This window comes from Prionailurus viverrinus, chromosome C1 (assembly GCF_022837055.1).
Source record: "Prionailurus viverrinus isolate Anna chromosome C1, UM_Priviv_1.0, whole genome shotgun sequence".
NCBI classification, from domain to species: domain Eukaryota; kingdom Metazoa; phylum Chordata; class Mammalia; order Carnivora; family Felidae; genus Prionailurus; species Prionailurus viverrinus.
The window spans coordinates 198,295,130-198,417,025 of NC_062568.1; the positions used below are offsets into that span (position 1 = coordinate 198,295,130).

General features: G+C 48.4%; 2 protein-coding genes across 5 annotated transcripts; one reads left to right on the forward strand and one right to left on the reverse strand.

Annotated features, from left to right (window-relative positions):
* The first annotated feature begins 18,453 nt into the window (after positions 1-18,453).
* Positions 18,454-49,380, forward strand: WNT4 (Wnt family member 4). 2 transcript variants are annotated; one of them, XM_047871295.1, is made up of 5 exons: positions 18,454-18,617; positions 32,711-32,946; positions 43,394-43,525; positions 43,619-43,761; positions 44,399-49,380. In XM_047871295.1, exons 1-5 carry the CDS (start codon positions 18,541-18,543, stop codon positions 44,864-44,866), a joined length of 1,056 nt encoding a protein of 351 aa, XP_047727251.1. In that variant the 5' UTR covers positions 18,454-18,540; the 3' UTR covers positions 44,867-49,380. The 2 variants fall into 2 exon arrangements, with proteins under 2 accessions (XP_047727251.1, XP_047727253.1); XM_047871297.1 differs by having other exon boundaries at positions 44,498-49,380.
* Positions 49,381-69,515: 20,135 nt separating this feature from the next.
* On the reverse strand, positions 69,516-120,757 carry CDC42 (cell division cycle 42). 3 transcript variants are annotated; one of them, XM_047870065.1, is made up of 6 exons: positions 120,650-120,757; positions 91,061-91,215; positions 88,661-88,733; positions 76,293-76,402; positions 75,971-76,168; positions 69,516-71,073 (listed from the first exon to the last, which is right to left on the reverse strand). In XM_047870065.1, the coding sequence occupies exons 2-6, from the start codon at positions 91,163-91,165 to the stop codon at positions 70,984-70,986; spliced, it is 576 nt and encodes a 191-aa protein (XP_047726021.1). In that variant the 5' UTR covers positions 91,166-91,215; positions 120,650-120,757; the 3' UTR covers positions 69,516-70,983. The 3 variants fall into 3 exon arrangements, with proteins under 3 accessions (XP_047726021.1, XP_047726022.1, XP_047726020.1); XM_047870066.1 differs by lacking the exon at positions 120,650-120,757 and adding an exon at positions 97,483-97,592; XM_047870064.1 differs by lacking the exons at positions 69,516-71,073; positions 120,650-120,757 and adding an exon at positions 71,369-72,569.
* Between the last annotated feature and the right edge of the window lie 1,139 nt (positions 120,758-121,896).

Genomic DNA, 121,896 nt, shown 5'->3' on the forward strand with positions numbered 1-121,896 from the left:
AAGTGTCTGTTCATGTCTCCTGCAAGAACATGGGTTTTGATGACAGACAGACCCGGGTTGGAATCTGGGCTCGGCCACCCACGTGCTGTACGACCTTGGGTAAGTCATCTCCTGCCTCAGAGCCTGGGCTTCCAGAGCTGTTAAATGAGAGCCAGAAATCCTCACTCCCCACTCTGTGGGTTGCTGTGCGAGCCAGAAAGCGGGAAACCATCCTTCAGGTGTTTCTCTCTCCCCATCACCCCCCACCCCCATCCACTCCGGTACCCAGTTCTATTCATTTCACTTCCAAAATGTATTTCAGACCCATGCACCTGTCTCTGTTTCCTGTGTCGCTTTCCTCATTCAAGCCACCATCGTCTCCTGCCCGGACAACTAGGGTAGCCAACCAACTGGTCCCCTGGCCCCTTCAACCCATTCTCCATGGTGCAGCCAGAGACGCTGTTACAGAATCAATGATGCCAGCCCCAGTTACAACTCTCCAGCAGCTTCCTGTTGCTCTCAAGGAAACTCCAAAATTCCTACTATCACCTGCACAAAGAGACCCATGTGGGCAGAACCCACCACCCTATCCATCATCTTTTGCCCTCTTCCTGGGGCCGCCCAACCTCACACCTGCACTGTTCCCTCTGCTCAGCACTCTCTTCCCCATCCTTAGCCAGTTAACTCCTGCTTATGCGCCCAATCCCTATTCAAAGGCCACTTCCTCAGGGAAGCCTTCCTTGATTTCTCCAACCAGATCAGACTCTCCCATTTACGGATCTCACCCTGTACTTCTTTGTGGCACCAGGTCACAATTATAATTATATTAGTATTGGCTGGATTGGCCTTTGAGTACCTGTCTCCTGAGTCACGGGCACACTGTTTTTGCCTCTTCCTCAGGAGAACAATCCCTCTCCCCCATCTAATGATCCCAGAGGTGAATCCAGATTAAGATTGGGTATATGGGTGTTGATAGAAGAGGGGGAGTACGGGGACGCTGGTTGGGGCAGGCATCTTCAGTCCCCCGTGGAGAACGCCCAGACGCAAGTGAAGCCCCAGCCAGAGTGGAACCGGGAGAGAGAGCCAGCAGCTGGTCCTGACGATGTTCTTTTGCCCCGGAGCCTGCAGTGCCTGAGAGTCCTCCCTATCATGTGGCCCTCCCACCCCACTCCCGTGCTCTGTTGTGTTCTGCCGAACTGCCTTCACCTCACAGACAACAGATGAGAGCAGGCCAGGACAGCGTTTCTAGACTGAAGTTCCGTGGAGGTGAGGGCGATGAGCTTGTCGCACTCAGCGCTGCACCCCAAGGCCTAGCCCAGAGCCTGCTCGCTTACTATTTGTTGGGTGGTGAATGAACTGGAAGGTGGACGGCCCGCAGTACGGGGCCAGAAAGGAGGAATGATTACTGAGACACGCGGTGCCCTCTTTCTCTCCCGTCGCGCAGACACGGCCAGCTTGGCCGAGCACGAGCCTCCCCGCTGTCCTGACTCCAGGACCCTCCCTCCTCCCTGAAGAGGAGACTCTGGCCCGCTGCTGTGACTCCTCTGGGGTCCTCCAGCTCACGCCTTCCTCCTCACTCTGAGAACCCAAGGCCTCTGGTTGCTCTCCTCCACTTCCCGGAATATTCCAGGGCCGACCCGTCACCCCAGGCGCACACCCAAGAAGCCAAAGCGGCTGTTTACCCTCTGCCCTTAGAAACCATGTCCGGCTTGTGGCAGCGGGCATCCCACACAGCTGCCCTCTGCCCACAGCCTAGCCAGGCAAGCGAAGGTGCTTCCTGCAAAGAGCTGGCATTGCCAGGCTGAGTTCCCTACCCTCGCTGCTCCCCGCCAACCCCAGCTCCCCGCAGCCCCGGCGGGCCACACACTCCCCTTCTGCTCTGTCTGGGAGCCAGGGGGGCGCGGGAGTCAGATCTCACCTCTTCCTGTCCCTCCGGCCACCCTGCCCAAGGTTTCAGGCCAACCCCGGGTGGATGGGAGAGGACAAGCCCTCAGGCTCTGGAGTCAGAGAGACAAGAGGCCAACCCCACCCCCGCCACTTGCAGCTCTGTGACCTCAAGCAAAATACTTCATCCCTCCGAGCCTCGGTTTCTCCTTATGCAGCATGAGGACAAAGTTAGCGTGGTGCCTGGCACGTGATTAAATGCTGACTAGAGGAGCCCAGGCCGGGGACGTGGCCCTTTCCCGAGGGGACACTGAGGGCTCAGCCCTTTCCTGAGGGGACTCGAGGCTCCAAGAGCCCTGCCTCACCCAGTGGTGAGTCCTGCCTCTAGGGGCCACCTGCTTTTAGTCACCTGGCTGGGAGGGAGCCCCGGGGGTTGAGCTGCACTAGTCCAGCCAGCCTCTTTCACTAATTTGACTGGTGTTTATTTGCAGAGGCTCTGGGAGGTCTGATGGTGGCTTTAGGGCCTAAAGGGCCCCCGAGTGTCCTTCGACCCTGCTGACATCTTCCTGTGTGACTGGGCCTGTCCTTGACCTGTGAAGTGCCCTCTGGAGCTATGCCCACATTTCTCCGCCCACCCCCCCACCCCTTCGCCATTCTAGAAACAGGCCTGCGGCGTCAGCACATGCACCCACCCGACTCCCCAGAGTTTTGCTGTTTCCTAAAACACAGGCTCCCCCGACCTAGGAGCACTGGCTTTGGAGTCACCGACGGAGGGTGTTCTACCAGCTGTGTTGCCTCGGATGAGTCGCCTCACCTCTCTGAGCGTCACAGGCTGGGGAAAACATTACCTAACCCCCTGGACACCTTGAGGGTTAGGCATGGAAACTTGAGGCAGCCCTGGGCACGGCGGCAGGCCCGAATGATGAGCACACATGGGGAGGAAATGACGCATTTGCATCCTCCACCCCCAGTTCCCCGCTTGCTTTCTAAGGAGGCTGCAGCCCTGAAGCAGGGAGGCCGGGGGAGAAGGAAGGAAAGGCTGAGCCAGGCGCCAGGCCCCACGTGGGCCCTGGCAATGGGACCAGGACAAGACCGAAGGCTGCAGCCCTCAGGCCTGTCCCCGTTTCCTCCCGCGCTGGGCTTCGTGCGTGGACCCCCAGCCCACACGTGCAACCTCTGTCCTTGCTCCCTGAACATCTGCTCCGTGGCCGCCTGGGCCCGGCAGTGCTCACACCTGTGGTGACGTCCACCTCGGGAGCATCGGCCCGGGGAAGGGGCCCCGCATAGACCTGGGAGCGGGCTCAGGCCTCCGGGACAGGGCAGGGCGAGCGGCATGTGGAAGGAAGATGGACTGTGAGGGGGTGAGGTCTGAGCTCTGGGTGCGCTCGTCCCCGTGGCCCCTGGGGTGGAGTGCAGGCCAAAGAGGACCAGAACAGGGCCCGGGGTCAAGGTCAAGGCCTCACTTGCCTCAGTCTCAGGGCAGTTAGGTACTGACCGGATCCCCTCCCTCCGGACCCTTACAGTCTAGCAGAGGGAACAGATACTAAACAAAGAATTAGAAGAAGGTGAGATCCATGATACAAATGCCTGTGGGGAGAGAGGCTGGCTTCCCCTCGGCGTCCACCTTCTGAAACCCGCACCTGAGGCCCCAAGGCCCCTCCTGCTGTCCGGCCCCCTCCCGAGACCCCCGGGGCAGGTGTTCAGAGAGCCGGACCCACAGCTCAGCACCAGCCCTGCCATGCTCTGGACCCCATTGAGGCCCAGGCTTCGGGAGCCCGTATCTCCCAAGGGGTGGCCCCGGACCAGCTGCAGAATCCTGCCTTCCCCAAACCCACTGAATCAGGTTCTCTGCGGCAGGGCCCCAAGGCAGCATCAGTCAGCAGGCGCCCTGGGGCTCTGATGCCCCTTGAAGTTGAGAACACTGTCGGAGGGAGCTACCTCCTTCCTGTATTTATTCAGCCAACTTTTCTTGAGTACCTACTGTGTCCCTGGCACTGCTCTAGGTACTGAGGACGAATCTGTGATGAAGGCGACATCTTATGGGGACAGAGAGTGAGACAAGTGAACAGATGATGAGATAGTGGTAAATGCTGTGAGGGGCAGAGTGGTCAGGGAAGGGCTCTTGGAGGAGGTGACATTTGAGCTGAGACCAAAAGGATTCAAAGCCAGGTGTGTGTGCGCCCAGCACCCTGACCCCCACGGCACTCCCTTACCTGGTCCCGTCGGCCTCCCTACTTTGAGGGGCCAGAAAGAGCAAGGGTGATGGTGGAAAGAAGGCCAGGCTTCTTCCCCCTGGAGAGAAACCTTCACAAACGAAGCGTAGGGGGAAGTGGTGATATAATGCCCACCACATATAAATAGGCCTGTCCACTCCAGAGTCGCCCTGGAAACCTGCGGTCAGCTTGGACTTTGCTTAAGGCCGAGCTCCTCGCCACCAGGAGCCCAAAACGGCTGAACAAACTTCAAGCTTCACATGGGGCCGGCCCTCGATGAGTTCAAGGCCGGAGCATTTCTCCAAAGTCCAAACCGCAACAGGAAGGCACAGAAACGGTCTTCTGAGGAGGCCCGGCCTGGTGCATGGGCTCTGGTCAGCTTCCTGAAGGCCATGATGGAGGAGGAAGGAGGGAAGCCAGAATGTCCTCGCGCTCCAAAGCCGCTACCCTGCCCAGGTGCCGCCGTACCTGATACGAGCGCTGGGCATTTGGGTTAAGCATGGTCCAGCGTCCCCGCTCCTGGAAGAAGCAACACTTAGTCCCTGACACAGAGAGTGAAGGAAGGAAGTCTCTGTGCGGTTGAGTTGTGCTGTGTGTCCGAAATTGTTCTGGACGGTTCTGATTTCAGATCATCGGTTCCCATTTCCCATAGAAACCAACTAGTGGAGCAATGGGATCCTCCTGGTAGTTCTGCAGAGGGAGGGACCCTGGGCAGGGGATCGGAGCCCACGTTCTTGGGTTTGGCTCTGCCAGTTGGCAGGTCTCCCTTCCCGGGCCTGGGGACTGCAGCCTAAATCAAGTGCAGGGTCCTCAGGCTGATTCTGTGCCCTGACAAGAGGGAGAGATGTGCGCTCCAGAATGAAGGTGGTGGTGGCCCTGGTGAGGGGCTGAGAGAGAGAAAAGAGCCCTGTGGGGACAGATGAGGTGCTGGGAGCAGGCTGCCAGCTCCCCAGTGCCATTACCACCTGCCGCCCCCCGGCCCACTTCCTGCCTCCTTCCGTCGGCCCTTGGGGGAGAATCTGCGATCCATCTTTTATTTGCTGTATGACCTTGACCAATCCCTTGGCCTCTCTGAGCCTCAGTTGTACCATCTGTAGAATGGAGCTAATGATCCCTCTTAGAGCCTATGCAAGGCTCCCAAGGAATCATGCACATACTCTGCTCACCTCAGCACCTGGCACACAGTAGGAGTTTTAGAAAAAAATAATTCCCTTTCCCTAACAAATGTAAATTGAATTGTGCCCTTGATCCTGATCCCAACGTTTAACCCAGAGGCTAAGCTTCCTCCACAAGAGGGACTGGACTTAATATAATCACCACCACCCTCATGCCTGACATCAAATCCCTGTACATTAGTAAGCGAGGTTCAGTCCAGCTCCAGCATACCACTGTTGGTGGTAACTACAATTTACTGCACACCTACTTTACGCCCAGTACCGCACACATTTTCACTATCCCATCGTGTTCTGCACCAACCCTTTAAGCTGAGTAAATCCCCATTTTACAGATGTGAAAACTGAGGCTCAGAGATGTGATGTTTCTGCTCAGTCAGGGACCACACAGAACCCCATGGCCTACCTGCAAAGTCCAGGCATTTGCTACCAGGCCGTCTAAGGCAGTCTCTGCTCCCTCGGTACTTCATCAAGACCAGCCAGAGAGACCCGAGAAGAAATAGCAGAGGCCTAACTGGCTCCCCTAACCAACCGGCTCTTGACAATTTCACTAAAAATCCAATTTGCCCTACACTGATGGCTCCTCCTCCTTTTTTGCAAAATAAGACCTGGGTTTCAAGGTTGATCCCAAGGCTGCTCTGAACTCTGGAGGAGCCCAGAGTGGGCCTGAGATTTGGGGAGCACGTTTCTAGGGTCATCACGTTTGCCAAGCCCAAAATGGACACACGAGGCCTACCAAGGATGAAGGTCCCTGGATATGTGAACTTGGGGCCATTTGGGGCAAAAAGGTCCCAAGACCACTACTACTAGCAAATCCCATGATGCCTCAGTTCTCTCTGGGAGAAGTGCAGTTATGCCTCCAGAATGTGACTCGGTCAATACATCTATAGGCCAGCCATGGTGATCGGGGCTCTGCGGGCCTTTGTAGTCCCCTGGACATCCTGACTATGGCTGGAAGCAGGTCAGGGAAGGCTTCTTGGAAGAGGAAGAGTTGAGCAGATTCTGTGGACAGAGACAATTCGGGCAGATAGAAGGGTGTGTCTTCTCCAAAGAAGCATCTTGGCACAACAGAGAAAGTTGGTCTTCATGGTCAAACCGACCTATGTTTGAATCTTTGGGTGGACAGATGGATGAATAGATGAATGTATGGTAGTTGGACAGATGAGTGGATGGATGGATGGATGGATGGATGGTTGGATGGATAGATGGATGGTTGGATGGATGGATGGATGGATGGATAGATGAACAGACAGAAGGATGGCATATGGATGGGCAGATGGTCAGACAGATGGATGGATAAATAAACATATGTAAAATAAAAGGAGGAAGGAAAGACCGATTAGTAAATCCCAAGGCTGCCGTCTCTCTTGCTGTCCCATCCACCTGCCCTGCACTCTAGTCAGGATGTACTGGGTTATGACACAGTAACAAACAACCCCCAAACCTCAGTGGCTTCGAACAGCAAAGGTCTAGTTCTGGTTCACACTGCATGCTCTGGGGTGGTGGGGACTCTGCTCTACGTCCTCACTCAGGGCCCAAGCCACCATCGCCCTGCCAGTTGCTGATTGCCATCACATTTCATTGGCCCAAGCCAGTCACGCGGCCGTCCCCAGCTTCAAGGGAGAGGGCAGTGCATTCCCACCACGGATCTGGCAAGAGGAGAACCTGGATATTTGCGACCCTAATGCTGCCACATGTGCCGTGCTTCCCTCTGACAGCCTGGGAGCACTGTCCCAGAGTCAGTGGGATGGGGACTGGGTGGGGAGGGGAAACAGTAAAGGCCCTGGCTTCACCTCCTCAATCCAGGGTGCCCGGAGCCCAAGGGGACACGTTCACTCCTCAGCTCCCCAGCCCTGCTCACTCTGAGTGGACACTTTGGAATCAGCATGAGCCCAAGTCCCCCTGGGGGCTGTAGCATAAGTCTTGCCTGGTCCTGTCTCAGTCAAACCCTTGCTCCCAACTACGCCCTCTTGGGCCCAAGGACAGGCCATGGGACACCCTGGAGAAGTATGGGGTGTCTGAGCTGAAATGTTCTCTAGAGATTACCAAGTCCAACCCTTGCATTCACAGAGAGAAACTGAGGCTCAGGGATAATGAGTGGTTTCCCAGGGCCCAGCTTGTAAAGGGCAGAGCTGGGTGTCCAGAAACTCTGTCCCCTCCACCTGCAGACTACAGGCAGGTGACTTCATAGTGGAACATGAGAGGCAAAGGTAAATGCCTGCCCCTCTCTTGGCCGAAGCACCACTGCTGAGCTTGACATGCCGACGTGGGTCTGTAGGGCAGTTCAGGACCCTTGAGACCTCTCTCCCATGGCCTAGGGCTCCTCCCTATCTACAGAGGAAGCACAGGCTTCGAAGTAGGGCAGTCCTGTGTTCTAGGCCCTGCCCTACCGCATCCTGGCTGAGTGTCCTTGGGAAAGTCACCTAACCTCACTGAACTTCAGCTCCCTAATCTGTAAAATGGGGGTGACCATTGCCCTGCCTAGTTCACTGGGCTCTGGGAAGGCATGGGAATGTTTTCTCCATCATGGCACGTCGTCTGGATGCATACCAACGAGGCTTTCATGCACTTCTCCCCAGCCAGCCCGATCAGCCTGAGGCCCACCGAAGCCAGCACACGTCTTCACGGAGTAGTGTTCAGGAGATATTTTGGAGAACGGGTTGGTTTGTTCCTGATTCATTTCAGCAGGCAGCTGCCGATGACTGGGTGACAGCAATCTCTCGGTCCTAGGAGGAGCCCAAACACAGCCACTAAAGATTCAGGAGAAAGGGAGGTCCCAGGCCATCCTAGATGCTAGATGCTTGCCTGCATATCCCTCCTTAACTGATGGTTAGTCCGTTCTCCTCACTGGGCCGTGAGATCCATGGACACAGGGACCCACTAAATCCCCAGTAACTAGACTGGGCCCTGGCACGGGGCTGATCTTCGCTGAATACATATTGGCTGGACGAAGGAGCTTGTGGGCAACCCCTTCCCTCTGGGCTTTGGGTTCTTCATCTGTAGGATGGGGTGGCTGGAAAGATAACCTGCCACAACGAGCTTAGATAACCTAGTTTGCCAAGTCCCTGGATCATCACAGGCCAGCAGTGGGCATGGCTGGTACCATCACCCTCACCATTATTACGAAGTGCTACAGTGTTGTAAAGATGACAGAGGTCCCCGGGGGCGGCAGGGGACAGTGGGAGGGCTCCAGCCTGGCCCGCAGTTAGCTCTGAAATACTCTCACGCTGCAGTCCATTCCCACAATTCCTTTTCAGCTTCCCAGACGCCCCCTCCCCTCTATTTTTGATGGGATGGAGACTCCGGGAGATGATAGAACTCACCCAGGTCACCCAGAAACTAAGAGGTTGGACCATGGACAGAGCATTTCCTGAGTATCTGGAGCCCATCGCGGGGCCAGGAGTGACACTCCCCTTGCCTCATATCCTCATCCACACCTCACAGGTGAGGAAACCGCGGCTCATAGACTAATGGGGCTCACCAGACATCCACGGCCTGTTAGCAGTGAGGGAGCACCCCCCACCCCCGCCCAGGGCCTCAGCCTCAGACCTCGGTGCCCACACCGCCTCCCGGGGGACTGAGATCTGAGCAGTGCCCTGGCCGCCCTCTGCTGCTCCCGGAAGTGCCCTGTGTCTGCACCTTGATCTCCACACCCGCGATGCCAGGAAACCCCAGCAGGGGCGGCCAAACTGTGGGATATTTATAGCGGACATACAGAAAAGCTGCCACCCCCATCTGTTTACCCAACAACGCTCCTCTAGCGGGACACTTTCAGCCCCGCCAGCCACAGACAGACCCTCACCGCCGCCTCATCTATTTTTTCCTCCCCGCTTAATTTTGCATCATCCCAGCTTCCAAAATAAACTTCCCCAAACGAGCCAGGCTCATTCTGGCCCAGAATCCCTAATGGAGAGCCCCCCTTCAGCCCCAGCCCCCGTCAGCCCATACGGCAAAGCCACCAAACCCAAGCGGGCCCCTCGGCTGCCCTTGGCCTTGATTTAGAAGCAGCTGCTCTGGCCCTGGCGGGTTTCTGACACTCCAGTGCCGGGTGTCTGCATGTGTGCGGGTGCCGGCCGGGCATCTGTGTGCATGGCTCCTGGCTGGAAGCCGAGGGTGCTGCCCCCTCACACACACGTATACACGTGCGCATACATGCACACACACGTGCACACACATGCACACAGCATCCCCTGAGCTGCCCTGGCCCCTGCTGCCCTCCTCTAGCTTCGTCACGGGACCCACCCACCCCTGTTTCTCTGCCCACCCACCCCCCTGAACTTCTCTCATCCTCCTACGTGCCCAGCCACCTCGCCACCAGGCTGATGCAGACGCTGTGCCCTTAGGCTAGAATATTTTTCCTCTCATCCCTCACCAAGCTAACCTGACCACCCTTCAGGCCTGAACTTAGGTATCCCCCTTCACCAGGAAGTCTCCTCTGAGCAGCGCAGAACAGGTGCTCTGGGCCATCCCATCTGCCCCCACAGAGCCCAAGGGAAGCTTAAAAGCCACCCCCAGGGTGGCATGGAACCTCCACAACTCTCCTGGGCTCCTCGGCCCAGCTCTGGGCCCTGCACCCCCAGGCAAAGCCGCTCTCTCATCCCCAGGAGAACGTGCTTCTCCACCCCAGGCCCTAAGGGAGTCATTTAGTCCATCCTCCTGTGGCAGAAACCAGGCACATCTCAAACATTCCACAATTATAATTTCAACGCTATGTGTACTCTCTTAAGTTACGGGGTTTTTAAAATTTTTTTTAATGTGTATTTATTTGAGAGAGAGACAGACAGACAGACCAACAGAGTGAGAGTGGAGGAGGGGCAGAGAGAGGGAGACACAGAATCCAAAGCAGGATCCAGGCTCAGAGCTGTCAGCACAGAGCCTGATGCGGGGCTCGAACCCAAGAACAGAGAGATCACGACCTGAGCCGAAGTCAGACGCTTAACCGACTGAGCCAGCCCGGCACCCCAAGTTACGGGTTTTTCAGGCTTAACAATTCAAAATAACATTTATTTCCTCTAAATTGTTCTTTTTTTTTTCTTTTGCAAGGAGTAAGGATAGGAAAGAAACTAATATTTGTCAAATGTATCTATTCCCATTCAAAAGAAAGATAGTCGTAGGCCCATTTTTTGGATGAAGAAACTGAGGCTTGAAGAATTGCACTCCATTTCTTTATCCAACACTCTGTGGCGGTGGGAACACACCAGTGAAAAAAAGCATGATCCTTATCCTCTTGGAGATGATAAATCATGGGAAGAGATACACCACACAATTTGACAAATAACTCTTTAATAATCATTTTGATTAGGTTGATAGTGCTTCAAAGAAAAAGTCCAGAGGGCTGACAGACAATATGTAACCAGGAGCCCAAGGAAGTCTTCTTGGAAGTGATATGTAAGTTGAATCCTGAGGAAATTAGCTTAGTAAAGGACTGGCTGAGGTGCATTTCTACCCGCCCCCCCCCAAGCCCCCGCAGGGGAAAACAGCACATGCAAAGGCCCAGAGAGGAGGTGGAGCAGAGACACAGGGACAGATGAGAAGATTTGCTAAAAGCACAAGACCAATGAGGGATAGACCTGGGTCTAGCTGACCCCAGGGCCTTTGCTTGTGCCTCCCCAACAGGAGGGCAGGTTGCTGCTGACAGAAAACAGCCCTGGGAGCTTCCTGTATTATTTTCCTTCTTTGTCCTCCTTGGATTTCGGCTATAAGCATGAGAAATTAACAACAAATTAACGTCACTAGTTCTAACCGGGAATGTAAAGAAAATTAAGTCCTCTATGAAAGCAGTTTAACAACCCATTCTTTGAAGGTTCTGATAAAAACAAGTCACGAAGATAAACGTTCAAGAGCAATCTGGTGCCGTATGCAGTCATTCTTCACTGCCGGTCAAAATCCTTGTTTCCACGAACTTAACAGAATGCCTCTTCTTACTTCCCTTGAATATTTTCTTACAGGTCAGGCTTTTTCTTTTTCTGAGACTCCAGCATCACAGGTGTCTGAGGCCTTGCATGTAGGTAACGCAAATTACCTCTGAGGAAAAGTCAAGTTCACACCGCCCACCCTCCTGCCTGGGTAAGGGATGGTCTGACAGGGCCTTGCCAGCCTGAAGAGCTCATTTCCTAGGTTGGGTCCTGACGGTGGCTCGAACACAGGCTCGGGCTCAAACTCCTGGCGTGAGGCATAGCACGTAAGATGCTTCCGTGTTCCCCAGACACCGCTCCGCTTCCCAAAGGGAACCTCTTAGCTCAAGCCATCTTCAAGATGCAAGCAGAATGCTCAGCCCCTGTGTGTGTCCACAGGTCCGTTTCTGGAAGGAAGGAGCAAGCTCCAAGCCGAGTCAGTGAGTGGAGTCAGGAGGAGACAAGAGGACAAAGGTAGAGGGGGACCAGCTTCCAGGATTCGATCCAGACAGGAAGGGCGGGAAGGATAGGCAAGAGCAGGAGCCCTGTCGGGGACCAAAGCCACAACCTGAGGCCGGTCAGTGCACAAGCCCCCGGACCTGCGAGCCAGGGTGCACAGAGGGACCCTCGGCCAGATGCCACGGGCCCTGTTCCGTGAGGACCCGCATCCCTCAGGGGGGTGGAGAAGAGATACACAGCGTCTCCTGGGGCTGGGGGTAGAGTTTCGAACCACCGCAGGGTGAAATGATCAGCACATCAAGCATGGGATCCAGAACCTAGAACCACAGGATATTTGGGTTCGTTTTTCTCCTCGTGCTAGAAGAGATCTGAGAGAAGGGAGGCGAAGAAATGCCAAGGTTCCGGGCAGAGAAAGCAGGACAGACTGAGGCTAGACACCAGGTAGGGGCATCTGACCATCCAAGTGACAGCATCGTGGCATGAACTCCCAAAGGACCGGAATGTAGAAAGACCTGCCCAGACTGGGGAGGCCCAACCAGAGGGGCCCAGCTTCCCTGAGTTTGACGGCCCTTCCTTCCAGCAAAAGATTTTCCGTGGTGGCTATACCTGTAGTATATGTTGATGATAAGGCCGTGATAAGTTTAAAAATGCTTTTCAATGACTTTGTGTCTCATTTATTGCAAATCATCTGCGGGCATTGAAAAGGTACACATACAAGGCAGCACCATCTCTGAAGCCTTCCGGCCCGCCTCTAACAAACAAGCAAACAAACACATCAAAAGTTGAACGGAACCTATTCAGACTTTAGAGACAGGAAATAAGGGAAAGAGGAACACATCAGCTGACAAACATACAGCCAACAGAACGGAGCGGCCAGCCTGCTGTGGCCAGTAATCACGGGCACAAAAAAGCCACAGGTGGGCATGGAGGGATATACTCTAGATTTAAAAAAAATTAGGAGACATAACCACCAAATGTCAGAGGCGGATCTTGTCTGAGTCCTGAGGAGACAAACCATCTGTAAACAGACAACTTTGAAACTGTCATAGACATTTGATTAGAACGGAAACATTAATTTCAGTAGTTGAGATGATCACACAGTGGTTATGTAAGAAAAGGTCCATGTGAGGGGCGCCTGGGTGGCTCGATCAGTGGAGCGTCAGACTTCAGCCCAGGTCATGATCTCACGGTTTGTGGGTTCGAGCCCCACGTTGGGCTTTGCATTGACAGTATGGAGCCTGCTCTGGATTCTCTATCTCCCTCGCTCTCTGCCCCTCTCCCACTCATTCTCTTTCTTTGTCTCTGTCTCTCTCTCTGAAAAATAAACATAAAAAAATTTTTTTTTAAACGCCCATGTGTTTCCAACAGCGGCGCACTGATAAATGTTGAACCGCCGACTCTCTGGGGTGGAGAATTGTAGGGGAGCCCTGTTTTGTAGTGTTTGCTGATTTCTGGGGTGTGGATCTCCCACGTGGCAGATTTCAGGCTACCGGCATGACATCACGGAACGCGGAATTGAAAAGAGATGCCCACGATCGGCTCTGAGCAGCCAGAACCAGCCGGCCCCAGCACGCCTCTGGCTTTAGAGACCTACACTGAGGTGTTCAGGTGACACGATAAGATAGCTGCAATGTGTTTTGAAATAACTCAGTAAAGAAAAAGAGAAACAAAAAAAAGAGTAGATGAAGCAAATGGAACCAAGTTTTGGTAATTGTTGAATCTGGATGATGCATACCTGGGGGTTTACTATACTATTACTTTCTTCCATTGTATATATTTGAACATTTTCATAATAAATAAAAATGTTAAGCTACGATCATCTTGCTAGAAGGAAGAGCAAGAGAGGTTTATTCCCAGAATTCTAGGTGTGCACATTGATTCCTGGACCCCGACCCTAACTCCACAGCCCCGGGGGTCTGAAGATAAAGGGTGGGACGCATAGGCATTGACACCACATGCCTAAGTCCTTCTATCAGGTCATAACTAGGGTTTCTCTGTAGGCCCAGAGCTTGGCTGGGGTGGAAAGAGAGCCCCCAAAGAGGAAAGTGACAGAGGTCCTCACTGGGAGTCCTGGCTGTATCACCGTCTAACACCGTGACCTTGGTAACTCATCCCAACTCTCTTGAGCCTCTATTTCCTCGCTGGCCAAATAAGGGTGTTAATAAGGATTCAATGCACTATGTGGGGGGTTGCAGGGACATGAATGAGCCATTAAAGATGTACAGAGGTCACCCTTCTTCACCAGAGAATGTGGGTACCCCTGTTGCCAAACCTCCCCACTTTTCAAGAGAAGCTGGGGATCCCAATCTATGAAACCTCCCAATCTCGACATATTGTCAACAGATTACATACACTTGGTCCCAGTGGCGGACCAAGCAAAACACCTGCAGATCATTCGAGTGTGTCTTTGGGCTTAAACCAGGGAGCAGGATGAAGCGCCTTACTCGACCCTCAGTGAAGCTGAGCCCCAGGCTTAGAATTCCTCACACACGTCCCATTGATTCTTCACAGGATCTCTTATGACTCCCACTGCACAGATGAAGAAACTGAGGCTCGGATTGGGGAAGAGATCTGGCAGGGCTGGGAGCACATACAGGCTTCCCGAGAACCTGACGGTCCATTTTACCCCCTCTCTAGATTCCTAGAAGGGAATTTAGGGAGCAAATGGCAGGCCCAGAGAGGGGCAGGGAGGTGCCGGGGGCCCCACAGACGCGCGTGGCTGGCTGAGACTGATCAGGTATCCTGCCCCTTCTTGGTCAGGGCACCATGTGGACAGCTCAGAGGAGACAGCTGTGTAGATCCGTCCAGCCAAGCTCAAGCTGGTGCAGGCCATGGGGTCAGCAGAGGAACCCTCTGCTTTTTACCTCCCTGATCAATGCATGCATAGGTTTAAAAATGTCCTAGACCCCAAGACGAGGTCCTCAGTTTTTCCACCTCGAAAATCTGGGGAGCTGGACTGGAAATCCTACTCACCTGTTGACCAGACACTCTGTTACTGGATGCTTCTAAGATCGGGCTGGAGAACAGCCAACCACGTTGCTTCAGACCCATTCACCGAGACCTGGCAATACTTTAGACGTGCTGTATGTGATTCTTTCTGATTAAAAACTTGGCCAGGTTTCCCTTCCTTGGTGAATTTTCTAGTAAGGAAAGATAACTCACTCCAAAACCGGACCACATGGAGAGTTAAAGAATTGTTCTCTTCAACCAAAGAAAAGGAAACGCCTAAGGTGTAGTCAGTGGGCGATTCCGTCCCCAGATCACCTGGGTCCAAACCCTGGCTGTGCCACTTCCTAACCGTGGAACTGTAGGGAGTCCGTCGGATCCCTCTGTGCCTCGGTTTCTCCATATGTAACACAAGAGTGCCTCCGTCATAGGGTTGTTGATACATCTTAAAGCACTTTAGGCAGCCCCTGGGCCTCACCACCCATAAATGGGAATAGCGGTTTCTACATCCAAGGCTGTGGCCAGAATTAAATGAGTTACTACTATAAGCAAAGCCTCTGTGGCACAGTGGCTGTCATATCAGAAGCACCAGATACATGTTCACTATTATTATCACGTGCGATTACACATGAAAGAGCTATATTGATGATTGAACTTTCTCAGTCACTTGTATGTAAATCCTCACCACTGGGCTGTTCTTAAAAGTTAGAAGAGCATTTCCTCAAAGAGACTTTCACATTAAGACTTTCCACTGACTCAGACCAGAGGACTCCTCCTCTCCCTTATCACAGTCAGGGCGGGCCTTTCTGGCCACGGGCCTCCGTTCCCACCCTCCCCGGCTCAGCTCCTTCCAGCTCCTAGGACTCACACTCACTGCTTCGTGCGCGTCTCCCGGCAGCCCCAGGAGAAGGTGAGGCGGGTAAATGTTGTCCCCACCTGACAGACACAGACACTGGGGGGTGCCAGCCACTCCCCCAACGGTCAGAGGGCATGCGCTGCAGGACAGAGACCCAAGCCCAAACACCTGAGCCCAGGCACACGACATGGCTCTGGAGCCCCGGGTCCACCACTTTCCTTGGGCAGGTCATTTACTTCTCTAACTGCCATTTCCTCACCTGTAAAATGGGGCAATAGCAGCACCTACTCCCTAGATTTGCTCTAAGGATTGAACAAGTGACACCGTGTAAAGCACTTAGAACGATGAGGTAGATGAGCACTCAACATTTTAGCAGAACAAGGCATTCTAGTTTGCCAGGCACGGTCCTGCTTCCTGTTAGAGTCTTGAGCACTCTTAAAAAGGTCTGGGCTTGGAAGGAACACATATGACCACCCTAAAATAGTTTGTCTGTTGCTGTTTATAGAACAATAATTATTCTTTTTTAATGTTTATTTATTTGAGAGAGGGAGAGAGAGTGTGCGTGTGCAGGTAAGGGGCAGAGAAAGAGGGAGAGAGAGAAAATCCCAAGCAGGCTCTGTGCCCTCAGCACAGAGACTGACACAAGGCTCAGTCTCACGAATCGTGAGATCACGACCTGAGCGGAGATCAAGAGGCAGACACTTAACCGACTGAGCCCCCCAGGCACCCCAGCGATAATTACTTATTCCTATTTCCCACCCTACCACGCTGAGACTTCAGGAAGCACTTCTGTTGGCTCAACATGGTTCAGTAATTCAGTTCCGCCCTTAGGTAAGAGCAGATCCTGCCCTGGGGACCCTGAAACTCTGGTCCTCCGGCCAAGCTCTCATCACAGGGAGAAGAGATCAGGGGCCCAAAGAATATGCCCACTTGGAGCCTGTGCCCCCTTCTCTAGATCATACTCTAGGTACCCAGGCCTCTGGGATTCCCTGCCCCGACAGCCCCAAGCCCACCCCAGCACCTGGGTGGGTCTCTTCCCCAGGTCCACCCCGTGAGGACAGACCCCCACCACAGGCACACCCAGCCCCCTGGGCCTGAGGGGTGGCCAAGGAGCAGCTCTCTGCAGGGAGAGGAGGTGTGGCCTGGGCTTGCACGTGCAGGCCGAGCTGTTCACATGTGCGGGGCAGACCAAAGGCAGATGTGGGAAAGAAGGGGTCTCCTCTCCCTGCACCACCGTGCCCCTCACAGGGTCCGAGGAGTCTGAGAATTCTCCATTCAAAGCTGGCCTTCCAGGTTGCTAGGGAAGTGTACTTGTCAAGGTAGGAGAATAGGACATATTTTATTTCACGTTTTGTTAGCTTGATTTATAACTTGCAAATATTTAGACACATGGTACGTGAGCCTTCATCTGTACTCCTGCTCAGCCCCACAAATCCCCGCCACCTTCTGCCTACCCTCAGCACCAAATGTTTACCGAGCCCGTCCTCGTGCTGAGCCCCAGAGACTCCATGGAGTGGAGGGCACCAGTCCCAGCATCCAAACAGGACCATCCGCGTGACAGCAAGCCTCACGCTCCGAAAACAGTAAGAGCACAGGGTCAGAGGGGAGGGCGTAGGCCTGGTCTGTGGCTCTGTCCCCAGCTCCTAGCGATGTGATTTTTCTCTGGGCCTTGGTTCTCCCATTTAGACAAGAAGTCCCCCCAGCTCTCAGTAACCGTGGGACGCAAGCTGAGGCAGGGTGAGGGACACAGAATCAGATGTGAGACCTAGAGAGGGCATGAGCTAGAGATGGGCGAGTAAGGCTTACGAGTTAGCGTGCTGTGGAACTGAGCACTCTGCCCCAGCAAGGTACAGGCTGCAGCCCATGCCCCTTCATTCATTCATTCCACCAACGCTTCAGCCACCCACGCTGTGCCGGGCACTGAGCTGTCTGAATCTGCCAGATAGGAGAGGATGAATCAAACAAGCGCACAGAAAACCAAAGTGCAAAGCAAGACTTGGCGAGTGTGCTAAAGAGAGACACCCACCCCCCACCCCCCACCCCCCACCCCGAGTTTGTCCTATCCTCGCAGTCTCCAGCTCTTCTCTCACGATCTTCTCTTCACCCTTCTTTTTCGGGTGAGAAAACAGAGGCCCACAGAGGTTAAGGGGCTTGGTCAAGACCCTGCCGCTTAGGGCGCGCCCAGAACTTGAGGCTAGCCAGAAACGAGGTTTCGGATTCCCGCAGTCTCCGGCCACTGTCGCAAGCTGCCCGAAGCTCGAGAGGCCCCGTCCAGCTCCCGGAAGGCTGGAGGGAGGTGAGCGCCAGGGAAAGGCTGGGCCAGAGGACGAGCCGGCCGGGAGGCGGGGAGGGGCCTGGCGGGGGGCGGCCGGGTGGCTCCGGACTCCCGGGTGCGCAGCCCCGGGCGCCCGGAGCGCAAGCGGCTGGGTGCGCGCCAGGGGCCGCCGCGCTCGGGTCGGTCCGCCGCGCTCGGGCTGGGGTCGGGCTCCGAGGCGCCGGCGGGGGGCGAGGCGGGGCGGCCAGGGCGGTGCTGCAGTGCCCGAAGCGGCGGGCTGGGGGAGCTGTGCCCGCCTGTCCCCAAGGCCGGGGCTGGGACCGGGCAGCTGGGTCGCCGCGCCTCTAGCCCGGCCGCGCTAGGCGGCGCGCAGCCAGCCGTGCCCGCAGCGGGCTCCGGCCTTAAGTCCTCCGGGGGCGCCCGGCCGGGGAGGCCCCCGGAGAAGCCCAGTCCCGCGGGCCAGGGCGGCCGCCGCCGCCGCCGCTCCGGCCCGCCCCCGGGGGGGGGTGTCCCGGGCCGCTGGGCCCGCCCAGGTAACCCCATCCTCGGCCCGCCCCTGGCCCGCCCCCCCGGCCGCCCGCCCGCCCGCCTCCGCCGCCGCCGCTGCCGCCGCCGCCGCCGCCGCCGCCGCCGCCGCATCCCGGCTCTGGGGCGGTGCTGACAGTCTGGTCCGCGCCGGGCAGCGGGCGCAGCAGCCGGCAGGGCTGACGGCAGGCACGGAGGCAGAGCCCCGCCGCGCGCGCCCCGGCCCGCGCCCCGGCGCCGCGCCCCAGCCCGCCCGCGGGGCGCCCACCTGCCGCCCCGACGGGAGGCCCCCCGCGGCCGCAGCCGCTGCCCGGGGCCGGGCGCCCGCGGCGGCACCATGAGTCCCCGCTCGTGCCTGCGTTCGCTGCGCCTCCTGGTCTTCGCTGTCTTCTCGGCCGCCGCGAGCAACTGGCTGTAAGTCGGGCCGGGACCCGGCTGGGCCGGGCGGGGCGGGGCGGGGCAGGCCCCGGGGGCAGCGGCCGGTGCCAGGCGGCGCGGGGCAGCGGGCGCGGGGGCGCCCGGCAGGTGTCTCGGCCGCGGGACGCGAGGCTCGCTCGCCCTCTCCGCTGCCGCCGCCGCCGCCGCCGCCGCCGCCGCCGCCGCCGCCTGGGCCTCCCTCTGGGCACCGCTCCTGCCCGGGTGCGGCTCCCAGCCCAGAGGCGGCAGGGGTGGTGGCGGCATCCGCACCCATAGGCGGCCTGGGGCGCCCGAGAGCGCGAGGGTACGAGCGCCGGGCGGCGGCCGGGGTGGGGCGCCCGGCTCCGAGCGCAGACCGGGCTCGGCTGACAGGTCGCCGGGGAAGCCCATTACGGGGTAGGAGTCTGGGTCCTAATAGCAGGTTAATCCCGAGCAGTCCAGGAGCGAGCTCCCCGCGCCGAGCTGCGCCGAGCTGCGGGCTGGGCTGGAGGCGTGCAGGGACCTGTTTCTGCTTGGGGGGGCGGGAGCCAGGGGTAGAAAGAGGGAAGGGACCGGGACACCCAGCCTCAGAGAGCCTGCGGCTGGAGGTGGCCGGCCTTTTCCTCCCTGGGGCAGGAAGAAACTCCGTCCAGCCCTTGAAGAAGACAACAGCCCAGCACCTCTCTGTGTTTCTACCTAAGGAGGAGGGTGGCGGGGGGTGACCGCTGGTGGCCTGTTTCTCTGTTGCTGGGCCTGGCTCAGGTGACTCCCTGGGAAGGGACAGAGGGCTCACTGAGGGGTCTCAGGTGGAGGAGGCGGGGGTTCTAAAGGGATGAGCTTTGGTGAGTAGATGAACAGGGAAGGGAGAAGACTCCGGAGCCCTTCTTCATCCCCCCATCAGTGACGGTTCCCCTGGCCCCAGGCTTAACTCTGGCCCCAGTTCCTTCTGCCCAGAGCTCTGCCCCCATGGGCTGTGGGCAGCCAGTGGGGAGCCAAGCTCCAATATTGATCTGAAAAGCATGAGGTGGGAAGGGGGATGGCCAACAGTGTAGCTGGGGTTTCCATGGAGACAGCGGGAGAGGAAAAAATTCCCTCTGCATCAAGACTAAAGAACAAATATCTCCCATGAAATTGCCCCGAGTGTCCAATGGCTGTTGCTATGAGGTCATTGCGGCCAGCCGGAGCCCTGCAGGCTGGAAGGAGTGTGTTCGCTGGGGTCAGAGCCACCCAGGGCTTGGGGGACCGAGGTGATGTGGAATTCTCCCAGCTGTTGGGAGAGCGAGCGACTCCAAGGCAGCCCGAAGTGGCCGCACAGCTTTTGTTTTTCTTGGAGACTTAATTTGATTAACACTTCAGGGGCAGTGGCAAAGCTACAGGAACCAGGGCACTCTCACCTCCTCCCGTTCCCCCCCGCCCCCCCCCCCCCCCCCCCCGCGGGCCAGCCTCCTGAGTGGGGACTAGGTCGCAGAGACGAGGAGGAGGGAAGCTGATTTGGAACCGGGGATTCTGGGGTCCCCAGAGCTGACCCTTGAAAGCAGGGGCTCAGAGCCAGGGTCTCCAAAGTGAGCGTGAGCATCAGAAGAACAAGACCTGGGGCTGGCCCACCCAGTGCCAAGGGCTACGAAGAGGAGGACAACAAAGTGGCAGTTCCAGAATCGGACCCAGGCCTTCAGGGAAGAGAGCAGCATCCATAGGGAAAAGTCCCTCAAGAGCATCCAGTGTTTGAGCTCCTTTCACAGATGAGGAAACTGAGGCCCCGGGAGGGGAAGCTGCTGGCCCAAGCTCAGAGAACTGAACCCAGGCGCTGCTTCCCAGGCCTCGGCATACCCCTTCCCTGAAGCCGTCCCAAGGTTGAGCCAGTGTGGCCCAGGTGGTGTCACCAGCCACGCTCAGCCACGTCCAAACCCCAAATCCCAGCCAGGGAGGCAGTCCCAGCTTTGGGTCGCGCAAAACCATGGGGGAATTCCAACAACTCCCGAGAGGGGGGCAGGGTGAGGAGGGGCGGCCTGGAGGGAGAAGAGAGGTTGGCAAACCTGTTCTCTGCGGTGGTGATGGCTCAGGTTGCCACGAAGCAGGTCTCTGGATGACCCAGCTCGCTCCTGCTCCACCCCGGGCTCTGAGCCAAGGGTCTCTGCACAGCCCAAGACGGAAAGCATAAGGGGCTTCCCGGGACCCCTACCAAACCAGAGGGGCAGTGATGGAGAAGAGATCTCTGGGCACATTCCAAGACGGGGTCATTCGTCTTGTATTTATCAACCTCCATCCCTGAGACAGGGACTGAGCCCACTCACAGCCTGGTCTCCAAGGACCTTGGGGTCTAGAAAGACGGGACAGAAGCAAAAACACGAATGGGTGGGGCAGCGTGCATGCTAGTGCCATCAGAGGAAAGGTTCGGTGCGAGCTGGAGCAGTCACAGAGGGGACTTGGCCTGGAGGTGGCAGAATCACGACAATAGTAGTAATCAGTATTGTAATAGCTCCCAGCGCATTATCTAAATCCTGACAACATCTGAATCTCGTTCCACAGATGGGAAGACTGGGGATCACAGAGGTCACTGCCCAAAGTCACCTAGTTAGTAAATGGCAGGGGCACCTGACCCAAAAGCTGCCTTTAGAAGGAAGAGCTGTGGGCAGGCAGATGTCCACCCAGGCAGGGTGGCTGGCACTATTTTTTTCAAGTGTGAGTCACAGTGGAGGTCTGGTCCCCAGAGGGCGGCTGGCAATGTTCTCAGAGGGGCAAAGCCTGGTGTCCGTTCCCGTTCAAGTACCTGGAGTCAGGCTTTAGTCCAGGGTCGGCTGGCTGGCTGGCCGGTTGCGAGAGACGATGCTGTCTGTTGTCTCAGAAGGGCGGTGGCCTGCCGGGGAGGCCAGGTGTCCCACTGCGTGCAGCTGTCGGGCAGGACGGAGCCTGGAGCTGGGAGGGCTCCCCAGCCTGAGGCCCGGGCAAGCCCAGAGAAGCTGAAAGCTGCCGATCAGACTCATGTCTGGCACCCCGGGCGAGCCGGCAGCTTGTGGCAGCTCCCACCACCGAGGGAGGGATGGATAGATGAAAACAGTCCGTCGGCGAAAGGCCTGGCTCTGTCTCTGAAAGATGGGCTCAGAAACGGCCCTGAAAGTTCCCTCTGACACTGGGCGTGCTGGGAGTTGAGAGTCCGGGGTTCCAGTCCCGGCTCTGCCTCCCAAGCTGGCTGGTTCTGGGTGGGCCTCTCCTGCCCTCTGGGCCACAGTCCTCGGCGGATAGCTCTGAACTCCAAATGAAAGTACTGGGAAGAGTCAGGGAATAGCTTGGCGAGGGCTTCGTTATTGTGGATTTCCTGAAGAAAGGGCAGTGGTGCACCGGGCTGGGGCCCCAGCAGAGGCCCACCAGATGAGGGTAGGGGGGGCCGTTCCACACTCAGAGATAGTCCAACAGAGTGGCTAAGAACCAGGTCTCCAAGACAGCCCGCAGGTCCATCCCAGGTCTGCCGCTGACCGGCTGAGTGACGACAGACAGGTTACTTAACCTCAAGTTCCTCATCTGTATATAAGTGGCACCCACTCTTGGACGGTAGTGAGGCAAGTGTGAGCTCGTGCACATAGCACACCGAGCGCAGTGCCAGGCACGCTTGCGCTGGGAATGGCCGGCATGGCTGCTGCTGGAGGTGGAGGGCGGCTGTTGGTGCGATGGGGGAGTCGTGTCCTTGTTTATAGGGACGATGGAGAGAATGAGCCTTCAGCCTGCTGCTCGCAAGCCCTGTTTACCCCAGACTGCTCTGTCAGGATCCTGTGCTCTTACACGGGTCACACAGGTAGGATCATCGGCTGCCGCCTCCCTGCTCTTCAACCAGGGCTCCTGCAAGAGCCTCACAAAGCCAGGGAGGTCCGGCCCGGCTCACAGGCAAATCCTGGTGGCCAGAGGAGTTGTGTCTGGGAGCGCCCTTCAGGGCGGCTGGGGGAAGCATCTCACCCTCACTGCATCTGACTCCCCACAGGTGTGCATCTCTGGTCCAAGCTCCCGTATGCCTATTTGCCCAGCAAGGGGGGCCACAGCCGGTGACCTCCTTGACCATGAGCAGACTAAGGCCTGACACTCTGGGTGCAACTCGCTGGGCCAGGTGTGGGCAGAGCCAGTCCCACAGGTGAAGGTGTGTGGCACATCTCCCCCAAGAAGAGCCTCCCGATCCCCAGCTATAAAGGATCCCTCCCTCCCTTCTAGATAGTAAACCCCCTTCCTTGGTGCTCCTTCCCTGACTCTGGGCGTCCCATCAATCACTCACGCATCCACAGCCCTTTATAGTTTATGCCAGGATTTCCCAAACTGCACCGTTGATATTTTGGACCCGTCTTGTGCGTTGTATGATGTTCAGCAGCATCCCTGGCTTCTCCTACTAGATGCCAGTAGCATATCCCCAGGTGCTCTAGACATGGCCAAATGTCCCCTTGGGGGGCAAGATTACCCCCCATTGAGAATCAGTGGTTTATGAAGCACTTTCACACCCATGACCCTATTAGAACCATGTAACCTCTCCCTCCCCACTTTTGGAACAAGGGGTCTGTATTCTTTTCAATCTCGCTTCAGAGGCCCAGAGGTGCAGCTGCTTCCCCAAGGACATTCTGCAAATCAGAATCAGGACTTGAGCTTGACGTGCTCTCGCATGTCCCCATCTCCTGGTTTTTATCCCCCTGCCTATAGGACAGTTTCGTACTGTATGTAACTACAGTCCAGTAGGGTGGCTTTGTACTTCTACGAGGCTATAAAACCTGAATGTCAAGTGTGCTTAGGTGCTCAGTCAATATCTGATGGGTGAAAAGGGGAAAGGCTTGTTCGCTCCAGAGGGCTGTAAGTTTTTGTTAAATGGTGCCCGATCTTAGAGACCTCGAGTAGGAGGGAAGCTCCACTGTGATCCCCTGAGTCTCAGGTGATGCTAAAATGGGCCAACGTGAGTGTCAGGGAGTGTGGCTGTCTGTCACCCAGCAGATCTGCTACTCTGGCCCCCGTAGCTCCCCTGCCAGGGTGCACCCCCCACCCCCCCCAGATCCTGCCTAAGCCCTTTCTCCCCCTCACCCTCCGTGGCAGAGCCCGGAGACCAGGCTCTGCCTGAGGGGTTTACTCAGGCGGCAGTCATCACCCAGCTGTCTGCTATGGCTTGACTTTCTTCCCTCAGCCTGGGATTAGCAATTGAGCAACTCAGCAAGCATCTGACAAGACAGTGTTCCCCAAACCTGTTGAAACTCGCCCAACTCGGGCCCTGTGGGTGCGTTTGCAAAGCTGAGCATTTACGACAAGCCTCCTTTTCTTGTTCTTCCCTCTGGGAAGAAGGGCTTGGCCTGAGCCAACTGGGCACAGGGTTGGCCAGGGAGCCACGGACGGGGGTGACAGCTGCCCCTCCGGCCCCTCCAGTCACCCCCACTGCAAACCAGCTTGCCAGAGCCGCTGCCGTTTGCTCAGCAAACTCAGCTGGAAGGCAAAGCCGCGACCCCATGGTTGCGGTCCAGATGGCCTCAGGAGTTGCCAGGTTTTATCTCTGAGTCCTGAACTGCGTCTTCTGTGATCCAGCCAAACCCAGGGGAAGGCTCGCTCCCTGCTGTGACCCCCACCAGCTCCCCCTTTCCCCATCCAAGCCCCTCCCCACCTCCCCCATCTCCTGGCAAACTTTAAACCAAACTATGTTCTAAAAGTTCCCCTGACCAAGTCACAAACCCCACCGTGGAGGGGACCTGGTCTGAGCAGAGAGGGGAGGAAGGTGGGAAGGAGGAGGGAGGCATGTGCTCAAGGAGGGAAGGAACCTCCCAACAGCTAGCAGCTCACAGCTCACAAGGGAACTTTGGAGAGGCCCATTAGAAGCAGCGGGAAATTTCTGCTGAGACTCCAGGGGCCTCTTCCTGCTGTGACTCCTGGATGGTTCTTTCAGACCCTATTTCTCACTCTGTTCACACACGGGACCTATCATGGCAGGACTGGGTTCCAGGAACTCTTCCTCAAGGGCTGGTAACAGCAGGGCATTCCTCTCGAGTCGGGGTCCTGGCGGTCCTGGCACGCCAGGGAATCGAGGGCCAAGTCACGGCCATCAGAATTTGAAGGGTCCCGGGAGATTACCCATTCAACCCTTGCAGGGACCCTGAACCTCCGAGCAGGGGCATGCCTGGAAAGCCCCATTCAGTCATGGCAAATGCTTGCTTGTCAAGACTCGCCCCACCAGGCACTGTGGTGGGCTCTTGGGGCCACAGAGCACCTTAGTGATAGAGGTGGAACTGCATCCCAGGTCTCCTGACTGTCTTCCCAGGACTTTCCCTGCAGCCCCACACCCTAGCCTGTCATCCTCTATGGGAGGTTATGAGCGACTGGAGCGAGGAAGGAACCAAAGTTATCCTAGCTGCCTTGTTGGGATGGGGGCGCGGGTTTGGCCACAGGCTCTCCTGGAAACAGTGCCTTCAGAAGGGATCTGCCAAAGCCAAGGAACTCACTAGCAGCCTGGAGCCACCAGAGCATGAGCCCCACTCTAGGAAGCCAGCTCCTGCCCTGGACAGCTCAGCTGGGGTTTCAGCCACCCCTCCTCGCTCCCACCCCCTGGGCTCCCTCAGCCGAGCTGGAGAGGATGAACGCTTCAGTGGCTACAAAGGCGAGAGAGGCACTTGGGGGACAAGCGTCGGGTGGGTCTTTGCAAGGGAGAAGCTCTCTTCTGGCAAACAGGAGGCAAGGCAAGGTCAGGAAGTGCCCTAACTTTGATGCCCACTCACCCCCACAATCACACCTGCCTTGCAGAGAGAAGGAAAATTCCTACCTTCTGGTGCAGCTCTGGGGCCATCCAGCTAAGGTCTGAGTGGCTACTTGCCGGCCCTGAGTCAGCCACCGGCTCCCCAGGAACAAATACTGTGAGATGGTGAGTGGGAGGGGGGCTCCCACTCAGGAAGCCCTCAGGAATGAAATGTAGGAGCTGGACTACCAGGTGTGGGAAAGCAATGGAAACTGGGAAGTGAAAAGACAAAAACAGGGGCTGCTGAGGCTTCTGAGGATGGAGAGCAAAGGAAGCGAGGGGTCCCAGGAGACAGGAGGAGGGGGAATAGTGCCCCGAGGTACAGGAGTAGGGGCTTGGGCTCCAGGAAAGGCCATCATCACCCCCCCCCCCCCCCAAGCTGAGGAAAGGCACTTGGGACAAAGAGAACTTGACCTGGGCACCGAGGACTCCAGAGTTCTGCCAAGGCCGGGGAGAAGGTGGAGGGGAGGCTGTGCCCACCACCCCTACAACCACTGTGTCTCCAAGGCTGACCCCTCCTTACTGGCTGCCCCTCCAGGACTTTCAGGCCAGTAGCAGCAGCCCCATCCATGGCCCCAGAAGCCGTCCAGGCTGCCCACACTGAGACACTTTTCTCCCCAGTATCCTTTGTTCCCAAAAGCAGAGCAGACGCCTTTGCTGTGGTCCCCAAAAGCCCTGGGACCGCAGATGGTCTCAGCAATGGAAGAATGAAGCCACCTTCCTCAAATCATTGTCACTACCCTATGCCATCTTTGGAGCCTGATCCGCCAACCCAGGCTTAGGAGCCAGAATGACCTGTGTTCAAATGCTGCCCAGCCCTGACTGGCTGCATGGCCTTGAACACATGCCTCCCGGAACCTCATCTGTAAAATGGAGGGCGATGATACCGTCCTGGCCAACCCTGCGTGGCTGCACTAAGGATATGTTAAAGCATGTGGCTGTTGTTTGAAGAGCACAGGTGACAGGGGACATGAGGTCCCTCCCTTCCTGTCAATCTTGTCCCGCAAAGGGCTCCCAAGTCCCCCAGACACACTGAGCCTGCACTGGACCCCCCTGTCCCTAGCCCCCTCACCGCGGTGCCCCAGCCTCTGATCTCCTAAAGCACCCACTTGTGTCCCACCTGTTGGACCCCTGGTCCCTGGAGGGTCCGACCAGTGGGCCCAGGTCACCGGCAAGCATCCTTCAGCTCTGCGTGCTCCATCGGAGCAAGCTGTGTCCAAGCTCTGCGGTGGGGATGGAGGCCGAAGTGTCCGCCCTTCCCAGTGGGGGTGTGTCTTTCCCTCAGGCTGGTGAACCCCCGTCTAAAAGAGCCGAGCAAAAGAAGACCAGTGAACAGGACTGTTCTGCGGTCCAGCAGAGGGCCCAGCTCGAGGGACTGCGCGGGGGCTTTGAGGTGGCAGTGATGATGAAGGTGATGACGGTAAACACCTTAATGACCACAGTGACGATCAATAGGACTTGGTAATGTTGCCAACCGGGGAGCAGTGGCTACTATGTGAACATTTAATCCGTTGACGTCTCTTGAGGTGAGAACTATTATTCTCCCCATTCTACAGATGAAGACACTGAGGTTCAGAGATGCTCGCTAACTTGCCTCGGGGAACACAGAGCTGGGATTCTGACCCAGTCTGCCATCTCTCTCGCACAGTGTGCCACCCTGTGGGCCGTGCGAAATGATAGGTCTCCAGGACAGGGCCTCGGGATTCGGAGACCGTGGGTGCAGAAACATCCGGAGGCCCGAGAACAGCTGAGGGGCGTGATGGGGACCCGGGGAGCCAGGTGCTGGCCACCCCCGGAGAGAACATGGTCCTGGGTGGGACCCGTGGCATGCTTGCCTTCACGCGGCCGTGTCTCCCCAGGCGGCTCACTGTCCGGCAGGCACTCCGGTTCCTTCCGGCTCCTCCTCCCGCCTGCTTGGCCTCCTTCCTCCCTGGTGTCCCAGGCACTGCCACTCCTGAGGAGGCTCTAAATGTGGCCCAGGCAGGCAGGGAGGCCAGAGGGAGGGGGCAGAGAGGCCTGGGCTGGCGTCCCAGCCCCCACCTGGATACCCGCGGGGCCAGGACCCACGACACTGATCTGCTTGGCCTCCCAAACGCTCCAGCTATTTCCCGTCTCCTCTCCTCTTGACGCGCAGGGTAAGAGCTGAGAGGAGGCGCAGAGGTGCGGATTTTTCTCTAGGAATTTGTATATTTTTTTTAAAAAGCAAGCAAACCTGGAAAAGCTTGGGACAAGCCCAGCTAATTTTAGTTTCTAATGAAAACAGCAGGTGGCCGAGAGGATCTGATCTCCCTGGCAGGGCCAGGGCCCTCCAGCCTCGCAGGCTTCGGCACGGGCCGGCGGGGAGGGCCTCCTGGGAGGGGCCTGTGGGACCCGCAGCCCCCGTTGGAGAAGATGGGGGCACGAGCTGGCTGGCAGCGGCAGCCGGGGCAGCCCGGGCTGCTGGGGTAACCCGATCGATGGCGGGGCTGTGGCTAGAGTCCTGGGTGGCTGGAGCAGCAGGTGGCAAATTGCTAAGCCTGTACTCAGCAGTGGCAGGAAGAAGCCTAAACTGGGGCAAGGCAACCAGAACGAGAGAAGGAGCAGAGATGGTCGAGGCCCTCCACGGGCCTGGCCACCTAGCCCAGCGGCAGCCAATACCGATCACTCCCGGGTTCTCTGTGCCCCCGAGAAATGGCTTGTGCAGCCAACATTTGGGCCCGGCCCAGCTCCAGGGTCATCAAGTGGCACACATGTCTCCGGGGAAAAGGCCGAGCCACCTTAGGGTGCAGAGAGGGGATTCCTGAGGCCCCCAGAAAAATTTGGGTTCTAGCCTCTCACAGCCTCCAGCCCTCAAAGGCAAAGGCAGCCCCCACTTTACTCCCTCACCCCCGCTCTTCCCTACCCTGACGACTCTGCCAAGAGGTGAGCCGAGGGGGACGGAGCCCTCCATCATGCTGTAGGCATTTATTGAGCACCTTCTATGTGCCACAATCTGTGCCGGGCCCTGAGGAGGCCATGGGCCGGACACGACACTGAGGGTAGTGTCAGCCCCCACGGCTGTCAAACAAGGCAGATCCACAACCAGGGTACAGGAGACACAGAGCTCCCAGCCACTCGCTCACTGGCTGTGTGACTTTGGGTGAGTCCCTCCACCTCTCGGGGCCTCAGTTTGCTCCTCCGTAAAATGAGGCTGGGCACCAGAACAAGTGGGCTGTGCGGGCAAGGGCCTGTGATGCCCGGGGTCCTGACTCTCTCCGCCCTGTTCCCAGCTGCACGTCCAGTCCTGGCAGCCAGGCCTTCCCAGGCAAGACTCTGGGACCCAGGAGAATCGAGGTGGGGTGGAGCTGTGTCTCCTGCACGGAAGGGGACAGCTGTTGAGCCAGATGAAGGCAGGGGCTCGGGGGTGGCACTGGTGCCAGCCGTGGGGGGGGGGGGGGGGGACAGGCACACTCCTCAGCGGAAGAGGGTTCTCAGCTTCTTCCTGGAAGCTGTCCCAGTGACTCACGGCCATGGCCACCCAGCAGCCTGCCCCTAAAGCCGTAGGACGGTTATTTCAGGCTGCCTCCCCTCAACTGAGTCTAGCCTAGGGGAGAGGGGTAGGGGGTTCCCTGGTCTACTTTATTTCTCATTCAATGCAGGGGGTCCTGAGGCCTTTGAGGCTTGGACACCTCCATCCCCACCTGTAGAAGAGGGACTGTCACTCTGACAGAGGGAAAGGTCTCAAAGACCCACCAGTTTAGTGTCCCCACGAGGACCCAAGCTCCGGGTAGGCAGGGACTTGCCCAAGGTCACACTGTGGGCTGGTAGCTCAGCCAGGCCTCCCCAGCCAGCATTCCCTACCCAGAGAAGCCCTGCCCTTGAACACCTCCCTCCACCAGGAGCCTGGAGCCTGTACAGCCTGACCTGGCCCATCGGCTGGATGCAGAGGGAACAGGGGCCACCTCTGTGCCCCCATGCCCTTCAGGGAATAGGGGACCCCACCCTTATTCAAGAGGCCAGGTCTGGGTCTGAGCAGGAAAGGATCCAACTTGAGGCCCAACGCCTTGTCCCCTCACCGGTGGCCTCCCAAACATGGACCTGGCCCACAGCCAGTAGCTGGGCTCTTGGCGCCCCCTGCAGGCCAAGAGCACCAGGTGGGACTAGGGCCATAGGGGACCTGGCCCAGGCAAGGGGAGCTCCCAGACAGGGCTGAGGAGCCAGTGTGTCCCCTCCCCCTCCAGATGCACCCTCCCCTTGCCCCTCCACCACCTTCCCACCCTTGTCTCCCCTCTGGGAGGCTCAGGCTCCTGCTAGTCTCTGCATCCCTGAGGCAGGACCTGGCAGAGAAGACAGGGGGGGCCTCCAGGAAGCAAGGAATGTGGGGAGAGGAAGGGAAGGTTGGATGTCTCAGCCCAAGACCACCCACCTTCTACTCACCCGTGTGCTGCCAGGGAAGTTGGGGGGATCCTCGCAGCTACAGCACACGTCCCGTGGGCCCGGCTAAGAGCCGGCAGCACCAACCACATCAAATCACCTTCATTTCTCACAGCAGCCCTCTGGGATAGGAACCATTATCTCCATTTCTAGATAAAGACAGCTAGACTCAAGCCCCACAACCAGGAGGTGGGGGGCGGGGGGTGGGGGGGCTGATGCAGCCGTGAGGCGGAAAGTGGGTCCCAGAATCAGATCCCCCTCGGGCATAGAAGGAAACATCCCCCGTGGTTGGCCAAGAGCTTCCCCTGAAGTGCCCTCCAGGGCCAGTCTGGCTTCACAGCTGCTCCTGGGAACGTGTCAAAAGCCCAGATGCCCACCCAGCCCCGCCTGGAGCGAGGCCCCGGCACCTGCACTTTCAACAAACCCCACAAACGTTTCGATGCTCAGCCGGCTTCGAGAACCATTCCTCTGGGCCAGCCCCCATGCCTGACACACAGAATCCACCTGCTGCTCACACACCTCCGGGGGAGGAGAACTCGGCGACCGGTAGGCAGCCCATCGTCTCCACCTTGACCAGCATCCTTAGGTTGAGCAAACCTGGCTCCCAGCAGCTCCTGCCTGCTGGGGCCAGTTCTAGTCCTCGAGCCACTTAAAACAGCATTGTATCCACTTCAAAGGCTTTGAAGTTGGGCAAAACCGGGTTCAAGTCCCTGCTCCACCTCTTATGAGCTGGATGACCTTGCACACAAGGCAAACTACGTAACGGGTCTGTGCCTCCGTTTCCTCCTCTATAAGACAGGGGTCCGTTGGCTTTGCTGGGAGGATAAATGCAACAATGTAAGCGAAGTGCTTAGCCTGGTCCTAAGCTGCATGAAAGCTAACTGTGCTTATTACCGTAGTCATAAAAATGTCCCATATTTTAAGAGGGCTTTCTGTGTACTTCTTTGCTCATCATTTATTCCTTTACTTCATTCGGCAAACAAATGGCAAGTTCCTGCCCTACTGCCTCAGACCCCCTGTCAGCCCATCTTTCACACACAGGACCCCCTTTTGCTCTGACCTCAGTTCCTTGACTTAGCCAGAACCAGTGGTAACTTCCCCATGTTACAGATGAGAAAACTGAGTCCCATGGAGTGGGCCTTCCCCCTTGATCCTTCTATGGACAAGAAATTTGTGCGGCTTCATCACCTCCAAGCATCTCCACCTCCATGCCTAGAAAGCTCCCCCAGACCAGGGTGGCTGGCCAAGCTCCTGGTGGGGGACTGGCTCACTATAGAGTCGGGGGCAGCAGGATACTCGCTCTCTGTTTCGAGCCCCTGTTGTGTGACCGAGACTAAGGGTAGAGCCAAGCTCTGAGTTTCCTCCTGGGAGACGGTGGGAAGGCCCCTTTCCCTCACTCTGCTCACCTGTATAATGGACCAGACTATCTGTCAGGGAGCATTCTGGAAGTCTGTGATACTCTGTACTCTGTTGCTCCTCCAAGGACCTGGAAGGCAGCCCGTGCCAGCCCCACCCTGGGAGGGGAGCAGATCATGTCCCACTGAACAGGTGGGAAGTGAGGGCAAGGAAAGGGAGAGGAGGCCTTCAGAGTTACCACTCAGCTCTCCTCCCAGCACTCAGCTCCCCCTTGTGCACCTACTATGTTCACTTGGCCCTGGCCAAGGATGCTAGAGGGGAGGGGGGGCAGGCTGAGGGGCAGTGCTTAGAACAGTCATGGGGTTATCCGGACCTGGGCTCCAAACTAGCAGATCTGCCTCCAAACTAGACAAGCCAGGTGACCCCGAGTCAGTCACTTCACCTATCTGAAACATACCTGGCACTTAGTAGGTGTTCAGGCAACGCACACCTCTGTCCCTTGGGAGGGACCACTTCTTCCTGACAGGGCCTTTCCCTAGCTCTGCTCCCATCCTGGTGAGCATTCATGTGTCTTGCTTCCGGCTCTCTGGCCTCCTGGTCCCGATCACAGTGTCTGTCCTTAGGTGACACAGAGCCTCAACTTGCCATGGAGGAGGACAGGCAGGGGGAAGACCCACAGGGTTTGAAGGGGGTTGAAGCTCAGCTCTGGCACTTGCCATCTGTGTCACCCTCTTAGCCTTCATTTTGGAATCCATAAAATGGGCATAACAATTACCACCTCATAGATGGGAGGCAAGGGTGCAGCAGAATATAGTGACCGCCACCGTGCACGACACGTAGTGGGTGTCCAATGAACAGCAGCGCTCCCTCCTGTCCTCCCCTGAAGTAGACACTTTAGAGCCCCTTCTCCCCAAAGGCCGGGTCCCAGAGCTCCCTGACAAAAGGTATCTAGCTTGTGATCCCACCATAATTCTATGAGATGGAACCAGCATTGTTGCCCCATCGTCAAGCCACAAAAACTCCAGGGGCTGAGGGACAAGCACGGCACACTCTGTTTTTAAGCCCTCCTCCCCTGCCACCATCCACACACTCATCATCTCGAGTCCCCCAGCTGCAGTTGATGCTGGTCTCCGTCTGGTGCCCCGGGATGTGGCTGGCAGTGAGGGTCTGGGCCTTGCAGCCAGAATGCGGGCTTCGTTCACTGGGGTCCTTGCCTGGGGGTGGGGAAAGAGACACGAGCCCAGCGGTTCTAGCGTCCCAGCTAGAGGGACGTGAAGGGGTCACAGCCCAGGGGCCAAGTCTGGCGTAACATCGGGGTACAGACGCTGGTGCTGGGGCCACCCTGGGCCAGGAGGGGTCCCGTGGGGGCTCCGTCAGCGTCCCTCTCAGTGCTTTGGCCTGCTTTGGCTGGGGCGGAAGCCTTCTTATGATGAGACGGCACTTCCCCCTCTGGTCCCAAAAGCCAGGCAAGAGGGCCTGTCGCTGGATCCAGAGAGAGAAGGCACAGCCACGAGCCACCACCGGGATGAGTCAGCTCCCAGGGACCTGGGCTGGGCACAGCCTCGTCCCGGCAGCAGAGAGAGGGGGAGGGATCGCTGCACCACACTCCACCCCGCCGCCTTCTCCCCAGGTACCTGGCCAAGCTGTCCTCCGTGGGGAGCATCTCAGAGGAGGAGACGTGCGAGAAGCTCAAGGGCCTGATCCAGAGGCAGGTGCAGATGTGCAAGCGGAACCTTGAGGTGATGGACTCGGTGCGCCGAGGTGCTCAGCTCGCCATCGAGGAGTGCCAGTACCAGTTCCGGAACCGGCGCTGGAACTGCTCCACACTCGACTCCCTGCCTGTCTTCGGCAAGGTGGTGACTCAAGGTGAGGGAGGGGCTCGCGGGAGGTGCGGGGCAGGGGGAGAGCACTGCCTTGGCAGCGGAGCCACGCGCTCATGAGTGGCCAGAGCCGTCTGTCACTTACCGGGCTAAACCAGCACGCTGCCGGACGGTCACGAGGACGCCGATGGAGGCGGGCAGAGGGGCCAGAACGGGCGTTGCGGGGGGAGGGCCAGCAGAAGGGTGCTGTTCTCTGTGCGGGGCAACACTCTACGGTCTGCAGTGTTTTGGTCCCCAGGCTGCTGTCCCCATTTTACAGAGGAAGTAACTGAGGCTCAGGCAGGGGAAAGGATGGATTGGCCCAGACCCCCAGCCCCATGCTGTTTTTACCCGAACACTGGGCCTCCTGAGGGAGCCCACCTCATTCGTCTGTATCCTTGATGAGCCATGTGGGGAGCCTCAGCACGTCCTGCTCTGAGACCAGGAAAGAGCATACCCCGCTTCTGTCCTCCTGGCATCAGGGCAAGCCCAGGAGGGGCAGTAGCTTACACACCGATAGCACAAACTAGGGACCAGACACTGTTTTCAGTACATACTAACTCATCTGGCCATGGAGATAAGGTTCCATGTTGCAAATGAAGAAACTGAGGCACGTGGAGGTTAAGCAACTCACCCAATGTCACAGAGCTGGCAAGTGGCAGAGCCAGGGCTTGAGCCCATGCAATCCAGCTCCAGGGTCTTGCTCTCACCCACAGTGAGAGAATGCTGTGATGGGGGGAACACAGGAGGCTTGGGAGCACAAGGGCGGACTCCTCCCCTGGCCAGGGCCGGGTGCTCGGAGAAAGCTTTCCTGAGTTAGGCCCTCTGCGGAGATGAGAAATCTGAGAAGGCTTTAAGCCAGAGGAAGGTGGGCAGGGCAGAGAACGTTCCATGCAACTGGAAGGCTCCTTGAGAGGTCACTGGGTCAAGCCACTGCCCTCGAGGAAGTGCTCTAAACCAGCTGCCTCTTTTTCTACTTCCTGAGCTTGAAACTGACACTCCAGAGCTGCTACCAGTCGACAGGGCCCTTTGACTCGCTAGGCAGCAGGAGGGCATTGCCTGGGCCAACCTTTGTCTTGGCACCTGTGGTCCTGGACAGCGAGGGCTGCCGGGCTTGTGGCAAACCGTTTGGATGTTGTTGGAAACCAACTGTGATAGAAATTTGGAAGCAATTCTCCTGGGAGCTGGCAGAGGCCAAAAAGCACCGTCGTGCTTGGCATTGCTAAATATCGCTGCTCTGGAGAAGCAGCAGAGACCTAGTGAGTGGCCTGGTAGCAGAGAATATCCTTGGTCGATGGTGCACTGCCAAGGTTCTGGGACCTGCTGTCTGAGGAGCCCCGAATTCTAGGCTCGAACGGCAGACCCCAAGCACAGGAAGGTCCTTGCATGCAGTAGGTGTTTGGTGTTTTAGGTGCAGTGGTGGACAGATCAACAGAGTGTCAGGCTCTTTCACACCCCCGTGCTTTTGTACATGCTGTTTCCTCCACCCCAAATATTCACCCCTCTTTCTCCACCCGGCATTGTCCCAGCTCCTACAAACCAGTGGTTGCTTTTTCCTCTGAAGCTTTTTGCTTGTGCTGGGGGCTTTTTCGTGTCTTGTTCATTTGTTTTTGTAATGTTTAAATTATTTTGTAATGTTTTATTTATTTATTTTTAATTATTTTTTTAATTTCCATCCAAGTTAGTTAGCTTTTAGTGTAACAATGATTTCAGGACTGGATTGCTTAGTGCCCCTTACCCATTTAGCCCATCCCCCCTCCCACAGCCCCTCCAGTAACCCTCAGTTTGTTCTCCATATTTATGAGTCTCTTCTGTTTTGTCCCCCTCCCTGTTTTTATATTATTTTTGTTTCCCTTCCCTTATGTTTATCTGTTTTGTCTCTTAAAGTCCTCATATGAGTGAAGTCATAGGATATTTGTCTTTCTCTGACTAATTTCACTTGGCATAATGCCCTCCAGTTCCATCCACGTAGTTGCAAATGGCAAGATTTCATTCTTTTTGATTGCCGAGTAATACTCCATTGTATGTATATCCCACATCTTCTTTATCCATTCATCCATCGATGGACATTTGGGCTCTTTCCATACTTTGGCTATTGTTGATAGCGCTGCTATAAACGTGGGGGTGCATGTGCCCCTTCAAAACAGCATACCTGTATCCCTTGGATAAATGCCTAGTAGTGCAATTGCTGGGTCATAGAGTAGTTCCATTTTTAATTTTTTGAGGAACCTCCATACTGTTTTCCAGAGTGGCTGCGCCAGTTTGCATTCCCACCAGCAGTGCAAAGGAAATCCTCTTTCTCCGCATCCTCGCCAACATCTGTTGTTGCCTGAGTTGTTTATGTTAGCCATTCTGACAGGTGTAAGAGCATAGCTCATGGTGGTTTTGATTTGTATTTCCTTGACGATGAGTGATGTTGAGCATTTTTTCATGTGTTGGTTGGCCATCTGGATGTCTTCTTTGGAGAAGTGTCTATTCATGTCTTTTGCCCATTTCTTCACTGGATTATTTGTTTTTTGGGTGTTGAGCTTGATAAGTTCTTTATAGATTTTGGATACTAACCCCTTATCTGATATGTCATTTGCAAACATCTCCCATTCCTTCGTTTGCCTTTTAGCTTTGCTGATTGTTTCCTTCACTGTGCAGAAGCTTTTTATTTTGATGAGGTCCCAGTAGTTCATTTTTGCTTTTGTTTTCCTTGCCTCCGGAGACGTGTTGAGTAAGAAGTTGCTGCGGCCAAGGTCAAAGAGGTTTTTGCCTGCTTTCTCCTCGAGGATTTTGATGGCTTCCTGTCTTACATTGAGGTCTTTCATCCATTTTGAGTTTTTGTGTCTGGTGTAAAAAAGTGGTCCAGGCTCATTTTTCTGCATGTTGCTGTCCAGTTTTCCCAGCACCACTTGCTGAAGAGACTGTCTTTATTCCATTGGATATTATTTCCTACTTTGTCAAAGATTAGTTGGCCATACGTTTGTGGGTCCATTTCTGGGTTCTCTATTCTGTTCCATTGATCTGAGTGTCTGTTTTTGTGCCAATATTTTTGTAATTTTTTTTAAGTTTATTTATTTTTTGAGAGAAACAGAGAGAGCATGAGTGAGGGAGCAGCAAAGAGAGAGGGACAGAAAGAAGCCCAAGCAGGCTCAGTGCTGATAGAACAGACCCCAACACAGGGCTCGAACTCACCAACCTCATGACCTGATCCGGTATCGAAAGTCAGACGCTCAGCCAACTAAGCCACCCGGGCACCCCTGTATTTTTTTCGTTTTGATCTAATTTCAAACCTACAGGCAAGTTACAAAACATTGTTTTCATCTCCAGGTGATGGATTTATTCAGTCAGCTAGTTTTCTTTTCTTATTGAGGTATAACTGACATACAACATTATATTCATTTCAGGTGTACAACATAATGACTCCACATGTGTATATATTATGAAATGATCACCCCAGTAGGTCTGATTAGCACTCATCACCACACATAGGTCCACCTTCCTTTTCTTATGAGAATTTTTAAGATCCACTCTCTTAGCAACTTTCAAATATGCAACACAGTATTCTTAACCACAGTCACCATGCTGTACATTACATCCTCGTGCCTTACTTATTTTGTAACTGGAGGTTTGTACCTTTTGATCCCCTTCACCCATTTCACTTACTTCCCCACCCCCTACCCCACCTTTGGCAACCAACCAATCTGTTCCCTGTATGTACGAGCTTGGTTTTTCCTATGAGGAATTCCCATAATGCTCTTTACCTAGATTCAGCAACTGTTTACATTTTAACCCATCTGCCTTATCAATTTCTCTATCTCAAATCTCTCTCTCACTCTCCCTTAACACAGACATACAGACACACACATATGCACACGTCTAAACCATCTGTGTTCACACAGCTTTCATTACACCTTTACACATTACACATTACTACACTGTAATGCCTGTTCCCTCACCCCACCCCACCACTTTCCTAAACCTTGAACTGTTCTGGGGCGAGGTGATGTCTCCTTTACCTGTTTCCTTTACCTGTCTCCTTTACCTCTTCCATGCCTGGAAGAGCCTGGCATGGAGGACACAGTCAATGGATGTCATCCAATGACAGAAAGCAAGTCGGGGCAAGGACACAAAAGGGCAAAGAAAGGGAGGCATGGGTTCGGTGCTGGCCTGAAGCCAGTGAAGAACCCCATGGAAAAGTGCCTTCCTCGCCTGTGTTTGCAGCAGGAACCAAGGGAGGGCTCATCCCTGGCTCAGCAAGTTTGGGGAAACACTGGGAATCCTACTGGGAATGCTGAAATCTGCTCCAGACTAAAGTCTGAGTGGCTTGGCTGAGCGTCCAACCCCCTCGAGGCAGAGTCAAGGCACCCACACACCAGGCAGACATCAGGGGCATCTGGAGGAGTCTGATCTCTTCCTATTCATCCATATCCTCACTCTTATATTTCTCATGTTCTTCCCTGGTAAGAGTCCTCTTGGAAAAGTCTTAATTTGTCTCCACTGCACAAGAGGAGGCACCTGCAGGGGAAGCATGGGCAGGCGTGACCTTGGAGGAGTGGCATCACTCCGAGTGGCACCTGTCAGTGAGACCAGCATGTGTGCTTACCTTATAGGGCCCCTCACGAAGGTCCCGTGACACAGGGGGTGGCAGCCCTGAGTGTCCACCCCTCGTCAAGAAAAGCCATCCTCATCACCAGCTGCTGTCACTGGGGACAGCTACAACAGCAGCAGCCAGTCTGGGCAGGCCTCTTTGGTGGCCACCAGCTTTTGGGGTGATGGCAAGGGTGAGCTTGATTTGGTGCCCACATTCATCAGCTGCCTGGCTGGGGTCATGGCCTCAGACATGGCGGAGGCCCAGGAGCCAAGCCATACTTGGAGAAGAAAAGGAAACCCTTTGCTGACGGCCACCTGTGTGCCATCTTGCCTCAGATCGCCCTCATGACAACTCTTGAATGTGTGGCGTGCCCTTACTCTACTGCCAAGAAGGGAGGTCCAGCAAGCAGAGGGTGGTGACACACCCCCAGCTCTGGGACCTGCCAACTCTTGGCCCTGAGATCTCAGGCAGGGTCTGTTCCCTCTCCTAGCCTCATAAAGTGGGGACAGTGTCAGGACCAACCTCCTGGGATTTCCATCAGGATTCAGAGATGATGCCTCTGAAGGGCTGGATGGCACTCGAGCCCCACAGGCAGACATTGCTGAGGTCTCGCAGCCTCCAACTCTACACCCCAGCACCCCACCACCTCCACCCTGCTCCTGGCCTACTGAGGCGAGATGGGTGGTAAAATAATGGTGAACAATGAGGACCGTGTAAGTGAGGGCCAAACTGTGTGCTCCGGGCTAAAAATCCACCAGAAACCTGGGGAAATTAGCATCCGGGATGGCCGGGAACGAGGGCAGGAGGCAGTTCTTGGCCGAGGAGGCATTACGGCCAGGTGTGGGATGGCCTCTGTACGTTTTAGTCACTGCTTTGTCCCAGAGTCTAGAGTCTACGCACATGGTAGGCCACTGATAAATATGTGCTGAATGGACAAAAACGGTTTGAGGACAGGAGGGAAAGCCACAGAGTCTGGCCAGGGTTCAAGGTCGCCATGAACAGGATACACTGGAGTCTCAGAGCAGGCTGGCCCAAGCATGGCAGGGAGAGGTGGACAAAGCAATGCAAACTCCTCTTCTCCTCTTCCCTCCTTCTGTGGGCAATGCCGTGCCTCTGCCTGCCTCCCCGCATCTCATTCTGTGACCTTGACCAAGGGAGAGGGGACTCAATGAGCCTTGAGGCCCTCCAGCCTCTGGCTGCCATGGTTGCGAGGCGATGGGGTGCACTGGCCGAAGCAAAGTGAAGACTCAAACCCAGGCCCACCTTCCCAACCTCTGCGTGTCTAACATCATCCAGACACCTTACTGACTGTAACATCAGACTAGAGTTAAGAAGTAAACACTTTTCAGTCCTAGGCTGTGACTTACCAAAACCTGTCTTCTCACCTTGATCCTCCATACTGGCATTGTGCTGGGCCCAGGGAAGGTGAGAACATGCCTTCTTTCTGGGTGACCTCCAGGCCAGCCTTTAGGTGCCATCAGATTAAGTTATGGGGGGGGGGGGTTCCCAGAGACATTCCGCCACTGGGAGTTCCTTAAGGACAAATCTACCTCGTTTTCCCTGGAGTGTAGCATAGGACCGGGCTTGCAGTGGATGATCAATAAATGTTTGGTGAGGGAGCAAGCAAGGGAGGAAGTGTCTCTGCCCTAAGGAAGCTTTTAGCCCGATGGCAAACACACAGTTGACTGCCTGGCCTTCAGGGTGTAAGCGTCCTAATGATCCCTGCTCACAAATGAATAAAATGGCATTAATCACGACAATAATCACAAAATATGTCTCAAGTGCCCATTATGTGCCAGGGACTAGACTAAGCATGTTCTGTATTTTACCTCATTAGGTTCCCATAACCACCCGTTGAGGTCAGTGCTTTCATCAGCCCCCGTTCTATGGACAAGAAAATTGAAATCACACATCTAGGAAGTAGCAGGGCAAGGAACAGATCTTAGTCCTGCTGCCTGAGCATCCAGACTCTCCCAATACTCATCCCTGTCTCCAAGGGCTGCTCTGTGCACCACCCTGTGCTGGGTGCTAGGGGGCAAAGGAGAAGTATGGGGACAGCCTGGCCAGGCAAACAAGCAACACACTTAGATGATAAAACCACCTGCAGCCTGATTCTGATCCTGGGGACAGGCAGGCCAGTGAGAGCACCAGGAGCCCTGGGAGGTCCAAGACAGAGGGCAGGAAATGTGGGAGAAGTGTGGGGTCTGGCCTGTCTGGGCAGCACTATCTCGCCCTTGTTAGAGTTGGGATAATGAGGCTCAGAGAGGACAGTCATGCCGCTAGTAAGAGTCTTAATTTACTCTTTCCTCTGTGCTACATCATCTCTTAAATCCAAAGAGGCTTCCTACAGGTGGTTTCAAGAAAAGGTGAGCTTTTGTAGCTAAGAGAACAAAGGAAACTGGGAGGGCAGGCTGGGGGCAGGGAAGGGGAGAGCACAGGGCAGTGTCTTTCTCAAAGACCAGGGCCTGTCCTGCCCCACCTCCCAGGACTCCCTCCCTGGGTCTGCTTTGGAAACACGTGAGTTATGCTCAAATGGCCCTCCCACCAGGACCCCAGCCTGGTGCCCAGGGGACCACTATGTCCATGGCTTCTTTTAAGCCCAACTCGGCATCCACGGCTTCTTCTCCAAACACTTCTTCCTACTCGAATGTCCTTCCTTCCCACATCGGGGCAGGGGGGGCGGGGGGCATCGCACGTGACATGCTCAGAAGGGTACGGGCTTTGACTCACCCAGGCTTCGGTTCTGGTTCCCGCTGAGCCGCTGACCGGCTGAGGGACCTGGACCCCAGGGCCTCACTCCTTCCTCCAGAACAGAGCTGGAGAGAGCTGGGTGCCCCATTTGTCGTGAGCCATAGACAGCACTTGGAAAGGCCCTGGCGCTTAGTAGGCCCTCAGAAAGGGGAGCTATTACTGGGTCCACAGGACCCTTCTGAATTCCCAACCCCAGGCAGCCCTGGCACCTTGAAAAGATGCCACTGAGGTGGGACCCAGCAGAGCCACTTCCGCTCCACACGCTGGAGCCCGGGAAGGAGGAAGAAAGGAGCTGGGTGTGGGGTGCGGCAAATGGCTTCATGGAAGGCCAAGCAGGTTGCAGGGCAGCTACTGGCACCGAGGGGTCTGCCTTACCACCAGCTCTGATGTCCCAGGAGGACAAAGCCAGATCTGTCTCCCTGCTGCAGCTGGAACAGGCAACCCTCCCCTCCCCACCCCCCACCCCCCGACCAGGGGGCAGCTATCTTCTGTGACATGTGGGGATCTCCCTCTGCTAGGCTTGCAGGAACGCCACAGTCCCTTTCTGTCACGGCAGTCTCTGCCAGGTGCCCCGCTAGTGAGCAAGGCTCCAGCCTGGACACCCAGGCAGAGGAGAGGAGCAAGGAGGGGCCGCAGCCCTGGAGTCAAAGGGCTGGGACCCAGAGCCAGTTAAAAAAGGCTGCTGGAGCCACTGCTATGGGCCTTAGGGGCATGGTGGCTTGGCCACATTCTCCAGGCCTTCTGGGGCCTCCGGTGTGGAGCACAGGCCAACTGCTCACCATCTCCCAGTAAGGAGCCCACAAATGGGACTGAACTTGTCCTACAGAACTTAAGATTTAGGGCAGACCTAAGAAAGCCCATCCTGGCTTCACACACAGGAGGTAGGAAGCAATCCACTGCAGGTGTATTCTTGCAGGCTCTGGGCTCCACGAGGACAATGTCAAGGTTGAAAGCTCTGCAGCCAAACTTCCTGAGTTCACATTCTAGTTCTGCCACTTCCTGACTGGGTATTGTTGGTCAAGTTGCTTCACTACTCGGTGCCTCAGCTTCTTCGTCTATAAAAAGAGGATGAAAAGTCTCCTCTCCATAGGGTTGGGGTGAAGAGTATATAAATTATGTGAAGTGCTTAGTCAGTGCCCAGCACAGAGGGAGCTCTCTATAAGCTTTAGCTCTTATGATTTTCCCTCCACGATCTCTTCCTTCAGGCCCACTCCCAAGCTGAGAAAACCAGAGGGTCCTGTACCCAAGGCTGGGGCAAGGGGGATCTGGAGTCCCGGTAGATGGATGTTGGTTTGGGGAATGAGGCAGAGGTCTCCCTGAACAAACTGACAGGGAACCTTGCACACCAGGGCTACCACCACTCAGGGGAGGAGAGGAGCCCAGATATCCAGGGAGGACCAGGGGCTGCCCGAGAGTCCGGAGAAGCAGGAGTAAGGACCAAGCCCAGCCGAGCGCTGGGGCCACCTTACCAGTCCCATTGGCCCTATCTCCCGCTTTCCCTTCCCCCTTGGTCTTTGGGGCGAAGATCTGTGCTGGTTCAGGCCTGGAAATACCAGAAATACCAGAAACTAAAGTCGTCCCTCTTTGGGCGGCCACAGCACAAAACCAACCAACATGATCCTGTTATTAGCCTCGATTAACTTGGAGAGGATTCCACCTCAGGCCGTCGAGGTCCCGTGGCTCCGGCCAAGGCCTCCGATGCTGGCCCAGAATGGCCAAGCCAGGACAGAGGGTGGGCAGTGGAGAAGTGGGTGGTGGGCGGTACCCCCAGTTCAAGGGCGGAACACAGAACAGGTTGTCCGGAGCCACCGGGGCCTGAGCCGCCCCCCACCCCAGCGCTCGGCTTCTGCTGCCTGTCCACAGACGTGGGCACAGAGGAGGTGATTGTTTCCATCTGACCACAGCAACTGCTCCCGGGGGCAGCCAAGAGCACAGGCCTGGGTGTCACGGTGGTAATTGCCAACCACGGGGCCAAAACCTGCCCCCTCCACTCCTGCGGACACAGACACTCCAGCAAGAGACAGAAGGACAGTCACGGGCACACAGAGGCCCTCACAGAACCCAGAAGAGGAGCAGGGCCTGTCTGGTCACACACCCAGCGAGCCACGTGCACGTGCACTACACGCACCACCAGCACCACCCACAGGCCCAGAAAGAGGCTCCGCAGCAGCTACACCCTGAGGCACAGTTCCTAGGAGGATAAAAACACCCATTCAGGCAGGGGACGAGGACAGGCACCAAGACAGGACTGCTAAGAAGTCAGGGGGCAGAAGGGGAAGAACAGGCAGCAGAGGCAGACGGACCTGTGTTTGAGTCCTGGTTCTGTCACCTCCTTGCTGGGTGACTGGGAACAAATCGCTTCCTCTCCCCAAAGCCGCACTTTACCATCTGTGAAATGGGCACAAATATGGCTCCCCAGTAGCAGGGGGCATCCTCTCCTCAGCACTGGTCCTGGTAAACAGTAGGGACTGTCACTATTACGATTTACTGTCACAGGGGTGGAAGGAAGCAAAACAGCCTCAGCAGAAAGGGCTGGGGCGGGTTGATAGTGCAGGGGGACCCCCCTCGGGGCACGGGGGGCAGCTGGAGGGTAGGCACGAATAGAATGCAGGTTTTAAAAGAAGCCAGGCCTGGGCTGGTGGTCCGGCTCTGCTGTTTCAGGGCCCTGGCAGTCTCGGTAAGTCGGCTCCGCTCTGTGCACCTGTCCTGTCTCCCCTGATGATGTTAACCACGCGCCCTGGAGAGAGGCTGTGACCACGGTGTCCTCAGTCCAGTCGGGGCACTGCGGCTGGACTGTCTGCCTGCTCAGCCATGTGTTGTGTGACCCGGGACGAGGTGGCTGATCCGTCCGTAGACTCCTTACCTCACGGGTGCTGTGCACACGAGCCGATCGGCACACGTGCAACGGCGAGCAGCACCTGGGACGCAGCAAGCGCAGTCGGTGGCTGGTCCGGGCAGAACACACACACACACACACACACACACACACACACACACACACACACGGCCGGGGTACCTCCTAGCCGTCAGGCAGGCCTGCCTCCCCGGTACCACTCCCCACGAGAAAGGAAGGAGCCGGGCGGAGCCCCAGGACCCAGCCCTGCCCTCCCTCTGCCTCCCACAGGGACCCGGGAGGCGGCCTTCGTGTACGCCATCTCTTCAGCAGGTGTGGCCTTCGCGGTGACGCGGGCATGCAGCAGCGGGGAGTTGGAAAAGTGTGGCTGTGACCGGACGGTACATGGAGTCAGCCCGCAGGGTAAGTGTGGGAGGTGGGGTGGGGCGGGAGGGGAGGGGGAAGAGGGGCGGCCCTGCCCTCACTCACCACGGCCACTGTGCACCCCCTGCACAGGCTTCCAGTGGTCGGGATGCTCGGACAACATCGCCTATGGCGTGGCCTTCTCCCAGTCCTTCGTGGACGTGCGGGAGAGAAGCAAGGGGGCCTCATCCAGCCGCGCCCTCATGAACCTCCACAACAACGAGGCTGGCAGGAAGGTAGGGTGGCACTTCTCCTGCCACTACCACCACCAGGGCGGGGGCGGGGGCGGGCTGGGCAGGGCGCCTGGAACACTCTCCCACCCTCGCGCCACTCGGGAACATTTGCGTAGGCTCCCACCAGCACTTGCGTGGGCCAGAGGGGTAGGGGCGGTGGGTGGGGGAGCAGACAGGTGAGCAGGTGTCACAGAAGCACGTACGACACACACACACCCCCTTAATAAGCAGCAGAGCCAGGATCTGAACCTCGTGTCGATGCACAGTTCGTGTGCGTTAACTAGGATACTGGCTGCCTGCTCCTGCTCCTGCTCGAGGTTCCCCTGCAGACTCAACGCACCTCTCCCGTCCTGCCCCCCATCGTGTCCCTCACCACGCAGTTCCAGAACGATGCCCTTCAGGAGGTTTCTCCTCTGTCACTGCAAGTGCCCCAAGGGCAGGGACAAGGTCTCCCACCGTCCCCAACACAGCCCACCAGCCCACCCTGGCAGACGGCGGGTGGTGCTCACTCCGGAAGCAGGAAGCAGGACGCCCGTGCTCCCGTCCCCCGTCCCCGGCCCCGCCCCGGGTCCCAGGCCCCGCCCCAGCCTCCCCGCCGGCCGTCTCCTGATGGCCCCTCTCCCCTCCCCGCCCCCTGCAGGCTATCCTGACACACATGCGGGTGGAGTGCAAGTGCCACGGGGTGTCGGGCTCCTGTGAGGTAAAGACGTGCTGGCGAGCCGTGCCGCCCTTCCGCCAGGTGGGCCACGCACTCAAAGAGAAGTTCGACGGCGCCACCGAGGTGGAGCCACGCCGCGTGGGCTCCTCCAGGGCGCTGGTGCCGCGCAACGCACAGTTCAAGCCGCACACGGATGAGGACCTGGTGTATTTGGAGCCCAGCCCGGACTTCTGCGAGCAGGACGTGCGCAGCGGCGTGCTGGGCACGAGGGGCCGCACGTGCAACAAGACGTCCAAGGCCATCGACGGCTGCGAGCTGCTGTGCTGCGGCCGGGGCTTCCACACGGCCCAGGTGGAGCTGGCCGAGCGCTGCAGCTGCAAATTCCACTGGTGCTGCTTCGTCAAGTGCCGGCAGTGCCAGCGGCTGGTGGAGCTGCACACGTGCCGGTGACAGGCAGTGTCAGCCCCGCGCCAGCAACCAGCTCGCGGCCCGAGGGAGGCCGGTAATTTAAACAGCGCCCCCGCACCTACCCCAAGGGATACTGGCTGTACTTTTTGTTTTGGTTTGGTTTTTGGGTCCTCCTGTTATTTATTGCTGAAACCAGGCGGGCGGCCCCAAGGGCACCAGCCAGGGCCTCCTCGAAGCCTGGGCCTTTGTGGCCGCCACTGACCAAAGGGATCTCGCTCGTGCCTCTGGCTGTCCACATGTGGCCACTGCTGACCACTCAGTTGTTAACTGCATCTGTTTTTCTACTCACAGACTTCAGCTGGGTAACGAGGAGCGTTGGTCACATGCCTACTGACCCTGCCATGTAGGGAAGGAGGCGGCCCTATGGCAGGGGGAAATCAGTGCCATCTCGAGGGAAGCTGCACCCCTGCACGTACACACCGGCCCCTGGCAGCTTCAGCCTGGTCTCCCAGGCCCCTGGAAAGGGAACGGGCAGATACCAGCTCAAGGGCAAAGGGTTCGTTTGGCCCTCCACGGGCGGCCGGAGGTTCAGTCTCTGTGGGACCTTCCAGGCAGGAAGAGCAGGCGAGACAAGGGCAAGAGAAGGTGCTAGTCCTACCCTGGAGCCCAGCCCACCCAGCCTCCCCAGTCAAAGCCGCCACTCCCTGGTCACTCCCAGACAGGAGCACCAGCTGCCATCTTGGACCAGAGGTCCCAGCCAGGCCTTTGCAGCGACACCTCTAGACGTGTCTCCTCACAGTGCCACTCGTCTGTGAGACGAAGAATGGACATCACACATGCAGAGGAACCCGGCCAGTGGAAAAGCCCTGTCCCACCCATTATTTCACTCACTGAACCGAATTTACTGAGCAAATACCATGGTCTGAGCCCTGTACTGGGCCATCCCATAGGACGATCACAACAGTCCCGGGAGGTGCACAAGACAGAGATGCTTGTGCCCATTTTACAGCAGACGGGGCACTGCTCGGCCAGGTCCCAGAGCACGCTAATCAGAAGCACAGCCAGAAGAGCCCTCCAGACAAGGTTCCTCCTGGGCGCCCTACCCAAAGGCCCAGGAACTGGAGGTCTCCTTGGGGAGGAAGTGGGGCCAGGAAGTAGCAGAAGCCACAGACCACAGGCTAGACAAGCAGCCACATGGCTCCAGGGCGCAGAAGATGGACAGCTAGAAGGCTGGCGAAGTGAGGTGTCCGCAGCTGAGGCGACCCTGCCCCCAGGTACCCTGGGCACTGAAGAAGAGCCCCCCAGAGAAATCACCAGCAGCCTGGGCCTGGCCCTGCACCCCAGCCAAACCAGCAGGAGCACAGCCCAAACTTCTGTGACCAGGACATGCACACAGCAAGACTCCGCCTGACCCCACTGCTGCTTCTCAGGTGGGCTCCCAACCACCATAGGAGCTCGCTGTCAGCTCAGTCTCCAAATTGCCCCCTTAATGGGGCCCCAGGCTCCTGGTTCGAGATCTCGAGCTCTGGGATCCCCAGCTGGAGATTCTCAGACCCCAAGCTCTTGGTTCCAGGGCTCCATGTCTGAATTCAAAGTCCCAGATTGAGAATATGGGTTCCGGCCTGTAGAAGCTCTCTTCCAGGCCTTGTGGTTTGTGCCTCCTGGTGCTGGCTTCCTCACGAAGAAAGGGTCAACACCCTTGGCCCCAAGCCAAACTCTCTGCTCAACGTCCATCCAAGAAGGCCAAAACCAAGTGAGATGCTGCAGCCACACTGGAATGAGGGGTAATCTTGGGGCCGGCAGGCTCTGATGTGGATGAAAGCTGAGCCCACTAAGTGTCCCCACAGCGGCCCAGCTGGACTCACTGCTCCTCTGGCAGGCTCTGTTCAGCTGTCTGCTCAGTGCCAGGGAAAATGCTATCCCTCACTGGCAGAGGCCAGACCCAGACAAAGAAAGCATGGGAGACCCCTCCCCCTCCAGAGACAGGGCAGAGCCACTCTCCCCCACCCCCAAATCCTGTCCTCAGAGCCAGAGGACTGGAAGGTCCAGGCTGGATGCTGGTATTATGGATACTGCCCCAGGAAAAAAATGAGAGGGTCTGTGTCCGCTCACAGGCTTCACCTTTCCACCTGCCTGGGGGCTCTCTCAAAGCTGACCACCCTGGGGTTCTGAAGGGTATGGCCTCTGTAAAGCAGACTAGAATCTAGGAGCCTCTGCCCAGTCCTACCATCACCAGCACCCCAAGGCCAAAGGGACCCACAGCTACATGAAAATGGAGCTTCCTTGGAAACCCCCAGCTCCCAACTGTCCCAAATAAAGAGGAGGAACCGGCCCATGCCTTACGTAGCCCACCCACTCTGGAAGCTGGCCAGAGGTTCCAAGTCCTGCCCGAAACTCTCTCCATTAGTCTCCACAAGGCAAAGGTGATGTCCTCTGAGGCCAAGGGCTAGATAAGCCCCAGCTCTGGATGCTGCTACCCCTCTGCTGCCCATACCCCATCCTCTAATTTTTATACTAGGCCCCTTGCCATTGTGACACCCCCATGAAATAGTCTGATGCACGATAAAATGATTATTTCTTTATCTTGTAATTGTGAAAGTGACTTCTTTTGTAGAAAAGGGAGGAGAGAGACGTGGGGAAGGACACTGAAAAACACAGACAACTACTTAACGAATTCTAGATATGAGGACCCTCCTGGCCCTCTTTCCGTCTGAACTACTGGTTTGATGGCCACACAGAAAAAGCCCACCTGCATGCTGTCTGGAATCCCCCTTTAACACATGAGGCTATACCTGCATTTCATCGAGCCACAATCAGCTATTTAAGCCTTGGCCTGAGCCAAGGCCTCAGAACCCTTCTTGAGAGTTGATATAGAGGATAAACAAATACAATGACAGAGGAGGGTCTGGTGAAGTGGGTGCCAACTGAGAAGGTAAAGACCAAATCGAAAGGAACTTAGTTCCTGCCAGGGATCCAAGGCCTGTGGCTATGAGTCCACTCCAGAATTGGAGCCTGGTCAGGATGAGAACTCTGGATGGAAAACTGCATGTAACTCAAGCCAGAGCTGATGGGAAGACCCAAGGTGGCTTCTCAGGAACCTCAGCCTAGTGAAGTGCTTACCAAGGGAGACATGCCCTGTTGTCCCCCCAGTCCCCGCCCCCTGCAGCAAATTCACACCAGCCTGGAAGCAGTTAGGCTGCTATGTGCTTGGCTTTCCAAAAGTTTAGTGGGGTATAGAATGGTTGAAGCAAGTGCTTTTAAGACAGCAGAGGTGCACGCAGATTAGTGAAGAACTGGGGAAGGGGACAATGGAGGGAGAGAAGGGTCTGGAGGATGGGTGGAGAGAAAAGGACACCTCATCCTTAAATCAGGGCCAAGCAAGAGTGGGAAACTGGTGACACAGAGGGTCAAAGACGGCTGAACAAAGAGGTGATGGTCTCCATACCCAACCATCTCCTAGAACTGGGAAAAGGACCCAGGTTTTACAATCGAACGTTAGACTCCAGTGCTGCCACTTTTTCACCGTATGGAAAATTGGGTAACGCATCATCCCTCTCTGGGACTCATTTTCTTCCTCTGATATTAATAGGGGGCTATTCCCCTTGCTCCAACTTCAAGTGGGGCTAAATAGTAATAGAACCTATTTCTTGGGGATGTTGAATAAAATACGTAAAGCTCAACAAATGGCAGCTACTGTTATGAATGTTTCTTTTCCCTTTTCAGGAATGTAGGAGGCAGTGAAGGTGGCTCTAAAATTGAGGCCAGAAGAAGGATGAAACAAGGAAGAAATCAGAGAGAGTTAGGAGCTAAAGACAGGTGATCCTACTTTGGCCCCATCCCCCAAATCAGACACCGACAGATGCCTCAGGACAGAAATCCCCAGGTCCTCAGAGACAAGAGAACCCAGGGGTGAGGATACCCAGGCAGCAGCAAGCAAGGCAATGGCAAAGCTGCCCCTAGGCACCAGCAGGAGAGGCTGAACCCAGGTCTCAATGTGGCTGAGAAGCAGGGCTAGGACAGGAAACAGGGGCCAAGGAGTGGAGGAAGGAGCTCCAGGGCTGTAGGAAGCACATGTAGTGGGGCCCAGGGGCTCTGCCTATGAGGATGGAAGGCTTTCAGGACTCCGAGGCAAGGTCAGCTCATGGAAAGAGCCTGTGTCCAGATCCATTCTTGACAGCTGTCCTCACGAGTCAGGCCTGAAGGTCTCTGAGAAAGGCTGTGAGGCTGTGATAAAGCGGACGTCCTTCTCAGCCCCTGCTTGACAGCCAGTGGCCCAAGAGACATCTGGGGAGACCAGAGGCAGAGTTTGAGGTCTTGGGCCAAGAAAGGGGCAAGAACACAGGCAGGCAGAGGGGTAGAAAGTACAGCGTTCCGGGCAACTGAGAGGGGCTGAGAAAGACTGAGAAAGACAGTAAGGAAAAAGCAGAAAGTTGGGAAGACTGGCACACAGGAACAGAGAGGGAAACACACAAGGAGAGAGAGAGGACAGTGCTGAGGGACCAGAGGGCATCTGGGCAGAGGAGCCCAGCAGCTTCCTGGCTAAAGGAGAAAGTGCCGAGCTTCAGAAGGGCGTCTGACTCAAGAAAGGGGGAGGGGGTCTGAGGGGTGTGGGGGAAGGGGCGGAGCATGGCCTGCCCTGGCCCAGGCAATGACTTCATAGGCATCTCCCCCCACTCCTTCCCGAGCCGCCAGCCCTGGTGACCCCCTGCCCGTATCTCAAGGGTCTAGGCCAAGCAGGCGCTGACAGGGGAGAGAAGGGGCCCTCCTGGGCCGGGCCCCCAAGCCTGGCATAGTGCCTGCCGGGGAGGAGGGGCCTAAAGGCCCAGCCCTTGTCAGCATCCCGGCCGGCACTTCGGAGGCAATTAGCAGCCCAGCTGAGCTAATCCCCCGCCTGGCGAGGCCAACACAAACAGGCCCAGGCCGGGTGCACACTCGCCTCCCTGTTTGCTGAGGGGCCCGGTGGTCCGCCAAGAATAACACCAATAACCCGGGGCCTTCTCTAGGTTAAGAGGAGGACCAGGGCTTGCTGAAGAGCCGACAGTGCCCGACAGAGCATACTCTGGCCAGGCTCCCTGGCTGCCCCAGAAAGGCAGCCACTGTTCCCAAGCCTTGGGCCAGCCAGGAAGAGGAAGCTGGACACAAGGAGCCATATACTCTGATTCAGCCCCCACCCCCACCCCTACCCATGCCACCTGTGAGGGAGAGGGGCCAGCTCAGGCTTGCGCTGCCTTGGCCAGACTAACAACTGAAGTCCAGAGGGGCCGGGCCCTCTGATCAGGACCCAAGGACTGCAAGCTCCACGCTGGACACAGGAGCCGAGAGACAATTCAGACCCAGACCCTGCCCTCAAGGGGTCCGTGGTCTAGTGGGAGACCAGACTGCATATGACCGTGGAGCAGGGCCAGTCTCTAGTCCCGTAAGCAACACGCCCAGACTTGGGAAGGCTAGGCAAGAAGCCCCACAACCAAGAAGACAAAGGGAGATCCTGGAGAAGATGAAACTTGAGATCCAGAGACTGACAAATTGGGTGGATGGCACCAAGGGAGGCAGGAAGGATCCAGAGCAAACTCTGGCACAGGCTGGTCCTGGACCAGGAATTATTGGACGTAATTAGTCCTACCTCGCAACCGCTGGGAGAGCCCAGGCCCTAAACAAGGCCCTACTCCTGCTCCCCACTTCTTGATTCCACCTACAACAGCCTTCAGCCGGGGACCAACTCCCTTTTGAGTCAAACCCTCTATCTTCAATCTGGTTCTTCATCTACCTAAGTACCTCTGGACTCTGCAACAACCTCAAGAACTGCAGCCTCCTTGGAGTTTCCACTTGGGAAAGTGACACAGCCCCCCAGAATGAGCTGGGCTCCTCAGGATGCTGTGATCATCCATACGCGACAGTACCACATTTACTAAGCACCGACTGACTGTGGGGCCAGGCCCACACTAATCACCACCTACCTGCGTCATCCTACTTAATGATCACAAGCAAGCAAGAGCACATAGGTATTTCCTACTGGGTAAACCAGCTGAGAGGCAGTTTCACAGACAAGGTGACTGAGGCTCACAGAAAGGAAGAGACTTGCCTACAGTCAGAGCCCATGTCTTCAGACTCCGAGTCAGGATGGAGTTTGTCACCAGGCCTCTCCTCCAGTCCAACAACTGTCTCCATTTTCCCTCACCCCACTGTTGGCCTAGACCTACCTTTGACAGTCCTGGGCCAAAGGGCCTTGAGGCCACCCCTCTCCACAAAGTAGCATTAGGTCTCTGGCTGGGCTAAGTCAACTCTGTCACTCTGCTGGGGACCCATGCCTTGCTCTGTAGACAGCTTTCTCTAAGGCAGAGAGTGAGGAAGGCTGGAGTCACAGTGCTGGGGCTGACAAAGCCACAGCTGAAAACAGGAGCCCTGCCCACTGCCCACTGCCCCCTGCCCTGGCTAGTGTGGCAGAAGGTGGTATAGGTCCAGTTCCAAGCCTGCCAGAAAGGCCGTTAGGCTCTCAACCCCAGCAGGAAGGGGCTGACGGTCCATGGCCTGAACTCTCTTTGGGCTGCTCCCACACTTGGCTCTAGAACACCTAGCCTGCATCAAGGTATGGAGGAGTAGATGACTCCTTTTCCCTTTCAGTTCAACCAAAAAGGGAGTTATCTTTCAAAAAGATATTTTACTAAGAAACTGAGGAAAAGCAAGCTTATCGTAAGTCCACAGAAACAAGCAGATTCCTAGGCAGGGCTTAAAGAGCACCTAACCAGTGTCCTGCCTCTCCCTTCCTTCCTCATGAGGCCCCTTCCAGACAGCAGGACCTCGGGTCTCATTCTAACTTCACTGCTGACCACCTGTGGAATGGGAAGCAACCTAATAACCTCTAAATCCCATCAGGAAAGAGAGATGAAGACAATGACAGAGCCAGAACCAGACCCAGTCCTCATTCCACAGCCTCTATTCTGGATGCCCCCCGACCCCTACCCCGTCTTCTCAGCTGTCAGAGAGCCAACCGAAACACTGAATGGCGAAGTGCTTCGTGGACTGTAAGGGACACTAATGGTTGTCGTCAGCCAGTACCTGGCTCTTTCGTTAAGAATGACGGAAATGGGTGCTAGCGTGCGGGGGCGGCACTGTAGGTTCCCGGCCCCGTAAGGAATTTGCTGGGTCTCACTTCTCCCGGGAGTCTTTCCATCCCTCCTCCTCCCTCCTTCCAGCACCTCCTGCAGCCTGGGCCTCCTCCTCACGCCCTTCCTGGACAGCGGCCGGAGCCACCTGGGAAGCTTCAGGAACGGCCGATGGTTACCGCGGCCAGGACAGGGCGAGTTGCTGCCCCTCTGATTCATCACAGAGCTGGAATAAATCCAGAGAAGTGACCAAGAGGAGGCAAGTCTGCTGCTAAGAACTCAGACTGCTTTGGTATGGAAAGAGGGAGAGAGAGGGCAGCTCCGTCATTCATTCAAATGAAAAGGGGATAAGGGAGGGGACTTTAGACTCCTTCAAAAGAGCAGGCACAGCATTGGTGGGAGAAGCCGGAGGGCTGATGTTGCACCAATACGGAAATGAGCCTCTTCAGGCCTCTCGCTAGCTGGATGACCTCCTACGAATTAGCCCCCATGAGTGTCAGCTCACCCCCCCACCGTAGCCATTTCAAAGGCTACTGTGCAAACTGAACCATAATCGAGGCGGGTGTCCAGTAAGTAGTCCCATGTCCCAATCCCCTCACTTCTGCCCTAGGACACGCACGATCCTCCTCCCACTTCCCAGTCAGCACAGCCACGTCTGATGGCAGCACCCCGCACACCCCCCATTCCTCAACTCTCAGCAACACGGCATAGGATTCCTGGTCCCCAAGCTGCTCAGGCACCCACCTGCAACCACAGCCTTAGTGCGACAGAATGGTGAGGAGAAAAGCAGGCTACTCCCCTCCAACTTGCCTTCGAGGGTCGGAACTCCATCCAGCTGCCCCCAGCAGAGGCATCAGCTCATTAGCAGGAAAGAGGCTCTCAACCTTTAACCTACACCCCTTGCCTTTAGAGACGAAACTTACTTTGTTAATGAACTCTGACGTTGCCACGTAAATCTGGTATCTAAAATAAGCCTTTCAAATCGCACATGCCGTTTGTCCACTGGCTATTCGAATGCTTCCCCAAGGGTGTCTAGTGCTTATGGGCTCTGGAATCAAATAGCCCCAGCTCTACCGTGTCCTAGCTGTGTACCTTAGGTAAGTCGTTCAACCTGCCTCCTGGGTTAGAAACTGAGCTACTGTGAAGCTAAAGCACGAAAAGCACTTAGCACACTGCCTGTCACACCGCCGGTACGTGGCCATGAAGCTAGTACCGCTGCTGGTAACAGTAGAGAACGTTCCTGCTGCCACCCCTCGCCCGTGACCCTCAGCCCGGCCCAGCCGGTCGTTTCAGGATGGACTCCCCAGACTTCAGCTGGGCAGAGGACACCCGCCACAGGAAAATGAGCAGACCCCTCCTTCTGCAGATCTGGGCACGTTGTGCCACACACACTACCGCACACGCTCTCATATCCACCCTCTCAGACCAGGAGGTCTTTCAAGGCGGAATCTGGGTCTTCTATTTTACATGGGCAAAGCGGGGGCGGGGAGGCCGTGGTCCAGAATCACCAACTAAATGCCAAATGAACCACTCCGGAAAATAACGCAATGCAGCCATCTGCTGAGCGCTAGACAGGACTGCCCACCTGACGAAGGGCTACGCGGGAGTGGACTCCAAAGCTCTCTGACAGCACAGCTGTACGGCTGTTATTCTGGACTCCTTCTCCAGAACAGAGGAGGCAGGCAACCATATCAAACCATCTTCACCCACTACTACGCCTGGAGGGCAGGACCCCATTCCCCTTTCAAGGCCCCAGAGAAGAGCTGCAGCCTGGGTCCACAGGCCTGGTCCCTGTGCAAGGCCTCCCCAGAGGGCCAGACCACATGGCTTCATTATAAATGATGCCCTGGACAGCCATCTGACCCACTGTCTCCTGGTCTCCTCATCTCGGCGTTCCTACAGCCTCAGCCAAATACAACAGTGTGGACTCATTTCTTCAGGGCCCAGAGTGGAAGGCTCCCCAGCACCTGGGAGCAGCTGGAAGTTGGAACTCAAGGACTCATCGCTGCTGGTCTCCCCATCCTGTGCCAAGTGCATCTGTAAACAAGCCTTCACAGTGGCTCCCTGCAGCTGTTCCCAAGGGGACAAAAGGGAGAGAAACCAGCAAGAATCAGAGCAGCCCACAGCTTGCAAGCAAGAACTGAGCCAGGCAGAGCCTGGTCTGGAAGATGCTCCCTGGGTAGGGCCAGTCCTGCGCTCTGGCCCTGTGCCCAGAGCCTCAGATGGGTTCACCATCGCCCAGCGTTGCTGCCCTGTGCCAGGCCGCCGGGACCCCCAGAGGCATGGGGCCTGTGTCACGCTGCTGTAGGTCCCGATGTTTTACTGGCTGGCGGAGAGAAGAGCTTGCTGGGGCGGAGATGCTTGGATGCTGGGCTGTTGTTCGTGATCCTGTTTGCTATAAAACAGCCAGACATTCCTAGGACCTGGAATCGCGCCGAGGCCATGAAGCTAGCTTTCCCGGCCATATATCTCCAGGCGGGGGACAGGCCTGAGACATCTGAGCTAATAAAGACATGATTGTCTCAGCCCTGGGGCTTGTCTCCCCTTTGTCCCAGGGCCCAGCAGCCAACAAGAAGTTTAAAGACATCCTCCCCCTTCTCCTGGGAAAGTACAAATGCATCAGATTCTATCGCCCCTGGGGTGAGCTTCCCAAGAACCAGGCCTGAGATGCCTGCTCTCAGCTCACCAGAGCAGAAGGCAATTGAGGGTTCATCCGGCAGCGGCACCCAGGAGAGACTGCACATAACTCGATACGTAACAGTCCCTTGGGGATGTGCCTTCTCTGTGTACACATCTCTACTTCTCACCAGCCCTACAGCATAGCAACTATGCCACTTTAGGATGAAGACACGGAGGCTAACGGAGGTTAACGGACTTGCCCAAAGTCACAGCTGTTCGATGGCACAGATGCTCTGAAACCTACATCTGTTCTGCTCCAAAGCCTGAGACCCTCTGTAGCAACTCTAAACTTCCAAGCACATAGGCTTTCACATGTTCCCTCTTCCCTAATGTCCTGCTTCACAACCCCAAAGAAGGCGGCTTACCCTTTAATATCTGGAGGGAAAACTTCAGATGAGAGGAACCAAATGCACACTCCTTAACCTGGAAACCAAAGCCGCAACTGCCAGCCTGGCCTCCCGCAAGTCATCTCCACCCGCATCTGACCAAGTGATAGCAACAACCTGCCCCAAGGATGCGTGGCTTCACAGAAGGAAAATGGACATGAGAGGCACTAAGGATGAACCTTACCCAGTTTGGGAATTAGTGGAATGCCAGTCCTAGCTTTCCTAAACACAGAAGCCACTGGGTAGAAAAAGGGGCATCATCTACACGGAGGTAAGGTGCTCGAGCAGAGAGGCAACATGGGACTCAGAACCAAAAACTCTGATTCAATCTGTGACATCTTACAGAAGCTGAACTCTAAGTCCGTTTTCTCACTTGTAAAATAAACACCTGTTCTACTTGCCTCACAGGCTTTTCGGAAGATGAACATGAGATATTATGACCTATGCATGTTTTTTCCCCTGCTGGATTCTTTTGCATTCCTGACTCCCCCTCTTTTCTCTGCCTCTCTTCTGTTCAGACATCTGAACTCACTATATGCTTAACAGCATACCGGATACAAGGAGAGGCTTGTACACAGGTTAAGAAACGATGACACGGACACAGAAAGATTAGACACTAGGGACCAGAACCAACCGCCTACCAGTGAACTGGTGAGGAATGGCCAGGGCCTGTTTAAGCCTCAGGCCTGAGCAAGGCTCCTCAGCTATGCAGCCTCAGGACTAGAGGTTTAGCTCCCCCCTAATTCAGACATTCATCAGCCCACAGGCAAGGATGTGGACGTGATCTTTCAAGCTTACCTTCCAGCCCAGGATCCCACCAATCTGCCCCTAACTCTCCCCTTTTTCCATCCTCTATTCATAGGCCCTCACAAATTAGGGAGCCTCAATTCTATTAGATATACAAGTTCCCTCCTTGGGAGCAAGAAGGGGCGGGGAGAAACCAAGTCAGTTGGAAATCTTTCTAAATGACCCAGGAAAATCTGAAGATTCCCCTTACATACCCATTTTCACCATCTAGGGCCAGAATTCTAAGAATGCTGGGGCGCCTGGGTGGCTCAGTCAGTTAAGTGTCTGACTTCGGCTCAGGTCATGATCTCACAGTTCGTGAGTTTGAACCCCATGTCAGGCTCTGTGCTGACAGCTCAGAGCCTGGAGACTGCTTCACATTCTGTGTCTCCCTCCCTCTCTGGCCCTTCCCCTCTCGAGCTCTGTCTCTCTCAAAAACATTAAAAAAAAATTTTTTTTTAATTTTCCTAAGATGTGGAGATCACCTGGCCTAAGCACACCTTTAAGAGGATTTCTCTGCTCGCATACATTCCAACCAACCCAAACCTTCCCTACAGCCCTGAAATAAACCAATTCCAACTCCTATCCCAAATATGGACATTTCACTCTTCCCGGGCAGCCTAAGCTTGATGCTGCTGCACGTAGGGACATAACGTGTCTGTAACAAAAGAGGTCTTGGTCTACCAGCTCCCCAAACACAGAGTCTGTACCAGAGTTTGGTTCATGATCCAATTTTTTAAATGGGGAGAATAAAGGGCGCCTGCGTGGCTCAGTCGGTTAAGCGTCTGACTTCGGCTCAGGTCATGATCTCAAGGTCTGTGAGTTCGAGCCACACCTCGGGCTCTGTGCTGACAGCTCAGAGCCTGCAACCTGCTTTGGATTCTGTGTCTCCGTCTCTCTCTGCACCTCCCCCGCTTGCACTCTGTAGCTATCTCTCAAAAATAAACAGGCATTTAAAAAAATGTTAAATGGAGAGAATAAAGACTGATGCTTGGCTGCAGGACAACTGAAAGATATTCAATTACTTGAGAAATGGAAGTAAGATCACTGGCTCTAGAGGGTAATAACAGTTGTAAGAATTGTAGTACAGGCTACAGGTATGAGGGACAAGTGGCTGTGAGCAGTGGGATCTTTCCCCAGCAATTTGAGAGTTTGTACTCTTCCCGGGGGCAACGAGAAAGACAGAGAAACTTAAGAAACCTTGCTAAGCCCCAGGTGTACAACTGACCGGACTTTTCTTGCTATTTCTCTGCCATCTAGTGGCTCATCTGGAGCATTACAGGTCCATCTCTGCACATTCTCCTCTGCTCCTCCAGTATCTCCCTGAGTAATAGTACCATTTAGTCAACCAAGCATTATGCTGGGTTTACTGCTAGTATTCATAATCCTGCAAGATGGGCATTAATTCCATTTTTCAAATAGGAAAACAAAGGCTTACAGAAGAAAAGTCACCTGTCCAGGGCTGCCCTGAAGGTCAGCAGGAAATGTGATACCTAAGTCCATCTTCCTGCCTTTGCACTCTTATCACTCCTCCCGGAGAAACAGAAGACCCCAAAGCTAAAGACAATCTCCACTCGTCCATCAGTCTCCACACGCTTCAAGCTCCTGTCAGTTACCATGCTGGTCAAGCAGATGATATCACAGCCTCCTCCAGCCCCAGGATACACTGGGCACAGCAGTGAGAATTGGACAAGTCGCCAGAGTCAACTTCTCCATCTGAAAACTGGGAGGGCCACACAAAACACACGTACACCAATGTTCACAGGGGCACTATGCATAATAGCCAGAAGATGGAAACAACTCAAGAATCAATCAACAGATAAATGAATTCGACAAAACGGTATGAATATCCATACAATGGAACGACATTTCAGCATAAAAAGGAACAAAGTTCTGATATATGTTAAAATATGGATAAACCTTAAAAACTTTACGTTAAATGAAAGAAGTTAATCACAAAAGACCACACACTGCATGATTCCATTTATACGAATTTCCAGAACAGGCAAGAGAAAGTAGATTAGTTGTTGCTTAAGGATGGAGGGACTGGGGGCAGGGGGCAGAGGGTTAATGAGGTGGCAGCTGAAGGCGACAGGGTGGGCTTCTTTCTGAGGTAAAGATGATGTTCTGAAATATATGGTAATCATAGTTGCACAAATCAGTGAATATATTAAAAACATTGAATTATACACCTTAAGTAAGTAAACTGTGTGGTATGTTAATTACATCTAAATAAAACTATCGCACCTTGTCCCACCCCAAAAAAGTGAGAGTTTTGGGCTAAAAACCTCTAAGGGCCCTTCCAGTTGGCTTTTTTTTTTTTTTTTTTTTAAGTTTATTTATTTATTTTGAGAGAGGGAGGGAGAGAGAAAACAACGGCGGAGGGGCAGAAAGAGAGGGAAAGACAGAATCCCAAGCAGGGTCCACGCTCTCAGCGCAGAGCCCAACATGGGGCTCAAACTCACAAACTGAGATCACGACCTGAGCCAAAACCAAAAGTCGGACGCTTAACCGACTAAGCCACCCAGACGCCCCTCCAGTTGGCTTTTCAATGGACAGAGTCATCTGTTGTTGTCAGTCCCAGCACTGGTGACTTGATCTGAACCAACTCAGACTGGTATCAAGACTACTCCCATCTCAGGCCACCTGAATTAACTCTGTTCCACACCCTCCCCTCAAGTCCTGGGTAGCCTCTGCCTCCAAAGGGTGGCTACTCTGTCTTCCTACCTTAAGGAACCCATTCTGCAGGCACCCACACACCCACGGACTCTAGGAAAGAAAAACAGGAGAGACGCCGCCTGCCTCCAGTTCTCATCTTTTCTCTTTTTACAGAGGTCCTCCTACCCTTCTGGGAATATTCATTCACATTTTGAGGGGCAGCACAAATCGTGGGAAACACACCGGCTTTGGAATCAGATCGATCTCGAGCTGAATCATGGTTTCATCATTGTGAAGCTTTGGCTTGGGCAAGTTACTCTGAGCCTACATCTCCTGAAAAACGGGTATGAATAAGCTCTCACTACTGTTATGGAAACAGCATGTGTATCACTTGGGAATAATGTCATCACAAGTCAGACCCACTGAACAAGACGACAGGAACACACACTCTGCGGCAAGCCCTGGCTCGATAACGGTTTCTCTGAAACAGCTCAAAAGCTGAAAGCACTGCCCGACTGTTGCCCTCACTTACAGTCTTCCTTGTACTTAGGTAGAGTCTGATGGTCCACATCCTCTGGGAAAAACTCCCTCATGGCTACAGATTTCCTGTTTTCCTATAATGTAATAAATACTAAGTTCTGCTACTCTTCATAACAAGAACTGCAAATCCAGTCTTCTTAAAAAGTGAGCATCCTCAGGGCGCCTGGGTGGCGCAGTCGGTTAAGCGTCCGACTTCAGCCAGGTCACGATCTTGCGGTCCGTGAGTTCGAGCCCCGCGTCGGGCTCTGGGCTGATGGCTCAGAGCCTGGAGCCTGTTTCCGATTCTGTGTCTCCCTCTCTCTCTGCCCTTCCCCCGTTCATGCTCTGTCTCTCTCTGTCCCAAAAATAAATAAACGTTGAAAAAAAATTTTAAAAAAAAAAAAAAAAAAAAAAAAAAAAAAGTGAGCATCCTCTGTTGTGAAACAGGAACAAAGTCCTAGACTGTATACACCATCTAGATCGGTTCTGCCGCTAAATGTGTTGTATGCGACTTTGAGTAAGCACCCGCTTTAGCCTTAGATCTCTCCTAAGTTTACAAAACCTGCCCTGAAAACCTGCGATCGTGAACACTGATCTGTTTAACGAACCATCAAACAATACACCCAAGTAAGGTAGAGAAGAGATCTATGACCAGAAGTAGAAATACGCTGTTAGGGTCAGACTAGCTAGCCACTTGCTACATTTCTAGCTGCATCACTGGGACCATACTACCAGACCCTCTCTCTGACTGCACTCTAACTTTTCTCCTTCTACAAGATTGAATATGGATTTTCCATCCTACTTTTAATAAACTCCAGAGGAGATAGGTATTACTAACATCCCCACAAGAAAAATATCAAAGTTAAAAAACTTGCCCAAGATCACAGAGCAGGTAAACAATGGAGCCAAGATTCAAACCCAGGCAGCCTGGCTCTAGAGTCCATGTTCCTAATTATTACTCTATACTGCCTCGTGCAAAATGGGCACAATATAAACAAATGTTCCCGGACATGAGCAAATACCAAAGAGTAAATCAACATGGGGTGATTTACCATTTTGCAACCACGAACATAAAATCGGACGCTTTTCTATCAAAAGAATCCCCTAATAGACCAATCTTCATCCTTTCTAACTGTATGTTCACTGGGGGTTGAAGATACATGATCCCCTAATCCTTATGGCAATTCTGCAAAAGGTTAGTAGATATTACTGGCTCAATTTAAAGAGGTAGACTGAAAAGCCAAAGGAGTTTGCTCAAACACAGCTAGCTATTAACAGTCTAACTCAAATTTAGATCCCTCTACTCCAAAGTATGTTTTTCCCGTATTCAATATTCCTAGATCCCTTATTATGAAACTGGCACTAGAATGATTCCCAAAACACAAACAACAGCAAATGTTCTATCTGCTTTATATAAACTGTAATGGAGAACGCCAGGATACTCGTAAGAGAGGTATCTGTAAAAGGATCTAGTTTTGCTACTAAATTATATTAATTCTTGGATTGTACTGATATTCCCAGAAGGAAGTGATCCCTAAGAGAGGGAAATACGGTATCTGCCACTCTTAAGAACCATATCTATCCTACGAGCAAAAATTAAGTCAATCTTTACTGGATATGGCAATATATTAAAACATTACAGACTGAACCATATTTTAAAATCTCTCAAATATATCAATGAAAATCTAATTCTTCTTGAAGACTCAATAGTATACTTGTACATTTCATATATAGGTTTGACAGATTTTTACCAACTACCTGTCAACAGCAAAAAAATTCTTAGAGCTATAGAGATAATCCTGTACCAGCGACGTTCACACCTGTTGGCAGAGCCCTAGAAGTCCCACAGGGGGGCAGAGAGTGTGTGCATCTGTGTTTGGGACAAGGAAGCAGGAGGGGAATGACACTGCTGGGCTGGCTTCAATCACAGCATCTCTGTTCCATAGGACATCTTTTCTGTTTCCCTCATGGGTCCCTCTGTAAGATTTTATTTGGAAGAAGAGAGGTTTACTGCTAGAAAGACACAAACCGAAAAGGAAAAGAAAACCATTTTTATCTCCACATGAGGAAACTGAGGCTCAAAGAGGTATACCTAGTTGTCCAAGGAAACTAATGCCCCAACTGGAACCTGGGTTTCCAACTCCTAATCCAGAGAGCTATATTACTACCACGGGAGAAATGGGAGAGAACACCGAACACCATAATGCAAGCCAAAAGCAAAAACAGGACTCCATTCAGTCACGCTACATCTACCAGGGGCCAAGATCCCTGTGGGCTAAGGAAAGACCAGTCTTAGAACAAACTGGCATCTAAGACAGGGAAATTTCTGCAAACTCAGCACCCCGGAGTGAAGTCATTCTGGCATGAGGCAAGTGAGGAATTCACAGTGGCTGCCCACCTTCACTAGCTGCCAAGGGATGCACCAAACTCCCTAACATCAAAACAGGTGTGAAGTCCTCAAGTTAGGGAGGAAAGGGGACAGCTCTTCAGGGAGTAAGAGATTCATAATCAAGCCCAAACTCTCTCTCCCAGACCAACTGCAGACCTCACAAAGCTTTACAAAGGGGGTCCCGGAGGTTGACAATGCGGCTCCAATGCGGGGTCTGGAGCTCCCAACAAATGGCCAGGCCTATCACAGAGCTGTAAGAGAGAGGAAGATAGACTCTCAAGCTCCCTGAAAGTCTCATCCTATTCCTGGCAGTGGGGCTGAGGGCCGCTCACTTGCACAGCAGCCTAAGACCCAGAAGCCAACAGAGTTCTCTAGCCCTGGTTTGAAGAGAGCTGATGAGGATGAGAATGGTGATGACAGTTTCCATCCATTCCATTTACTGCCTAGTACCTCCTACTTGCAAGCAGTGCTTTTTGCATGCAGTTTACATTTAACCCTCCCAACTCAAGGTACAGTAGCGCTATTTCCATTTCACAGAGGAGAATGCAAGGCTCAGAAGGTTTTAAGTTACTTGCCTAAGGTCAAAGGTCAAGTTGGCGACAGAGCCAAAACTCAAATCCAAAGCCAGGCTTGCATTTTCTATCACAATGACAAGCTGTTTAACCTCAGTCTTGCCATCGGACAAATGGTATCCTCTATCCCACCTCCCCTGCAGCGTTGTATTGAGGATCAAGTGAAATCACTAATCCTAACAGGATCTGAAGCTTCTGAGTCTACTACCTAAACTCAAAACAGTGTGGAGACCCCTGACCCCTGAGAAGATGGAGCTCCAGAAGCCCAACCACCTCCCTTTGTTTGGTTAAAGCTAATGAGATTCTGTTGCCTAATAATGAGGTTTCTTTCTCCTAATCAGGCCCATCTTAGATATATGGAATATACAATGGTGCCATTCTAAAGGCCATCCTGCGGGATGGTAAGGAGAAAACAGAAAGGATGCTCGGTTTCAGAACTGACACTCTCCTCATCCCCCTAGCCTCGAGTACTCACTAAGGTCCAGCGTTCTCATCAACAAACCCTGCTCTGCTAACTCAGAGCTAGGGCAGCTGAACAAAGACACTAGGGGCAGACTACCCAAATCCAAAGGCACCTCAGGATCCTCTAAAGCTACACGAAGGAAAAGGGGATCTTTCTCTCATGCTACAACTGCTCCTAAATTCACCTTCCCCAAAAAGCTCCTTCCCAATTACCCTGCCACTGTAGATGAAGACTTTCATACTGCTATGCTTGCTCTGGGCATTATATGGTGCTTCAACTACAATTTCAGTATTGTAACTAGTCACATACATTTATTTTCACAAGATATAAACGGCTAAGCACACAGGTTCCAGAATCAGACAGATAGATCTGAGTTCCAGCTCTGGCTGGAGACTTTAAGCAATTATGGAGTCTCAGAGTCCTTATCTATAAAATGAAGATACTTGTAGTACAAATCTCAACAGACTGTTGTGAGGGCTAGATGTGACAATACTGAGGGTTTAACATGGTGCAAAGCACACAGTAAGTGCTCAATAAACACAGCTGTTCTTTCACCAGAGTGTGGACTGTTTCTTCACGATCCCCAGTAATTAGAACAGAGCCCTGAGTGTGATTAATGTTCTCTCCTTCTTTAGCTCACTCACTCATTTATAAGGGGCCCTGAAAAACTACCTTCTTTCATATTATACCTATCCCACGGCAGGGCTCCTGGGTCCGCCATCAACATGCCAGGTGTCTCCCATCTCTGTTCACATTCCCTCCACCCAGAAACCCACACGCATCCACCTGTCCTCACCCCACCCCATGTATCTCTGCATGCCCGTGCCAGATCTTTTAAAGTACAACTAAAATGTCACCGTTCTCAAGAAGCCTTTCCTGAGTTGCTTTCATCTGTCCCCCACCTCCCACCAACAATACACACCATGAGATGTAATTTTTCTTCCCTTCTGGTATATTCAGTTACCCTCCTTTACTTTCATTCTTACTAGAACCAACCTCACCTACCTTCCTATCTAACAGAGGGCCTCAGTACTAAACAAACGTCTGTTAAACTAACTTTACACAAAAGTCTTTGGGAGATTTGTGGTTCTTAACGTAATATGTCTTCCGAACATTTCTTATCCCTTGATGTTCACAAACTGGTTTGAACCAGCAAGACTCTCATGCTAGCTTCAGAGATTTGGCCAACCTAAAACACCAGTCCTGGTAATTCTGGGACACAGGGGAAACTGCACAGCTGACCTGCTCTTCAGAGGACTGTTGCCTTGTCTCCCAGATGTCCTAAAAAGACAAAGCAATTTCAGAGGTGAAGCATCTAGAGTTCTTTGGATACTACAAACTGTGCACATGAAGTACTTCTATAACATTAAAAAGCTTGGGAGAGACACCATCTCTGGCTCTTTTTTTTTTTTAAAGTTTTTTTATTTTGAGAGACAGCAAGTGAGTGAGCACACGTGCACGAGTGGGAGCAGCAGAGGGTCTTAGGTGCTTGTTGTTTATTTATTCGAGAGAAAGAGAGACACACAGACGGAGGGGCAGACACAGACACACACAGACACACACAGACACACACAGACACACACAGACACACACACACACACACACACACAGAATCTGAAGCAGGCTCCAGGCTCTACCCTATCAGCAGAGAGCCTGATGCGGGGCTCGAATCCATAAACCATGAGATCATGACCTGAGCCGAAGTCAGATGCTTAACCGACTGAGCCACCCAGGCACCCCTGGGTCTTAGGTTCTTAAAGAAAGCTCTAAACTACCTTGAGCCCTAACACCCTAGTTCTATAAGTACTCAATCTACACCCCAAAATTTCTAAAACATAAAATCTCCAATATATACTCAGTAGCGTGTCAACAATGGTATCACACACAAGGTAAATTCTTCCCACTGCAATGCGAATCTGGTGGCTGTTAGTATTTTCACAGCACTTTTGCATTTACAAAATATGTTCACCTATATGATGATCTCATTCAATCCTCACATTCACCCCTGAGATGGATATTACCATTATTCCTAATTTACAGAGGAAGCAAATGGAGCTCAGAGGCATTCACACAGACTTCTCCAAGATCACATGGCTAGTAAGGCCAGAGTCAAGACTCAGGGCAATTATTCCCCTATAGTAGACACCATCCTGAATTTCAAATTCCGATTAAGTATCTCTCCTAGATAATTCAGAGTCTCCCCAAGTCCATCAGTGTACTGACTTGGCCCCTACTGCCTTCTGCCTCACCACCACCTCCTCACTCTTCCGCCATCTATCAGAACTCCATAATGAGTAGTGTCCAGGTATTAGGTAGAATGCACTGTAGATTCAACCACTAGAGTTTTAACTTAAGTCCACCACTAGGTGGAGCTAGGTGGAGCTAATCTCAACAATCCTGGAAGCTCCTGGGAAGAGCAGAGGGGCCAGAGTTAAAAGCGGCTCCCAGCAAGTTGTTTATAAGACAAGAAATAGATGGCATGGTACCGGCACGAGCTCTCCCACCTTTTTGAGGCTATGATCAGGGAGTTAAAAAAGAACAGTGCTTATGGCTCAAAAGCACTGAGTATCTGCAAACCCCTCTCTAGTTCCTGCCCCTGAGAAGACGGGCCATGTGACTGCACCAATTTACAGCCCAACCACAAAACAAGACACAGAAACTAAGACCTTACCCAATCAAATGTTAATTCATTAATATCAAGCGAGAATACAAAGGGAGCAGCTACCTGTTAAATCACTCAGACTTAGATCCACCCGGAACTAAGCATTCACTGACAAAAGGGAGAAATAAAGCCACATTAACACTGACTCACATCCTGCCCCAAAAAAGGGTCTGACAAGTAAGGCAGAAGGGGGTCGGACATGGGACATCTGCAGCAGAGCAGAGAAACAAAGTGACCCTGACCTTGTTTTTAAGTTAACAAGAGACTTTATTTATCTCCTGGAAGTCCAATTTCATCTGTTGGAATAACTTCAAATTCCATCAATAACTTCAATACTCATTTCCAGTACTAACTTTACAGTATCTGGAATATGATCTAGTGTACTCTCTACAGATGAACTGGAATATTCCTGAGGAGAACAAAAAAGATATCAGTCTCCAGTGGAACTATACTTGTCTTGAAATTATCAGGGAAATACAGCCACCTACATTCTAGCTTTGAGTTAGAAAACCCTAGCTGATCTCTACAACTCAAATCTCTGCTCTTCACATTGCTGCCTAAGAACTTTAATTACTTAGGAGTCTGCCCCAAACTATCTCAGTGCCAGTTCACCAATAAATTACATAACTATGAACTCTGTACACGTTCTTTTCTGGTTAAGGAGTCAAGAACTGAATGCTAGTTGGAACCACAGTTTGGAAAATCTCTTTCCTCAAAGAACAGATGAAACTGTAAAGGACTGTGGCCCAAAATTACTCTAAAATTCATGTCAGATATAAATAAACTTTAAGAGATCATTTAGTGACATCGTTCTCAAACCTGGTGGAACACTAAAACAATCTGGTGAGATTTAAAATATATAATTTGAAGAATTATAATCTGAAATATATATTTCAAATATATGTATCTCAAAATATAATTTGAAAAAAATGTTAAGTAATAAATTTAAGTGACCCTATCTCCAGAGATCACCTAAAATGGCTCCAGGCATTATTTTCCCTTAAAAAATTAGCAACCTGGGGCGCCTGGGTGGCTCAGTCGGTTAAGCGTCCGACTTCAGCTCAGGTCACGATCTCGCGGTCCGTGAGTTCGAGCCCCGCGTCGGACTCTGTGCTGACCGCTCAGAGCCTGGAGCCTGCTTCCGATTCTGTGTCTCCCCCTCTCTCTGCCCCTCCCCCGTTCATGCTCTGTCTCTCTCTGTCTCAAAAATAAATAAACGTTAAAAAAAAAAATTTTTTTTAATTAAAAAAAAAAAAAATTAGCTCCCTAACTGACATGTACACAGCCAGAGTTAAGAACCTCTGAGGTGTGCACTGGTCCTAACATATCTAACCAAGGTTCTACACTGGAAGCTTTCAGAAACTAAATCGATCCCCAGGCCCCCACTCCATAACTAGTTTCAGAATCTCAGAGGAATTTTGTTTAAGTTTTCCATTAAGTGTTGACCAACCAGGCACTTGACTTGCATCTGAGACCCCAACGATAACTAAATGCATAATTATCTTACAGTTAAGAGGCCAGGAGAGTGGAAGCTACCTGCTGAAGGGCACGCTGGCTTAGGGTTGTCCCGCCCCAGTAACTTCTCTGATGGATGTGTGCCATGGGCACACGCACACAGGCAAGACTGTCACTGTCTTGATAGCCATTCTAAGGGCAATGAGACCAAATGCTTATTCAAAACAAACAAACAAACAAAGGCAGCTATCAAATTTGCAAGGAAAATTCCAACTAGAAGTCAGGATCCCACATCTATTTTATCTCTGCTATATATTCAAAACCTTATTAAGTGCTTTTTAAAAAACTATTTTTGAATTTACTATATATAAATGAATGAATATATCAATAAATGAATGAATAAGTGGCACTGACTTTGGGTCTGGCTGTATTGAATCATCTGTACAATGAAGTATGAGAAATTAAATGTGTTTGACCTTGCACCCCTTTCGCTTACCAGGCTCACCATGAGAAGTGCACTCTTAGGCAGCTACTGCTCTCTGGAGTCAGGCTCCAGCAGGAGAGGCATGGACCGAGCGGAGCCCAATCTGAAAATGAAGCCTGGAGGCAAAGCCCACTTGACCCATTAGTGAGAAAAAAATAAATTTGTGGTAAGCCAGAGAATTACGGTGGTTTGTAATGTAACATTAGCAAAAGCTAATAAAATGGAGCTTCAAAAAAAAGGTAGGGCACTTTGGAAAAAACTCAAAGTAATATACTATGTAAACTTAGAAGTATTTAAACAGGGGCGTCTAGATGGCTCAGTTGGTTAAGTGTCTGCCTCTTGATTTCAGCTCAGGTCATGATCTCATGATCTGTGAAATCGAGCCCCGAGCTGGGCTCCTTGCTGACAGCATGGAGCCTACCTGGGATTCTCCCTCCCTCTCTGCCCCTTCCCCCAGCACACTCACACTCCCTCTCTCTCTCTCTCTCTCTCTCTCAAAATAAACTTTTAAAATAAGGGGGGGTGGTGCCCGGGTGGCTCAGTCAGTTAAGTATCTGACTCTCGCTTTTGCCTCAGATCATGATCTGTTTCTTGAATTTGAGCCCCATGTCAGGCTCCATGTTGACAGTGCAGAGCCTGCTTGGGATTCTCTGTCTCTGTCTCTGTCTCTGTCTCTGTCTCTCTCTCTTCCTTTCTTTCTCCCCCTGCCCTACTCACGCTCTCTCTCAAAATAAGTAAGCAAACAAGTAAGTAAAAACTTTAAAATCTTTTAAAAAAAAAGGAGGACAAATACATCTTAGAATAAAGGAAATATTGTAATTGGTGCTTTCATACCATTATCCTCTCTTCGCCCTTGGAATACGTACCCTTCCTGGCATAAAATCCAGCTCAAAGGGCACAATTTTAACAAACTACAGAACATATTTCTGACACCTTTGGTAAAATACTGGTATTTTGGAAAACCAGTGATGTATTAGTGTCCTACTGGCCTAAACATTGTACACCTTGCCACAAGCTAAGTCTGCAAAGGACTGTTTTAGATAACCCTTTTCCAACATCTAGATCACACTCCCTGAGTAGTGTCAGTCACCAAACAAAGATAACATAGCAGACAAGTCAAACAGAAAACAGTATTTAAATAGAAAACAACGTTAGCTTCATCCATTCGCCACCCATTTCTTCTGATACGTGAAAGCCAAATTAAAAATATTTAATTAGAAACCATGTTAGCTTCAATCAAACCCCTTGTCTTTTTTGTTTTGATGTACAGATATTTCACTGACACAACTACATGAGCTGCTTTATTTCATTCACTCATTCATTTATGAAATCGTGTACCATCCAATGACTATTTTTAAAGCCATCTCTCATATGTCAAACACTACTCTCAGCCAGGGATACAGCAATTTTCAGGATAGATCTATATGCCACTGTACTAAGAACAAGAGACATACAGTCCCTGCTCCCTAGGGTCTCAGAGCACGATCCAGGTCCCTCTCCCTAGCATGGTCGACATGGAGTAAGTACGACACGTTGGTTAAAACAGTAAAGCTTAGACCCGCCTCTTCCTAGCCCTTCCCAGCCAACCCACCCAGCCTAGCTCCAGAAGAGCATGGAATCAAGCCAAACATGACTTCACTTAGAAGACTACCAAAACGAGGTTACACTTTACTAACAGCTCTTAGTTCCGAAGATTCTCATACAGTTCAGCAGAATGCCCTTAAAGTAATGAATCATTCCTATCACTTAAAGAAAATGTGTCCCATGTTAAGATTCACAGTACAGGGGCGCCTGGGTGGCTCAGTCGGTTGAGCGTCCGACTTCATGATCACACAGTTCATGAGTTCAATCCCCGCATCAGGCTCTGTGCTGACAGCTCAGAGCCTGGAGCCTGCTTCGGATTCTGTGTCTCCCTCTCTCTCTGCCCCTCCCTCACTTGCACTGTCTCTCTCTGTCTCTGTCTCTCTCTCAAAAAAAAAAAAAACATTAAAAATTTAAAAAAAAAAAAAAAAGATTCACAGTACAGAATCTGGAATCTGATGGAAGCAGTTTGGGTAACAATCTAGGAGCAATGGGTTCTCCAACTTGGCCGCATTCTAGAAATACACGGAAGGCTTTTAAATACTCACTGCTCAAGGTGCACTCCAGTAAGTTAACAAGGTCTGAAAAGCACTAAAACGGAAAACTTGGGAAGAAAACTGGCTGCTTCCCAATTAACCGACGGATGAAGACAGGTGTGCTGCCATTCCCTCCCGACAACATGAGCGGTGGGCTTCCTGAGCGTCACCCTCGCTAAGGACCGCTATGCACCCACTTGGTTTTAAAGAGAAGGAGTCTGCAGGGCACCTGCCAAACTCAGGGTAGAAGGCACCGACCTGAAGGCCAGAAAGGAAATTTTAAAAAGTACATAAAAATCAATAAATAAAACTTTAAAATCTCATCCCATAATTTGTTAGAAACTGATGTTACTAAGCGTCCAGTTCCCGCTCCTAAGTATCTAAAAAGAGGCGGAGGGAAAAGAACAACCCCCAGGCTGGCTTGTGAAGGGTTTTTTGTTTGTTTAATACATCTGAAAAGAACGCATGTACAAAGAATTGAGACATGTGAAAGCATTGGTTCGACACTAATGAATCTACAAGAATTAGGATTTGGGGGAGGCGGAGAAGATTACCTAAACATTTTTAAAAATTGGGAACTGCAACCAAAATAAGCAGATAAAATCCCCATTAACACTTATGAAGAGTCTTCATAAGACTCCATGATTTTTTTTTTTTTTTACTAAACTAGAGAGCCTTAACTAGCTACTCTAGGGTTCCTCGTATGCGAAACAGAAATAAGGGGATTCCCCTGACTGGTCCCCACGTTGTTAAATGTCCTCCCCACCCCCACCCGCACCCCCAGCTTCTTCATGAAGCAGGTCTGTCTCCATCCTCCAACCTGAAAGAGGATGTGCATCATTCCACAGACATCTGTCTTCTAACACCACCCCTCACACTTCCTCGATCTACCAGGTCTCCGGCTGTGTTCTAGGAACACCGTATCATACGCCATTAAGCTGGACATCTACGCTAAGCATGTAAGACAATGACTGACAGGGAAAAAAACGTTTTTTAATTAGGTACTCAATCCATTTGGTGTATTTCAAAAGGTGCAATACTTTTCTTCATTTATCAGTGAACGAAGTTAGAAATTAACTTCAAAAAAAAAAAAAAATCAGCAAATGGCAAACAAATTTCCTTGAAAGTCACAGTCACATATAGAGTGCATCCTAGAAAAGAGGAGGGGCAAGACAGGTTCCACCCGCTTTCATGAGTTTCATCAAGTACTAGACCTACTCAAGGGTGGAGAGAAAGGCAACTTTCAAAAAGGAGTATGTTATTAAATGAGGCATTTACTATACTCCTTCCTAAGAGCACCAGGTGGGGGACAAGTGTTCTAAACTAGATCTAGGAAGTGGAATGTGGAGTCAATCCATCCTCCTCCCCTTAAGGGCTGTCCAATGGTTACTGAATTTAAAAAACATGACTAAATAAAAACAAACCCCACACACACTCCCCCCCCCCAAAAAAAAGAAAAAAACAAAAACAAAAAGAACAAAAACAAAACCAAAACCCCTAAATGTCCCGGATTATTCTCCAGAGTGGATGGAGCCCCGGGAGCAGCTTCAACAGCCCAAATTAGTCTGTTACAGAGTCATCACAAGCATGCCTTGCTTTTAAACAAAAACAAAACAAAACAAAAAAAAAAATTTTTTTTTTTGAAACGACAGAACAAAAACTAGTACTAACCGCTTTTCTGACAATACACAATTACTCAAATTAACTAGTACTGAGAGGGGGACGGGGACCATACCTACGGGCCTTGTCTCACACGAGTGCATGTGGGTAGGTGCAGGGCATTTGTCATTATTGCAAAAACGAATTTTAATTTTCAATCTTTAGTTTGATTTAACATTGCTTTTAGTACGACGCTGACACCAGCTGTGCGGAAAGGGCTCTGGAGATGTTCATAGCAGCACACACCTGCGGGTCTTCTTCGGTTCTGGAGGCTCCAGGGCAGCCAATATCGCTTCGTCAAATACATTCTTTAGGCCTTTCTGAAAAGGGGCAGAAAGAAAAAAAAGGGGCAGTCTGATTTTCAGTATACTGAAGCCAAAGATCAAATTACAAACATTCAAAGCCCCGAGAGTTGGCAAAGAACGAAACGTTAAAAACAACCCTGAATCTCCACACAACCCCCCCACTTCACCAAGTTTTGTCCAGGCAGGACACTGGAAGGATCCAGCAATTCAGGAGCAGAGGAGCAGATATTCATGAATGAGACAGTGGTCCTTTGGGAAAGCTTTCTGCAGACCAATGTATGTCACGAGAAGCAAACAAGCCACATGTGTCATTTGCTCATTCAATGTGAGCTGTGTAATATGCCGCTACAACATTTCACATAAACACGAGTGAAGCAGCTCTGCATCCCAATGAAACAGCGGAGCATGGACCAGGACCGCGAGGGCTGGCAGTGGGCAGTGGGCAGCGGCATCCTTGTTACATGGAGGGCGCAGGCAGGGATGGAGGGAGAGCGGCTACTGCGGCTGCGTCAAAGACATTCACTCTGAACTCCCTGTATCCCACCAATCGGACAGAGCCAGGGGGCTAAGGAAGCAAAATGTGGGCACCTGATACATATGTAAAACTAGAACCAGTCGGTGCAACAGGAATAAAGCTTCATCAGGCATTTATACAAACAATTGTATATTTTTAATTTCAAAATTTGAAGGCAACCACAATTGTATGTTTCCCTCACAACAATAAAATCAGAAGCAGGAAAATATAAAGGTGGCAGCTTTACATCTCAACATTAACAAACCTTAAGTCAACTGTTAAAATGGATGCCATTCTTAAAAGATAGTGTAACAAATGGTTTCATAAAGCAGTAGCAGATACATTAATACCTTTCCCACCCCAGACTGACAAATACTCCACTACAGCACAGACAGCCAAAGCGATAGCAACACAAAGTTTCACTGCACAAAGGAAAACCAGACGAGAATCCTCCCTTCCCCGTTACACTCTACTAGTAGGCCACCCTTTTTCCATAGTTTGTCATGCAAGTACAATTACAATTGATCATAAGAGTAAAATGATGTTTGTGTTATTTTCTCCATCTAGAACTAAGAAGTGTTAAAACTCTTCTTATTTTTTCCAAGAGAACATTCTTAATGCCAGACCAAGTTCCCTTTTGCAATAGTATTCCAAACCAAAAAGCTCTAAGCATCAGGCAACTCAAGAAGCAGAAAGTTAAGCAAGTCCAACTTGACTACTAATCACAAAAAATATTCTATAAGATATTGCATTCTTGATCAAAAACTAATACAGAGGTTGCTCTCAGGTGGTGAGTACAAAGACGCAGAGGCTTTCAAACAGGATGGTTTTATTCCTTTGTTTTTAAATGCTCTTTCTACAGTAGTGGGACAGGAAGCAGCAGCAAAGAGGGGAAGGAGAAAACAGTTTAGAATATACAGCACTTCCTTTTGGGTTGAGTTTCCGGAGGCTCGAGGGCAGCTAGGATAGCCTCATCAAACACATTCTTCAGACCTCTCTACAAGACAGAGGGGAGGAGAGAGAATAGCAGCCAGGTTAGAGGATTAGAAAGACTAGCAGATACAATAGCAGTCCGGATTAAATGGGCTGAATTCACAGAAGCAATGCGCCTTGAGAAAAATAACTGCCACGAAGCTAAACCTTAAGCCCATCAATAGGAGAGTAGGTAACTAAATAGGAACTCCTTACGTTTTAAAAAAGGTTAACCAAGCAAGAAAGCAATTTTTATGGAGATGTTAGATGTTGACTTCTAAAACAATCACGCTTTGAAATCGAATCTTACAACGTGTTAATGAAAACGCCAGGAGAGAAAAACGCATATGTAAACAAAAGACGGGGTGCACTGGATAAGTAAGCCTTGCAGAATTCCCCAGTATTTCCAATGAGAAGGACACACACATTCTGGAACCAAATCTAATACGGTTTCAGGCTTCTGTGAATTCAGCCCCTGAATAACTGAAGGACACGAACGGCAGACGCACAGGCATGCTACATGTTTCTAGATTCAATGACTTATCTGGATGGGATTAATCAGGATTTCAGAGTAAATCGGTTTCCCAGAACAGTAAGGTTCAGGCATTCAGAAAGAGTGTATTTAATTGTTCAACAGGACCAACTGGGAGAAATTTAAAGAACAGACTCTAGAAACAGCATACACCTCAGTTATTCAGTAATGTTATTAGAGCAAGTAACCACCACCCAAGTCATAGGAAAACAAAGAACGGGGTCTAGAATGAGTTTCAGCAAGCAGTCCAATGCTTTAAGATGTCTGCATGGGTATCAGAGCATAACGCATGGAGTGAAAACAAAGAACACTCTCAGATATACAGGGATTAAGACGCAGAAATACACTTACACCTCAGGCAGAACTCCAACGTGACAGTGTGACTCAGCGGCAATGGTTGGTACCTTGGGCCCAGGTCTAGACTCACCTAAACTCACCTAAATCTGAAGCCACAGGTTTACCACCCAAAGAGGTTTCACGTGTTCTTTAAGTCGGTTCGATCCCAAATAAAAATTTCTCCAAACCCCGGAACACAGCTCCAGTAACGAGTGCCAGCCCCGGCCTACCCCAGGTATTTCCACCCCACCCTAGGCATCCCAGAGGACTGGCACCCACACACTCCATGAGGTACAGAAAAAGAATGAGAACATGAAGTACTTAAAAAGAAGCAAAGAGGTTTAAAAGTGTTCTTCCAGGTCTTTGACAAAGTAGGCACGGTCAACAAAAGTAAAGTTCCTATGAAATTCTTTCTACATGTCTCAGAGCAAACTCTGACGGTCACATACAAAAGGAAGCAGGGAGGGTAGAAAGGGCAATGCATTTTATAAGGGAGAAAAGAGGAGAACATCCATGAGAAACTAGGGCACCCCTTCCCAAAAAGCAAATCCTTTCTTGCTTATTGACAACATCAACTAACCCCCTACAAAACAAAACTAATTTTTGCTTTACCCACTATCTGATTACATGAAGAGGTCAGTCTTAGAGGAACCAACAAATAGAATCTGGAGTCCTGAGCTCTTATCTCCCAAACATAACCAGACACCCCATTTTCTATCTTCTCTTTTGACTTCTCCAATCTTCAAAATCTGGTAAGAAAAATGGAGTTGCTAAGGCCTTTTCAAATTCCTACTGTCTGCAGACTTATTATATAAACTTGTTCATAGTGTAAAAAATCTTAGATGGAAGCATCCAATTCTTTAAAATAAACTCCACCAGTGACCTAGAGTGGAGTCCACATGGTCTATTTACCTCCATTTCTCCCCAAAAGCAACCCATATTTAGAGAACAGGGGTATGCAAATGATGCATATAGAGTTAGTTATAACCTGACACACATGTTCCACATAGATCCTTGCCCAACACACACACACACACACACACACACACACACACACACACACACACTTTTCTGATGGTATCAAAACACAGAAGCATCAGGCTTTTTTTGTTTTTTAAATTTCAGTCGGTGCTACATGTGTGAGGGAAGGTAAAATCTTCTGACTTTAAAAGAACTGAACCGCCAACGAAAACTGGGTTTGGGAGAATGATTTTTGACCTTGAAACTATCCTGTGGAACATCCAGCTAAGCGTAACAATTTTATCTTTAAATATCCAAACTAGCACTGAATTGGAGATTATTAAATTATGTCCAGGCCATCCATACTAAATGCCTAAGGACATGCATAATAAGCAATTCTATAGGTCATTTGCCTCAGTTACAGAGTGCTTTTTTAAAAACTTGACAGAAAGCGCAATCCTACAAATGTAAGCATGATAAACGTAACTGGACTTAACGTAATTACAATAAACCTCTTCAGCCCTGCCCTATTTTAATGAGACACATCTGCCCCCTGTTCCGATGTCAAAGCACCAGCACCACCAGAATTTAAGAGTTCTGTGCTATCTCCGCAACCTCTCCCTCTGCCTCCAGAACAGTACTCAGAAGGGACGGCTGGTCAGGCACACCTCGAAGGTGGAGAAGGCGAAAGCGCACAGGCCAGTCGCAACTCTCACTCTAAATATTCTAGCACCACTCCCCACCCTCAGAATCTGATGCATCCCATCAAACTAGGAGAGTAGCTCCGGTTAAATTATTCAGACAGGGACAAGAGAGGGACCAAGAGGACCACATGAGGATGGAATGTCTCTAAAAACCTAAGAACAACTAGGGCGCCTGGGTGGCTCAGTTGGTTAAGCGTTTGGCTCTTGGTCTCGACTCAGGTCACGATCTCACGGTTCGCAGGATGGAGCCCCCCATCAGGCTCTGCGCTTGCGGCACAGAGCCTGCTAGGGATTCTCTCTCTCCTTCTCTCTCTCTCTCTCTCTCTGCCTCTTCCCCACTTGTTCTTTCTCTCTCTCTCAAAATCAATAAATAAACTAAAAAAAAGCACGGACTCCCTACAACACATGCTTGAAAAATAGCCGAGGCAGCTTTCTCTGACATGAAAGTCTCAATTATTATGATTAATTCCCTATGTCAGTTGAACTACCCCAGAAACTGTAGCGTCAATGGTCAGAATTGACGAGAAAAGATCAAATACATTTAGATAAAAATTTAAGTGTCTGGGGGGAAAAATCATTCATATCCTCTCTTGTAAGTCTGTGCTAACCTGGAACTTTCCCATAAAATTGTTTTTTTTTAACACAATCCCTGACCACTACAAATGATTCAGTACAGTATGGAAGCTCACCAACACAAGAGTTTCACTGAGAGATTAACACTTCTCTCCATAAACACAGAACCTCTAGCAAAAGAACATGCACTGGGAAGCTGGTCCTAATGGGACCTGGGCAGCTTTCGTAAGCACCGCAGACCACTGTTAAAAATAACCCCCAAATCCTAATGCTCAGAAACGACCCAACTGTACACAAACATGGGGATGGCACAGTCCTCACCTGTGTGAGTGCAGAACACTCCACATACTTGACCGCCTTCAGGTCACGGGCCAGCTTTTCAGCAGTCTCTGGAGTGATAGGCTTCTGTTTGTTCTTGGCAAGTTTCTCAATCGTAGAGGGGTCATCTCGGAGATCAATTTGGGTCCCAACAAGCAAGAAAGGAGTCTTTGGACAGTGGTGAGTTATCTCAGGCACCCACTAGAGGAAAGGTATTTTAAAAAATACACCTGCATTAATCCACAAGCCTGTAAAGCTATTCAGGACAACTCAACAGAAGTTCTGTGACCACCTTTTTCAGGGCAAGAAAATCTGACCAACTCACCTTCTCCTTCACATTTTCAAATGAGGATGGAGAGACCACTGAAAAACAGACTAGAAATACATCTGTTTGTGGATAACTCAGCGGTCGTAATCTGTCATAATCCTCTTGCCCTGGGTGGGGGAAATTGGAGAAGTCAGCAACTGAATCTTGGTGTCCTCATAATTTCAAAATCACAAGTCGGTCAAAAGATTAAGCATGCGGCTAACAGTACACTGACCATTACTGAGAAAGCAACTTACTGATCTAATAAAATGTATGGTTTTTGTAAAATAATATTTGATGAACATTCTTACTCAGCTAATTCTATTTAATATTTCAAGCCCTGAGAACAACAATGAATTCATTATACATTAGGTGTGTTTATTACCAATCTGTAGTTTTCAGTCTATGAGTCCATTAGCAACCCAACAACGATGTAATAAAGGAAAAAAAAAAAAAAACTGTTGCTACAGGAATGGTTAAAATCAATCCTACTCAAATCTGGTTAAGAAATAATCACATTGAGGGGCGCCTGGGTGGCTCAGTCGGTTAAGCATCCAACTCTTGGTTTCAGCTCTGGGCATGATCTCATGTTTTGTGGGTTCAAGCCCTGTGTCAGGCTCCGTGCTGACAGTGCGGAGCCTACTTGGGATTCTCTCTCTTCCTCTCTCTCTCTCTGCCCATCCCCCGCTCGGTTGCGCGCGCTCGCTCGCTCGCTCTCTCTCTCTCTCTCTCTCTCTCTCTCTCAATGAATAAACTTAAAAAAAAAGAAAAAAAGAAAAAGAATCACAGTGAAACCATCTAAGGAAACAAAAATCTCAGTGAAACCCAGAAGACAAAATTCACCAAAGCACGCTCACAGGCTTAGTTAACGTGTAAGACCATCATGTGAAACTGAGAACACCCAGAAAAGATAACTCAGCAAGAATCAGTGAAGGCAAAATCTACATGAGAAAAATCCAGTTGAAAAGAGAATATTTTTATGGTCTTAATCACCGCTGATAAACTGCAAGGGGAAAAAGAGAACTATCTTGTGAAGAAACTGGACATCACCTTGACTGAGTCATTAAAATTACCAACACCAATGAGTAGCAGATGAACACTGTGTGCCCCTAGATGTAGATCCTGAGAAAGACACATCACGAATGGACTATTCCAACCAAAACTGCATAATCTGAACCTAATCATGAGGAAACACAGACCAAACTCAAAAGTGAGGAACATTTTATAAGGGGAGGAAAGAGAGGGATGGGCCTGTATTCTATAAAAATAATGCCATTAAAGACCAAAAAGGCTGAAGAACTGATCCAAATTAAGAAACGAGAAAGACATGACAATTAAATGCAATACATGATCCATTACTGAAAGCAAAAAACACTGGACTCAGCTCAACTAACAAAGTTGGAATATAGATAGATGTTGGATTCAAGTACTGTATCAATGTTAAATTTCCAGGAGCTATTTACTATTATACAAGAATATCTCCGTTCTTAGGAAGTACATACTTATTCAAGACTAAATGGCTATGTGTATGCAACTTACTCTCAAAAAATTCAGGGAAAAACAATTCATGTGCATACTACATTGAAAGAGAATAAAGCAAATAGGGCAAAAAGCTAATTGTAAACCTGGTTAAAGGAGGCTCCTGGTACTATTTATACAACTGTTCTGCAGGCTTAAAAATTATTTCTAGATAAAAAGTTTTTAAAAACACCTATACACATTTCCAAAACTGAAGGGAGGGGAGGAGTTGCCAGACTGGGTTTAATATTCCAATTTCTAAAATGAGCTACAGCAGGGGCATCTGGGTGGCTCAGTGGGTTAAGCGTCCCACTTCGGCTCAGGTCATGATCTCACAGTTCGTGAGTTTGAGCCCCGCATCAGGCTCTGTACTGACAGCTCGGAGCCTGGAGCCTGCTTTGCATTCTGTGTCTGTCTGTCTCTCTCTCTCTCTCTCTCTCTGCTCCTTCCCTGTTCACATGCTGTCTTGCTGTCTCTCTCTTTGTCTCTCAAAAATAAATAAGTAAATAAATAAATTTTAAAATGAGCTACAGCAATCCTGTGTTGTTGTTTTAATTTTTTTTTAACGTTTATTTATTTTTGAGAGAGAGACAGAGAATGAGTGCATGAGCAGGGGAGGGGCAGAGAGCGAGGGAGACACAGAATCCGAAGCAGGCTCCAGGCTCTGAACTGCCAGCACAGGGGCACACGGGGCTCGAACCCTCAAGCCATGAGGTCATGACCTAAGCTGAAATCAAAACACTTAACCGACTGGGCCACCCAGGTGCCCCAGCAATCCTGTGTATTAAAAGAACATTTAAGTACTTAGTGGCCAATGAACTTAAAAATGGTTAAAACAATAAATTCTATATTATGGATATTTTACCACAATAAAAACATTTTTAAGGGGAGGGAGGGGGGAAGGAAGTTAAATATTCTGTATGCCAGTAAAAACTTTTTTTTTTTTTTGCCAGCATTAAGAGAGAAGACAAGAATTTAGGGTAGCTAAAACATAATAATTAAAGATATTACTGCTATTGCCACTTGAGAAAGCAATACACTGTGAGTAGACAATAAAGGTATCTTCAGGACAATACAGAGATTAAATGAAGCTTAAGCAAAAAGGGAAAAGGGAGGAGGTTACAAATAAATAAAATCACCATTAGCATGTCTATTATTTACTGAATACTGACTAACAATTTGCTAGGGTCAGAAGCAAAGGTTTTAAAGGTATGCACTTAGAAGTGTAATTTTCACTTCTTAAATTACAATGTATAATATAAAATTACAAACATGGAAACGCTTTAAAAAGAAAAGAATGGGCTTAAAACAAAATCAGCAAACTCCTTAATTCTATCTAAACTGCCTTAGCTTTTAACACTGGCTGGAGCTTTGACACATCGCATATCAAAGCTCCAATAAAACAACAAAACAAAAAATAAATTTAAAAAATAAGACAAAACAATTAGTCAAGTCTTGTTTAAAAAAAAAAAAAAAAAGTACAGGGGCGCCTGGGTGGCTCAGTCGGTTAAGCATTCAACTTCAGCTCAGGTCATGATCTCGCGGTCCGTGAGTTCGAGCCCCGCGTCGGGCTCTGTGCTGACAGCTCGGAGCCTGGAGCCTGTTTCAGATTCTGTGTCTCCCTCGCTCTCTGCCCCTCCCCCGCTCATGCTCTGTCTCTCTCTCTGTGTCAAAAATAAACATTAAAAAATAAATAAACAAAAAAGTACAGCTATTCATACACCTTTCCTTAGCTCTATTCCCTATTCAAATGGAATGAATATATTTCAAAAAAATTAAGTCTAGCAAAGACTAAAAACGGCTTCATTTTTAGTCATGCAGCCACTGTAATCAATCCGTGTAAGTTCGGATTTAAAAAAAAAAAAAAAAAAGGTGCGCCTGGGTGGCTCAGTTAAGCATCTGACTCTTTTTTTTTTTTTTTTTTTTTTTTTTTTAAAGATTTTTTTTTTTTTTTCAACGTTTATTTATTTTTGGGACAGAGAGAGACAGAGCATGAACGGGGGAGGGGCAGAGAGAGAGGGAGACACAGAATCGGAAACAGGCTCCAGGCTCCAAGCCGTCAGCCCAGAGCCTGACGCGGGGCTCGAACTCACGGACCGCGAGATCGTGACCTGGCTGAAGTCGGACGCTTAACCGACTGCGCCACCCAGGCGCCCCAAGCATCTGACTCTTGATTTCACCTCAGGTCATGATCTCAGTTTGTGACATCAAGCCCCACATGTGGCTCTGCGCCGACAGTGGGGAGCCCATTTGGAATTCTCTCTCTCCCTCTCTCTCCGCCCCTCCCCTGCTCATGCACACTCTCTCACTCTCTCTCTCAAAATAAATAAACATTAAAAAATATATAGATCCAACTCTATATTCCTGAGCACCAATAAGAGCATCTACATGAATTTCCAATGTGCTACACTACATGTGTTATGTGTAACCAACCTTCTGCTCAGATGGATTGTAACAAATATACCCATTCTTTTTGAATACTGGGTCCAAAGCAGTGTTGATCAGTCCGTTTATTTGTGGTATGCCTTCAAAGCTACATATCTTTCTCTTCCCTTCCCCAAGAGCAAAAAAAAAAAAAAAAAAAAAAAAAATCAGAAATGAAACTGTCCAATAAACAAAAAGTAGGCTACCTTACCTCTACTTCTCCCACAAGTGCTACAATTAAGGAAACACAATGAATAGGATCCCTTAAGATGAGCAAGATCTTTCACTATCCAAGCATCATTAATCCAGCTAAAATGTATCCTGTATCCTCTCAGTATGTCACAAATAACTATAATGCACTCCACAGAGACAAAGTTATCATTCAGCATCCTTTAAGATACACAACATGATCAAGAAAATTTCACTCTTGGGGTGCGCCTGGGGTGGATCAGTCAGTTGAGCATCCAACTCTGGCTCAGGTCATGAACTTGCAGTTTGTGAGTTCAAGCCCTGCATCGGACTCTGTGCTGACAGCTCAGAGCCTGGAGCCTACTTCGGATTCTGTGTCTCTCTCTCCCTCTGTTCCCCTCTCTCTCCCTCTCTCCCTCTCCCTCTCTCTCTCTCTCTCGCTCTCAAAAATAAAGATCAAAAAAACATTTTTTAAAGAAAATTTCACTCTATGGGTAAGTCAGGTTCTGACTACAAGTCTTAAATTATACCTACTCTAACACCACACCAGCTCACTGCTTAATTTCCAACACTTGCCAAAAAGCAGGGATACATCTCACATGGATTGCTGATCTTTCTCTTGCTTAGAATCTCCTATTAAAATTTTAAATTCAAGAGAAATTAACTCGGTTTGCACTGAAGATTCTGACCTATATGAAAGTCTGAAAGAATCTCATGGTATGAAAAATAAGAATTTACTGCCAAAAGCAACATTTTTAGAGAGCTCCAGCAGGACACTATAAACACAAGAAAGCAAATTAAACATTTCACAGTATTCACCACTACAGATTCAAACCTCAACATTTTTTTCTCCAACTGATTATTCAAAATTTAATGACATTTAATGATCCTGCCTCATCTGTGACATGGGGCCCATTCCTAAATAATTTTAGAACATCTGCTGGAAAACAAAAAAAAAATCTGAAAATAAATGGGGACACCCTGGAACCTGAGATTCCTACCATTTTATGTATATCATCTGCAAAAATCTAGACTATTGCATGTTAATGCAAAATTTACTAAAAACTCAAATTTTAGTCAAAACGGCCCTCCGAAGATTCTGTAATGGCACTAAACTAGAGACCGAGAAGTCTATACAAATCTCTGTGGAGAGCACAGTCTTCCTGCTGATGTAATTAATCAGTAAGTGCAGAAAGCTTTCAGATACTAGAAAATGCCTCAATGAAAGAAAGGAGTTTGTTTATATATATTTTTTAAGTTTATTTATTTATTTTGAGAGAGAACGCATGCACACAGGAGAGAGGTAGAGAGAGAGGGAGACAGAATCCCAAGCAGGCTCCACCACTGTGAGCGCAGAGCCTGATTCAAGGCTCAAACTCATGAACTATGAGATCATGACCTGAGCCGAAATCAAAAGTCAGACACTTAACTGACTGAGCCACCCAGGCGCCCTAGAAAGGAGTTTATTTAAAAACAAAACAAAACAAAACAAAAACACAGAATCAGCTAAACCAGATCAAACTACTCTGACTTGTTCTGAGTATTATTCATCTGCTAAACAAAGAGAAAAATATTAGCTCTGTGCCAAAAACATCCAAGTCACTATTCTGATTTTTTTAATATACAAACTGTATGAACCATAAATATACAGCTCCCAAGTTTACATGTATATGTATACACTTTTTAAGTATTTTTTTAATGTTCATTTATTGAGAGGGGGGGAGAGAGAGAGAGAGAGAGAGAGAGAGAGAGCGCGCGCGCACGCGCACGAGCAGGGGAGGGGCAGAGAGAGAGAGAAAGAGACACGGCATCCAAAGCAGGCTCCAGGCTCTGGGCTGTCAGCACAGAACCCAACGCGGGGCTCGAACTCACGAACCATGAGATCACGGCCTGAGCTGAAGTCGGACGCTTAACCACCTGAGCCACCCAGGTGCCCCTACACTTTTTAAAATTGATTATTTATCATTCAGTCTCACAGAACCTCTAAGAGGAAACAAATTTAAACAGTTTACATTTCAAGGTAATTAAGATCCAGTCAAGAAACTTGCCAGCTGTCTAGCTAACTGCTCTATCTAGCATCAAAGCCCAAGCTTTCTCTTTTTCATGGTAATGCCTGAAATGACTAATAGAATTACAATGATTAACGTTCAAAAGTGAAGAGATCTTCCCTGAAAACTGAACCTAAGAAAACAATTATAAACATTGTATATAAAAATAAAATAAATGGGGATGTGGAAAAACAATGTAAAATTTAATGTAAAGATAAACAAATCAAACTGACAAAGGAATTCCAGATAACATAAGCACACTAAAGAGGGGCAGGGTACAAATCCAAGTAGCTTCTGAACAGAAAACTTTGTCTGCTATCAGAATAAGAAAAAAAGAACTGCAAGCAAATCCTGAACACTTGTTTTCCACAGTGGTGTGGTATATAGCAAGTCTGAAACTATTTTATGTGTAGTTTAGGACTGAAGATGACAAAACATACTGAAACCCTTTCTAGGAACCAAGCTTCGGACTACAGAAGGAAAGGAGAGGAAAACAGGGAACTGGTGAAGGCCAAGAGGACTCCTAGAGACGGTCTGAACTGAGGGTGTCACCAAAAACTCATCATCCAGATGCAATACACTGCTGCTTTCCCCCAGCGGACGACCGATTCTCAGGACCAGATTCTGCACCGCATCACATCTGCGTGTGCCGTCTCCTCTCTGGCCAGACCTCCACAGCAAGGAACACACTTACGCTCCCACTTTGCAACCACCGTAGGAAAAACTGGCTCTGGCAAGAATTGTCAATGATTATTAAATCTAGAGAGAGGCTCTTTAATAAGACCAGAATATTCACATGGTTTTCAAGTGTCTTCTCACCAATTACCAACTACAAAAAGAAAAATTCTAAACATATGGTAGAAAAACTGGGCACCTTGACCAAATGATCAAAATTACTTTAAAAAAAAAAAGTAATACTTTAGGACAGACACAACATTACTCATTTGGTATTCCAACCAAAAATGCATATTCTGAATCCACTCGTAAGGAAATGGGCAAACTCAAACTGAGAAACGTTATATAAAAGAACCGGCCTGTTTCCTTCAAAAATGCCGATGGCGTGAAGGGCTGAAGTTCCATACTAAAGGGTACTAAAGAAAGTAACCACTACATGCAATATATGATGCTAGATCAGAACGTGCTATAAGGCCATTATTAGGCATTGACTGTTTATTAAAATTTTAAATGTTATATAGAATGTTACATTTCCTGAATTTGGTAAGTATACCATAAGAGAATATCCTTGCTCTTAAGAAATACGTACACTGAAGCATTGAAAAGCAAAAGGGCATGATGTATGCCACCTACTCTCAAATGGCTTAGAAATAAAAACAAGGGGCGCCTGGGTGGCTCAGCCGGTTAAACATCCGACTTCACTCGGTCATGATCTCATGGTTCATGAGTTTGAGTCCCATGTCAGGTTCTGTGCTGAAAGCTCAGAACCCGGAGCCTGCTTCAGATTCTGTGTATCCCTTTCTCTCTGCTCCTCACCCGCTCATGCTCTATCTCTCTCAAAAATAAATAAACATTAAAAAAAAAAAAAAAGAAAAACATTATTCATAGAGGGAGAGAAAGTCACAAATCACTAAGAACTGCTGAAACTGGTAAAGGTGTTTTTGCTACTAGAAACTTTTCTGTAAGTCTAAAATTGAATTAGGAAAAAAGTGACAAAGAAGAATGGGTGTCAAAATACAAAAATGTTTGACCAGGAAAAGGCCTTAATATAAAATACTGCAAATGGATCGCAAACATAACAGAGAAACTAAACTGTGCTGTGATCTGCCACACAACAGACTACTGTGTCACCGTGAGGACTATGACATACAAGTACAACATTGAGAGATGTCACCATATTGTTGTAAGAGAAAAAGGAAGGTACAGAGAGGGAGAAAAAAATAATAGTATCCCTTTTCCTTATGTATAAATACAATGACTATGCAGGAAGAGCTCTGCTTAGGACATACACTAAGACGTGACTGTCTCTGAATACAGATGCTTTTTCATTTTCTCCTTTTGTTTGTCTATATTTTTATTATTTTTTCCTATAATAAGTAAAGCCTGCATCTTTGTAATAAAGAGTAAAATGTTAAATGCTGACACAGAAAGGAAATGACAGTGGGGTGAGGATTATTCAACATGGGAAGGAGCATATGATATAAACACATTAAGTAAAAAAAAGCTAAATATAGAAAAAAATACACAACAGTACAACATGTGAAGAAAAAACAGGAGAAAACAACTGTGAGGGGAACTCATAAACAAGAATTTAGTGTTGTAACCACAGAGACAGAAATAAAAGCTGTGAGACAGAGAGAGAGAGCTCTGTCTCTCATCTTTTTTTTTTTTTAAAGTAAGGCTCTACCCCAACCTGAGGCTTGAACTCACGACCCCGAGATCAAGAGTCACGTGCTCCACCAACTAAGCTAGCCAGGCGTCCCCCTATCTCTAACCTCAGATGGTATTAAATATATCTGTAAGAGGTGCACCCCAGTACCTCCCAAGCCCCTTATACATCACCCATTAGCTTTGTTTACAGACTCTCTATGAGAACTACAGTTCTCCTTTGTCACTTTTTGTTTCACACTTAGAGAATTGTAGCCAGAGGTGAGATAGGAATGCTATTAAAAAAAACTGAGAACAGGGGCACCTGGGTGGCTCAGTCGGTTAAGCGGCCGACTTCGGCTCAGGTCATGATCTCGCGGTCCGTGAGTTCGAGCCCCGCGTCAGGCTCTGTGCTGACAGCTCAGAGCCTGGAGCCTGTTTCATATTCTGTGTCTCCCTCTCTCTGACCCTCCCCTGTTCATGCTCTGTCTCTCTCTGTCTCAAAAAAATAAATAAACATTAAAAACAAATTTTTTTTAATAAAAAAAATTTTTTTTAATTGAGAACAAAATGACCAAAAGTCAGATTAAATGTAATCAAACAGTTAAAGGAAGTCAAAGTGCATCTCATGGTGATCAAAACTTTAGAAGAAAGAAAACTAAGCTAATGGCATGACTAGAATCAGGAACAGGGACTCTAAGATTAAGGCCTCTGCAGAAGAATAGCAAGTCTCCTCTTAAGCGTGTCAAAGACAGAGACTCATTGTGGATGCCTACAACCCCAGGTCTCCAATGTCTGTCCAAACACACACACACACACACACACACACACACACACACACACACACACACACTCTCTCTCTCTCTCTCTCTCTCTCTCTCTCTCTCTCTCCAGCTTAAAGTGACCTTAACAGTGAAGTTGGAAACCCACAACTTGCCTGGGATGGTAAAAATCATTTCCTTAGTGAATTTTTTTTAACCCCCAGAAAGACTCAGAATCTAATATAAAGATGAAATAAGTCAAATACTATTATTGTTAATTTTCAGTTACATTTAGGAATAATCTATTTTTAACACCCAGTGCCTACAGTACATAAAATAATCTGCCATATTAAAGGACATGATAGGACACCTGGGTGGCTCACTCGGTTAAGTGTCCGACTCTGGATCTCAACTCAGGTCTTGATCTCAGGGTTGTGAGTTCAAGCCCCGTGCCGGGTTCCATGCTGGACATGCAGCCTAATTAAAAATAAAGAAAGAACATGATAGATTTGTTCTCTGATTCCTGTTTAAAGTGTATAATTGGTCTATAACTGGTCTTAACCTTGGGATTTTTTGGTTGAAAAATGTTGTTTATAAGGTTATAAATAATGCTGTTTATGGGATGCCTGAGTGGCTCAGTCTGTTAAGCGTCTGACTCTTGATTTCAGCTCAGGTCATGATCTCACAATCATGAGATCAAGCCTCACATGGCTTAAAGATTCTCTTTCCCTCTCCCCCTGTGCCTCCCCAACAGGCATGTGCATGCTCCCTGAGAGAAAGAGAGAGAGAGAGAGAGAGAGAGAGAGAGAGGAAGGAAGGGAGGGAGGGAGGGAGGGAGGGAGGGAGGGAGGGAGGGAGGGAGGGAGGAAGGGCAAGTGAGCTGTGATAAGCTAAAACATAAATACAGGAAATCACAAGTTATCAGGTTTATTGAAGTTATGTATGTAAAAACTTGGGAATGTTTCACTTGTCAGGTCAGGCAAATTAAACTGATTAAAAGATAGCTTAAAACTGGAACCCAAACATCCATCAACTTGTAAATTGATAACCAAATTGTGCTATATTCACAATATGGATACTACTCAGCCAATTAAAAAAAAAATTGATACAGATAGATGAACCTCAAAAACATTATGCTAAGCAAAGAAGTCAAACACAAAAGACTACATATTACCCGAGTGACAGAAAGCAGATCTGTGGCTGCCTGGGGCCAGATCAAGAGGGGACTGACTGTTACAGAGCATAAGGAAATTTTGTAGGTGATGGACCTTGATTATGGTGGAGGTTACATAACTATACAGTCAGCAAAATTAATCAAACACTTAAAGTGACTGAATTCTATTGTATTATACTTCACTAAAGGTAAAAACAAAAAAAAATACTGATCTGAAATTTGAAAATAAAATTTTAAACTAATTTTCAACCCCAAGGAGCCAAAAATTATCTTTTTTCTGCATGCATATTGCCACCAACGGAAAATTTCCTCACCTATCATGAGATATGGGTCATTATTTTATTTTTTCTATTATTTCCAAGTTTCCTCCAGTATACCATTACTCATACAATTTTTAATTTGTAAACATTTTAAAGGTCTAAAACACCACAGAAAGCCACTGATCTCGAAACTGAACTGCTTACTACGGTGTCTCCATTTCACCCTCCCAACTAAATCTAGACAGTCCCTCAAAGTGAGCAGTACAAGATACCCCTTAAGAGCAGTAGGTCAGCGGGCAGGCAGGGAGAGCGTAACTCAAAAAGCGAAGCACAGGGGCGCCTGGGTGGCACAGTCGGTTAAGCGTCCGACTTCAGCCAGGTCACGATCTCGCGGTCCGTGAGTTCGAGCCCCGCGTCAGGCTCTGGGCTGATGGCTCGGAGCCTGGAGCCTGTTTCCGATTCTATGTCTCCCTCTCTCTCTGCCCCTCCCCCGTTCATGCTCTGTCTCTCTCTGTCTCAAAAATAAATAAACGTTAAAAAAAAAAAAAATTTTAAAAAAAAAAGCGAAGCACCGAGGGGCGCCTGGGTGGCTCAGTCTGTTAAGTGTCTGCCTTAGGCTCAGGACATGATCTCACAGTTCCTGGGTTCGAGCCCTACATCGGGCTCTCTGCTGCCCGCACAGAGCCCGCTTCGGATCCTCTGTCCCCTTCCCTGTCTCCCCTCCCCCGTTTGCGCACATGCTCTTTCTCTCAAAAATAAATAATTAAAACTTAAAAAAAAAAAAAAAGCAAAGCACTCAAAATTCCTAAATATAAGAAGGTTACCTTTCTGAAATTTCTCTTTGGCTAACTAAGCTGATAACAACAGAGACTACAGAGACAGAAGTCAGAAATTAAGATGTGCAGCTATTGTTGAAACAAAGAGGAAACAGGAGCTCCCGTGTGGCTCAGTTGGTTAAGCATCTGATTCTTGATTTGGCTCAGGTCATGATCTCACAGTTTGTGAGATCGAGCCCTACATGAGGCTCCAAGCTGAGCGTGGAGCCTACTTGGGATTCTTTCTCTCTCCCTCTCTCTCTGCCCCTGGCCTGCTTGTGCTCTCTCAAAATAAACACATAAACGTAAAAAAAAAAAAAAAAAAAAAAAATTTAACATTAAAAAACATTTTAAAAATAAAATTAAAATAATAATTTAAAAAAAGAATAACACTGAGGAATTGGGTATACTAAAGAAAGAAAGCAATTTATTCCTTTAATTTAAAAAGCTAACCACGTCAATATCGTGAGCTACATATTGGCTCAACTTCAAAGTATTTTCAGATACAGTAAACAATAATAAGCTATCTCTATAAGAAGCTATCTTATCTGCATATTATACAGACAAAAATCCTAAATATGCCTTCAAATTTCAGAGGTTGATAATACAGCTTGCCTAATGTACCCTGCTCTTGCCCTACTCTCTCTCTCCACACCATCCACCCAGGGAACTCCAAACTCCTATTTGCCATTCCAGGTCTGGGACTGTCCCTTGAATCAAGCATCAACCATCACAATATTCAATCCTGCTAACTATTAACAAAAGGCAAGTGGTTTGCTAATAAGCTAGTTTCCAAAAATGTCCACCAAAAAAGATAGACAACCAGCAACCGTTAATAGTTACAGACCAAAACATAAAAGACATCAAGTTTTCACCTGCAGTATCAAAAAGTCCAAGAGTATATGGCTCTCCACCAATCATAACTGTGACTGCATAGTTGTCAAAAACCTAAAAACACAAAAATACAACATTGTTAGTATGCAAGAGGATGGTCAAAACGGGACAGGACAACTCCTAAGTAAAGGCAGTATTTCCTTCCTGAGACTTCCCCTTCTCTTAGTCTATATGATTCTTAGGTAACCAATCTTGCCAACCAAACCCTTGCACGAACTAAACGGTTCTTGGAAAAAGTGACGGGATGTACTCTGGGATGTCTACTCTACCCCAGTAGCCTGGATTAAAAGTCACAGGAAGGCTAGAGGTGTCATAAAAACAGAGTCCTCTAGCTATACAAAACGATCCTGTTCAATTTGCAATTTTTGAGACAGTAAGTTTATAGTTTACCTTAATGCTTACTCTGATTTCTAAGAAATTAATTCTTATAGACTATTTCATTTTGATCTAGAATTTAAATATCCTAGATCCATGATAATCTTTTTTCCTCTCAGGGTTTAAGACAAGAAGCACGTTGTTGTAAATAAGCCCATTAGAGAGAAATAAAGGTTCCCTCGAGGTCAAGGAAAATGTCCAAGAAAGGGCTAGCAGATTATTTGTTGAGACTTCATGAATAAAACTTATGTTACTGGGTACAAACCACATGACCTAAGAGATCTTCTGTGACTAGATGTTTTTATTTGCAAACAGACTGTACAACCCATGACAAACTCCGTATATACTAATATTGGTTGTACTAAATTATCTGTGAAAATGGGAGGTAATAGTGATAAATGGGAAAAGACCCAACACTAATTCATGGATTCCTCTGAATTGACAAATAAAAATCAATCTTTCCAACTAGAAGGATGTTACATTTTCAGATCACCCCTTCTTTTCTAACTCTTAACTTTCCAGTTGATGTTTTAATGGATTGTTGAAATGCAAAAAGGAGTGGAAGCAAGGGCATAGGGGAGGTGGTAGTTAAAGGAAAGTTGGTTCTTGATAACAAGAACTAGGAAATATAATGAATGTGGTTAAGCTCTCCAACAACACAGGTTATTTTTCTTAAGTCATACCTAACTCTCTTCCAGAGATCCAGAAACACATATATATGAAAGCCCCTCTTAAATAGAACACTTCATGACCAAAGTCATAACAGACGCAGAAACTGTGTTTACAAGAAAATAACTTTAATGGACACTGAAACACCAAAATTCTGATAGCTGCCCTCATTCTGAAACAAGAGGTACGTATCTCTGAAAGTCCCCTAAAAGTCTCCCTCAATCTCAGAATTTCTTTTACTTACCATGTCCCCAAATGGGCCAACCCCAAAGTATGATTTTTGTATTTAATTATACCTTCAAATTCTCCCATTCCAAGAAACCTAACATTTCTTCCTACAGCCTTGACCTACCTCAATCATTGTGTCTACCTCGGGACATTACAGGTTGTCAATTCTATTAAACATAATTACCAAAACTTTAACCTGTATTCATTCACCCTCTTAACAATGCTCATGTCTCTCAAGATTAACCTGAAGTATTCAGACATTTTCTTCCCTTTTACTTCCAAACAAATCCCGTATTAATCACGCATAGGTTCTTTATAACCCCTAAAATAGCTCACTTAACAGAGGTGGTCACTGCCAAGCCAGGCCAACCCTCGCTCACCCCCACCACTGAAGGAAAATCTGTGTTTAACATAATTATACCACTGGGTTGGGTCACCCAACCTGGGACAAACACTGGATCCCCAAACACATTCTTTCACAAGTATTACTCTAACTCTTCTCTCTCACGTCATGATCTTTATTATTCCCATTTTCCCTCTACTCTTCTAAGGAGCTGATAAAAAACATTTGTGGGAGAGGACCCAAAAGGCTTCTGTTAATGTCCTCATAACCAAAACAGTTCTCTGCCCTTAAATACCAGTTTGCAGCTCCATTATTGCTAAGCCAACAGCTTCGTGAGATTCTCTTCTGTCCTCTAAGGAGAGTAAGTGGAGACACATACTACTTTCTCTGAAGTTACAAGACCCCAAAAAGCATCCCAGAAGACCTCCAAGCACTGACTACTCATTGGCCAAGTTATCAAAAAGAAAGTCACTTCATTCCAAGATACAGAGCATACTTCCCCAAACTGAGACCACCGCTCTTTAGAATCTTGTCTATTGGAGTTTTGCCTCCCAGAACTTCTTGCACACCCCTGTGTCACCTTTTCAGCATTTTCACTGATTTTTTCAGCTATTAATTTTAAAGTGTATATAACATACCCATCAGAAGATCTTTAAAAACAGGACACAAAGGCAGACAACAGAGAAATCTTGAGTACACACAGTTTTCAAGAGATATCAAAAGAGAACGTATTTCACCAACAGATGATGGAAGCCTTTATACTTACAGTCGGTACATACTCCGATGGAAATTTATTTGTTGTGTAGGATATCAGGAGACAGGTTTTACCAACGGCACCATCGCCCACAACAACACACTTAATTGTCTGCATTGCTGAAACAGTTTCGTATCCACTTTAAATATTTCAAATTCAATGATGACCTACAAAAAAGAAGAAAAATATTTGTTTCATTTGTAGTTGTGTATTTTTTTTTCTTCAACTAGCAACAGGTTTGCTCATTCAGAGCAAGAACAGAACCAGCACCCCAACTGCTATGGCCGAAAGAGCCTAAAAAGAGAAACAGTGACTAGCTCAAAATCACAGTAATAAGTAAGAGTCAAATTTCTAAGTCTCTGATCCCTTTGTTTTCCATATAAGTGGGGTTTTTTTCAAATCCAAAGTAGTGTAAAGAGTAGCATATTTATTTCTATAATGAAAGAGAAGAGGCTATTTCAGAATGAGTCCCACGTAGAGTGTGCCAACAAGTGTGATTGTGTGAAATTTTTCCTTCAGTTGTATGTGCACACAAATGCACGTACATGTGTGTGCATAAACATGATATGTGGCAGACTGCAATAGGAAATCACTGCTTTAAAGAATGGTCCGTTTATCCAACCTTAGAGCTGTAACCAACAAGCTACAGAGTATCACCACCAACCCCTTGTAAAAGAAGAGCAGAACGAGGAACTGAACAAAGATCAGGATGATCCCCGGTCTCAGCACGTATTTTAACACCAGGTGGCCTAGTTACTAATTCAATATTCATGGCATGAAGAGGCCAAAACCTACACTTTTATAATGAAGAGTCCGATCACTCTACAGAATACTGACTTATAAACAGATATAATTACTTTAGCTTCTCTTACTGTAGTCCTTTCTAAGAAGCTATCGATTACAAAAGTACCAAAGATTTATATTTCATCAATTCCAAGATGCTTGTTTTCACATTTAAACATCTCTAAAATCAGAACATGTCTTTACTGAAAGTTTCTTAAAAATCACTGCCAGTCATTTTTTTCCCCACATTTTGACACCTAAGAAATTAGGATAAATGACATCTTAGAGTCAATGAAAACTTCTAAGTCTTTCTGGGAGAATAAAAAAGAAACCTCATGCCCTGTATACCTACATTTTAAGACAAAGTCCTATTTCAATTATAATCCTGAAGGGGATGCAATTTCTTGTTGGCTAGAGGTGCCACCTTACTAAACACAAAAACGTCAGAACCATCTAACTCTGGGTTGGATGCCATGCATCTGCAGTAAGCATCACAACTCTTGATCATGAGTTACAAATGCCTGTTAACATCTCTGTATACAAGGAGTAACTTACAGGAAATATACACTCTCCCATTCCTCATCAAAATCTTCCTGATGATCTTTATCTTTATTTAACCTCCTTTTATCTTGTTCCTTCTCTTTTCCCTATAATGCACTAAAGCGGTCATACTAGTACAGCATTACTAGTTAAAGATCTTAATCCCTAAACTAAATCAAGATTTATCAAAATAATCAAGCACATGGGAGTACTAATTACAGAGAATTACTCCTAAAGAATGTCTTTTACATAAAGCAGAGGAAATAGAAACAGCTATCATCTTATGGTTCCTGAATCCACCTCTGAAAAAAAGAATAATGTTCTGCTAAAAAAATAAGGTCTTCTGTAGAATTTCTTTTCAATTGACAGTGAAGGAAAGGTAAGCAGAGAGTTCTGTTCACTCTACAGACTATTTTCCAGGTGCCTACAAATATATTTCAAGTTCAGTCCTCAAATACCTTCTATTTCTCTTGACCATTATTACTGGGTGATCTTTTTTTTTGAGAGAGGGAGAAAGAGAGAGAGAGACAGACAGACAGACAGACAGACAGTGTGTGTGTGTATTTGCATGCATGCACAAGCAGGGGGAAGGACAGAAAAGACAGGGAGAGAGACTCCCAAGCAGGCTCCATGCTCAACGTGGGGCTGGATCCCAAGACCTGAGCAGAAATCAGATGCTCAACCACTAGGCCACCCAGGTGCCCTCAGGAGATTTTTTTTTTTAATGTAGAGTTTAATCATAAACACTGGCAGAAAGTAATATTTGACCACTGTGGCAGAGACTTCTAGTGGTCTGCCAATTCTTCCTTTCTTCTTTAGTAATAGAATTTTTAATTAAGCACATGGTCTCCAGTAAAAAGACTACACTTCCTCAATTCCTTTGCAGCTCGAAGTGACCACTGTGATTAATGGGAGTGGAAATGATTGATGGATGCAACTTTCGAGACTAGCCCTAATACCAAGGGGCACAGTCTCCCTGTTGCAGCCTGCAGGCTAGAATGCGGACATGATAATGACGGCTGAAGCAGCCACGATGAACCACAAGACACAACTGAGATGCTAAGGATGAGTAACAAAATAGGAAGGGTCAGCCCTGGATTGCCTCCAGGACTTTTACACAAGAAAGGAAGAAACTTCTCTTTCATTAAGTCCCTAGTATTTTGAATTTCTCTGTGACAGCAGCAGAACCGATATCCTAATTACTATATTTCACAGACTCTAAGAAGCCAATGATTTTTAAGTACATCCTAAATTTAGAGGCGTTAAATGTGGGAGAAAATGTCTCAGAATCACTAATTTAGTAATATCTAGATTTATCAAGTAACTTTACAGTAAAGCTGACCACTTTTGAGACTTTGTCTCAAAAACATCTAAGAAAACTGTGGTTTTCTTAGTAAATTTTAATTTTAATTGTGGTTGAAATCAAATGAATTGTCATCCCTAAATATGAAGCTCCTCATCTTCATTCAATAGCTGGCATTCTCTTTTAAGACTTAAAACCCATACTAACAAGCAAATGCAAAATCAACAGGCCATTTATAAGCTTGAAACTTCTAGTGGAAGTTTCTTGAAGTTTTCATTAAGATTCCCTAGGGAGGGGCGCCTGGGTGGCTCAGTCGGTTAAGTGGCTGACTTCGGACCAGGTCATGATCTCACGGTCCGTGAGTTCGAGCCCCGCATCAGGCTCTGGGCTGATGGCTCGGAGCCTGGAGCCTGTTTCAGATTCTGTGTCTCCCTCTCTCTCTCTGCCCCTCCCCTGTTCATGCTCTGTCTCTCTCTGTCTCAAAAATAAATAAACGCTAAAAAAAAAAAAAAAAAAAAAAAAAAGATTCCCTAGGGAGGGGCACTCAGCTGAGCATCATTATCTCAGTTCATGAGTCTGAGCCCCACCATCGGGGTCGCTGGTGTCCACGCAGAGCCCGCTTTGGACCTCGATCTCCCTTCTCTCTCTCTCTGCCCCTCCCCAATTTGCGCACACCCCCCCCCCAAAAATATACATACTTACATATATACATACATAAATTTCCCAGGGAATAAGAAAGAAGAAAGTGAGAACAAGAAGTTCCCATGATTAGAGCCATGAATCTGACTGCCACATGAGCTAAATCACAACTATCACAAGCTGCGACGGAGAAGGTCGCAGCTGGTCTAAAACATTCCAAAGGAAAGAAGAGCTTTCATTAGTAACTGTATTTAAAAAGAATTTAAATCTGATCTGCACTGAATTGCTTTTTTGTATTATATTAACTATTTTCAGAGCAGCCCATCACAAATAGATTACACAATAGATTGGTTCTTTCTATGGCAACCTATTAAATGCAGCACCTTTCTCTGATACCAGCAAGAATAAGAAAATGTTAAAAATGAGTTCATGATGGCCACCAGAAAACTTTCAACTGTAAAGTAAAACATATGACTACAACACAATTTGTAGTACAAGAAATCTACAATGTAAGTATCGGAACAAAGGTAGCAATATTTCAAACAGGCTCATAAATCTCTCTGCATTAAGCACAAATTCATGAAAACTAATAACAAATTTTTTTTTTGAAGTTTACTTTGAGAGAGACAGCACACACGGGAGAGGGAGGGGAAGAGAGAGGAGAAAGAGAGAATGCCAAGCAGGGTCCACACTGCCAACATGGAGGCTTGAACTCAAGGAACCATGAGATCATGCATGACCTGAGCTGAAACCAAGAGTTGGATGGATGCTTAACCAACTAAGTCACCCAGGTGCCCCTAAATGACAAATTTTCTGAAGGTGATCTTTAAGATTTTCCAATGGAAGGTAATGGATCCATATAACAGAGATGTGCTCTGCACAGAGTTTGGCTCAATCATTAAACAAACAGTACTACTTTGAGAACTTTTAGAAGTGTGTATCTTTTCCTCTCCCAGCAGGAGAAACAGGCAAGCCAACTGGGACCTTCTTTGTGTGTCCTGCCTAAAAAGCTAGAAGGGGGGCGCCTGGGTGGCGCAGTCGGTTAAGCGTCCGACTTCAGCCAGGTCACCATCTCACGGTCCGTGAGTTCGAGCCCCGCATCAGGCTCTGGGCTGATGGCTCAGAGCCTGGAGCCTGTTTCCGATCCTGTGTCTCCCTCTCTCTCTCTGCCCCTCCCCCGTTCATGCTCTGTCTCTCTCTGTCCCAAAAATAAATAAACGTTGAAAAAAAAAAAAATTAAAAAAAAAAAAAGCTAGAAGGAATATCCAAAATACATAAACTATAAATAACTATAAACTATACACTATATATATATACTATAAACTGTTTTTATAAACTATATAATACATAAACACATAAATAATAATAATATTCTTAACTTTGAAGTCACAAAAACCCTGGGTTTTAATCTCTGCTCTGCACTTACTAGTGACCTGGGCAAGGTTCTTAATCTCTTTTGACTCAATGTTCTCATTTGTAAAACAGAACTCATTATGTCAACACCTTGCACAGTTGTTATGCAGATTAAAGAACATAAAAGGACCTCACAGCACATACTCAATATACAGGAGTTCATCTACCAAGTGTGCTGGTTAAATCAATCCTACTTCACACCTATTTTCATCCAGTGGGTCAAAACTTACACTGTACTTTCTTCTCTCTTTAGCAATTACCTAATGAAAACTCTTCACACTTTGCACACAGCAGGTACACCAAAAAACAGGTTAAAATGAACTGAACTGAATGAAATGAACTGAACACTTCTTTAATACTGAAGTTCAATCATATCAGCACTTAAAACTGGGGCTGGGCATAAAAAGTGATTCTGCCAGGGGTAACTGGGTGGCTCAGTCAGTTAAGCATCCAACGTCAGCTCAGGTCATGATCTCATGGTTCATGGGTTCAAGCCCCCGCATGTCCAGCTCTGTGCTGACAGCTCAGAGCCTGGAGCCTGCTTCGGATTCTGTGTCTCCCTCTCTCACTTTGCCCCTCCCCTGCTCATGCTCTGTCTCTCAAAATTGAAAATATTAAAACAAAAAATTTTTTAATGTTTTTATTTATTTTTGAGACAGAGACAGAGCATGAGCAGGGGAGGGGCAGAGAGCGAGGGAGATACAGAATCGGAAGCAGGCTCCAGGCTCTGAGCTGTCAGCACAGAGCCCGACGCGGGGCTCGAACTCAAGGAGTATGAGATCATGACCTGAGCTGACGTCGGACGCTAAACCGACTGAGCCACCCAGGCACCCCAAAAAATATTTTTTTAAGGTATTCTGCCAATCCTAAGAAAAATAAATTGTGAAATAAGGTATATCTTCTACATTCCTTCCCAGTACCCACTGCTCTATCTAACAGTGACACTAAAACCCAGATGCTTTGGAGGTCCAATTCCCTCTTGGGAATCTCAGGACTATAACCCCTTTAAGTTTTCTGGAGTCCTTGAGCTCTAAATTTAAAGAAGTTATAGAACCCTCTCTGTAGTATCATCATTGGCTGGTTGCCCAACTGAACTCCATCAGACAATCCAATCCCAGGGAAAAGATCTGTATGGGGGAAGGCTCCTAGCTAGAGAAGCCCCATGCCCTGTGGTTGGTTCATTCTAGGCACAAAGCACAAAATAGTTGCATGAAAAGACTTGAAGAGTAAGTTTTGCAAAAATGAGTATTCTCAATCAAATTAGAAAACTATGTCAAATATTAACGGTAAACAAAGTGAATGAAAAGTAAAAAAAAACAAAAATAAAATAAGTCAAGTAAAATTTTCGGTAATTTCACTGTGGTAAAAATAAGTATTTGGTCTTTCTCCTGGGTTCCTGGTATACAGCTCCTAAAACCCCTGGAATTTCCTAGATGACAGGAGTGTCTTTTACCTTTCATAATGACTCCTTCCAATCACACAAGAGTTTATGCTAATGTAATTGAGGGCCACATCAGTTACAGTAGCATATGCAAAGCATAATTTTTAAAACATCTGCCCACGTGATTAAGTAATCCAAGGGACTCAAAACTACACAGATGTATCCTATCCCATGCATTCACATGTACAAAGGTGTTCTAACGTATCACTTTGGTTTTGAGTCAGACCAAAAAGGATATAACTGACCGAATATGTTGAATTAAAAATACAGTATTGTTTAGAAAGTCCTACTCAAAATCCCCTCCATCATAATTACCTTTCTCGCCCAAAACAATACACTGTTTTTAAACCCTGAAATAGGGGTGCCTGGGTGGCTCAGTCGGTTGAGCTTCCGACGTCGGCTCAGGTTCATGATCTCACGGTTGGTGAGTTCGAGCCCCGCATTGGGCTCTGTGCTGACAGCTCAGAGCCTGGAGCCTGCTTCCGATTCTGTGTCCCCCTCTCTCTCTGTCCCACCACTGCTTGTGCTCTGTCTCTCTCTGTCTTTCAAAAATGAATAAACATAAAAAAAATTTTTTAAATAAATAAAATAAATAAAATAAACCTTGAAATAAATGTTAAGCTCTAAATGAAACTTAAGAGAGATCAATTATATGAGTTCACCCAATATTACATAAAAGCAAAATAAATAATTTTATTTAGGATTGAAATACCCTTTCATGAACTAACTTAACCCCATCATTTTGCAGATATTCTGGCCTAAAAGCAAAGGACTTACCCCAACTCCAGATTGTTAACACCCACGTATCTTGATATTCTTTTCCTGATATTCTTTGGACTTCAGGCAAATAAAGAACAAACCACATAAAAACAGTTCTTTTCGAACTTTAAAATTTGTTTTCAGAGTCCTCAGTAAACAGCAAATAACCTCACAAAACTTTGGCATTCAAAAAGTCAAAGTAATACAGCTACTGCTCAAAATTATTTGCCCTCATAAAAATCCCAAAGAAGCTTAATATGATCAGCAGTTTGCCTCAGTTCTCAATAAGTGTATCCATTCCAATTTGAATTAGAATTCTGTAAAATATCTTTCAACTACTAAAAAGCAGACAACCTTGTATTGGAAAAGACAGTCCCCCATGGGTCTCTCGTGCTCCTATACATCTTACCGGGTATGCTAAAAATGCAACGTCCTGACCACCCCACCCAGGCCATGCTGTAGGGTTATGTTAGCAGCAAAAGACCTTGAAGAATTACAGTAATGTCTTCCTCTAAGACAAAGAGTAGTCTTACCTCCTGCTTGTTATTAAATAGCGGGTTCCCTAGGCGCAATGCTCCTCAGATGTGACACAAACCCCTTGCATCCCCCACATGGAAGTCTTGGGGCACAGGGAAGCAACACAGACATTGATCTGCTGCTGGCTGTGCCTTTACTATATATAAACGCTTTGTCTCTGACCCAGGAATCTCCTGTCTTCTGCCAGCATCCATAAAACAACACTGGGCTAACATATTAGCATGTAAGGAAAGTAAGATTAAAGTCCCAGACTTTGTTTACTTCATTGACCGAGCTTTGTGAGATTCATTTGATTCATTCATTTGTGAGATTCATTTGTGAATTCATTTGTGAATTCATTTTGTTGTGAATTTCAGTTTTTGTATGTAAACAGCTTAGTTTCTTAGACTAATTACTAGAGTAGGGATGAAGTAAGAATGTGCGGTGTTAAATATGTTATTACTCAAAATTTTTCCTTATTGAAAATCCTCCTGAAATAATTTTAAAGATTTTTTTCCACCTTCTCCTCCTCACTCCCAAGCCAGCTAGCTAGCACATCTTCTCTAGAAATTGGTTGTTTTAGTTCATTTATGGTTCCGTCTTCTAGTGTCTATTCTAACAGGAATAAATTAGTGAAGGCCAGAATCCTACCATAAAGAAAGGTGGTAAGCAACATGACTCCCCACAGCAAGCATGTAAAAATGAGAGAAATTATGTATTATTAATTTCTTCTGCTTTAAAGTACTAAGGCTAATAAAAATCTTAACTTTTCAATACATATTTTGTTCTATCCTTGAAAAGCTGTAGGTAACCTTATTTTCCCCCCCCAAAAAATTCTACTTATTTACCCCTAGAATTAAATCATAGCAGAAATTTAAAGGACAAGGTCTCCATGGTATGTGTCCAAGAGCCTTGTTGTTGCTTTTCTCTTGCTGATTTTTGAGACTGGTGAAATTCGTAGATATCTTACCAAAAGACAGTCAAAGAAATCAGAGAAGGAGGCCCAGGCAGAATGTAAGTGATAACAGCACTGCTACAGCTTTTGTACTTTTCAGATGCTGCATAAAACAAAAATATCTTTGGGTTTTTGACAAATACATAAGAGCATCTTGAGTTCTACATAGTTCTCTCACACAGAATGGCTGCAAAACTCCTAATATCTCCAGCTTTCAATTAAATACATTATTAACACACTCATTAAAGCGAATTATTCAAATTCCTCCATTTTCTGCCGCTTAATGAAAAAAACTGATACACGTGAAATCACAAAGTACATGAGAGAGAAGGGGGGTATCAAACTAAGGTTCTATGGGTCCTCAAATGATAAAAAAGAAGCAACTGTCGGGGAAAAGTGCTAGCAGGCAGGACTCAACGTCAAAGACTGCAAGTCTGTGTGGTTAACAGGTATTTTCAACAGTGCTACAAGTGTGTTGTATCAGCTTCATTTCTGAAAACGACTTCATTCCAAAATGTCTGATCCGATAAGAATGTTAAGTCCTTACTTTTACTATAATGTTGAGTTTTCCTTCCTCAAATTGGCAAAAACAAAGGGATACTAGCCACAGTCATCCTTGTATACTGCACTTGGGACCAAAAAAATACGTTTAAAAATCTCATTAGTAAACAGTTAAATAAGATACGTAATTTTTAAATTTAACACTTCAAATAATTTGGTAAAACTGAAGAGTATGTAATAATGTATGAGTATTATTTAGTTTTGTTTTTTTTTTGAGGGAGAGACACAAAGCAGAGGAGAGGGACCGAGAGAAACAGAATCTTAAGGAGAGGGACAGAGAGAGAGAGAGAGAGAGAGAGAGAGAGAGAGAGAGAATCTTTTTTTTTTTTAAGTTCATTTATTTATTTTTGAGAGAGAGACAGAATGAGTGGGGGAGGGGCAGAGAAAGAGAGAGGGAGAGAGAGAATCCCAAGCAGGCTCCATGCTGTCAGCACGGAGCCCAATGCAGGGCTCGAACTCATAAACCATGAGATCATGACCTGAACCGAAACGAAGAGCCGGGCACTTAACCGACTGAGCCACCCAGGCACCGGGAGAGAGCGAATCTTAAACAGGTTCCACACTCAGTGTGACTCAGGGCTCGATCCCACAGCCCCAAGATCATGACCTGAACCGAAATCAAGAGTCAGCCACTCAACCCAGTGAGCCATCCAGGCACCCCAAGAGTATTCTCTCAATTAGAAGAGAATAGAAATTACAATAAGATTTTCCCTCGAAATATTCAAAACTTGTAAATTTGGCGGGGGGTGCGGGGGACATCCAAAATTTCTTCTCCAGCAAGACAGACAGCATCAGCAGGTAAAACTACAGGGCTTTCTCCAGAGATCTTCTGTTCACAGGGCATTATCTGCTCCACAGTGAGAAAGTCTCTGGTGTGTTCTCTGGAACAGCATCCACTTCACAGTGTAAACAGGCACCAGTAGTATTGTGTTCAACTTGACTCCAAGAGGAAAGGCACAACTTGGCAAAAAAATAATTTTTGGATCTTAAAGTCAGGTGCAATAACACAAACTTTTTTTTTTAATGTTTATTTCTGAGAGAGAGACAGAGAGAGAGAACGAGCAAGGGAGGGGCAGAGAGAGAGAGGGACAGAGGATCCGAAACAGGCTCTGCACTGACAGCAGAGAGCCAGATGCGGGGCTCAAACTTACAAATCGTGAGATCATGACCTGAGCCGAAACTGGACACTTAGCTGAGCCACACTCAGGTGTCCCCAAACTTACCAGAAAGGTGATTTTATATTTCTTCTTCAAATTTTTATTTAAATTCTAGTTAATTAACAAACAATGCACAACACCCAGTACTCATCACAAGTGTCCTCCTTAATCTCCATCACCCATCTAGCCCATCCCCCACCCACGGTCCCTCCATCAACTCTCAGTTTGTCCTCCATCGTTAAGGGTCTCTTACAGTTTGTTTCCCTCTCTCTTGTTCATCCCTCCCATATGTTCATCTGTTTTGTTTTTTAAATTCCACATATGAGTGAAATCATATGGTATCTGTCTTTCTCTGACTTACTTTGCTTAGTTGATAAGTCTTGATCTACTTTTCCACATAAGAAGTGACTTCTCCACTCAGAAAGTAAGGTTCAAGGGGCGCCTGGATGGCTCAGTCGGTTAAGCATCCGACCTCAGCTCAGGTCATGATCTCGCGGTTTGTGAGTTCAAGCCCCACATCAGGCTCTGTGCCAGACAGCTCAGAGCCTGGAGCCTGCTTTGGATTCTGTGTCTCTCTCTCTCTCTCTCTCTCTCTCTCTCTGCGCCCTTCCCCTGCTTGCACTGTCTCTCTCTCTCAAGAATAAATAATTTTTTTTAACTTAGAAATTAAGGTTCAAGACTTGTAAATTTATTCATTCATTCAATAAACCTTTATTAAGCACCTAATATGTGCCAGCATTGTCCTATACAGAGCCATATCCCCCCTGTGCCTGGAACAAAGTTCATGTCCTCTTGGGGCAAAATCCTAAGTGAAGTATCCACACAATAAACAAATAAGTAACACATACACCCCCCCCAAAACACACACACCCTTCCTTTTGTAACATTACTGACACCCTCATATGCAATTTTCCCATTCTAATGTCTTAATTGAGGGAAATATTAATTCTTTTCTCTTAATGAAGAAAAGACAAGGAGATATTAAACACGTTCAAAGTTCCCCTCAGTTTCATGCAAAAGAGATAACTAAGGACACCTAGCTGGCTTAGTATGCAGAACACGACACTCTTGATCTCAAGGTTGTGAGTTTGAGCCCCACACTGGGTATAGAGATTACTTAAAAATAAAAACAAGAAAGAAAAAAGAAAAGCAAAGAAAAGAACAAGAAAGAGAGAGGGGGAGGGAGGACTGATAACTAAAGATAAGGGCATTTTGCTTATCCCCAAGTCTCAAATCTGAATCTGCTACAGCTCTGAGGTCTAGACAACCTGGGGAAAAACAGGACCAAAATTGTTCAACTAGCTTCTATGCATCTTATTCTGCCCTAATTGCCAATTCCTGTTACTATTTAAAGTATCCAATATGGGAGGGGGAGACGCGAGGGCCCGTGGGTGGCTCAGTTGGTTGAGCGTCTGACTCCTGATTTCGACTCAGGTCATGATCCCAGAATCGTGAGATTGAGCCCCGCGTCCAGCTCTGCGCTGAATGTGGAGCCTGCCTGGGATTCTCTCTCTCTCCCTCTGCTCTCCCCCACCTGGCTTGCTCTCCCTCTGTCTAAAAAATAAAAATAAACAAAATAAAATAAAATAAAAATAAACTAAGTATCCAATAAGGTTCGGTACTTATTTCAAAGCCTAAGCCTTTATTCATATCACCTTTCCACCAAAAGCTAGATAGATGTCTGGCCTTACAACTCATCCTATTTCTATCCTAACTTTCCACCCCCGGATTCCTACCGTATCTGAGACACCTTCCCTAACTATTCAAACTATCAAAAACTGCCCCCACTCTCTGAACCTCCATGGCAAAGCCCTTCTTAGTTCTTAGTTCTCTGCTCTAATGACACAGGCTCCTTCTTTCTATTCCTCCAAGATGCCTTGTCCTTCCCGCAGGTCTCTATACTTGCTAGTACTGCCCCTCCTGCTCTTAAAGCTGCTGACTTCTTCAGATCTCAGCTCAAATAATCCTCTGCTCAGAAAACCCTCCCCTGAGCACACTATATCCATAGTAATACCCAGCTTCCAACCTCCTTACTTCTCTCAAGTTACCCTGTTTATTTCCTTTATAGTATGGTCATAAGCTATAATTATCTTGTTTGTTTTAATGCAGTAAAGGAGATCTAAAAAATAAGGAAATCTCTCTAAAGGCAGGGACTCTGCTTGCTGCATTGCCAGAAAACAATTCAACAGTGAGCACACACCAGGCCCTCACTGAACAAATAAATCACACAACTGAGTACTTGATCATGCTGGCTTTTTTCACGCGTGCTTATTCTAATAGATCTTAAGCTCTCTGAAAAACTAGGCTTATACTTCTTTACCTCCTTCCCAAGGTGCCTAATGCAGTATCAAGCATATATGAAGGGCAAGAAAAAAATAAAATTAAAAAAAAAAACTTTTTAAAAGCCTTGCTAACTAAAGTTAATAATATGAAAAAGGCATGGGATTTTTAAAGACAAACAAATATGGGTTCAAATCTTAGCTCCACTTCAATGTGTGTGACCCCAGCAAGTTACTTCACTTCTACACCTTAAGTTTCTCATCTACACAATAACATCTAACTTACAAAATTGCTAGAAAGAGAAATGACATCTAAAAAGCAACTAACCTATCGCCTGACACAGAATAAACACCTAATATGGCATTCTCATCCCCAATTAAAACTTCCAAAAACCAAAATGGCCCTAAGATAAAGATCAGAACTACTACCGTTAAAATGAAAGCATCTAAACACTATAATAAATTCAGAAAAATCTTCACTTCTACCTGACAGACTTATTTGCTAAAGTTAATCCTTTCTAAAATCCCCACACTCTGATCTCAAAGAACAGTTTAAGCTAAATGTCCTATTTGTAGTCAGAGGATTCAGAATATTACAGAAAGAGTTATAATCCACCTCTATTTTAAGAAGAGATAAATTAACATAACTGAAGTATACAATTATTTATCGGGTCTCTAATATGCCCAAGGAAGACAACATAAGCACAGAAGTCAAGCACAGAAGCGTTCTAGTCAAGCAGTCCTATACTGATATCCCCATTCTTGTGCAACTTTGGGTGAGCTAGTCAGCCTCTTTTAGACTTTGTCTCTCCATCAAGAACACAGAAATAGTATTGACGTAGGTTGTAAGAATTAACGGAGTTACTCCTCTGTTCAGCACTTAACACTCAAATATGAGCTCTTTTTAATGGCTGTAAAGTAACCCAGATAATCGATTAATTTAGAATCTGATTATCTAGACAATCTTGTATAGGAGGCTGTGTTTATAACTCCATCAAAGTGCTACGTGAAAGCCAATCATGTTCTCTTCAAAACAAAATCTGGTTTTATGAGGCGCCTGGTCATGATCTCGTGGTTCATGGGTTCAAGTCCCACATTGGGCTCTCTGCTGACAGCTTGGAGCCTGGAGCCAACTTGGGATTGTGTGTCTGGCCCTCTGCCCCTCCTCCACTCATGCACACCAGTGGACGTGCGCTTGTGCGCACTCTCTCTCTCTCAAAAATAAACAAACATTAAAAAATTTTTGTTTTAATCTGGTTTTAGATTAGGACATAATACACAAGGCAAATTTTTGCTTTCAGAACAACAAAACAATAAGAAACAAGGCTTCCATATATACGCCAGCACATATCATAATTTAACATGTACATTCTTTGGCCCAGTAACTCCATTTCTCCAAATATGCCAAGAGGTAAGCAAAGGATATTTACCAGAGACTTGCTTACAGGAGCAAAGACAGGAAACTATCTACACGTGAACTAACAGGGGGCTGTTAAGTGATAACACAAAGGAATATTATGCAACTATTAAAAAGAATGAACTATAGTGCCTGTTATGGACTAAACTGTGCTCCCCCCCCCTCCAAAACTTTGTATGTTTAAGTCGCAATCCCCAGTACATCAAAATATGACTGTACTTGGAATAGGGCCTTTATAGAATGAAGGTAAAATGAAATCATATTGGTGGACCCTAATCCAACATGACTGGTGTCTTTATAAGGAGATAAGTACACAAAGAGGGAAGGCCAAGTGACGACAGTAAAAATCAGCCACCTATAAACCAAGAAAGAAGCCCTCAGAAGAAACTAGCTCTGCCAACACCTTGATCTGAGGCTTCTAGTCTCCAGAACTGTCAGGAGATAAATTCTACTACTTAAATCACCTATTCTAGTCTTTGTTATGGCAGCCCTGGCAAACTAATACAGGGGAACATGGAAAACCTCCAAAACGTATTAAGTTTCTAAAACACAAAGTACAGGGCGCCTGGGTGGCTCAGTCGGTTAAGCGTCCGACTTCAGCTCAGGTCATGATCTCACGGTCCGTGAGTTCGAGCCCCGCGTCAGGCTCTGTGCTGACTGCTCAGAGCCTGGAGCCTATTTCAGATTCTGTGTCTCCCTCTCTCTCTGACCCTCCGCCATTCATGCTCTGTCTCTGTCTCAAAAATAAATCAACGTTTAAAAAAAATTAAAACACAAAGTACAGAACAATGCGTATAAGGTGCCAACTCATGTCTTGAGATTTTTTTTGTTTTTTTTTTTTTTCAACGTTTATTTATTTTTGGGACAGAGAGAGACAGAGCATGAACGGGGAAGGGGCAGAGAGAGAGGGAGACACAGAATCGGAAACAGGCTCCAGGCTCTGAGCCACCAGCCCAGAGCCCGACGCGGGGCTCGAACTCACGGACCGCGAGATCGTGACCTGGCTGAAGTCGGACGCTTAACTGACTGCGCCACCCAGGCGCCCCATCATGTCTGAGTTTTTTTAATGGAGAGGAGATACATATATACTTACAGGTGCAAAGACACATAAGACTATCTGCAAAGGCACATGCAGGTGCAGAGACTATAATGATACATATGCTAGGTAACAGTGGTGGCTTCTGGGAAAGGGACAAGGGTAGCTGGAAGAGGCAGACTCATTTTTCCTCCTGTTCTCTTTTATACTGAAGTTTTCAGGTGCACGTATTATTTCTTTGGTTTTAAAAACAAAACCAGCTACTAAAAATCAAAAGATCTCCAAGACATACTCAGTAATTAAGAAAAACACCATTCGAAAAAAGGAAAAGAAAAACACCATCAGCAAACCTGGTCTAAGCAGTGAGCCCTGATAAACCAAACCCACCCAAATCCTCCATCTATTTCATGAGCGTAGGCAGTTTTTTTAAATGCCCTACACACGTATTTTAAGAGCCATACACATCATGTGTCTCAATAATTCCACTTCATGCCCTTAGTACTACAATGCCAAGCACTCAATTTGCCAACGTACTTCAACAATTAAAACATTTGTGTCCCCATTTAAGAAAAATAATTCCAGTTCCGGGACACCAAGGTGGCTCAATCAGTTAAGCGTTTGACTCTTGGTTTCAGCTCAGGTCATGATCTTAAGGTTTCGTGGGTTCGAGCCCCATGTTGGGCTCTGTGCTGGCAGCATGGAACCTGCTTGGTGTTCTCTCTCTCCCTCGCTCTGTGCCCCTCCCCTACTCGGGCTGTCTCTCTCAAAATAAACTTTTAAAATAAATATAGTTCCACTTCAGATAATCTATCCAAAATGAAGAAACTACTTTAACAAGAAACAATGGAATGCCAGAACATTAAAATAGCTAATGCAAGAGAAAAATGTTAAGTACCAATACAGCACAGGATGAAATGCTATACATATTAAAAATAGTTGTGAGGGGCGCCTGGGTGGCGCAGTCGGTTAAGCGTCCGACTTCAGCCAGGTCACGATCTCGCGGTCCGGGAGTTCGAGCCCCGCGTCGGGCTCTGGGCTGATGGCTCGGAGCCTGGAGCCTGTTTCCGATTCTGTGTCTCCCTCTCTCTCTGCCCCTCCCCCGTTCATGCTCTGTCTCTCTCTGTCCCAAAATAAATAAAAAACGTTGAAAAAAAAAATTAAAAATAAAAAAATAGTTGTGAAAAGTACCGACATAGTAACACAATACCATTAAAAACATATATTACCACTAACTGTTAAAACATTGTGCTCTAGTGTGGGTAAAACAAAAACAAAAAATGCAAAAAGAGTTAAATAGTAACTGTGTTGGCATATGTGTGGGGGGTCAGTTCAAGAACAGGACCCAAGCACCAAGCACGTAACAGATCTTATCCAATCTTCCCTGCATAAGGACTCAAGTAGGGACCCAGAGCATGTTACAATAGCCTTCTGTTCTTCTAAGAAACGACTGTTAATTATAAAAGTCAGCAATATATTTAAGTGCCTGTTATAGCACTACACTGGGTAAAAAAGAAACCCTGCCTTTAAATGCCTTCAAAACATTTCAGTAATTTACTGAATGCCTACTCTGTGCCAAACATTACGCTAAATAGCTTTACATACATCATATATCACATTATATATTTTACTGGTTATAAGCAGAACAGGGGAAACACAATGGCAATCGTCTGGCTGCTACAAAATTACACTACAAACTGCAAGTGCCATATATTTTTTAAAAAGTAGTAAATATGGCACAGTGATCTAAAACAACGGGAGAACAAATCTCTAGTTAAACAGAATCATCAACAGAAAGAGAAGTAGTGTCAACCTGCAAAGTGGAAGAAACAAACAAAAAAACTGGATAAGTCCAAGTCATACAAATTCTGAAAGCTAAGCAGGCGTTTTCATTTAACCTGGGTGGGAAACGGGAGGCTACCATTTCTTACTCACGAAGAACAGGCTTGTTGTGTGCTATTAATCTTGTACCTATATTGCAAGGCGAATTGCCAAAGGTAACCAGATAAAGTAAACCAACTCAGCTAAGAAACTACTTTAGTAATGCAAGACTTAAATGAAGGATGTGCACCAGGGTAGTAGAATGGAAATGAATAAGAAATAGTTGATGGGTTTGGGGGTGGAGGATGGGTTTAAGAAGATGGTAAATTATGATGAAGTTCTTCAGTTTGGGAAATTAGAGGACTGGTTTGTACCACGAATGGAGAAATTAGAAGAAATCTTAAGGTCAGGCTATATGTTCTTAAAGCTCTAAGAAAATATGCAAAAGAATAGCCTTTTCAGAATCAGTACACAGTAATTTGGTCCTAAATCCCTCAAGGATGAAATCATGTGCCAGCCTGTATCAGAAAGCCCACATACAAGCATACATTTTCAGCAAAAAATAAGTCACTACATTACCAAGGCAACAACATACACTGTAAATGAATGACAAACTGAGAATCTTTCTTTTCAAAAATACCAAGGGGCGCCTGGGTCGTTCAGTCAGTTAAGCGTCTAACTCTTAATTTTCGTCTCAGGTCATGATCTCACAGTTCCATGAGTTCAAGCCCCATTATCGGACTCCATACTGACAGCACAGAGCCTGCTTAGCACTGTCTTTCCCCCTCTCTCTCTGCACCCACCCTCCCACCACTGGTGAGCACATACTCTCTCTCAAAATAAATAAACTTTAAAAATAAATAAAATAGGGGCACTTGGGTGGCTCAGTTGGTTAAGTGTCCAACTTTGTTCGGCTCAGGTAATGATCTCAACAGTTCATGAATTCAAGCCCCAAATCGGGCTCTCTGCTGTCAGCGTGGAGCCTGCTTGGGATCCTCTGCCCCCTCTCTCTCTGCCCCTCCCCTACTCCTTCTCTCTCTCAAAATAAATAATCTTAAAAATAAAAATAAATACATAATAAATAAATAAAATGATATAAAAAAAATACCAAGCGAGATGCCAATTTCCTGTGTTACATCTGATGAGGCAGAGAGGTACGTTCATTTAAATTCTCATAAATCTGCCTTATAAACCACAAGCTGTATTTTATTTATTTTTGAAAGAGAACAGGTAAGCACAGGAGGGGCGGGGAGAGACAGAGGCAGAGAGAGAGAGAGAGAGAGAGAGAGAGAGAGAGAGAGAGAGAGAGAGAGAATGAATCCCAAGCAGGCTCTGAGCTGTCAATATGGAGCCCGACACAAGGCTCGATCTCACGAAAGGCGAGATCATGACCTGAGCCGAAATCAAGAGTCAGATGCTTAACCAAATGAACTACCCAGGCGCCCAGAGAACAAGATTAGCAAGACTCTGAATCCAATTTTGATGGAGAATTTATTGTTAACGGGGTGAACTACAAAAGCATTCAACCATCTACTTCAAGGCATAGTTTGACAAAGAATAATAAGATGCTGTAACATCTGCACCAAAGTCCACGTTGATGTAGCATAGCTGGCGTGACTGCACATGTTTCAGTCTGGTTATACTGCAGATGAACACTGTAGTTTTATCAGTAAAAGATCAAGAGAAATGACAACAAAGATAGAGCTGCAAACACTCTGAAAAATAACCAAGATATGTTAGCAACAAATCTGCCTTTTCAAGCACACTTTGAAAGCAACACCATCAAAGCTCAAACTTCTTCCTTGACCATCAATTGTTTCTATGGTTAATTACACACATACACAATATTTTGGGAAACTAAGCTACTAAAATGCTCCTCCAAATGCATTACAAAATACACTTGTTTAACTAAAGATTTCATATAAACTTTAGCATAACAGTACTTGTTGCGATTAAAAGTGATTACAGTTGTCCCCTCTATCTAGAATGCTCTTGCCTGGATGGCTCATTCAGTTACATCCCTACAGGTCTTTGCTCAAATGTCATTCTGGAGTGAGAACTCCTCAATCTTATTTTAAACTGCAACCCCCTTGGCTCAGTCGGTTGAGCAACCAACTTCAGCTCAGGTCATGATCTCATGGTTTGTGAGTTCGAGCTGCGCGTCAGGCTCTGTGCTGACAGCTCGGAGCCTGGAGCCTGCTTCAGATGCTGTGTCTCCTTCTCTCTCTGCCCATCCCCCACTTGTGCTCTGTCTCTGTCTCTCAAAAATAAATAAATGTAAAAAAAAAATTTTTTAATTGCAACCCGAGTTCAACCCAACCCTGAACCACTCCACTGTACCCCACCCCTCTGCCCTCCCCTAATCTTCCTCCCCTGCTTCATTTTTCTCCAAACACTAATCTCCAACTCGCACACTATTATGTAAACCATGAGAGCAGAGATTTGTTGGGGCCTATTTTACTCACTGCTATATCCCCAGCCCCTTGAACTGTTACTGACACAGAGCAGGCACTAAAAGGGTTGCTGAATTCATAAATTAATAAAATAGTATGGGTGAGAGATGCAGCAAGTCAAAAAAAGTGTTCTTTGCATTCAGAATATCCCCTTTAATGGATCCTCTAGGCTCCTAAACCTTCTTCTGTTACTATCTGGATAAAGAACAAAAATCAATTTAATTGCTACCCTTCTGAGAGGGGAAAATCATATTCCTAAAGCATAAGTCAAGTCCACAACTTGAACTAGCTGAAGAAGTTAATACTGAGTGTTTGAAGCCACCCAGTATTACTTCTAGGCAATACTCTGTCTTCTGTTCTGGGAATGCCCAATTCTACCAACTTTTTTTTTAAGTTGGCTCCACACGAGCACAGAGCCCACTGCAGGGCTTGAAACTCACAACCCTGAGATCAAGACCTGAGCTAAGATCAAGAGCTAGACACTTAACCAACTGAGACACCCAGACACCCCTCTACCAACTTTTAAACTGGCAGGAAAATTTAAAAAAAAAAAATTAAAAAAAAAAATGGGGCGCCTGGGTGGCTCAGTCGGTTAAGTGGCCAACTTCGGCTTGGGTCATGATCTTGCAGTCCGTAAGTTCGAGCCCCGCGTCAGGCTCTGTGCTGACAGCTCAGAGCCTGGAGCCTGTTTCAGATTCTGTGTCTCCCTCTCTCTGACCCTCCCCCGTTCATGCTCTGTTTCTCTCTGTCTCAAAAATAAATAAAACGTTAAAAAAATTTTTTTTTAAATAAACTGGCAGAAAAAAACTAAAAAAGCAGCATCTCTAAGAATTATACATTATCACTTTGTGTTTGCAAGTATACCACAGTGAAATAGTTAATGCACATCTTACACTCAGTAGTTTTAAAAAATGAAAATATGTCTCTAGTTTTGGAACAATCCACTTAAATTTGAATTAACTGAAGTAGTGTATAATGAACTTAAGGAATCACAAAACTGAATGAATCACCAAATCCCAAAAAAATTATCTCTAGAATTTAGGTCTTCAGTAATCTTTATCAGTGATTAGTTCTAGGAGCACCTGGGTGGCTCAGTTGGTTAAATCTCCAACTTCAGCTCAGGTCATGATCTCGAGGTTCCTGAGTTCAAGCCCATGTCAGGCTTTGTGCTGACAGCTCAGAGCCTGGAGCCTGCTTCGGATTCTGTGTCTCCCTCTCTCTCTGCCCCTCCCTCCCTCCCTCCCTCCCTCTCTCTCTCTCTCAAAAATAAACATTAAAAAATAATAAGAAAATAACATAAAATTCCATTGACTGGTTCTATTTTAAAAGTTGCTTCTATGGGGATGCCTGGGTGGCTCAGTCAGTTAAGCGTCCAGCTCTTAGTTTCAGCTCAGATCATGATCTCATGGCTCCCGAGACTAAGCCCTGCATCAGGCTCTGTGCTGACAGCTAGGAACCTGCTTGGGATTCTCTCTCCCTCTCTCTCTCTACCCCTATCCCACTGGCATGCACTCTCTCTTAAAAATAAACATTTAAAAGCTACCTCTATAGGGGCACGTGGGTGGCTCAGTCAGTTGAGCGTCAGACTCTTGATTTCAGCTCACGTCATGAGCTCACAATTTTGTGGGTTCAAGCCCCACATCAGGCTCTGTGCCAACAGTGCAGAGCCTGCTTGAGATATTCTCTCTCTCTCTCTCTCTCTCTCTCTCTCTCTCTCTCTCAGACACACACACACACATACACACACACCCTTTCTACTCCTCCCCCACTCATGCTGTCTCTCTCTCTCAAAATAAATAAACTATAAAATTTTTTTTTCAACGTTTATTTATTTTTGGGACAGAGAGAGACAGAGCATGAACGGGGGAGGGGCAGAGAGAGAGGGAGACACAGAATCGGAAACAGGCTCCAGGCTCCGAGCCGTCAGCCCAGAGCCCGACGCGGGGCTCGAACTCACGGACCGCGAGATCGTGACCTGGCTGAAGTCGGACGCTCAACCGACTGCGCCACCCAGGCGCCCCAAAATAAATAAACTTTATATAAATAAATGAATGAATGAATGAATGATAGGATCTGAGGTGGGAGGGTTTCTTGGGGGCAGAGATCGGCAGTATATGTGACAAGGATGGGAAAGCAAAAGAAATGTCAAATGGTAAAATACAAAGAATGTACAGATTACTGTACAAGCTCCTAAAATCTTAACTTCTCATATATGTGAAAAATTATTTTTTAAAAACTTCATAGAAATTCTTTGGATCACTGGAGCGCCTGGATGGGTCAGTCGGTTAAGCATCTGATTTCAGCTCGGGTCATGATCTCACCGTTCGTGAGTTTGAGCCCCGCATCAGGCTCTGTGCTGACAGCTCAGAGCCTGGAGCCTGCTTCGGATTCTGTGTCTTCCTCTCTCTCTCTGCCCCTCCCCTGCTCATCTCTGTCTCTCTCTGTCTCTCAATAATAAATAAACGTTAAAAAAAAATTTTTTTTTTAGTATTTAAAAATTAAAAAAATTCTTTGGATCACAAATAAAACAGTTAATGAATTCTGGGACTTTCAGAACATTAAAATGCTGGCTTTGAAATTACTGCAAGTTTTTCAGAATACTGGAAAACAATACAATACTCAAACTAGGAGGAAGTGACCCTGTTTCAGAAGTTTCCCTTGTAGCCATTGGACAATCACTTCCCTGGTCCCTAATATTGGTCTGTGTCTCCGTTCCAAAACCTTGTCCCAACATTAAGTTGAGATGGAATTACTTGTCCACAGAGTCCCCAAAGCTGTGCTGTATATATAACATGCTCAGTTCAATCCCATCCGCAATTTCTAAGCAGCACCTCTTGAGTGGGGCTTAATACATCCTGAGTGGGGCAAGAACATCACCCCTGGCCTCTGTTGAAGTCGTCACCGTTCACCTGCCCCAGGAACTTAAGAAATGTGTTCTCATTTTTCTATCCATAGCAAGCACTGTTTGGCCACACCAACAGTCCTTGAATCTAATAGAGAACAATAAGCCACCGGACACCACATCTCCCAGTTCATTTTCTCAAAACTTTAAAGGATGTTCCATGGGAGGAGGAGGGGAATAAAAAGGCTCCATCAAACATGTTCAAGAAACACTGAATTAAACAGACTCCCAACTAACTTCTCTGAACCTTTAATAAACTTATATACATTATGAATTTCCAAGATGGGGATATAATAACTAGGGTTTCCAACTTGACGCCACCCCCACTGGAGACATCTCTCAGGTATTCTGAAGCACACTAGAAAACAACACAAACGCTCAGAATGATCTAACATTCCCTTTGGGCCTGTGGTGAGCACAGCAAATAAATACTATGACCTAAAATAATTCAAACATTTCCATAGCTTTCATTTTGTACTATTTTGTACAAATGTATTTCATTTTGTACTATTTATACTGTCTGGACACTTTCTGAAACGAATAAGAGTATTAGATATTGATTTAAACCCCAGACTCTAATAGTCACAGGAATTCACTTTTTCCTAGTTATCTGATAAACGAAAATTTACATCCTAAAATCTAACAGTTTATTTAAAACATGTTAATCTTAAACTCCACAATAAAAATATGGCTTTCTGGGAAATTAATTAGTGATATATAAATGGTTTAATTCCACTTCAGAAAATTCTAAAATCAAGCTTTCAAATAACAGAGCTAGTGAAATAAATACCAGCTGCTACAGTGAAGCTGTATAATGAAAATTCCTGAAATCACGAGTAACAACAATTGCTTATTAAGAAACTTTACTGAACTACTTCCCATTCCTCATCTGCTTTTAAACAAATTTTAAAAGAAAGCCAAAATTACAAATATACTTTTTTTTTTTATTTTTTTAACGTTTATTCAGTTTTGAGAGACGAGAGCAAGCAGCGGTGGGGCAGAGAGAGAGGGAGACACAGAATCCAACGCGGGCTCCAGGCTCTGAGCCGTCAGCAAAGAGCCCAACGCGGGGCTCGAACCCATGAACCGTAAGACCAAGACCTGAGCCGAAGTCAGACGCCCAACGGACTGAGCCACCGCGGCGCCCCAAAATTGCAAATATCCTTAAACTGCCTATCAACAAAACAAATGGATTGTAGCCGAGATCTTGCTTATGCTTTCTTCCACAGCCTATCTTCTTCTACTCCTTAACGCAAATTAACACAGCATTCTTGCATTCTACCTCCATCTCTCCCCCTGGTTTCGTCTGCTCTTCATTTGGTCTGTTCTCAAGCTCTTCAGTTTCCACAAGGAACAGCCAACAGTGATAACGTATTTAGCTGAAAAGGTCGGCTGTGGCTTAAAATCCAACACTAGATGGTTTCACACTGCCACGTGAAACAGAATGGACACAGGTATGCCTGACACTGCTCCCCCAGCTCCCTAGGGTCTGCAACAGATCTAGCCAGTCGAGAGCAGCCTCATCCATTCAATTCAGTGTGGCACACAAATACTTCTTTCTGTCTGCCTTGATTCGAAAAGAATTAGGAAACACTACAGTAAAGCATACACTACACAAGGATACTGCTGGTGAATTTCTCCTACAGCATATAGTTTAAGAAAAGTTATTAGAGAAAAATTCCATCTAGTCCTTTAAAAAAAGCACTAATTTTTTCCAGGATGGCAACTAAATAAGACCACATTTTAGTTATAAACGTTTTCCCTTGAGATTAAAGATACGGTTTATTTTAGTAAAGAAAATATTTCTTACATTTGACCAGCTAAATGCCAACTTTGTATTTCACCTGTTTTCATAACCAACAATTATATGAATTATCCTGATCATATGCTCTTCATTACAATGTTTTCAATAAAACCTCATTTCTTGAGTTCAAAAGTGTAATTGATAAACCAAACTAGAATTTAAGATTTAGTTATTTCCAAGTGGACAATGGCACTTAAAAACTTTAAACTGTTGATAGTGAGCACAGAAACAAGGTGATTCTACACAACAGGCAAGAAACTATAATTTCTTTAAAAGCCAAACAGCTTTCACTCACTCTCAAGATTATGATCCTTGCAATAAATTCTGGTACACTGCCTAAGAGAAACCTGTTCAGGAGCCCCTGGGTGGTTCAGTCGCTTAGGCATCCAACTCTTGATCTCAGTTCAGGTCACGGTTGTGGGATTGAGCCCCTAGTTGGGCTCCAGGCTCTGCTTGGGATTTTCTCTCCCTCTCTCTCTGCCCCGCCCTTGCTGGCACTCGTTCTCACTTTCTCTCTCTCAAAATAAATACATAAACTTTAAAAATAAATAAAAGAAACCAGGGGCCTCTGGGTGGTTCAGTCAGTTAAGCATCTGACTCTTGGTTTCAGCTCAGGTCATGCTCTCAAGGGTTTCATGAGCTCAAGCCCCACATCGGGTTCTGTGCTGGCAGTGCAGAGCCTGCTTGGGATTTTCTCCCTCCCTCTCTCACTGCCCCTCCCCCACTCATTCTCTCTCAAAATAAATAAATAAACTTAAAAAGATTTCGAAAAAATAATAAAAGCAACCAATTTATACTTAAGTAGGGGGAAAACAGAAATAAAGCACGCTACACTGTTTCTGAAATCCCTTAAGATATCACTCGAGCAGTCCTAAAGAGGATGCTCCAAACTTTAATGTGCATAAAAATCACGTGGGTATCTTGCTAAAATGCAGATTCTGATTCAGTAGGGCTGGGATGGAGCTCCAGGTTGATCTTACGCTGCTGGTCTATAGTCCACACACTGTATTTAACTTTACACCCTTGTTTACATCACACTGATTAAGACAGTGGACAAAAACTTAAAACAGTCAACAACCTCCATTTAATAATTTTTATGGTTTTGGGGGCACCTGTGTGGCTCAGTCCGTTGAGCAACCAACTCTTGATTTCGGCTCAGGTCATGATCTCACAGTTCATGAGATAGAGCCCAGAATCGGCTGTGAGCACAAGAGCCTGCTTGGGGTTCTTCTCTCTGCCCCTTCCCTGCTCGTCGTGCACACCGGTGCACTTCCTCTCGCTCTCTCTCTTTCTCTCAAAATAAACACTTAAAAATGGTAATAATAATAATTTGTATGGTTTCATGAGATTAATCTGGGGGAGGGAGGGCTATTAAAATATTGATTTGGGGGAAAACTCAGCTTCTCAAACACGGAGCCTAAGAGACCTTGTAATAATAACAAGAACAAACACCTATAGAACACTCAGTATGTGCCACGGAATTGTCTTAGGTACTTCACACAGATTAACTGATTTGATTCTGGTAACAACTCTGTGAGGTAGAGATTATTACTGGACCTATTCTACAGAAGGTAAACCTGAGTCACCAAGACATTAGGTTGCACATAGATAATAACCCAGGATTAATTAATAACCCTGGATTTGAACCCAGGCAGTCTAGTTCCAGAGTCTAGACCTTTAATTATAACACTAGCAGTCTAGCTGAAGACACAGCAGCAGAATTAAGATGGCAAATCAAAATGGCTTACTTTTGAAAAAAACAACGCAAGTGTTAAAGAACAGAGGAAGCAACAGAGGTGACAGCCAATTATTAGTGGATCCCAGGACTTAATACAGTTTTTTCCTATATTAGAAAATGTTCTGGGCTTCATAACAGCTAAACATCTGAGAATATTTCTCTAAAATATTTTTTTAGAAGAAAACATCTGGTTTCATGGGGCACCTGACTGGCTCAGTCGGAGGAGTGTGCAACTCTTCATTTGGGGTTGTGAGTTCGAGCCCCGACGCTGTGTACAGAGATTACTTAAAAAGAAACCCTTTAAAAAAAAGTTTTAAATAAAAAAAATAAACAAGTCAACAACAACAACAACAAAAACCACCTGGTTTCACTTCACACAACAAGCATTTTGAGACCAATGTTCCAGGGGCAACTAGTGAAGAAGGGTTTTGATATCCAGGACTTATAATAGCACCAGCAGCCGACAGAGCTGAAATAACAAGTGATGAAAATTGCTTTAGCAAAAATATTTTGGACTGAAAGGATGAGTAACTAAAAGTAGAAACTGGTAAGGGACAAAGCACAACATGACCAGGAATCTGATACCGTTGAGCAGAGTGGAAAAAGTGGCAAAAATAAGCTGCTATGCAAACAAAAGAAACAGAGAAAAGAAGCGAACATTAAAGTCTAAATAATTTTTAGAAAAGTAAGAACTGGTCATTAGAAAAAAACTTTCTAAGCAATGGTGAACAGTCCACACAGTAGAGCTGCAGAAGATACTGGACTAAACAGATGGATAAGATCAAGCCAGAGCAGATCAGTAATCATCACTTCAATGGGCCCGAACACGGATATGGCTGACCAAGCACAAGTCTCAGGAAACACAGTAAACAAGTCTATGGAAAATGCAGAAAATGAAAATGTTAACCCTCAGACATCTTAAATTCACTTGTTTGACAAACATTTCTTGAGATCTGGTATATGTCTGGCACTATTCTAGGTGCTAAGGATATAGGGGTGACCATGCCAGGTCAAATCCTGCCCTCATGTCACTTACATTCTACTGGGGACACCAAAAGATTTGAAAGAGAGCACTGAATAAGGTATTATCATAAAAGCCTAGAGTGAAGCCTTTTAATATAGGAGGATATGTGAAAACTATTTATGGGACATAAGTTAACAAAATAGTAATCCCTCCTGCCCCCACAGAGGAAGCCCTTATAGACCTCTCAAAAAGACCCTAAGAACACTAAATAAATGCATCTAAAATGTATCTACAAATAAAAGTGCAATCTGACTTTTACTTCCAAGAACACCTATAAATACCACTCCCAGACAGGCACAGTAAGTTGCACTTCAAAGTTTTCCAAATGTGACAGCTTTTGGATCAAAACATTTTATTGGTGTAACCATCTTAAAAATAACTAGAAGTACTTTTCTAATAGACCATAAAGTTCTAAACGGAAAAGTATCTGAAGAAAACAAATCTTGAAATTGCCAAAAAATAAATAAATAAATAAAGATTTGGTCTTGGTGGGCTTTAAGAATTTCACTGAAGTTTAAGCCCCCTGACTACCCTAGCTATAACAATGGCCTTAGGTACCCAAAAAGTTAGATTTAACGGAGTATAGGTTTTTTTGTTTTAATTTTTTTTTTAAACATCTTTATTTATTTTTGAGTGACAGAAACGGAGCACAAGCGGGCGAGGGGCAGAGAGCAAGAGGGAGACCCAGAATCCGAAGCAGGCTCCAGGCTCTGGGCTGTCAGCAAAGCAGGACACGGGCTCAAACCCACAAACGGTGAGATCATAACCTGAGCTGAAATCGGACGCTTAACCGACTGAGCCACCAAGGCGCCCCAACTATAGGTTTTGATTAGTATATAAAAACATCTCAAGAGGACGTGATACCTAATTTCTTGAAGAAATTACTGGAAAACAGCTCATTTTTAATACTCAGTTAACTATCCATCTCTCATCTCTGTCTAAAAACTGTAAAATCAGGGGCACCTGGGTGGCTCAGTCGGTTGAGCGTCCGACTTCGGCTCAGGTCGTGATCTCACGATTTGTGAGTTCGAGCCCCGCGTCGGGCTCTGTGCTGACAGGTCCGAGCCTGGAGCCTGCTTCGGATTCTGTGCCTCCCTCTCTCTCTGCCCTCCCCCTGCTCACGCTCTCTTTCTCTCTCTCTCAAAAATAAGTAAACATTAAAAAAAATTTTTTAACTGTAAATTCAAACTATTTTCCTATATTTAAAAAAAAATGCAAATTGATGTATGTTTAAACTTCTTAAATGTAGAATTCTCAAGAAATAAGGCAGCAGAAGGTGTTTTTAAAACAAGATACCACATGACAAAGTGTTTCAGAAGATCCAAGTTCAGTACCTATTCAATCCTCTCCGACACCTACACACCACAAAAAGTTGATTTAAACCTACCACTTCTTTTAAGTGTTTCTTAACAAGCAATGTTCTCTCTACACACAAGAAACAATAGGAAAGTACTTGTTCCAACAAGAACTACCCTTATAACAATGCATTACACAATGGGATCTCATTTGCTTTACAATGCTAACATTTTTCTGTGCTGTATCTCTGTAGTCAATGAAAGACGTACAGTTGGGGATGTACCTAATATTCTGGGGAACAAATACTGCGATCCCAAAAGTCTGAACATGGTACTTCAGCGTTTTTTGGCTAAAACCCCAAAGTTCGTTTTTAACTACAAAATGAAATTGTCTAGCAAGCAAAGGTAAGGCGTAAAATGAACTGATTCGCTTTCGGCCACAAAAAAAGCGCACGTGAGCCGGCTTAGGTCTGTACTGTGCATCAGTTAAGTCAGGTGGGAGAAGTTAAACAGCCTGGAAGTCATTTTGGACCAGAGAAAAGTTCCCACAAATCCCTTCATTCGACTATAAAAGGATCTTCAAAGTTACTGCCTACACAAGTGGCTGTCGGTATTGTCTTTCGCTTTACTCTCTGGCACAAGCTCATCTTGAGGTTTCAAACCTCCCCGGCTTTTAGAGGCCTTTGAGCCGGCCGAAAGATTTCACAGCCCCATCTATGAACATGATGCGTCGGGAAGCTGGCGGGATATGCCACTGAGTGCCCCAAACGAGGCTGCAAAAACGCTGTCTTCATTCGGTGAGTCCCTGACTTGTAGGAGTTAAAACTCTCACCCCTTATATTGCGATGACGTAATCCTCCACACTGCATTTCTCTTAGACTTAAAGGGGAGGAAAAAACAAACGAACAAAGAAAATTTCACCCTAATAAGAGGAATTAAGCAAGCGGCAGAACGACAGTTTCGAGAGGTGGTTAGGTAACTCCCTGAAAGGGAAGCTTCAGCTGAATAAGCAGGGAGAGTTGGAGAAGCAAACGGAAATGGTGCTAGGAACTCAACCCAAGGCCGGAATAAAGGAACCTGGGGAAACAGCTCCCAGGCCCGCCCCGCCGGACGGGGAGTCGGGCCGCGGGGCTGCGGAGGAAAGGGCGTCGCAGGCACAGCCCGGGGCGGTCCGCGGGCCGCCCCCTCCCCGGCCGCCACTTCCCCGCCGCGCTCGCGATTCCGCTCCCCTCCCCCCGCCCGCCGCAAAATGTCCGCGGCGGCGCCCGGCGAAGCAGGAAGTCCAAGCCCGGGCGCAGGGAGCACACCCGGCCCGAGAGCCCGAGCCACCGGCGGCCGCGAGCTGCTACGCGGTCCCGGCCGGCCGGCCGCCCACCCGCCCTCGGGGCCGGCGGAGCCGGACCGGGGGGGAGGGGAGGCCGGGATGGGTGTGACCCCTTCCTTCCGCCGCTGCCCGGTGACAGCCCGGCCCCGCCCGCGCCATCAGGCCAGCACCCCGCGCCCGGACCGCGCACCTCTCGCGGCCGGGCTCCCCCGCCTGCCCCGCCGCCACCCTCTACCCTCTGCTCCCGGAGAGAACCCGGACCCGCGCTCGCCCGGACGGCGCCGCGCGAGCCGAGCACCCCTTTCCCGCGCCCCGCGCTCCCAGGGTTCCTGGGATCCCAGAATGCGGGGTACCCCCGCGGACGGGGAGAAGCCGGGGGACGCGCGGCGGGGACGGGACAGTGGGGGAGCCGCTCCCGCGGGGAGCCTCGGGCCCCGCACTCACCTCAGCTCCTCCGCCGGGGCGTTGGCAGCACTGCGCGGGGTCTCCTCGACTGCCGGACAGGGGCACGCGCCTGACGTCAACACGCAGGCGGCGCAGGGTTGGGTGCCCGCGGAAGTGGGAGGGACCCGCAGGCGAGCCCTGGCCGCGCGGTTGGAGGCGGGGCCTGCATTCATCGGCCGCCCCGGCTCGGGCCGATCGCCGCGCACGCGCGGGCCAGCGCGGCTGGCTCGCTGCTGCTTCCCTGCTAAGCTTTGCCCCTCTTTCTCCGATGGTCGTGTATGTAATGGTACTATAAACAGTCGTTTGCAAAGCGCTGCCACTGACCGTGCTTTTGATCTTTTCAACCTTCTGAAGCAAAGTATTTTTCCTATGTTGCAAAAAAGACGGAGGCTATGGCTCGCCTGAGGGGCTGTGTCTTGCCTGGGTGGTCTCCTGCCCACCTCCCTCCCAGGCCTGCATCAGGTCCTCCATGGCGCGCCCGCGCTTTCCATCTGACTATACCACACTGCCCTCGTTCCAGCCACATCTGCAGTCTTTTGCCTTCGGGACTTCCTCCCTGACGCAAGGCCTCGAACTCCCTGTTTCCCGTGGTTGCCTCCTCTTCACCAGCCTTTGGTTGGTTGCCTCTCGGCCCTCGAAAGTCACTGCCTTCCTGATCACCCCACCTGTTTGTCATCTGTCTTCCCTGCTAGTGTGCAAGCTGCAGGAGAATAGGAACTCTGTGTCTTAGTCTCAGATGTCTCCCAGTGTTAACGGGAAATCGCTTATGTTAATAATAGTTCATTTATCGGTGACCACCACAGCTATTTGGCCAAAAAAGACACCTATTTCCAATACGTCTGATATAATAGTCGTATTTTCTTTTGAGCCTTTCAGTTGCACAAGAATAACTAGATTTTTCAGTGTTTACGATAGGCATGGTGCTGACAGCTTTGCATGTAATAGTAGTTAATGTAATACACACAACTACTCTATGAGTTAGGAACTTATCCCCAGGGGTGCCTAGGTAGCTCAGTCGGTTGGGCATCCGACTTCAGCTCAGGTCATGATCTCACAGTTGGGGCTCTGTGCTGACAGCTCAGGGCCTGGAGCTTGCTTCGGATTCTGTGTCTCCTTCTCTATCTGCCCCTCTCCCAGCTCATGCTCACTCTGACTCTCTCAAAAATAAACATTAAAAAAAAGAAGAAAAAGAAGAAGAACCATTACCCCCGTTTACTGATGCATGAACTGAGGCTCAGAAGCGTTAA

What these genes read in the sequence shown, in the direction of transcription:
- CDC42 (XM_047870065.1), bottom strand. Translation starts at nt 91,165, where the DNA reads ATGCAGACAATTAAGTGTGTTGTTGTGGGCGATGGTGCCGTTGGTAAA. An exon ending in TGGACTTTTTGATACTGCAG is followed by an intron (nt 76,403 to 88,660) that starts GTGAAAACTTGA and finishes TCCCCCACCCAG; the next exon opens with GGCAAGAGGATTATGACAGA. An exon ending in TTGAAAATGTGAAGGAGAAG is followed by an intron (nt 76,169 to 76,292) that starts GTGAGTTGGTCA and finishes CCTTTCCTCTAG; the next exon opens with TGGGTGCCTGAGATAACTCA.
- WNT4 (XM_047871295.1), top strand. Translation starts at nt 18,541, where the DNA reads ATGAGTCCCCGCTCGTGCCTGCGTTCGCTGCGCCTCCTGGTCTTCGCT. An exon ending in GCCGCCGCGAGCAACTGGCT is followed by an intron (nt 18,618 to 32,710) that starts GTAAGTCGGGCC and finishes CCTTCTCCCCAG; the next exon opens with GTACCTGGCCAAGCTGTCCT. An exon ending in ACATGGAGTCAGCCCGCAGG is followed by an intron (nt 43,526 to 43,618) that starts GTAAGTGTGGGA and finishes CCCCCTGCACAG; the next exon opens with GCTTCCAGTGGTCGGGATGC.